At 38.8% G+C, this 144,179-nt stretch overlaps 5 protein-coding genes across 15 annotated transcripts in view; 3 read left to right on the top strand and 2 right to left on the bottom strand.

Moving 5' to 3' along the window:
- Window positions 1-13,159: 13,159 nt before the first annotated feature.
- Window positions 13,160-54,269, bottom strand: brip1 (BRCA1 interacting protein C-terminal helicase 1). The gene is made up of 20 exons (XM_017694945.2): window positions 54,154-54,269; window positions 53,542-53,643; window positions 52,981-53,092; window positions 51,317-51,508; window positions 49,398-49,546; window positions 49,112-49,267; window positions 40,889-41,185; window positions 38,267-38,488; window positions 37,540-37,739; window positions 36,995-37,127; window positions 36,715-36,869; window positions 36,282-36,450; window positions 34,800-34,940; window positions 34,272-34,433; window positions 23,968-24,127; window positions 23,724-23,845; window positions 18,833-18,945; window positions 18,557-18,639; window positions 17,957-18,211; window positions 13,160-15,421 (listed from the first exon to the last, which is right to left on the bottom strand). Exons 2-20 carry the CDS (start codon window positions 53,632-53,634, stop codon window positions 14,589-14,591), a joined length of 3,747 nt encoding a protein of 1,248 aa, XP_017550434.2. The 5' UTR covers window positions 53,635-53,643; window positions 54,154-54,269; the 3' UTR covers window positions 13,160-14,588.
- A 1,336-nt stretch (window positions 54,270-55,605) lies between these two features.
- Window positions 55,606-61,439, bottom strand: ppm1da (protein phosphatase, Mg2+/Mn2+ dependent, 1Da). Its single transcript, XM_017694943.2, has 6 exons — window positions 60,728-61,439; window positions 59,972-60,200; window positions 59,449-59,573; window positions 58,659-58,840; window positions 57,219-57,455; window positions 55,606-57,038 (listed from the first exon to the last, which is right to left on the bottom strand). The coding sequence occupies exons 1-6, from the start codon at window positions 61,206-61,208 to the stop codon at window positions 56,637-56,639; spliced, it is 1,656 nt and encodes a 551-aa protein (XP_017550432.1). The 5' UTR covers window positions 61,209-61,439; the 3' UTR covers window positions 55,606-56,636.
- A 903-nt stretch (window positions 61,440-62,342) lies between these two features.
- Window positions 62,343-80,971, top strand: ccdc9 (coiled-coil domain containing 9). 5 transcript variants are annotated; one of them, XM_037546523.1, is made up of 16 exons: window positions 62,343-62,454; window positions 63,313-63,397; window positions 63,903-64,007; window positions 64,461-64,610; window positions 66,588-66,899; window positions 67,093-67,176; window positions 67,770-67,937; window positions 68,218-68,399; window positions 68,836-68,894; window positions 71,490-71,537; window positions 72,067-72,190; window positions 72,740-72,848; window positions 73,079-73,580; window positions 74,417-74,548; window positions 75,641-75,739; window positions 79,338-80,971. In XM_037546523.1, the coding sequence occupies exons 2-16, from the start codon at window positions 63,395-63,397 to the stop codon at window positions 79,340-79,342; spliced, it is 2,082 nt and encodes a 693-aa protein (XP_037402420.1). In that variant the 5' UTR covers window positions 62,343-62,454; window positions 63,313-63,394; the 3' UTR covers window positions 79,343-80,971. The 5 variants fall into 5 exon arrangements, with proteins under 5 accessions (XP_037402420.1, XP_037402423.1, XP_037402422.1 ...); XM_037546526.1 differs by having other exon boundaries at window positions 73,082-73,580; XM_037546525.1 differs by having other exon boundaries at window positions 71,493-71,537.
- Window positions 80,972-89,691: 8,720 nt separating this feature from the next.
- On the top strand, window positions 89,692-119,719 carry kiaa0753 (KIAA0753 ortholog). 6 transcript variants are annotated; one of them, XM_017694930.2, is made up of 18 exons: window positions 89,692-90,211; window positions 90,602-90,898; window positions 90,991-91,240; window positions 91,342-91,448; window positions 92,172-92,234; window positions 92,711-92,932; window positions 93,560-93,755; window positions 93,902-94,089; window positions 94,347-94,480; window positions 94,834-94,977; window positions 97,842-97,931; window positions 98,901-98,988; window positions 99,575-99,646; window positions 99,851-100,021; window positions 100,432-100,507; window positions 102,533-102,653; window positions 114,479-114,697; window positions 118,014-119,719. In XM_017694930.2, the coding sequence occupies exons 1-18, from the start codon at window positions 90,092-90,094 to the stop codon at window positions 118,150-118,152; spliced, it is 2,697 nt and encodes an 898-aa protein (XP_017550419.1). In that variant the 5' UTR covers window positions 89,692-90,091; the 3' UTR covers window positions 118,153-119,719. The 6 variants fall into 6 exon arrangements, with proteins under 6 accessions (XP_017550419.1, XP_017550422.1, XP_017550420.1 ...); XM_017694933.2 differs by having other exon boundaries at window positions 99,578-99,646; XM_017694931.2 differs by having other exon boundaries at window positions 94,837-94,977.
- A 15,350-nt stretch (window positions 119,720-135,069) lies between these two features.
- The window catches only part of pitpnm3 (PITPNM family member 3), a 119,235-nt gene continuing 110,125 nt past the window's right edge, over window positions 135,070-144,179 (top strand). Inside the window, exon 1 of one of the 2 annotated variants that reach the window (XM_017694926.2) lies at window positions 135,070-135,533. In XM_017694926.2, the coding sequence (XP_017550415.1) occupies window positions 135,509-135,533 (25 nt within the window). In that variant the 5' untranslated portion in view covers window positions 135,070-135,508. Of the gene's footprint in view, window positions 135,534-140,419; window positions 140,440-144,179 lie in introns of those variants that run through there. The other variant, XM_037546658.1, reaches the window with a different exon arrangement.

The following is a 144,179-nucleotide window of genomic DNA, read 5'->3' on the forward strand; positions in this document are numbered from 1 at the left end:
AGCTCTCACAGAGATATGAACTGCAGGAACTCTCCATCCTCGGTTAAGAGAAATCAGAAGCACATGTGAGACAGGCAGTTTTAAGGGCACTTTTATCTCAGAGCATGGGGAATGTGAAGCATTGAATGTAGGCTATACTCTGTATAATCACCTTACAGAACAGGAGGGAGTGAGAATGAGGAGCACCTTAAAGCTTTTGTCTGTCTTTGTTTTTTTGCAGTGGCCAAACATTCAGAATCAACAATGGTTTTACCTAAATTATACACAGTGTTATAGTAAGTTCTTAATGAATTCTTAACTGTTTTATCAATGCTGGATCACAGTAGTGGACAGTAACAAAGCAAATATAATTTCATCACTTTTAATATTTTCAAGTATTTTTTCAAAGTGTCTGTGCTTAATTTCAGCATTTTTTTTCTATTTAACTCTATTACATTAAAAAGTGCAGCATATATCATTACTAGGTACCAGTAAGAAGAAAAACTTGATTATCTAAAAAGTGTAATGTAATGCACTTTCAAACTAAGGTAAAAATTGCACATTTTAGTTGATGTTTTTGAATCTGCGCCCATATAGAAGCTAGAAAGCCAGCTATAGCCATACAGCTCCATCTTATATTATAATATCATGACAAAAACACAGTACTTACAATAACACTACTTTTTCAACAAGTCTCTATATTTTAGTTCAGTATTTCCATTTTACTATATTTCAAAATAAAATTTTCATTTCATTGACAATGTAACAATAATCTAGCACTTTTACTTTTGACACTTGAATATATTTACTGAATATTCTAGAAATATTACTCAAGTGAAAATATAAATAAGGGAGTTTCTACTTTCATTGATGTACTAAGCTTCTGTTATTTGTCCACCACCGTGGGATAGCCATTTTGTTTGGGGTATCGAAGTTTTGAAATATGGTTTGACACCGAGGTCATTATTGGCAACATTATTAGAACAAAGCAGGCTACTAAGAATACACTATTGCAAAAAGGAACTGCACAAATAAAATTCAGTTAAATGTAATTAGGTACATTATTTTGTTTCACGATGCTCAAACAAATCCTAATACCATAATCCTATTGAAATAACAAAGAATATGTAAAGCAGTATTAAGACTCAGCTTACAATCAGCCATCATCGATCAGGACACTCTGCAGACAACAGTAAAAGTGTACTCATTCAGTATAAGCCAATCAGTACGTCTAGAGAAAAATCTATTTTATTGACTGACAAACGAAGTAACAGGATGGCACTGGTGAAAGAAAAGTCTCCACAGGGATTTTTATCCACCAACTTCAGGCAATACGTTTCCTCGTCAAGGGTTACTATTTAAGTGAATTTCACTGATCGGTGTGAATTTTGGTGTATTGAATGTCAAGAATGAACAAAGAAAAGACAGACGGCCTGTGGCTGATATGGCCTCTTCAGTATGTAAAGTAATAAATTCATGACCAAAAGATAAGCGAATCAGAATAACATGGGTGCAGTCTACAATTAACTGTATTATTTAATTGTTCTGTGAGCTATGATTTGACAGAGATCCGTATTAAAGTCTTTGGGTAAACAAAAGACGACAAGATAAATCAGGGCAGTTCTAAGCACAGATTAAATGACTTAAAACTCATTAAGTCAGCTTAGATGTGTTATTACCATTAAACTGAGAATCTAATCTAGGTTTATGGTTCAAGGGGTTTCAAACTATAAATCAATGCCAGATTTCACAGCTGTATGTGCAAACCTGCAACTATCAATTTAACTATTGTATTAATACTGTACTCATCACAAATTACACAAAACTGCTTAAACATCACACTCCACACAGATTCAGAGTACACATTACAATACATGACAGTCATATTTCAAACATACTGAAATTACTATCAAACCTATGGAAATATTTGAACCATCCTGGTCAAAGCAAATGCTTTCTTGAACTCCTAATGGGAAATACGTAAACATATTCTACAGTGAAAAAATTTTAATGGAATTTTCCAACAATACCTATCTTTTGGTAAATTGAACATATTGAAGAAAACATAAAATATAAAATGTGCCTTAACTTTTGCAGAGGCCACATTTTGTTTTTTTGCCCCCCCCCCCCCCCCCCCAAATAATAATCAGTTTCCAGTTTTTCAATATATATGTAATTATCTTCTGGTATTGTACAAGTAAAATAAAAAATGATAAAAATACCATTTATGCCATTTGTGTGTGATGATATGAGACATCAAAACTAATCACATGGACACGACTGATGAGACAACCAAAGTGAGACATCTGAGACCCATTCTTTACTATATCCCTAATACTCTTGTCTGGTCATGAGCCAATTAATGCCAGATTATGGGTCTAAAACGCCAACAGAGCCCCTTTATCCGATAAGCACTTTGATTCAGATTCTGGGCTGTAAAAACTGCAATTCTAGCCAAGTCAAGATGGCAACATAGCAGACAGATTAACCAAAACGAGGATTAGCTATACATTAATTTGAAGATTACTCTTCACCTGCCTATCTCAACAACTCCCCCAACACCCAGCTCCTTCTGTACAAGATTTGTTGAGACTGCTATCCACTGTCAGAACAGCACTGGGAGGGCGAGTCACTGGGTGAGAGCACCTGCTTCAGCACCAGCCTTAATGACTCCACCCCAAGCCAAAACACACCACTGTATGACAACAACAAACCCTGCCAGCTCTAACAATGTTACCTGCGGATACAAAATGCAACTTGCGGTGCTAAGCATATTTTGCTTCTATATCTATAAGCCTGTAAAACATACATAGAAACACAGATGAAGATAAGTATCAACATGTATGGGTGAGGGAAATCATCTCATTTACATACAATTCCCTCCCAATCTTATTTCTCTCACACACATACTTATGCAGCTCATATACAATCATTCTCATGTTGAGTAACAGATGATACTTATTTTAAAAATGACAAATAAATTTTTAATAAAATGATGCCATGTCAATCGGATATGAAGTGTTGGGCTGACATGAGATGAAAATGCCTATCCAAGTTAAAGATCAGAAGCAAATAATCAATAATAATAATAATAATAATGACAACAACAACAACAACTTTAAATTTTATGATAGCAATGGCATCTCAAATTGCTTAAGTTATAGGGAAGAAATACTAACAGTAATAGAAGAAAGTAAAGCTGAATTTAACTAAGGAAATAAACAAATAAATTTATTTAAGAATATTAATTTAAAATCATGTGAAGCAATTATATAATAAATTAAACCGACAGATGCAAAAGAAAGGTTGAAATTTATTTAAACTCTAAATTAGAGATACATTTTCAAATGTTTCTTGAAAGCATGTACTGAGCTTAACTGAAAGATTGATACACAGCTAATAGAAATCTGAATAAGAGAAAGAGGTCTCTCCACATTTTCTGTATTTTACAGGTGATATTTGCCATTATCTGCAGATCTAAGATCACTTGGTGGAAGCTTGGGTGTTTTAAGGCCATTCAGAGCTTTAAAAAGAAGCGAAATCTTTCATAAAAGATACAGGCTCCCAGTGCAGTTATTTCAAAGCTCACCTGATATGAGCTTTTATTTGTTCCAAATCTGATTCAATACTGTAATAGCCTCTCTCACGTTATTCACGTTTCAATAAAAACATAGCTCATTTTAAAGGTTGGCAGTTTTTAAAGAAAAAAATATTAAATTGGAATTGGATGACACTTAAGGTTTCAGTAGTGTCACATTTTTACAACACATAATATAATACACAATACATGAACAACGGGATCCAATTAAAAAAAAAAAAAAAGCAGCGGGTAAAAACCCTCCGTCTGAATGATGACATTCGATACTCAGTGGACCATGATGATCTTTGTCTCAAGAGAGGAAATGATCATGTGTAATTACTGATTTAGTGTTAACCTTTTTAATGGGCTAGCAGTCTGACAACCTTCCATGTCTGAAGTACAAAAGCACATTAAATAGGGCCAAACTCGCCTGCACAGCTTCTCATTGGCTCTGCATACTGAGCAATTATTCAACACACGGTCAACATCCTGACCAATTACAAATTAAAACAGGGGCCGTTGAGATGTAACGGCTGAGGTCTGACGAGCTCTGCTCTGTTGCGTAGACAAAAGACCAGGCAGAGGAAAACAGGCCAGCCACACTACAGAGCAGAAGGCATTACTGCATGTCACAACCTTAAACAGCAGATGAAACCTCTATTAAACACAACGGTAGATGTGACTAACATTGTTTAGCGATGGTGATGTTGCTGGGGAGATGGCACCTGTACAAAGTCTGTCAGCCCCATGCTGGGCCCAGCCCAGATGGAACTCAGAATGGTGGGGAGACCAGGAGGGTCATAGGGGATTTCAGACTTTCTGCATCACATGGTCATGTCCTATGTGTAAGAAAGAAGATTGGGAGAGTGTAGTTAGATGATGAGTGCGTGCAGACACAGACCCTGAGAATACAGAAGGTGTGATACAGATGGCACAGAAACAACTGCTACGCATGCAGCAACTGCTGTTAACACACCCCAGACACCCTCCCTAAAAACCGTAGCTGTGAATAAGCATGTAACCATCTGTTATTTAGGAAGGGCTATTGCAAAGGCTACAAAGAGGTGACTACTTGAAGTCAGTTCCATATAATCAGCTAGATTAATCAAAGCAAGGCTGGTTGAAAAATGATTTAAAAAAAAATATATATATATACATTTTGCATCATATATATATATATATATATATATATATATATATATATATATATATATATATATATATATATGTGATGCAAAATTTTTTCATACACTAATCTCCATTTTGTAAGCTCCAGTTACCATATTGGCACATTTTGCAGTTCTATAATTACAGACTGTACTCCATCTGTTGTTCAGCATACTTTGTTAGCCCCATTTTACTCTGTTCTTCACAGGACTATCAAAGACCATGTATTATTTGGGTGGTGGAACATTATTAGCACTGCACTCACACTGACGTAATGGTGGTGTGTTAAATGTGTGTTGCGCTGGTATGAGCGGATCAGATGCTGCTGGAGTTTATGAACACTCATTATCCGCTATTAGACACTCCTTGTTGGTTAACTTTGTAGACATAAAGGCGCACAGTTTGTGTTAGTCATCCTCTAGTCCTTCATCAGTGGTCACAGGATGCTGCCAATAGGATGCTGTTGGCTGGATATTTTTGGTGGGCTATCATCAGTGCAGCAGTGACACTGAGGTGTTTAAAAACTTCATGGTTAACTTCATAGACGACCTGTTTAACTTTCCAGCTGTGTCTGATCCACTTGTACCAGTGCGACATACAAACACATGCCACACACCACCAGTGTCACTGCGGTGCTGGGAATGATCGATCACTCACTCTCCTGCTGTGCTATGAAGTCTACCATGACACGCAATAGTGAAAAATTCCTGACAAGTTGAGCCGCAAACTGCAAACACCTTTCCAAAGAGTTATACTGAACTAGATATATCAGAATTATAAGTACTCTATTTATGACATGCAAAAATAAAACAAACATAAAGTGCAGTATACATGTAGTTAAATATTATAAACCAGTATAAACAAGGCTTACAGTTGTTTGCAAAGGTTTGAACACTGAAAAGCAAGGAACTAAACTAATGGAATCTTAGATTAAGCGACCTCAGTTATGAGGTCAACATTACATAAGTGATAAACATAACTGCTGAACAAAGCAAATTATGTATCAATTGGTGCTGCATTCAGTAAAAAGATTCAGAACAAAATATGCAGTGTCCTCCCTGACTATTTGAAACAATAACTAATCCCTTGTTATTAAGTAAAATCTCTGTGTTTACCATTTATTCGGAGGAGTTGACTGGCATAAATTTGACACAGGTATTTATTTTGTAACATATAGTGCCGAGATGTAGGGCTGAGATTAAATCAATAAATTAAGACAAATTATTGACAAATATTTAAAGCCACTGGTATATTTTCGTTTCCATATTATTCCATATGCGTTTCCATATTATTTTATCTAAGACAGTGTCCATTTTTTTCAGAGGGGGTGATAAAACCTTGAGGCCTTTTCAACCTGTGTCTGAGTTTTTTAGCCAAAAAATACAATAAATTTTTTTTTTAAAAGGGTCACGGTTTTAAGACTTACTCATTAACACTACTGTTTTCTTTCACACCAGAGCTCACACCAGAGCTGCTCTTATACTTTGTTCTGGAGTTTCAATTATTATAATTATTGATACAATGATGATTGTCTCCAGCTCTACTCACATGACAGAGACTTGCCAACAGCCTTTTAGATATATGTATCAAGGAAGAAGGACTCACCTGTTGAACACTATAAATGGCAATAATATGTTTAACTTCACAGATGACGTGATTAACTTCCCAGCTTTAAACTGCAGTTCAGGGGTTGACTGCTCATGCTACTTTTAATTCTGATATTGAATTAAAGTCTGCAAACTGTATTAAAGCACAATTTAAAGCTAGGATAGCTATCAATTCTTGGCTCAAGGAGTCCGTGTTTACTACTATATCTAATTATCTGTCTGGTTTTCATTAAAATAAGACACATGGGCAGCCACTAATCAATAAGGATTTTCACTGTTATAAACAGCTCCAAGGACTGACTGGCATGAAACAGATTACAGGAGATATTAAGCAATTATGTGTCTGTGCTTAGATATTGATTATTGCCCCTCCCTGCACTCCATCCACAAAAAAACAGACGCCTGTGTGCCAACTGTGGTCTACTCCAATTCACAGTATATATAAAAAGGAAAAAGCCACATGAACTAAATTCAACAAAAAAAGTATGATTAAACATAATAAACACAATGAAGAAAATCAGGTTTTGAGTCACTGTTAGTCAAAATGTGGACAAGGTTGTATGCACGTGGTATGCTCCATAATTATCAATTCACAGTCTAACAAAAGAAGAATTGAAAGAGAATTTATGTTACATTTAGTGTGTCAAGAGTGTGTGAAAGCATAAAGGTGATGAGAAAGTCAAGAAATTCTAATGGTTCATGAAAAGCATGAAAAACTAAAAAAATAACTGATATAGAAAAAGAAAGTGTTTCATTTCATGTTATGTGCTTTGATATAAACAATTTGCATGTTAGATAAGATCTACAAAAAAACAAAAGGACTTTATATTTGAATGCAGGCATTTCGTTTTTTACTATCAGAGGTAACTGTCTTTACAATTAGCCTACCTGGTCCAGGGTAGGGTCCTTTGGGTGCTGGACCTCTGCTGCTATGACAACATCATGATCAGGATGGCAGGACAGACAGGTTTGACACTGAAGCAGCTGGGTCACAGAACACTCAGCCTTGTTCCATACTGCATTGTATAAGCATGGGCCTTTTGTTTGTATGCAGGGCACACAGTGAGCAAACAGAGAGGAAAAAAAGAAGAAAAGAAAGCAATGGTGACATTTTTAGGTCTCATTTCACCTGAAAAAGCTAAACAGCAAACACCAGACGCATCAAAGGATCAGTGGCTGCTCTTGTGCAGTGGACGGTGACAGCTCAGGACGGAAAAAAAAACAAAACAAACAAGCACAATAATCCTTTAGACTTGTGTGTTAGTTCAGACCTTTTCTAGTGGCACTAATGAAGATTTCAGCACTAAGCATGCATATGAAGCATGAAAGGAGGATATAAAAGGTTTAGCACAAGCGAAAGTGTTCTCCAAGTACACACACATCTTTTGCAGCTATTAGCCCTATGATACTAAGCACAATAATCCAACTCCAAAAGCAAACACTTTCTGATTTCCTTTAGAGCTCTTTACAAAATTAATCATTAATCACTCAGATCACCTTGAAATGAGTCCAGAAATCCTTTCAGATATTGGAAACATTCCATGTACTTATGTTGTTTCTTGCTCAACACTTCAGAAGGAAAAAATTGTCCTGTGCCAAAATCTGCTGCAGCTGTCTGATCTTGTGGAGAAACAATGCAAAAGCTTTGGGTGTATGCTACAGTGCAATATGCCAGTGGGGCTCACCTGTTTGACTTCCAGATGCATAAGGCTGAAGTGAGAGGCGTAGAGACTGTAGTGCTGAACGGTTCTGAACCAGTAGCAGTGGACTGCTAATTCGCTGAGAGGCTCTTAAGGGACTGCATTGACATTGTGGTCTCTCAGCTGACTGCTCCCAGCTTTGGACTAGCTGGGACAGCTCCACATGTTCACACTGTGCACTGTGCAATACACCTAAGATAATGAGAGCAGAACAGTACAAGAGCAGAAATAACACTGAGAAACACATGACAAGAGTTAACAAAGATTTTATATCAGGGCCTGACTGATATGAATCCTTTGAGTCCAATACCAATATTGATTTTAAGAGGCTAAATATTCTGTTCAATTCAATTTTATAAGTAATATACAGATTTTCACAAAAATATGCCGACTGTTTTGCAGGCTATTTTGCATATATGGATGGTGGGGTGGCAAGTATGTTTTACAACTTTAACAATGTTATTAACCATTGTTAACAAACGTATTAACCAAATCAAGCTGTTACTTTTTTTATCCATTATATGGGTTTTTGGTTTTCTGTTAACTGCCTCTTATTATCGGTCTTTCATAATCAGTTCTCATATAAAAAGCATTTGTTCTTATAACATGTTACTCTCACGCTCTGCTAAAGGTTCCCTGCTTGCGTTATTGTTCAGATTTATCAGGTCTGGTACCTTACAGTAAGGTAGAACACAGAATATACACAAGAAACTAATAACTTCTGAAAAATTAGAGTTGGTTTCTGAACTTTTTTTTTTTCATGTCAAGGGCTTGTCACAATAAAAGATGTGCAGAGGTGTAACAAATCACACACTTCATTATTCAATTTGATACAGTGCAGTGGTGTCTCTATTTGATACACTTGAGACAAACATGAGGAGTGACTGAAAACTGCATTATATTAATAAGTCAATGCACTCAACATATATAAAAGTACAATATTTAAAACATACATGATATCCACAAGCGAATGATATAAAACAATACACTGCAATACAATGTGTCATATTTTTATATCCATAATGATGCGCCATTAGTTACTGGTGCTTCATCTGCAGGAATGTCAACTAATATACTGGTCAGACCCTGTTTCATATATGTATTTTATAAAACTGGATTTTGTGGTACAAGTTAATTAAACAGACCTTGGGCAAAGGGAAGGAGCTCTGTTTGGCACACAGCACAGTGTAGTCCTTTTATACAGGGGGAATGGCAGGAAGACTGCTGGAAGATGAAAACTGCATGTTCCCTTGGATCACAATATCAAGCATCTGACCTATCTGCTTATCCACTGGATTGAGCACTTACCTTCTGTCTTTGGGTAGACCTCATGCTACTGACCCTTTTCACCCTACTAATCTGCTTTCTCTTCCTTACACATGACCTCTGTACTCTGATGCCTGTAAATTTGACCAAAATAAAAGAGCTAACTTCAGAACATAAAGAGTTACATTATTATAGCAATGATCTTATTCTGAGCAGTACTGTAATTTCTAGGAATACTGCTAGGACTGCTCTTGGAAACACCATACGATTAAGTCCACCTATGGAATTCCATATTGCGAATGGAACGTTAGAGGTTTTTCTAGTTACTTTCAGAAGGTAAAGCTGCAAATTTTAATGTAGCAAGGGGAATAAGAAAGGGGTACAAAATGGATTTTGACATATTAGAATAAATTACATACAGTGAGCTCCACAAATGTTTGGGCATCAGCAAGCTATTATTTTAGCTGCCTACCACAGCATATTAGAGGTTGCTCAAAGTGCTGGCTTACAGCTTTATTTTGAGGGCAGTTAGATCTAAATCTGGTAAACGATTTACAAATTAAAACCAATTTTCATACAAAGTCAAACCATTTTTAGAGGCCCAAATGTAATTGGACAAATTAAGATGATCTTAAATTCTCATTTAAATACAAAAATAACAACTATAAGATGCATTTGTTTTGCCTATTTTTTAAACATAAAATACTGTTTAAAGAACTTGATAGTTTTTTTAAAAATGCATTTACCTATAGACCTATAAATGGAACATTTCCTAACCTGCTTGCTGAGAATCTGACCCATCCCGCTGTTCCTCTGTTAGTTTAGGAGAACAATTTGTCATGGCACAGACAGTAAAACCCCTCAGGTCATCTCCGCTCTGCCTTTCTGGAGTGACGATCTCAAACCTCACTGCAGATTGACCCACAACAGTCATCTCATGCTCAGTGGAGTCCTTCACCTTGGTCCTGATGGGCTTAGCTCCTGCTCTCTGTCTGACCCTCCTCACTCTTTGCATTGCACGCTTTCCTTTTGCATTGCCATACTGCTGGCAGAAGACTGAGGTCTCTGTAGCGCAGAAGCTACTTCGAGGCTCAGAGGCCTCAGTGGTCTCTGCTTTCAACACCTTTGCTGTTTGAGCCTCAGTGGATACTTCTACCTTTCCTTTTGTGCCCCTGACCTGAGCCGTAACGTCTTGGGTCAAGGTTAAACAGGGGATCGGGGTTTGTTTTGTTGAAGGTTGAGAGCTTCCTTGACCTTTGCCTTCCCTTCTCTGTCTGGACACTTTCACTCTCTTTCTCTCTTTCAAACTGTCCAGCACTGCAGCCCCCTGACCTGCAGAACCAAACACAATCACATACTGAGTTGCCCATTCATTAGGTACACCTACTTTATACCAACACTCATTGACTGTTTTATCATTTAGGTCAGAGCAGCCCAACCCTGGTCCTGATGATTAAACATTCAGTAGAATTCAGCACCAACCCCGATACACTTGATTCAGTTAATGAAGACCTTTAGGAGCATCTGAATGTCAGAACCAGATGTGATGTAACCAAATTCTCCAGGGCACCCCTGATATACAGTACTATGCCCATGTAAGACATCACCACTCATAAATTTAATTTCAGCTAAAAACATGCATTTAGTACAAGGTCTTCATTTTTCAACACACAATTCTGAGGAGATTAGATCCAAGATACTCCACTCACATAAGGAATAAGGTAAATGACAATAAGCAAAAACAAGTGTTGGCAAAGCTGCAGTTTAAAAATTAAGAAAAAGTAAAAAGGTGTATATATATATATATATATATATATATATATATATATATATATATATATATATACACACACACATACATACACACACACACACACATATATATATACATACATATATACATACACACACACACACATACATAACTGTGTCCGGGATTACTTAGATGCTGGATGCATTTTCCTCTTTTCATGATCTAAGACTGAACTTTTGAGGTGTGGAAGATTATCCCTTGAGATTTCTTTAAAAAACTGAAAGTCTCCTAAAAAGAATTAAAGCTGTGAGGTTGCACTCAGTAAATACTGAAAAAATATATTTCTGTAAGGTTTCTGTATTATTACTAGTTTATCACCCACATTTGACCCTTTCCACCGCATATCAGATGTTGCTTGGCTGATGAAGCAACCCCAGCACAGCAGTGATATTGACATATTAGTATGGATGTCAGTACAAGTTGATTCATACTGCACACACTTACGGAACACTTTGACATACCTGCCTTGTTGATAAAACTTATAGTTAAACTTATACTGCATAGTTACAAGCATTAGCCTATTTTTTAGAATACCCAATTTATATTGGTCATGCCCAAGCACTTGAGTTTCTAATCACAGAAACACAGGGACATATTTGGCTGAATGTATTTTTGGTTCTCACTCAGAAGTAACAGGTGTTTCAAACCCTGGCAAAAGCCAGCAACACTACTTGCATCAGCAAAATACCATTACCTACTGGGCTCCCTGTCCGCTGTGGACAAGGTAGAGGGTGGCTGATAAACTGTGTGGCACAAGACAGGGTACCTCACGGGGTTCAATCAATAACTGTAAACTTACAAAGGGCACCTATATAGCTGGTGTAAGGATAAAATGACTAGTAAGTGTAGGCACAACGTAGGCGTAAACTACCAACACAATGCAAAGCACAGGCACAAAGACCTAAAGAGCTACATGTCACAGGCAAGTAACTTTATCTCATTAGACATGATGATAAAGAGCTGAATTGTCTTTACTGTACAGCAAAGCCATTAACAGAAATCCCTCTTTACTCTCCTTAATTCTAGACTGACGAGGGCAAAGAGGGGGTTGAATTAGGCTAATGCAATTAGATGTATTAGAGATAAATATACGGCTGGCTGAGACAGGGTCCAGCCATTTAGTAGTCTTGCTTGGCTGTAGACAGCTTATTAGAACATCCTGAATGGCACAAATTCTCACACTCCTCCTTTTAGTGTCTTTATTTAGATTGTTACTAATGGCCCAGCCTCAACCCACAACGCAATTACAGTCACGGACGAGACACTCAGGCCGAGACAGATGAAGAGGGATGAGCTTTAATTGAAAGTCTTTTCTCCCAGTTCCTCTCTAGCCCCCTACATTAACAGTGGCACTGCTTAAACCCATCTAACGAGACAAATCTCGTCAGGCTAATGGCGCTTAATTTGCCCGAGCCCTCTCCTCTCCGCTGGATGGTCAAAACTGAAGACTTTGCTAGACAAAATTACGCTCTATAGCCAGACCACGAAGCCCCTTAAAATAATGCTAATGTGGCTCAAATGATCATCATCCCTGATAATGTAAGTCATTCTCTTTTAGTGAACAAGGGCCTGGGACAAACATATGCTCCCTAATGTGCTTGTCGGCAGAAGAAAAAAAAAAAAAAAGAGAGAAGTAGAGGAGTCATTTTCAGACGACATTGTTGGAAGTAATAAGTGCAGACCTGTGCCAATATTTTTCACACATCAGTGTATTCTATATAAATGGAGAGGAAATATTCCTAATATTTTTTCACATCAAAAACAAGGAAATAAATTGCCCTATAACCTCTCCACCCCCACACAAACCCAGTGCCAGAGAAACTACAAAGAGGAAGAAACAGCAATTCCAGCACTGAGCTGGAAGAGATTCGTCCCAAAGCAGAGAGGCGGTTACTGTACACAGATGTTCATTACAACAGAGCCAAAACCACAAACTCTTTGAGCTGCACGTGCATTCTTCTTCCCCCTAAGCAGAAAGCACACATGTATTCTCTGTTTAACAGGAAAACAATCAATTCTTTTGCACCACAACACACCCACCAGCAGAGAAGGAGAACAAAATGAATATTTTATTACGCATTGTTTAAATACATTATTTGTTTTTTGGTATTGAAACAATCTGTACAAAAAGGCAGCTTTTCTTGAGTTCTCTGTGGGATCAAGATGGATGGTGGGAGCTTCCTGTGGCTGTTTATTGCCCTACTGCCCCTTCACATCACTTGTCTTCCTGCGCAGCTACACAGCCTTCTCCTTGTTTATATTCTAAGGACATACAATTAAATTTTTACTGGGCTGTAGTATGTGTGTAAAAATGTAATAGCGCCCAGTCATGTGAAATCAACCATGTAAAAAAACCCTGTTCCACTTCACAGCCACTACAGGCCAACTCATTAAAATCAGGCCTCATATTTTTAGGAATGGGAGACGTACTCAACACTCATTTTAATGAGTTTCAACAAAAATATCAGCATTATGTTAAAAGCAGTTCTGCAGTCAAAGGCTGGTCATGTTTGTTTATTAGTAACACAGGACCTAGGGATGAGGGCTGCACAATATAGTGTTTGTTGATTGGCCTGAACTAAATGAATACTCTAACAAAGTATACAGAGAAACAAATGGAATCAAGCCTGTAATCGCAGAAATACAGGTTGAACCTACATGGTAAGTGGTATATAAATACATTTAAACATGAATTATATTAAATTACTGTAAGAAAAACTGTTCAGTGCAAAGTAAGCAATAAGAAGTTAGAATACTAGGGAGGTATGGCAATTCTGATGCTTCATCTCAAGTATGTAAGTATAGTGATCCTTATCCATAGTCCACACTGACTCAAATCTAACACATAATTGCTTCAGGCAGGCCTTACTTTTCTAATTAAACAATCATACAGTAGGTTAAAACACCATTTTTGTTCATTTTGACAAAATCAAGTTTTTATCCCTGTATAAGAGTCTCCCAAACTGTTCTGCTACTCCTACGCCAACAAGATCAACATGTTTGGTTCAAATATTACTTCAAATCTAGTGTAGAGAACTAAAGAGAGTGGGACTGTACCATTTGACTTGTGTTTACACTCATACACAAGTAGGAAAGAATTGTTTTAAGTTTTGATAGACTCACATTTAGCGCAGCCGGTGTGGACTGATACACTGATTAAAATGTAAGCATCTTTTTGCTTTTGAGAATGAGTATTCGAATGCTCATTTGGAAAGTCTTCAAAGTCTGTAAAACTCTGTTCGGTCCAGCAATTTTTTTTTCATAATTGTGGTATTGGCCTATGATATCGCAGGTGGCTGTAATGTCAAACTAAGCACTATAACCAATCTCTAAATCTTTCACTGTGTGCTGACCCCCTGTAGATGTTATCATGCGTTCTAACAAATCCTTCACATGACCCAACAACAATTTATTTTCTAAAATATATACTTTTTATTTATTTATTTATTTTTTACCATTATTCAAATTTCAGCTTTTCAGTCATCAACCATGATGACATCTGGCTGGCTATCCTTAGGGAGGCACATGAAATGTGCAGTGATTTTACCTGCTGCTGCTGGTTTGCTTGGGGCTTTCTGTCTAGACCTGGAGAGCCTATGTGACTTGCTGTTGCGTTGCTGTTGCCTTGTGGCCCTGTCCTCATTGCCTGCACTACAGCTCATCCCTGCCTCCTCTGCTACACTCTGAGATAGCATACTGTCTCTGTTAGGAACCTCAATGCCTTCTTTAAGGTCAGTAGAGCCAGTACAGGTTCTCTTTTGGCTCTTTTCATGGTCAAACAAGTCCTCAGAAAGTGTCCCATTAGAGGAAGGAATGATCTGTTCCATTTTAATTGAAATCTTTTGCTCTTCTACTGTAGTAACCTCTTCCTCCTCCTCGTCCTCCTCCTCAAACAGCTCTGGGGTGTAGAAGATACTCTGGTCCTGCTCTTCCCCGTCTTCAGGCTCTACTACAATGATATCCTTGTTGGATGTACAGTCCAGGGCTATCTTTACAGGAGACAGGTCTAGTTGCTGAGGAGGAGGATCAGATGGAATCTCATGCAGTTCACTCTTGGTAAGACGTCCTGTCTGAGCTGTCTGTTCCTCGTCAAGTGCTGGAATGGTATCCTTCTTATTGGTGTCTGGATTTCCACTCTGGGCAGTGTCCTTTTTGGAATCTTTACATTTAAAAAGAGGAGTTCTCAATCGGGAACTAACAGGAGTGGAGGTGAACAGGTTGATTGAGGATCGTGATGTGGGCAAATTTTTATAGCCATTACACAGTGGAGCTGGTTGTTCAGATGGAGGCTGAGGAAGCTTCTGCTCACCTAACCAAAAACAAAACATACATTAAATATCTCTCAAAAAAAAGTTATAAACACAGCAAAGAGAACAGCAAAACTGACTATGACTTGAAATGACCTACAAAGCTTTAGTTAACTGATTACAGCAGGTATCATCAATTGTGGTACTGGAGGGCAAGAGTCTTAAATGAGTGATTTTCTTGGTTTAGTTGGCGAGCTAAAGCAAGAAAAACGATGCTGAACAACATCTCTCCATCACTAGAAAGGATAACTCCAGCTCTAGAGCTTTTTCCTCTGCTGGGATGTTCTGGCAAAACAAAGTATCATGCAGGCTTTTGAGTTAGTATAGCACGAGCAGGCTGCGTCAGAGATACATAGCTTCTGGCTCATTTTCGTCCATGCACAAACAATCATGCTCAATCTACCACAAACAAAGGTTAACAGGATTTAATTGAAAGCAACAGCTAAACACATCTGCTTGACCCACTGCTCTTCAGTCAAGCAGAGACTGAAGCGCCCAACAGGAGTAATGAAGGAGGAGGGAATGAACACACACACACACACACACACACACACACACACACACACACACCCACACACGACAATGGACAGAAGACATACACACTCAGTATTACCATACACATAGGTGGCATCGTTTTCAACAAAGAATAGTGTCAGAAGCAAATAAATAAATGACACATATAATATAGGGTGTATCCTGCCTTCCACCCGATGACTGCTGGGAGAGGTTCCAGCAGTCATTCATATAAATATATATAAATATATAAATATAAATATATTTATAAATATATCTCAAGTTTAGGTCTTTCTTGACCCTAAAATTTTAGAATTTTAGGCGATGTTTAATTAGCATATAAATAACTGTGATTAGCATTTTTTTTACACTGTACACTGTACATTAAGGCACAAGCCTACAACAGGGAAATTGGCTGATTAGCTATCTTGCTTTGTAGCTGTTGAGACTTAGTAGCTTCCAACTGATGGCAGACACTGCTCAGGCTCAAATAAACAAACTTCACTCACTGAAAAGTTGTTACAGGATCAGTTAGAAGTCAGATACATTTTTGCTTCATTATACATCCCAATAAACACATTCTTTACTTTCTTTTCTTTACATGAATTGCCACTACCCATCAGACAAAAACACACCTAGTTCTGCTTTCTGTTTGTTATGACAAACATATGATTATGAAATCTAATAACTAAAAAAAGTCAGCTCAAATAAATGCAATAAAGCAATTATGTACTAATTGAGCGAGAGGTTTATAAAGTCTATTTGAGCTTACAAGAACATTAACTCACAAATCAAAGCCAATATGCTTATGAATTACATTCAACTCTTCTTCTAACTTTTAGAAGTATAGTGTAATTTCCTATTTGTTAAATTTATATTATTTAATTATTTAAAACTAAATACATGTTTAATAATATAATTACATACTTAAACATAATGAATTATATGTACACTTCATTTACATGTCTGCCTTAAATTTATCGTGATGTATTCAAATATAAACAAACAAACAAACAAATAAATAAAATAACAAAAAATAAAGGATGTTCAGTCATTCCACAAAAACAAGAGTATAGACACTACAAACTCACGTCTGTGTTTATAAGTACAAGAGGCGATACTGTATTACGATTTAAATTTGATCCCAAGTCATTGTAGTGCCTACGGTCTTGTTCTGTCTTTCCATGAAAACAAGACTATAGGTGCTAGAATGACTTTATCAAATTCAAAATCAGGATATCATAACTCCTACTTACAAAACCAATCGTGATATTTATTGACAGTTTAAAATCAATCATTTCTCCACTTATTTTAAAGGGCTTATATCATAAAAACACTGACAGATTGATATAATATGTAAATACTGTTGATGTTTCAAAACATATCACTCATTCTACAGTAATACAGAGCATATATATGAAAATTAAGCTGCAAAAACTGCCATGTTCAATTCATTGTTTCCATGAATGTGATTTGTTTTTGTCATGCCTATTCAGCCTACAGTAAATTAGCTGTTCTCAATTACATTAAAGTTACAAGGAATTTTTCAGTTCAGACTGTTTTTTGAGGCACAATGCAGGGCAGCTAATCACAACAAGAGTAATTTACATATATGAGTAAAAACAGCCTGTTTAATTTTAAGACACAGGATCCCAATCCTGGTCGTAGAGTACCTGCTGCTTGTGTTTTCCTGTTCTAAAACAGCCAGCTCAACTCAAAAGGGGGTTGCTAATTAACAGTTGTTGATTCAGGTATGTTGAGAGTAAAGAAAAAAAACAATGTGCAGGGGAAATTTCAGGACCAGGAGTTGAAAACCACTGTTCTAAGGCCTAAAGGAAGGTAGGAAATGGTCATGAAACTCATAACTTTTAATTGAGTTGTGAGTGACTGGTTTAAAAAGTAAGAAGGTATCACTGTGTCTACGCTATAAGGAAACTAAAAAGGCTAACATTATATCAGTCCTGATGAAGACATGATTACTTTTTAAAGAATGACTGAATACATTTTCAGCTGAGACCATGTACCTGGTTCGGCAGTACTGTTGACAGAAGGGACGACAGTCTGAACCTCAGAACTCTGGGGCAAAACTAAGGAGTCAACAGGGGACAACAGAGTTGGTGTGTCACTCCCTGAGACACTGGACGGGGCCATCTGACCAAGCTCTTCAATGTGGGTCTGCACTGCCCCCTGTTGAATCTGGGAGAAGGACACCAGGGACTGTATGGCGCTAGTAAAGTTATCATGATGCTTCACCAGTTGACGCACCCACTTTGAAAGGCCTGAGAGAACACAGTGAAAGACAGAGTGTTAGAGAAACAATATACTCTCCATTTCCATAACTATTCCACCACATTATAGTCTATCTGTATAGGTTTTCATGTGGTAGTTATTTCTGACCTTGTTCTGACCACTACATGTAAACTATCAGTTTACATTTTCATGTAATACACATTTCTGACTCTACCATTACATGTAAAAGAGCACAGGCCTTATGTACACATTTCCTGGCAACTGGCCACAGACTGACATGAAATGAACCAGTAAAAGACCACTATCCCCATCTAGTGTTCCAGATATGTAACTACATAAGGGTGAGAACACTGCTGTTCTTCTTTATAGCTTACCTGTGATGTATTTGTTGGGGTTAGCCCTAAAACGATCATCCACTAGAATAAGTGCCCCCCAGTCATTTCTATGTCGAATACACCTAAGGAAATTTATAACTGTTATTTGACATGCAAAAAAGCTCATTGTTTTCAGTGCTTTGTATCAAATAAAATTCTCCACAACAAAGTGAACAACTTTGAGATAATTGAAAGAATTTGAGTTTAATAAGATTTTATTGCAAACTATGTTACACACTAGCTATTCTGAAAAGTTCACTAATCTCTGACACATACCTTCCCAATGCCTGGTTTAGAGCCCGATAGGCCTGGATCTCATACCAGCGACCTCCAGGAAGAAGCCCTCTGGATTTGGAATGCTGATCATTGTATTTCATCTTCAGTTCAACCTGTAACTCAAACATAATGTTGCCATTTATTTGACACTCGATTGCAGATCCTGCTCTTTATCTACCATCACAGACACCGTTTTAAATGCTCATGTCATGGAAATGTAATTTTCCCTCACTTATTTGTTTAAATGAAAGCACTTGATGTTGAATGTAAATATTGTTTCAAAAACCTCTCACTCACTCTCCAGGCCATATTGCTCATGTACAGAAAGTAAACAAAAACAGCCCATTTTGAATTCACTGTTTTTTGTGATGTTACAAAATCCAATTTATTGATATGCATCAGTCCATTTAGTTTCTAGCACCACCCATTCACCTGAAGTTGTGACCCACCAATTCTTCCTAAAGTTATAAAGAGGCTGGATGTTTTTTGGACAAGATACAATATCAGACAGTCAATCAGAAGAGAGGTCATTTACACAAATCAGTCTTAAAGGTATAACAACCAAAAAACCTTGTATAATACAGAGAAGTGAAAATCAATCACGTAAAATTGAATGATAACTGTTTTTGGAACATAAAAGCACAGACGGTAAACCTCAGGGGAAAAAAATAGGATAGTAGTCTTCTTAAGTGAGGATCAATGTGTTCCTGAGTATCTTTTCTCCCTTGTACCAAGTCAATTTCTTCACCTGGGAATAAGGTCTAAGAAGCATTTTGAATCCTGATATGGAGATTCCACATACTGTCCCATTCTTTAGGATATTTCTAAAGACTACAAAGCACATCGTATTAACACTACAGTACACATGAGAAAATCAAAGAGCAACACCAAATAGAAAGATACAATATATAGCAATCACTGAAGATGGCAGTGACCTTCCAAAGTTCATCAAGTGACCTCTGTTCCAGCAGAAAAACCAAAAGAGCACCTGAGCATGGAACGGCAGAGCAGTCATCTGGTCACCCACTGAGAACTAACTGGATTAATACAGGCTGAATGGGTGAGAGGGTGAGCAGCAGAGGGCAAGATTCCCCTGAAGATGACACCCAAGGCCTCAAGAGCTTTCAGAAATGCTTGCCCACATTCACTGAAGCATTCTGTTTTGGGTGGAGGAGGGGGTGGGGGAACGAATTGGAAGGACCACTGGATGACATGAGCCTTGCCATCCAAAAAGCCAAAGGTAGTATGCATCAATTTTCACCCATCACTCTGCTTTTTAGCACTAACCTTTTTGAGCTGACAAGTGAAAAGTTCAGCTCCTGTTGGATGGGACAGGTCAGCAGGGGCTTCTAACTGTTTGTGACAGGTACCGTGTGTCCAGAAGCACCCACTCAGAGCCAGAGCTGCGCAAGGCCATGACCGGTACAGGTACGGCCTGTTCTCAGCACACGTCAGCTGCAACATGTCATTTCATTTCACTCACAACCTTATGTATCATAGTTGGTAAGACTGGCTGTTTACATACAGCATTGCTCAAACGCTGTAATAACATATTTATAGGCATATTCAGTGACAAACACACATCCACACCTAAGGTACTGTGTGCCAAGCTTGATATGACTCAGACATGATGCTAATTCTCAGTCTTATGGAGCCACCAGAAGGGTTAAACACGTCTGAATGGAGAGCCTGTCATCAGAATAAAGGCCGCTTGCCTGAGGCTGCCGATGTCATCTAAATCCAATCAGGGTCCATTTCAGCATCAGGGCCTCCACCTTCCTGCACCACATCAACACTCAATCCGACATGACAGGATGCATATGTGAAAAAGCCAATTCTCGCTGCTAGCCAAATCTTCTAAATGTGCAAGAAACCACAAGCTGGAAGGGATTAGTTAAATGTCAGGGGACAGCCCACTCCTGTGCCTACTTCAACTTCTCTACCTGTTCATCCTTAAAAACAGACATCTGACTGAAAGGCATGCTTCGCGGATGACCGGCTGTGTGTGAGCATGCACCCTTGGCAGTCTCAGCCATCTTGTTTGTGTCACTGAAATTTTGGTGCACCATGTCCGCCTGGGCAATTGTGCTGACAGCAAAGTGGCTCACGCTCACTGCTGCCTGACTCTGTCTGTGTGTGAAGATTACACTGTCCACCCAAAATACTAAAATTATTAGCTGTCCAAAATGAAGATGAAATAACATCTGTAGGGTTTTTTTTTTTAATCTGAATAAATTTTGCATAATATTCTATTGTCATGCTGTGTGATGCTAATATAGCAAGACAACACAACTTTGTCTACATACAGCATATTTCGTATAACATACTGAATACAATTCGCTGGTCAATTTGATGTTTTATTTCTAATAGACATGCAACACTTATCTGCAGAGTGTTACAAATACAGTAAAATTGATAAAATTAAGACATTTTAGTACAGTTGTCCAGTGTTGCCTGAACGGTCGGCTCTTCCAGAGCGCAATACATTGAAAAGCTGCCCAAATCTAAACATCTGTCTGTTTCAGATTTTTTTTTGTTTTTAAGGTAAATAGTTGCATCATTCATATATCAATCATCGACCATCCCTACATCTAACGCTATAAAAATTACATTAGATCTAAAATTAAAATTAGATTAGAATTAGATTAGATCTAAAAATTAGACAGAAATTAAGCTCCTACATGTTGATCTTAACAGTGATTTTAAAGGTTAAATTCAGGGTACTGCAATATCATGCGAGTTGAACTACCAAATTAAAAGCATTTTTTTAACATTTTAATATAATATGTTTCCCACTAGAACAAGTCTTTGATTACTCACACAGATAAAGTAAAAAAAATAATACCTGCATGTATTATGGGGTCTATGCAACAGAAGGGCCTGATGTTGTGCTTGACACACTCAAGAAAAAAGAAATAGTGCAAAGAGGAGTGTGTGCACATGATAGAAAGTCTGGGTGACCCCTTAAAGTGTCCTGACAGCTCTGTCACAGCTTGGCGGCATCAGCTGCACCTGTGAGAGCCCACTGAGAAGCATTAAAGTGTGTGTGGCTGTGGGCAGTGCACCCTGACAGTCATTAGTGTCAATGTCCTCTGTTCTCTCTGCACTAATGGGGTCATCTCCTAGACCCCAGAAATCCCCAAAGGGTTCCATGTCAGCTCTGTGTCACCTCCCTGTATGACTGTCACCTAACCATTCTCTATGACCAGCACAAGCTCAGCAGGCCACAGGCACAGCACAACAGCCTTCTATCATGCAAGAAAACAATGACAAAAAATCCATGTTCCAAAAATCTTTCACCCTGAGCCATGCTCTTAAAGACCTGATAGTTAAAAAAATAGTACATTTGTTAAGTGATCGCAAAAAGACTTGTTTATTTGCTTTCTGGCACTATTATCTATGAACAAAAATGAAAAGGATGAAAAGGAAATTCAGGCTTCAAGACAGCTGCTATTAGAGTTGACTTCTGAAAATTTTTTACATTTTATTATCTTAAGGGTTAAAGAATGGATATTCTGGGGCAGTGGAGAAGACATTGACTTATATGAACATTTCAAGCTTGTATTTGTTAAAGGCCAAGAGCCTCACACCAGTATTACAAAAGAAAACACACACACTTCTATAAGACTTTACAGCAGCTTAAAGTTCTTAACAACTCTAAAAACAACATAGTTCTTACGTATACTAAACAAGAGTAAAACTGGCGGAAACTTTCTAAAATTAATTAATGATTAAACAGTTCTGTATGCTTACTATGCATACTATGTATGCTTTCTATTTTAAGTGGTAGCACCCTTGTAGCGAGCAAAAAAAAAAATTACATTTGCAAACTTTCTTTTATCTACTAAAGTGGTAGATGAAGAGGAGGCTCGCACTTCAGATGAGACAATAAGCTAACAATAGAGCTAATCGGTACAACCTTAAATGGGGAGCTGTCCTGTGATGTTATATGACAAATACCTAAATAGCAATTTCACATTTTTTTAAACAAGTACTACCACCAAGAACAGTAAACAAGGTGATTCACACATCTTGTCTCACCTATACCAGCCTATGCCAACCTGAGCATCTCTGGAAGACAGATTTTAAATTATCTGGGGATAGAGTGAGAAGACACAGCGCAGCAAACAAACACTCTGGACTGCTGTTGAGCACATGTGGCATTTGAGACATCAAAAGCCTTTAAGGTTGTGCTAGCATCCCCTTTTGGTTCATCAGCTCAATGCTTGTCCAGCATACTTAGAAACAAGCTGTCTGATTAAAGCCTATCTGATGACCCCTCACAAATAAATAAATAAATAAATAAATAAATATCACATTCAAATGGAAAACCCGATCGGTTTCCAGTGAAGCAGAAGTGAAAAAAAATCAAAGGCCTTCCTCAGAGGTAAACCAGTCATCATACCAACAGCTTCTACTAAGGTGAAGGGCTAGGAAGCATCAATCATCTGCACATGTCCTCATGGTGACAGACATAGTTAGAAAAGCTTCAACATACTCTGACAGCAAGGCGCACAAAGGGGGGGCTTAAAGGTCGAGACTATCTGCTAAGGACAGAATAGGCACGACAGAAATGCTGTGAAATTTTTACAGACCACAAAAACTGAAAAGTTCCGGGTCTTTTCAGGGTCTAAAAGTTTTTTTTTTCCTTCTTTCTTTTGGGCTGTGTCACTCAAGGTTCATAAAAACACCCAACCTTCATGCTTCAAAGCGAATATGCAGCAGACTGCTTTCCCACACCACAAAACCCTGATATCACTGAAACAGCCAAAAGATTATGAAGCTTAGCAAATAAAATGTTGGAAACAAAATCACTTAAAATATACCCTGGCAACTGTGATGACTACAGTGAAAATATATATGCTGCAGCACAAGAGGAGTAAGGCACTACCTGAAGGTCTTTGATGTTGGGGAAGGGAATGCCAATGGTGACCACCGCTCTAGCATTGTCATCAGTAAAGTCCAGTCCCTCACTCACTTTCCCTCTGCATACTGCAATCAGCAGTGCTCCATCTACAGAGAGGAATATCATCAGCATCATGTCCTTCAGCAAATAAATGCCAACATAAAAGTGTTTCCAGAGAAAACTGGACAAAACGACAACTACAGCATGGGAGGAGTGTCCTGACTCTCACCTCTGGGTCCACTTTGTCCGATGGCCTCATAGTATGTTTGCAGCAGCTCATCGAAGTCGCTCTTTGCTCCTCCACGTGGTTCTGCAATCACAGTCTTCCGCTCCTCCAATTTCTCCCACAAGCCTGTGTTCATCCAACGGTCCCTCAGCTTATCCAGCATCTACTAAGACATACATTTTCATCAGCAACAGCAACACACATTCAGTGGATATGGAATACAGTCTATAGCATACATTCTTACGTTAGATGTAAAGAGTAATTTATCCCTGAAAGAAATCAGTATTTCAATTACTAACAATACAAAACACATGATGCACGGAACTCAAACAGTATGCACAGATTGTTACAGTTACAGAAGTGTGTTCTATATAGATGTGTTACCTTATTAGAGGGCTCTAAAATATAGCAAAATTTTTTTTAATCCAGAGATTTTAAAACAGTAGCCCAGCATCACCTAAAGATTCTGCTCTTCCAGAGTAAAATAACATATGCATATCAAATATTGGTCAAATCCAAACCGATTATATGACACTGATATTTTATTTTAAGCAATTATCTGTCAATACTGACATGATTCTGATATCATTGTGCATCCCTAATATTCAAGGATGGTTCATGTTGAATGTTATTCTTGAATAAAGTACAGAATTAAAAAAATAAACTGAATTGTACATGTACATGTTTTATTCTTAAGAATGATAAGCTTTTATCTTGCACTGCTATCTGCATGTATAACATTCTGCAAAGTTCACAGAATGACATTTTCCATCTCCCCCTCATACACTTCTCTTCACAGGGCATGAAGTTTATACTCTCCCCATAATAAAAATCACTGTTGTAGCGCTATTGTTAGTGCAAAAAGTCAGCGACTCTCTAGGGAGAAACATTGATCTAAAAGCCTTCTTCCACACAGAGACTGACTCGTGTCTCAGTGGTGCGCATTTTCCTCTTGAATAAGCATGCCTTCCCAATCAAAGAGAATCTCCACTGGCTTGGAAATGTGTTAGAAGGGTCAAGTAGAAGTTCTTATAGTCAGCAGAAAACTTCTCATAACACTGCAAAAGTGTTGGTTGTATGTCATGTCATTCATTCTCTCCGTCAGAGGTGGTGGAAAGCATAGTTGAAACTGTCGGCACTTCCATACAAATCCTTCGTCTTTTTGTAGCACTGCTGATTTATAGCTTGGCTTGCTAATGTACAGCCCAGTGTATAGCCCTCCCAGTGTATAGCCCTCCCAGTGTACAGCTTAGTTATGACCTTATATGTCAACTGAGAACTGCATATGTGCAGATATACAAATCTGCATATGTACAGATATTCACATGCCTACTTACCTCATTTCACATTTGCTCTTAATTATTCCTTATTCTATTTATTATGTTTTTATTTTATTTGTTGCCAAGTTAAAAATATTTGATAATATAGATCTGTCTGCTTGTCTGGTCTATTTAGAATGTTACATCATACATGTGTGCAGTCACCAAGACAAATTCTTTGGATGTGTAACATACCTGCCAAAATAAAGCGATTCTGATTCGGAATATCTGAAGATAACCTCATGTAAACCACAGTTGTTTTTTTCCCAGATCTCCTCAATGTCTTAACCCCTCAATAGGTCACCAGTGTATTGAACTGGCCTCCCTGTTGTGCTCAGTCTTGGCCTTGAAGTATTATGGAGGCTAGAAGAAACAGCTGCCAAACAGACAGTAATTTGTTTGCTCCAGGGAAATGAATAAAAGAGGCCTCTTTGTCATAACAGAATCGTTTGACAGATGTTCACATGTTCATCCTATAATAGAAATTATATGCTATAATATACAGAAACAGTGTGTAACTAGTATATAACTATTACACAGAGAAATCAACACCTGTCTTCCCACCTTACTTTTGGATATATTTACAGTTATGAGAATATGAGTTATTTCTTCAATTTCCAGCAAAAAAAGCTATTCAGTCAAAGTAATTAATTTGTCACATACTATTTGAGATTAGATACAAACTAATCCACCTGCATAAGGAAGGGAAAAATAAACAAGAGTTTCCAAGTTCAAACCAATGTTAAAAGATACAGCAAAAATGTAACTAACAAGTGCCTGACAAACCACCAAAACGGTCACCATCAGATAAACAGAATATTATGCTCTCGTCTTTGAGAGACAGAAGAAAACTAAGCTCTACTCTTAAAAAAACCCACAGGTGTTTGGGTCCAACCTTCTATAGTGAAAAAAGTTTGCAAGTCAAACAAACACTGCTTGTGTTCTCAGAATAATAGACTGGAGACCCCAGAGTTAGATCAGGCGAAGCATAAAATTAAACCTACTATTAAGACTGAAATTCAGTGGTGTGGAAATATTTTCTTGCAGATTTCTTTGAAAAAGCAAGCCACCTAATTAGAATAGAAACTGTAAAATGCAAAGGGTGGGCATGCCTTTCACTGAAAAATTTGATAGTTACTGAAGCAACAAAAAAATTAATAACATTTAATGGCCATGTTGACTGAAAAATCAATAAATAAGGGTAGCCTCTAATGTTTTTCATAGTACTGCACATGGTGGGCAGTGCACTTCACCTTCACTCCTGCACAGTCTCCTGGTCCTGCAAAGTCTGTGTGCCTTCCACTCAACACAGCATAGCTGTGATCCTATGAATATCAGATGACCGTCAGAGTTATCTGTGACTCAGAATCTGCAAGCGGATTCCAGAAGGATGTCTTACATGTGAGCAGGCTATTTGTATTACTGTCTGCATCACATGACAGATCACACAGTGAATTTGTTGATGCAAGATCTCAACCTGTGAACAGGTGCATGAGGATTATCCACTGTGCTATGCACTTCATGTGGCTGTCATTTAAAGTGTATTCAAATAGTTTCAGTCACATTTAGAATTCACAATCAATTTGGATGGGCCTTATAGACTCGTATATCACAGCAGCTTTTCCTTTATAGATACAAAGCTGTATTACAGTAATGTTAATAATAACTTGGCACACTAAATCTCACACCAATATCCCAACATAAATGCGTTCAAAAGCTTACATAATAATGGCTCTTGGTGAACATCATTTACTATTCACTGATGTGATAGATGTGTTAATACCACAAAGGCAAAAAAAGATGGCTTGTGTTCAGTTATTTCTGAACATCTGGTATTTCTTCACTAATTTCTGTGGCTGAATTGGGCATATTTTGTGTGGCTTATTCATCAGATACAACCGATGAGTCAAGTCACTGTATTAAACATCCCAAATTTACCTTGAGGGGCAAGGTTATTAATCTGTGCTTGAGTCGAAACGAAACCTGATAATAACCTCGCTGTAACCTGATAATAAAATGCCGGACCTTAAAAGACAGGGACACATGCAAGCACAAAGACTCCTTGTGTAAGCTTGTTGTTTATATTCCCAGAGCTGTAATTTGTAAGGCCTTATAAAAAAAAGGCCGAAATACAATACAGTGCCACTCCAGCAGCCCTTTGGCTCACAGGGTAATGGTCCTAATGCTTTTATCTCACAGACACTGTGAGTAAACATCGCTCTATGTCTGCCTCCATGCTGCCATTTAATTACGTGCACATTTTCCGCATCCCTCATCTTGACAGACTGGAGGCCAGTTCAAAAGCAGGAGAAGAGCCACCAGTCTCTGTGAGGCTGGAATTTGTGACTGCTGAAGAACTGAGCCTCATGCTTTTCTGCTGCGCTGTCTCACACACCACAACTGCTTCTTTAGTGAAGCCTACAACAGTGAATGCTTTCTTCTCCTAGGTTTTCTCTTGAGTAGGGCTGGACATTTCAACCTTTTATGCTCACCTACACACATTTATTAAATAAAAAGTATTCAAACATTGTGTGCAGCTAGCATAAAAGGTGACTTCTATCTGATTTATTAATTTATCTTTTAGATATTTTAGGAGCATATGAGTTATCATAATAGATTACCACTTGAACTCAGAGCAATATCTTAACTCAACCTACAGGGTACAGGTAAGATACAATATTAGCTGTTTGAGTCCTGACATACAAAGTGTTCCTAATCCAGTAAAATGAATAAAATGCAGATCTTTTACCATACCAGGAATGCATTATCACAATAAATACAATAAATAAGTCATGAATTATGCTTTGAAATACTGGTCAAATCTAAAGATCTGTCTGACTGCAACATTCTATTTTTAAGCAAATCCCTGCTATTGCCAATATATTAATCTTATGAGATCACCGATTCCTAATTTTAATAACTATACCCACTCCTACTTTTTTTTTAAAACTATAATTTGAGGTAAATGAAGCACAGAACATGCAAAAGTTTTCAAATGTACAGTTCTAAAATATGTCCCTAAGAAGAACTTGGAAAAGCCAACTTAAGAATAACAGAAAAACAAATACAGTAAAGTAAACTGGAATCAAGGTTAATGTTCTTTAACAAAGTTAGCTACTGTAGATTTGCATGGAGTGGAAGGAAGAGAATACGGGTTTTGGAGGATGGCGATGATGGTGTGGTGGGATGATCACATGGCCTTCATGACTAATTCAGAGGTATTATCTGACAAGAGCAACAGTGTTTCCACAGGGCCCAGACCACGCTACCGTGGAATGAAAATGTCAATCTACACACTTGGCTGATGCTCAGGTGCGCAAACATGACAGGAGTGACCCTGCGCCAGCCCTCGTAAAATCAGCACAAGGCCATCAAAACAGACAGCGTACCCCAACCAGACAGGAACGCACCAGCACCAGACGGGCTCTGACAGTGATTAAACTTATTTATCTTTGGACCCACTCACGTATGCGTATGTGTCTCATACACCTTAGGGGAATCAAATTTCAAAGTTTTAAGAAACCTGCATAGCAGGGTTTGAAAATATTTTCCAGTGGTCATATCAGTGATGTTCAGTTAAGTGGGACACGGACAAGGAACATGTTATGGGAATACAACACCATGAAAGAAGAAGTGTGAGAATCCTGACAGTAAAGCCCTTCTTCACTGCTTGTGCAGACCAGCAGCTCATGCCAACAGCGGCCCAATCTCATGGCTTATTCATTGTCCCAGCTGTGCTCCATTACAGCAGCCAAGACCCCCACAGCTTCAAAAACACACTAACATCAACCTCAACAGCCCTTAGCAGGACCATGGCAGAGAGAACATGAAAAGTGGCAACTTAGCAATTATATTTTGGGCCATCAGGAATAAGGGGGGATGGAATAATACTGATTAAAATTTACTTTCAATATGCAATATTTCAATAATGGCAATATGCATGTGTTTTAAATTCTCCTACTGTCTTCTCTTACAGTAAGAAACAAGTAAGAAAGCAAGCTAGAAATCTCCATATTTATGTATTTTTTGCTGCAGCTTTTTATATTTCAAATATCATATATTTCCCACAAAAAAAACCCTTAGGAAGGCTATAGATTTTCAATTAAGTTAATTTAGTTCTAATAATAATAATAATAATAATAATAATAATAATAATAACAATAATAATAACAACAACAATTACAATAACAACAATAAATAATTTTTTAATGCCAATAATGCATTTTCCTAGCTTGATCCTTCACACCTAATTGTGGCTCTTTCCTTCAAATACAGCTTTAATTTTTTTTATGTGTTTCAATACATTTGACACCATCAGCAGACATTGGACAGTACTCGCAGGAGATCCACAGATGAATCCACAAGCAGCAAACTAACAAAAGCCACAGCACTGTTAGAACACGCAGCCACTCAAACACCGCAAAGCCAGTCAACACAATGGAAGTGAGGCACAACACAGTGGAACATTTTCTGGAAGAATCCCCATGGGGATGGCATATGTGTGATGGAAAATCAAAAAAGTTGAAAAGACCACACATTCAAATGTCGCCAGGACAAATTAGATCTCTCTGGCATCTTTTCTTTGCTACAAGAGTTTTAGTGTAAAATACAGAGGCAAACTTATCCCATCTTTGGCAGCTTTGGTCATTGCCATCCAATGCATACAGAACATAATCGGGCATGATTAACAGCAACAGTGAAGCTGCTAATGCAAACAAAATGGAGTGATGACTGTTTTTTGAACTTGGAAAGGCACAACAAAAAATGAATAATTCATTGTCATTTCTGGGCAAAATGTATGCATCGCTCAGCTCATGCAGTTCCAGTAGATTAGGCAGAGCAGACCCCACTCTCTAAGGGCATGCCATAACAGAGTGGCACTTGGAGGTAGTGAACTGTGTACGCTCAACTTGCTCTCCCTCACTCTCTTGCTTTCTACTCACCCTCACACCCCCCTCCAAGCATCTTTATCTCTTTCCCTCCATCTCCAACACAGCTCTATTGTGTGGCAACACATTGCTAGATCCCTCTTTTTTTGCAAACAGCCATTAAATAATGGAAGACGCTTGGTCGACGGGCATCATTAATGAAACATGCAGGCTCTGGTGGTGGTAGAAGTAGACATGTAGCAGCTGTAAATAATTCAGTCTTCAAATATCACAGTGACGATCACGCCAAGGCTGGAGCCGAGTGGCGCCCATGCCACCTGCCGGCGAGAAGCCAGGCGCATCTACGCTGATGCAGAGCAGGCCATTAGTGTGAGGCCAACAGTCGTGGAGCTAAGAGCAGCAGATAAAGCGTGAGATTGACTTGAGGAAGGATCCGGTTTTATCTGGTCAAGAGCTGCAGCTAGAAATTGCCTGTCTCGCTAATGCAGGAGCTTTCAGTGAGGAAGTCGTACACTTCAAGTGGCACATCAGCTGTGGACAAAATATTTACCCAGAAATATATGTGAAACCGAGTGACTTATCATGGCTACTTGTAAGTGGAGCACGCCGCTCAAACCTGTTCCCTCCTGCTACAGAGGGAGCATTAATAAGTTCTGGAGGATTGAAAGGAGTAAACAGTGAAAAGTGGAGACATTCAGCACTGTTAGCTGCTAATGGTGCTCAGTGTCACTGTTTACAGTTCATTTACAGCTCAAGTGGGTAGCAGTTACAGAAGCAGAAGTCTAATTCTGGCTTATTTCATTGTGAAGTGACCAACTCGCTTGTCAGCCTTGAAGTTAAATGCACATTACACACAGACATAGAAACAACATCAGAAAGTATATATTTAAAGGAAAGGTTTTGATAATACAACCCATCGAAATAATTTGAATATATTATTGTCAGATTAATTCAATAATAATATCAAATTAGTATGCACTAGAATTTGACTGATATATAAGTTGGCCACTATTACTGAACAATGGGTCAAATAAGGTTTCCAAAACAATAATTTAAGACATTCTTATTAAAAAAACAAAAAAAAAAAGATGGCATATGCAAGAATGTATCTCTTATATTAGCATTTGTTTCATATCTTTTATAATAGTCAAAAATTCATTTTTAAATACATCATTAATCTTACCACCCAAACAGAAGGTAACTCCACAACAGCACTGTCAACTGCCACAGCCACACATTAATTAAAAATATATTTCATATTTATACAATACTAAAACAATAGTAAAAACCAACTAAACCATTAAGAACTCTGGGAAGCTGGGAATTTTCTCCAGTTTATTTGAATTGAAAAAGTTTGAAAGTTAAGAACTGACACGATAGAAAATTCACAGTTGATAACTTTATTAATTAGGGCCCCTTAAAATCAGTCACAAATTCATATTGGTCAGGCCCTCCTATGGATGAGCATGATCTAATAGCACTAGGCGACACTCCCGCTCAGCTGACAGTGCACTTATGCTTGAGTGTGCCTGGGAGACAGTGGGCAGTGTGCATTGGGGCCTGCAGGTCTCATAGGCTCTTAGCTCGTTCACCCTGCAGTGCACTTTGACTTTGATAGGACAGAAGCTTAACGGATACAGCAGCCCAACACCCACTCCCTCCCCACCAGCACCAGGCGCCAGTCCAGACGCATCTTCACACAGACAGCATGGCGACATCACCCCTAATGGCCCTTATCTTAATCTGCTTTAAAAGCATCTTGCATTTCTCCAAGATCTTTTCACCTTTGCAAACCAACATTTAATAAGTGGGCCCTCCCCAGTTGCTTCCAGTTCATTTCTGCTGGCTGCGATCGAGCCAGACAATGAGGGGGCATTGCGGTTTACTGGGGTCTAACTAAGAGGGGGGTCATTGTGTGAGAGCTGCAACAAACCACAACTCTAGGGGCACCGTGAATAATCTGTGGGGGTGTGTCTAGGGGAAGATGAACTATCAGAACCACAGTGCCCCTGGGTGTCTAGTAGTGTTCTAGAGCACACACTTACACACATGCAAACACACACAGGATGTCGTCTTTAACGAGTGTTAGAAATCATGTAGAAGAGGTGCTCGGAGACAGCAGATACTCTGTCCTATTCCTCAGATGGGACTTGGAGGCTCCAGGACCTCCACAGACTCACAGGCTCATATTAATCCCCAGTCTACTCAGCTTTCAGATTAAATATTCATTCAAACAGAGAAGCTACATATACATCTAAACAATATGAGCAAAAAACCAGAGCTGCACTAAAATGTATTAAAACTAGAGATGAATATCCATGTGAATTTAGGACTATATGATAAGCACATATTTAATGTGATGTTTGATAAAACTGTATATCCATTAGTAAAAATTTGGATAGAACATTTTTTTTAAAAGAACAATAGCTGACGTATAATGGAAAACATTTTTTATTGTCGCTAATAAAAATTATCTTAATAGTCACATATTACACATTATTTATTGTATGGTATTTGCTTTTTACAAGAGTTTAACTGAACAAAAAAGCTGCAATCCTGCACGATTCTTGTTGTTACACATTTATTCCTGTACTCCCTGTAGGACAGCGTTTATTTAGATTTGACCACTTTAAGTAAGGGTGTGAATTAAAAGCCTCAGCAGTCACTAAAAAAAACAGACTGGTATTACAGATGTTTTGTCATCCCCAGTTGAAACATAAAGCTTTACTAAAATAAATTTTTCATACAGAGCACTATCATAACCAACTAAAAAAAAAAATATGTGAACAAAGGTCCAGGGCCACACCTAAATGTGTTACCCCATACATCTTTGCTAAAGCAAAATCCTAACTTCATGCAGAAACACACTAACACAGCGCGTGCACATAGGCACAGACATTTGAGAAAGTTGCTCGTATCCTTACAGCATTCATCTTGACAGGCAGCCTGAAGCAGAATCAATTATTCATGGTAAATGCATAACAAACAAAGAGGAACAAAGTATTTATCAATGGGAGCCTAAAAGTGAGCTCGTTAACTGAAAGGTGATACAGGAAAAATGCTGGCCTGCACTCCTGAGGTTTGTCTAATATCTATTGTACAGCAGCATCACCTATTAGTGGCTAAGTGGAAAACAAAGTCACTGCTTGACAATGATCTGTTAAGGACAGGTAAGGCACCAACTATATTCCCATACAGCATGCACTGACATCACAGTGCAAGGGCATGACATGTGGTCTCTAACACCTCCCAGTGGTGAGCATGCATAGCTGCAGATGTGAAGATTTGAAACTCAGTCACTCCATATCTATCTGTAAAGGCCCCTCCACATTAAACCATCTCACTCCACCATCTCTTTCTCTCATTCTATTTTTTTGGTTGTCCATTTCAGACCTTGTTTTGACCACTTTCATCCTCCTGCATTTGATAACATTTCAGATTTTTTCACTTGCACACACGTAAATCATATAATCTATCCTGCCGCATCAGGTACTTCATTTAAAACCAAATCAACCCGAATGTTATGATCTCATTGGCCTAGGAGTCGCATGGCAGTGCAGAACATTACACTGCATAAACAGTGTCAGTTTGGTCTTTTGGTCATTAGCATAGTTTGGCTGAATGATAGTGACTTGTAAATCTTGTAAAGGAAAAAATAAATAAGAAAAACATGACAAAGTGACAAAGACAGTCACCTGAATTTACTCTGCTGTCATGGGACGGTGGCAGGTTGTGAAAATTCACATGTTCTAATACAAGAAAATTCCTTTCACTGTCATGAGGAAAAAGCAAAAACTGACCCTCAAGTACAGCTAAACAAAGTTCTGAAAGATCAATACTTTTTCAGTATTGCAATTGTGGTCTGCTTACATTTATACAGATTCAAAAATCAAAATTCAAATATCAAGTTAATTAATTTGAATTTTGTATGTTCTATCCAAAAAACATTTGGTGTTCAGACAGTAATGGGTGCTTGCAGGATTTTTTTTTGCTGTAATATTGTTTAGTATCAAGCATTTGACAGTGAAATCAGAATTCTAGTATTGTGACAACCCTTCTGTGAAGAACGTCGGTGCAGAACAGAATCTATAAACTGTACCTTGTAGGATGGCAGGAAGCACAGTACTCCTCGGCTCACTGTCTGGCACACTTTCAGCAGCAGTGCACCCACTTCATCCTGGAAGGCAAACGTCTCTGTGTGCTGAAACGTGGCACATAGCCTGCGGCCCTGGGGACCCATTCCAACTGTGCCAACCCACACCTGCAATATAACATTCAGTTCAAGAACTCCCTTATGTTTTGCATGAACATTTCTACCACTTTAGACCACACAGCTATCCTTATCCTTAAAATAGAAGGAATACTGAAAGTAATTCAATGGTTTGCTTTTACTGAAAATATTAATATCTAACCATTACTATTAAGCTATTTAATTACTTTCAATATTCCTTCTATTTTATACTCCTCCAACCACAATAATAACACACAAAATCTCCAACTAAAGCTGAAGGGACCCAGCCAACAACTGTAGCATGTTCTCATTTCCTGAGGCAGAGGCAGCTGATGGAAGGCCTAATGGTTTACAGAGAAAGCAATCCAACACATGATGCTGTTGTGGTGTACTAACCTGCGACTTGCTGATGACATGACTGGCCTCCAGCTGGATGGAGAACTTGATGCCCAGTTCTGAAGAGAAGGAGCCCATAGGGGACAGGGTGCCAGATGTAAGCACTATACTGCGTACTGAATCACTCAGGTCAGAGAATGCCTGCCAATGCGCACACACAGACTGCCATCACACACTGCATATAAACTGTCCACCAAAGGCATAAACAAACACAAAAGGGATGTGCCACTCAGGCTATTTGGTTCCTAAAACAATCAGGGATCGCATGTCATTACAATCAGACAATATTGATGCTGAATTTTCACAAGTGTCTTACATAACCAGCCATTTAGGCTATAAAATCAGGTCCAATGTCAAAGCTTAAAGCTACACTTTAAATGTTAAAAATGCACATAAATCATCTACATTCCAAGCCATTCCAAGCAAAAAAAGTAACAAGGAGTCTTGTCTTGACTATAATTCGTATTTGTCTAGTCCCAGATTGTCTTGATCATAATTCCTATCATAACAAACAGGCTTGTCTTGATCTTAACTCGTATTTCATGTCGAAAAATAGGCTGTGTTGAAAGATCGCAGCGTACTACAGTTAAAAAGAAACTGAAAGAAAATGATTAAGCAGAAAGAGTAAATCCCCCATTTTTTGAAAGCTTCTGCATAAATCAATCAATGAGATGTAAGCAAAGTCAATCAGAATGGTTTGATGAGAAACGTTGCATTGTACAGAAAAGCACTCAATGGTAGTGATTGTAAACAGGGGTCATGTTGTCTCCAAACCAAATTTTTAGTTACTATCCCAAATGTCAAGTGAACTTACACATTGATTATTTTCAGATTTTATATGTTGATAAAAGTAACTTTTTGGCATTCTTATAGCCCTTACGCATGTGCCTAAAATACTTATCACACTGAAACCTTATATCTAAACTACTGAAAAACAATGGCTCAGACATAATGCAACATTCATATCCATTTTGCTTATTGCCTGTCTGTGAGGTAGCTCTTCGAGGCAATTACTCCTTCAGATGTTTGGTCTGGTCAATCATCACTGTTGTGAATTAATCTAGCTTGACTATTAAGAAGATTGTAAAATCAGTAACAGGCTCAACTGCTAAAAGTGTTGCTGCAGTAGACGATTACCAACATAGGCGTGCTTGTAGCCACAGCCTTCGTACTTGCTAGCTTCATACTCTACATATCCTTTTCTAATGTGTGTGGTATTGAATATTTTTGCTGGTGATTCCCCATGAGCAATTTCTTGTGTTTCTTTTAGCTTACGCAGACGTGTAGAAAAAACTGACATGTGTTCTGATGATATTAATGCTTCAGTTCAAATAAGCAACAGTCAATTAACTGAAGCATCTCTATTTGAGTCTGGACCTAGAAAAATGTGCTGCATGTGTTTATTTAGAATAAAAAATAAAAAATAAAAAAAAAAGCCACACACAAAAAACGTATTAGTCAAACATGCTGCTTCTCACTCACCACAGCAGGGTTAAGGCACCAGAAGCTGAGCGTGTGCACCAGTTTTTTAGTACGGGTACTTTGGCGACGGCGACTAGGCCGAGCAAAAAAGCCATGGACGTCAAGAGCGTCCTGCTGGGTGGTCCAGATATAGCTCTGCTGCAGGGCCACACGGTAGTCATCTGCAAATCTGCAAAGACAGCAGAGTACTGAACAAACAGCGGACTCAAGCAGACACTGCTAATCAGAGTAGGCCAAACTAATTACAATATTGAAGTATACTGATGCTAAAGATTCAAGAGGGGAGGAAAAAAAGAGAGCAGAAGGAAATAGAAATATTTGAGGATCTGCCTATAAGCAAGGACTCTGCATCCAGCCGTGAAATATGCTTATGTCCTGGACAAATCTAGTCTTAACTGCTTCGTGTGGGTGTACATGAATGAGGGAGAAGGACCTGCAGTTTTGTCGGAAAAGGAATTCAAGCACCATGAAGAGGCTTGTGAGCACAGATTGAGTGCTGGAGCTGATGGTGGGAATCTGGACTGCGTCCTCTCTCCCGTTCACCAGACTAATTCGCTCCTCCTTCTCCAGGACCACCTCTAGGTGCTTCTACTCAGCAAGCACAAACAGAGTAAATATGCTTATACATTCTGGGGGAGACAATAAAACAGGACAAAAGAATAAAAAAGAAAAAACCTGAAGCATGCATGTACGTAAGACAAAGTCAGTGGTACCTGCAGTGCTGAAAACGTCCCAGCTGTGATGCCAAGACCATGGAAAATACCCAGAACTTCCTTCCCTGTCCACACCTTACATGCAGACTCATAATCCCTCTCTTGCAAGGCACTAGAGCTCTCCTCTATCCAACTAGACACACATGCAAACATTTAATCATGTAAATGTGCCATAAACTGGGTTTTCATAACTTTGCCTAATGTCTAAAACATAATGCCCAGGGGTGCCATATGTAAGTCTCAGGCAATCACAGGTTACTGTGGAATCACTATGACAAATAACCTCTTACAACATTATGCAGTCCATATGCCCCTGAGGTATTACAGTAGAATATATAGAAAGAAAGCATGCTTGTCTATGATCACTAATCAATTACTAATTCACTTTCCACTTAAACTTCTCATTTTTTCTCTTGTTAATAGATACCACTAACCCCTTCATATTAAGTTATCCTGCTGTAAAAACCACTAGCCACAAGGTGGTTACCAGATAAAGCCACCTATGATGGCAATAAAATGTGTGAGAGGAATCAAAGAGACAGTACTTGAGTAGACTGCAGCAAAAGGCCAGGAGAGGCTCATGATTGCTACGACGGATGTTGTAGGTCACTAGGCCCTCAATCTCTTCACGGGATTGCAACAGCTGGGTTTGGTTGAGGGTGAAGCTGGCACTCTCTCGGGCACAGTCCTCAATGTTATGAGCCTCATCTAGCACCACAATCTGCCCTTTCAGGTTGATTTCCATCTATGGAATTAAGAGAACATAGAAATGATCAGTCATAGCAATGGGAAATGGTGTAATGCAGTAGATGTCTGATAAGAAGTAGTAAGGGTCTGAATTAACAGCATTTTTGAATTTATAAAAAAAGGTCTATAATTGACCAGTTAAATGCTTCCTCTGCAATACTTACTGAATACTCATGCATTCAACTACAGCAAGGACTAAAAGGCATGCACTACACTGCATTGTATAAAAACTTATTCCAACGTTTTCTCAGATAACCTTTAAAAGGTAAGAGATATGAATTATTATGCATATCACAATCCAGATAATAACAATGTGATCTCAATATTTAAAAAATAACTCCTTATTTAATGTGTTACTAAGAAGAACAATGTTTATAACACTATAATGTACACCATCATCTTCAAATAATCCATGATATGTTTTTTTATATCATAAAACAATGTCAAACTGATATTAATTTTATAGTATTATATTTCCCACCCCTAATAACAATATTCCCTAGCCTTGCTGGGAGAGGTACTCACACTGTTCCGGATAAGCGGGTCGAGTAAATAGTTGTAAGGGCAGAAGACGATGCAAGCTTCCTGCATGAGCTCTCGAGCTGCATAGTAGGCACAGGACCGCAGCTTACTGCCTAGACACACCAGCTCCTCTATGTCCCAGGCCTGGTGTAGCCCATGCACCCACTGCAGGCTGCTCTGCTCCCGCATCTTATGCACATTATGGTAAAATCGACAAGATCGGCCCTGCAAAATGTGTGCAACACTCTTAATAACATAAATAGCAGGGACCCTAGTCTCTCTGCAACACTTTAGCAAGTCAGGCCTAAATTAAAAGAACCCATGGCAGAAGATCACAAATTTTTCTTGAATTTGTTTTTAAATAAAAACAGCCCATTTCAAATTTAATAGTTCTTCATCAGCATAAAAAGCAATGTAAACACATACATCTGCCTAGTCATCCTACAGCAGCAGCCTTGCCCATTCACATTGAAGTTGTAAGGACTGTTTCAGCCCAGGTTATTGAATGCTTTCTGAATGAGGCACAATACTAGGCAGCCAAACAGGACAGAGACCATTTACATATAATGTGACATTGCATTAAAAGAAAGATCGCCATTCCACAGATGACGGATATTTCAAACTGATATCTGATGGCATATTTATTGCACTCCAGAAAAGCAGAATGTTTAGGTTATGCTGGTCTACTGTGCTAAACAGTCTCCATTTCTTTGATTTAGCTGCATTTGTAACTCTACAGAAATGAATATTATCTTTATCTGTAATATTAATCTTGGTGGAATCAGTCAAAATTTCTGCATTATGTAAATATTTACGTATCAGTCTCAGCATGTATGTACACATACATACTGGCCCCAATTTCCCATATCAATGCATCCCTAAAATGGGGTTGGTTTTATATATTACATTTTTTAAAAATTCACACTAACGTCATAAGTGGACTGTGTGTTGAGGTAATACAAAAAAAAAAAAACACAGTGTGCAGACCTATTAAATGAAACATGGGTTTTAATATTTCAGTAGTGAGTCACTATTCAGGCCTCCTATCACCCAGAAGTTGCCATCATTATACCATTACCAATTAGCCACTGTTTAGGCTATTAGGCAATCCGTCATTTGTTTCCCCAGTAACAATTACAGCACTATCACTGCTCTGCAACACATATCCTTTTCATAACTGGAGCAGGTGTCTTTCTGTTGGCCACAAAAAGGGGCATCTGTTCATTGTGCTGGGGCTCATTGGAGCCTGCAGTCGGCTGATGAAAGGCTGATGGCAGTTTCCACTATACTATACTCAAAGGGGGGGGGATTAGCCACCATCTAGAGCATGGGATTAACACTGCCACGGCAGGCTCTTTCATTCCCCCTCCATCTCTTATAGAAGTGATGATGTATGTACTAGGAGACGTGTGACCTCACAGTGAACACCTCAATGGCGGGGGGAGAAAAGGAGTGAGGTTGCAAAAGTGGGCAGGAGAGAATATAAAAGATGCAGCCTTAGGGAGCAGGAGGGCGCTGGAGACTTAGTTGATGCTCCATTTGAGTAGAGTCACCATCCAGGCCACGGCTCTTTCATGCGCAGGGGTGCGCCACGGTCGAGAGGTGAACAGACACCTCTGGTGACAGTGTAATAGGCACTCATTACAGAAGCTGCCTGGCGGCTGGGGGAACAATAATGCATCTACACTTAAAACAAAGCGCTTCTGAAGCCTTTGACAGGGGCATATAACAAAAAGCTCTATGACTGATTGGGATTTCACCCATAATTGCTCCCCACAGCTCCAGTGACAAGGATTTCACTCACAGATCCTTAAAGGGTGGGTTTATGTTACAGTGGCTGTAATCTGAAGGCAACTCATCATATTCCCTTTACACAGCTGTCAAAGTGAAAGGAGTAGAGGTTACACTGAATTAGTACCACCTTTGCTATCCACCCTGAAGGCCACAGCAAGGGAGCAAGGTGTTCCTTTGCACAGCAGGCATGAGGTCAAGCTCAGTTCAAAAGATCCAATTCAGGGGTCTTTTGGCAAACTAATATATGACAAAATGACCACTGGTGGAGCAGGTTAGGCCACAACGACCTGCACCTCAGAGATTGAATAAATGAGGGGCTTTGATCTCTACTCGGGTGATAGAGAAAAGGTGGAGGAATTTCAAGTGATCTTATCAAAATTATCAAATTCAAATTGATCTGAAATTGATTTTCTGGTTAACAAACACAGGAAAACAGTAAGAAAGTTTAATTGGCTGACCAAATTGTCTACAGTCTTATTTGGTCTTGCTTGTAAAGTAACTACTAAAGTTACAAAATATGTTATATAATAAAGTTGTGAAGATCAGGCATTGACATGAGATTTATGGACTGCTGCCACAGGACAATTACACTCAGCACTTTTCACTGATAATTTTTTTTTTTCATCTAAAACTTTTAGGTTTTTGAACATTTGGTGAACATGTCAGTGTTCAAAGATCAGCATCAATAGAAGCCTGTAAACCCAATGAACCAAAAGAACTCAGTCCTGAACCCTTTCATCTCTTTGAGGGGCTTGTGTGATGACACATGAATAAAGACCCTGTGTTGAAAAGCTGTTGTGATGTCAGATGCCGTGACCCGGGGCGACTCACGTTCTTAGCCTCTAGCAGCTCCTTGCAGCGCTCGTTGCGGTTGGCATGGGGCATCACCTCAGGGTGCACACAGGTATGGTCTCGGCTAGACAGGATGGTCATGGGGACAGTGGAGTAGAGCGTCCTCTTCAGCTCTCGAGCAAGCTGGGTTATCTGTTTATGAGTGCGTGTACCAAAAAAGATCTTGGGTATAGTTTTCTTCCCATTGACCTCCTTGTCTTTGTCCTTGGCCTTTTCACCTGCCTTCTGTCCATCTCTGAGGCTGGCACAGGGACACAGAGAACAAGACACAGGAGACTGTGGAAAAAGAATGAAAAACAACTTCACCACAAATATTTCAGTAACTAACTAATGTCTAATGCCATGCAATAGGCCATGTCAGCCCATTAGATGAACAGACATATTGATAAACAACATAAGAGGGTAACGCTATAAGTCAGGATCAGATAACTCCAACAGAGACTGTAAGTTTAGACACCTCCATTGTTCATGGTGCTTCTCCCTGATTGGCTCTCTTTAATTGTAGCTTTCAAGCACAAGAGCCTACCAGCCTTAGTGAAACTGATCCTCAGCAGTGTGTATGAACTCTAAGTGTCCCACTTCTATACCCTTTCACTAGCATGACACAAGCATTTCATGCAGTCATGAGCTACAGAAGTTTACAAAGTAGAAGTCACTGCTACATTCACTACAGTTACAGTACTGTGCAGAAGTCTTAGGTCACTTGATAAAACTGTTACAAACTATATACCTGTATTTACCCATGTATTTTTTGCCTGTAAAACATTATATAATATAATAATACATGCAAATAAGCATTATTACTGTTAAAAGTAACCAGAATTACTAGCTTTAAATTAATACAAGTTGTTTCCTTCTCACTCCGATGCAGCTCATTGAACAGAACTGTTAAATTTCACCAACAGCTCACAAAGATGAACTGCTTTTCCCAACCAGGTACTAGAGAGTAACTACAAAAACTGGGCTGCCATAAGCAGAGAACTGCAATTGGTTGCTAACACATTGACGGCTTCTGTGCATTTATTTTAATGTTAGCATTAACACAGCCTTCACTGCTCACTGCTAAGGTTGCACATATTATTTAAATGTTCAATATCACAAGCTAAGAAACATAAAATTACAATAAAAACTGTGTTTCACAGAATGTGCAAAAGGTACTGTGTAAACAGAATTATTTCTTATACATCTCCTTTTGGTTATCAAGGTTTGTTGTCCCAGCTGCCATTACTACATGAGAGAAGTCACCGTTACTGAGTGAGAACAGACAGTGATGTGTCATCACATTTGAAGCATTTTTAAAAATCCAGTGATTAAGAATATAGTAGCCTTTCATCTATTAACAAGTGTTTTGTAGTTCCAATTATTAAAATGAAATTACTCACAATTACAAGCCCAGCACAGGGAAAGGCTTCTAATGCTACATTCCTGTTATCATAGCCTTTACGATGTGTTGATCATAGAAACTCCTATCCCGATAATTATAACATTATGATTAAGTGTGCAGTTGTACTTACTGCCAAGAAAATTCTTTAATAATAATTTCCTCAGGCTTTTGCACTGCAGTGCACCCTAAAGGAAATAATAAAAATATCAGGCAATGTGCATGCAAATTTAAAACATATAAATATGCAAAATATTTTGATCTTTCATTCTATACATTACAATATGCTTACGCTGAACACAGTGGTGGAAGGCTGCATTCAACATGTGCTTTAGGTATCTTTTCCAAATTTTTCCCAATTCAATTTTTTTTTTTAAAGAAACCGCAGCACAACACTTATCTGAGGCTATACGTCAAGATGCAAGCCACTCATCAGCAGTAAGAACTGGAAGGCCAGAATGGAATTTACAAAAGAAATACAGACGAGCCACAATAGTTCTGGAGATATAAGGACTGATGAGATGGAAAGGCAAAAGTGCGGGGAAAAAATGGATCTGCTCATGATACAAAACATAGAAGCTCATCAGTCAAGCCTAGTGGAGGTAGTGCCACAGACAAGGCTTGCATGGCTGCTTCTGGAATGGGCTCACTAATCTTTATTGATGATGTAACTCATGATGGTAGCAGCAGAATGTTTCTGTACATTTTTTAATTCAGTTCTAATCAGGAGGGACTTCATCATGTAGCAAGTCAATGACCCAAAACACACTTGCAACAAAACGAAGGAAAAAGGGCAAATTTTTAGACTGGCCAAGCCAATTAACAGAACTTAACCCACAATAACTACTAAAAGAAGCAGCAGTAAAAGCATGGAAAAGCATCACAAAAGAGGAATGTAACAGTTTGGTGATGTCAGTGGGTTATGAGCCTGATGCAGTTATTACCAGCAAGCAATATGCAACCAAATATGTTATGTACTTTATTTACTTTGAGAATATCAATTCTGAATAATAGTACTTTTCCTCACCTAAACACCGAGTGGTCTGCCACCATCAGTGCAATGTTCTAATTTATTGAATTGTAAATATCAAGAAGTAAAAAGTGCAATTTTGATCCATCATCTCATTTATCTTTTTAGCTTAAACATGTTTTTTATTGCATATCAAAAACTTACATTATATAATTCAACATTCACTAGCAGAAAGGCTGTTGATTCAAACTTTCTTTCTAACAGTAAAGGACGTCAAGGCACCAGTGTAAACATAAAATGTGCATGTTTAATCTGAACTTGTATAGCAGAGGTACTTAGGAACAAAAGAGTGGTTTATTCTCTCTGCAGATTTAAGTGTAATTCCATCCTTGTACACTTGTTAACATTCTAACCATTTCAGAAAAGTGAGAGTAATATTGATCCAATGCACTTAGTGAGGTCAGGTTGGGGTGGCTATTAAGTGCCTACAATACGAGCCTTCACACTTTTCATTTGTATCTTTTAAGAGCATCAGTAAGCTTATCCTTTACAAACATTAAATCATGACGTCTGTTGCACCTCAGTACCAGGGATGAAGCTCGCTCTTAGCCTCCGCTCCAATGGAGGGGTCAATCTTTGGTTACCTATGCTGCTTCTCAAAACTTGTTTGCCATTAAATATTACAATACATGATAGGATGGAGGCGAAAGTGAGCCATCCCACAGTGGGATGAAGCCTGGGCCTGATGTGGCAAGTAAACAAAGGCCTGGACACAGCTAAGGTTACGGCAGCACTGGAAGAGTTTCACGCCAGGGCTCCAGTTGTCGCAATCCAAAGGGATCACCTTACCTGCTGCTGCCACATTCAATATCCCGGTCCAAGTATCCTGCCTTCTATGCCAAATAATTACTTATTCATCGGATGGAGGAGAGTAAGGGCCTGCTTGTGAATGGGAGGCCTTGTCAGTAGCAATGCAGGAAACAGCTGACACAAGGGTATCCGTTACGCGCAGACTGCCACAGTTTCGGCCCCTCTCGACACTGCGCAGCAAAGAGACACCCCTGGTATGCAGATAACAGCCTCCACTGGCTGGACCTACTGCCACAGACACATTCAGCTTGTGGACTGCATTCTTCCACCACAGGGCCCTGATATCATCTGGGAGTGATTCCTCAGTTCAATCCAGCCTGCACAGCCCAACACTGCCCAACCCCATGCAGGAGTGTCAGCCTTAGCATGCCATCTTAACTGAGGACACTCAGAAGCAGATGCACCAAACAGTTCACTGCTCTAAAGTAAAAGCCTAGGATATCATTGAAAATGTGGCATTTTTTGAGTATCGATAGGTACTGCTATTAGGCAGATATTAGCAGAAAATATGGGATTGGATATCAGAGTGAAAATTAATGAATGAATCTGATCCAATCCTACAGTAATTTAGCTTGAAATAGCACTTACACTGTGATGTGATGCTTTTCTTCCTGGAAGCTTGAGTAGTTTGATCATGATTGCCCACTTTTAGACGTTCATCTAAGGCCTGAGCTGAAAAAATTCCCCATGTTGAAATGAATTTAATAAGATCTCAATATTGTTTGGAAGAGGAAAATGGAAAAGAAAAAGTGGTAATGCTCTCTCTAATGGAAAAAAAGCTTCACACAGCTTAGTACTGCAAATACCAACAGACAGGTCAGACTCAAATTAGGGATGCACAGTTCTCAATAAGTTTGCCACTCTAATACCCAAGACAACTGGTTAATGTACATACTGTTAACTGTAGAGAACAAAAGGTATAAAGAAAATTAAATAAACTTTCCTTTACGTGATGTATATACACTGTAGGAATAAAACCTTGTTTCTCTATTTTCTTTGTATATTTTTATTAACATAATTTTAAAAGCAATGGTCCAAATTTACCCAAAGCCCAAAACCTGGTTACGCTGGTTTACATTAAAAGTAAAGTGTGTATTTGCCTTAATCTCTAAAGTTACCATTTTGGAAATGTATTGATGATATATTAGTGACTAAGAAAATAACATCCAGAAAACAAGTGAATTACTGAAATACTAAACATGTACAATTTATCTTCTTGAAATCTTTGTTTGAAAAACAAAAATGACTGCAGGTCTGATCAGCAAAACAGAGGCATTTCTGTTTCACTGGTGGGCAGTTAAGAGCCCAGTGTTTGAGATGCTGGGCTAGATTGTCCTTGCTCCACAAAGGCTCTGTGATGGAATATGTAGGCCTGAGTGTGAGCATGAACAAAGGGACTGCATTTCAACAGGTGAGCTCTGAGAGCCTGACACTCGAGAGACTGAAATCTCACACTATCCGCCTCGCACTTCCCCAACCACCCCCCCGTGCCTTCCACTCATCTCATTCAGTGAAGGAGAGAGCTCCAGAAAGAGCTCAACAGAGAGATCAAGAGTGAGAGAAACAGTCTTCTCTGAGTCTTCATAAGAAGGCTTCACGGGTCTTCGCTCCCCCATGATGGCTGCCCCCAGAGCCCTTGGCACTCCCCCACCCAGCCAATCTCCAGCACCACAAAGCAACTGTTTATCCCTGGAGCGCAGTAACCAGCGGGTGAACCCCATTCAATATTTATCCCAGGCTTTCACAGATCACTGCCAAGCAAGGCAAACCTCTTAATTAAACTGGAGCTCGCTTCAAAGGGCCCATTGAAGATGTCAGTCAGCGCTGGCAGGGGCTGCACACGGTGTCCGGTGAGAAACTGAAACCCAAAGCATAGCCCACCTCCCACACAACCCCCAAAACACGCATCTTTAACCCGCCCACCAGGCCTGGGCCTCCCCTTTCTGTAACAGCCCACCAATCTCCAGGAACGTGCAACACAAAGTCACTCCCAATCCAATTGTGTACTATTGTATGCAATATGTTTTCCTGTGTGATGGGTGAGCAAACCAACACAGATTCTTTTACCTGGGGTCTTACTACACTGTTGAAGATTTACTGAAGAATGAAGATACGGAACTGTGTGAATCATACAAAGCTGCCCATAACTGAATTTAACTGCTGGTTTTTAAAACGCTCAATAACTCCTTATCTGCAATATAAAAACTATTTCTGAGAGACAAGCAAGGTGATTGCTCCATCATTCTAGCAGATCCTACTCATCCTACCACTATTATGCCTCATTTACTATACCAGTCCAATGGCTGAGCATGTCAACTGGTGAAAATTCTAAGTCTTGTGAGCTGTATTGAAATCAGTTACTGAAGTGAGCAAAGCCTAGCTGAAATATAATGGCTTGCAAAAGCACTGGATTCGTCATGTCAACAAAATATAGTAACAATGTGTACACTAGCTAAGGAACCAAGGGCTAAATTACTAATCAAAATATTATTAAACCCACAACATTTCACGATTGATTCTGCTTGCCAGTACTACACATTTGCAAAAAGATAGTTCTTCAAAGATCTTTAGAAAAGGGAATGGTTCTATTCAGTATCACGAGTAGTATATAGAACCATTCTATGCTTAAATGGTTCTTTGCATTGTGAAAAGATTATTCAGATTGATAAAGTATGTACTGTATACAGTTCTACATAGAACCTTTTTGAAATGATGTCAAAAACAAAAGAAAAAGATGTCAAGCTTGTCAGTACTTATGTATTGAGTGTGTCTAGAATTTCGATTTCAGTATTGGTCACAAATTTTCAGAGCATCAAATCTCTGCATTGAGATTTAATCATCTTTTAAAACATGATGAATTCTGGTTATTCATTTTATTATAATGTGACTTTCTCTATTACTTTAGAATTTGCCTGGACACGTAAAATTTCTTCATTTTTGTTTACTGTGTCAGTTTACAGTGTTGAACTAAACCCAGTTTCCATGAAATCACTAAGAATTTGTTCATTACATTCATTTTATATATCGCTGTTGTCGGATGAACACCCTATATCTCCAAAATAGTAACCTTACAGGAGAAGGAAAAAAAATACTTTTTTTTACTTCTAATGTAAGTCAATGGAACGAGACTTTTTTCCAAGTCATTTTGGGCTGTTTCTCTTGGTCTATTCATAATTACATTTACAGACAATGTAATGGGGCAACAGACATTTGCATTATGTCAAAATCTGAAAAATGACAAATATCGAGATGCAAGGTTTTCTTCTCACAGCAGCGATACAACCAAATCAGTTTGGTCTACAACTAAAATGCTTTATATTATTGAAAACACTGATTTCAAACTTTTGAATGGCAGTGTATGTCCAAAAAGATGAAGACAACAACTCGTGCAAACAAACTCTCAATCTTTCCTGAAAGTCCTAAAAGACCTGTAAAATAAAAGAGCTAATAGCCTGCTTTTGTGCTATGAGCAGTTCAGCAACATTCTAACATCAGCTGTGACATAAATTCTCAACCTGTTCCTAAAATACCTCCTTTCCTGCACATTTTAGCATTTTCCTGCTCTGACACACTTACTTAAATGCAGGAAGGCCTTTTTGATTAGCTGATTCGTTGGATCAGGTGTGACAAACTTTAAGCATCAAATGTTTGCCAATAGACCTTCAAATTGGCCAACATCCTAAAATGCTTTGAAACATCTACATTTTTCTGGGCTGAGTGAGAGACATTTTAACAGCGTTCAAAGACCTTCAATTGTAATGCTACCATCACAAGAACCTCTGCTGCCACCAAGTGGTCAAATTAAACCCAACAAAACACAAATCTAGAGACTATATGAGGAGTCAACCTTTAAAAATATGTAATGATCCAAAGCCACATTTGTGCAAGAAATTTAGAGATTTACAGGAGAATTCAAGATTTTTTAAAAAATGTCTGCAAATTTAAGATGCAAAGTTCCTCAGAGTAGTTTAATGAAAAAAAGCCACTCCAAAAAAAAAAAAAAACACAAACTTAGTCAGAATTCACAACTTCGATAACAGAAACCAGAAATCTGAAGAACGTCTCTAAAAGCTACCTCACATAAAGTCAGTTCATAAAATGGTTATGAATATGCTGCCAGTGACAATGTTTTGGCCAAAAATGTTTTTTTAATCAATTTATGGTGGAGATGTATATTCAGAATGATGAAAAGCAAATAGAGCCCAAAGAAAACTTTTTTCTTTTTTTCCAGATTTACCACCATTTTACCATTATCAACATTATGTATGAAATAGAAGCACATGTAGTTTAACTGGTCGTTTTAATAGCAAACAAAATCACTATATTTTTGCTGCAGACATCATGACCCCTGGTTCCAATCAACACTACTGTAATCAAATCTGGTTTAGTAAGTTTCTCTACAATGAACCACATATGAATTATTTTGTTTACTCTGAATGACTTGTTTACACCTCAACCTGTATTTGTTCTTTTTCACAACCTAATGTTTTAAAACAGAGCAATAAAATAAAAAGCCTAGAGATGACATGGTGTGGGGAGTTAATACAACTTAATTAACTAAACTAAAGAAAATCTCATTTTATTGGATTATGGTACAGTTATGTTCAAGGACTAAAAGTACTGAAAGGTACCTTTGAGAGTACCACCCCAGTGACAAGAGGGGTACTGCCCCAGCGAAAGACTCACATTTTTATGAAACTGTGCAAATGTTCAGAAGCTCAGGAATTAGAAGGTTATAAGAAATATCAGGTTATTGGCATCGGGCTTACGAATACTATAAGCAGGAAGGATCATGTGAAACGCTATGGCATGACATGATAGACAACAAATAGTTCAATCTTGATGCAAAACAAATAAAGCTACATTCAGATTTATTTATTCACCAAATTTGTCAGGATATAGACATTAAGACATGCAGTCAAGTTAATTTATGCAGCAGGAATGAAAGACTGAAAAAGGTTGTGCATCTCCATGTACTCACATAGCACTCTGTAGGTGGCAGGCTACCCTCAGCCCTGGCTTGAGTGCCTAGCTCCACAGTCCAGCTCTGAGCTCCAGCCACAGGCCTCTCCAGCTCTGCATCACCATCATCATCAATGTAAACCACACCTTTCTCCAGACACCTTCGCTTCCTGCTCTGTTGAGCATCAAAGGATCGACAAAGGAAAAGAGTCACCTGCTGCGAGTATGAGTCAGCTTACGTAAACAAGTTAAGAACAGACAAGCTCACAAACGCCTGCTTAAGAGCTAACAAATTACAGACGAACCTTCTGGTCAACAGCAGGTGCCCGCATGCGCTTCCCATCAGTCTTGAAATCATCGTCATCACCTTGTTCTCTCTCTGTAGTGAGAGAAGCCTGAAGCTTCTCAGAGAGCCTGGAAGACAGAGTGGATCTCTTGCATGCACTGTTCTCTTCTGTTAGAGAGAGAGGGAAACATCTTTTAGTCCCTGCAGGAATTTTTGATCACAAATTCATGCAAAATCAAACAACCCTTGCAATATTTATTTACACAATAAGTAATGTAAGTTTTCTCTAAGTGTGCATCTTTCATTCTACACTCCAGCAAGCCATGGATAATGCAGACATCATGGCATTTGCCAGTGAATCTTTCAGCTAAAGAGAAAGCAAAACCAAGTCCCTGATCGTTTTACATGAAAGCAGAGTGGAAACTGTTATGTATGTCATGCAACACTGTCGTGAAGCACAAACAAGTTTAATACTGTCACATCACTATGATGAAACATGCTTTTAATCTGATATTCGGGGCACTTTTATAGATGGTTCTGCACTGTGTTTACTGTTACAAAGAACAATAGATAATGGATTTCAGAAGTAGGCCTGTGCAACAGGGTGATGTAATAGATACCGGCAACAAGTAACCTAATGATGGTTCTTCAAAAGTGAGAAATGCCTTATTGCAAAAGAAAACTGATATAGATTTATAGAGGAAATATGTATATAATCAAAACCCCTGATTTTTTTTTTAAAAGAAAATATTTTAATATTTGATCATTTTTAAACATTGCTCGGGCCTAGATCAGCACTGCATGGTGCTACTGGATGTTCTACCAAAGTATAAGGGCATGTCATTTTACTCCTTTTCTTCATCTTTGATAAATTTGAAATATGGTTCTTATTTTGTATTATTGCATCATTTCAAAAGAAAATATTATCCTTTGAGAATTTCAAACAATGTTAAAATATTTTTTATTTTGAATCTGTATGTCTATGTCCTTATTTCTCAGATGTCGCTTAATTTTTAAATGGTTCCTTCCTTGTTCTCATTAGGAACTAAGTAGTCTGCATTCAAAACGAGGTGAAGATATACATCAAGCTTAAATTCATCACAAATTTCTACAGTCTACCTGCAAACCACACCCCCCACACTTCCCTGAAACAAACAGTGCAAATATTGACATAAATATTATGAAAATTTTAGCTCACGACAATTACAAAAATAGGACTCAAGATTCAGGTGGACTGATCTTTGAAACCTCATGTCTCCTCTGCTAATCTGTATGTAACAGGTATCATGCTAGACACGACAGACAGGTCCTACCAGAAAAGCACACAACACTGATTTGGTGTCAATCCTCAAGAGCATAATGGGAATCAGGCTTTACTGGCTAAGCAATTGCACACACATCAGACTTCAGTCCCTGCAGGTTCACTCAGTGGTTATGGTTGCACGCCTCCCTGTTGTTAGGCAACAAACAGTGTCTTAACTGTCAATCCGATGTTCTAAGTAGCTATGATTAGTATGCACAGTCAGCAAGCTCTAATAATTGCCCTTTTACAAAGTTATCTTCTATGAACTAGCAAGTGTGCTGCTGTTAGTAAAAACCAAGTTAAACTTAAATAAACTGCTTTTTGAACATCATGCTAATTTTCATCCTTCAGTTCATACAGCTGGGGGTACTCCAAAGACCCACACAGAAAAAAGGTCACGACATAGGTTACATAACTGCTTCTAGTTAAACTTTTTTCAATTAGTGCTACCTTTATTGGAAACATAAAATGTGTTTTTCATTAGACACCAGCTGTTATTCTTCTCAAAAATTGTTACATCCAAAATTGTCACAAATGGATATACAGCATTTTGGAATTAAATGAACAGTGGTGCATTGTGATAATACAGAAGCCTTTATACTTACAAACTGACTACTGGTGATGATTACACTCACCTTTTGGAGAAGTGATGGCTTGAGCAGCATCACCTTCACCAGTAAGATCAACCACAGGTTGTTTGGATGCTGTGCTGCTTGAGGAAGTACATGGGTCAGAATCTCGACTGTGACATGCACACTGACATGGAGTGGTGACATCTGGCTTTTTGACATCACATGAGGGGATTCCATCGTTCTGGTCAGATTTATCTTGGAGAAAGAGAGAATGCACACAAAACAAATCATCTATATCGCAAGTGCATCAACATCACTATAGATACTTAAAAGATAAGAGGCACAATTGATCAATGCACTTTCCGAGTTCTAGAAAGACAAACTTTACAAAAGGCTAACAAAAATCTCATTAAACCTGATGACTGCAGCTTACAAACATAACAAAATATCTTAACTGAGAGTGTGATCTTAACTATAAATTCATTTTTATTTGCATACATGTGAAGTATAATGCTGCTAGGACAGACGGGGTGTAGTTTTTCTATCATATAATTGAGGCTTGTAGGTAATATTTCAGGTTTGTTGTACACCACTAGCTACTACAGCTTGACTGAAGTCATAGTCATTTTCTCTTATACTTGACATGTACAGATGGGTGACAAACCTGAATAAATAAGCGGAGAAATAACAAGTGCAAATGTGTTTAACCGTATGCCTTTTGATAAAATCACGCAATTAAATCATTAGGGTCAAGCTGGCAAGTGTAAAAGATCTAAGTGACTTTGAAAGTGGTGATTCAATAGCAACAGTAACTAAAATGACAGCTGCATGTAGATAGGAAAGACATCAGTAAATAAGGTCAGAAATTGTGATCAAATGTGTACATTCAGTGACCGGGATGTTCGTACATTAGTACAATATGCAAGGAAAAAAACTGCTGTTTCGTCAGTGCCCGAGGATGTCAATGCAGGATGTGATCAGACTGTATTAGCAAGAACAGTTCACCCACAACTATATAGATAAGGATATTACAGTAGAGCTGTAGTGCATAAACTCCTCATTACAAGGAATGACAGAGTTTATTCGTATAAAAAACAAAAAAAATAAAAAATACAAGGTCAGATGAGTTATCCTTCATCACAAGCCTGCATGTGTGACATACAACAAGCGGTACATTGTAGGGGTCCAGTGACTCTCAATGCAAAGTTATTCTGTCTGATTACATATATCCTATGATAAAACAACTCCATTCTAATGGGAGTGGTCTCTTCCAGGATGGCAAAGCCCCCTGGAAGGATAGTTTGAAAAGTATGCAAAATCATATGCTATGGCCTTTGCAGTCACCAAACCCAAAAAAGCCCATTTTTGGACTGATGTGTTAGATAGCGCTAACCACCACCACCATCATGAAAACACCACGTGAGGAAGTATGTTTTGGAAGAACAGTGTTTCATCTATCCTGTACTGTTACTGAGAACTGTACAATCTGTGCAAAGGAGCATTGAAGCTGTTCTGGTACACATCACCCTGAAAGTTCTGTAAAGCTTGTCCAAACGCTAATAGACACTAATCTAACAGGTTAAATCATCTTATTCAACATTACCTCCTCTATTAATGGTGACAGTACAATTCCCTTTCTAACCCCATTTCACTAAAGGGCCAAGTTCTTAAAAAACAATGTAGTAAAACAGACATCAATTACACTCATGCATTCCAGTCAGACATACTATACTGTGCCTGCTGCCACGCCAAGGCTGAGCACAGCAGCGCTAGGCTCTTCCCACTCCCAGTAGGGCTCTCCAACAAGCAGTGCTGCCCATGGTTTAGGCCACGAACAATCTAAAAGAGAATCAAACAAATCTAAGTCGAGTGTTTCTAAGGACAAGTCCAACAGCATGTGATAGGCCACGTCTTAAAGAAATGGCTCTCCAGAAAATCAAATTTATGGAATTTTCCCCTCACCTCAAACACGGTCAATGGGCCAAGACATTGGCTGCTTGAGTTTGCTTCTTTATTTTTGCACTGGATCTATGAGGCTACTGTAATTAATAAATAAAAGAACTTTCTCACTTAAAAATAATGTGGAGTCCTCACACTTCCACTATATTAGCCTCATAACTCCAAGAGACAAACTTAAAAAAACAAACATTTCCTGGATGACTGACTGTGTTTGAGGAAGGGGTCTACAACCTGGATTTGTCAGTGAACCATGTTTTTTTTTCTTTCCAAAAACAAGAAAGATATTCAGATGTTGGATGGCAACAAGCACCATTTGTCTCAGAACTTACCGAGTTCATCATAGCAAGTTGAGAGGGATAGGCTTTACAGGGGAAGTGAATTTTCACTCCTCCTATAGTGTATTCCACTGTATTCCCAGCCATGCTGTGAGTCTACAGCAGGACAAAGAATATACATTAATTGTTTAGGGTTTGTGAAAAATACAAGCTTGACACTAGAATAGTAGCCAAATAAATCTTATTACTATTTTTGTTAATAGCCGTGTCAAATATTTCAAGTAACTTTAGCAATGCAATACTATAACGTGAAACAATGCACGAGTAAACATTAGCAGCACACTTAAGTTCAAAACGAATTTAAAACAAGCCAACTAGTTAGCTTTCTAACATCTTCCGCCCGTATCAAGATAGCAATCCAAAATGTATAAACCTGTGCTTCGACAGCTACATAAAGTCCTATCTGCTGCTGGTTTCTAATGTGATAAGTCGTAACAACTGAGAGAAAAAGGTAGCCTAGCTAACTATGTATGTTCCTTTTAGTGAGTCTGCTAATGCTAGCTAGTTAGGCTAACTAAAGCCACACAGAGACAGCACAACATCATTTGAACATTCAGTGACTCGGAAACATATTCATACATATTAATATTTATAGTTTTCGATTACCTTGCTGGCTACTTTAGAAAAACGATACACAAAGCCAATTTATGAGACAGTAAGTTCACAACCATTTCCAAAGAAGGAAAACCGAACGTCCCGCCAGGAAAAACACACTTCCGTGTTTTGGCGACAGCGCGAGATCTACAAATCATACCCAACAGGATCTCGGGGGCACGATGATTTAACAATCATCGAATCTGCGGAAACCGGCAAAAAAATGTTTTCGTCAGAAACCGACCAACACTTTCAAAAGGCTTTAAGGTTCTTTCTTGTCCATGAATGTAATTAACAGAATAAGCATAAACATTTAAATAATACTTCTTTTATTTTGGCTAAATTACAGTTCTGTTTAAAATGTTTAATCTGCATAGTAAGTTTTATAGTTTGCGCTACAATTTCAGTGCAAATAAATAAAGCTCGGCTCACTGACGGGAACTGTGCTAAAGCAAAATGAAGATATGGTTAATAATAATTTACTATCTAGATTAAACTGCATCTTCAAGACATTGTAACTGTATGACTTGCATCATAATATTAAACTCCTTAACACCTATAGAGCTTCCTTTTCTCTCCAGAGAAATTTGTAAGAGAAAAAATTAGCTACCCATTGAGACCGTCAGAGGAATATTAAGCTAGCCAATATCAAAAGCAGAGGTGGACCGAGTACACAAATCATATTCTTGAGTTAAAGTCGAGATACCCAAGGTAAAATATTACTCCAGTAAAAGTAGAAGTTTTAGACCTTTAGACCTCCACTTGAGTAGAAGTACAAAAGTACTTTCCTTAAAATGTACGTAAGTATCAAGTAAAAGTACTAAAAGATAAATAAAGTTAGGTTAGTTCCATCATTTATGTTGAATAGACACTCCCAATTTTTTTGCTGCTGCACTGGGTTGGTATGACCAACAGGTCAAAACAAGCTCAGAACAAAGTGACCGCTGCGCCCTGATTGGTGTTCTTGCTTTGCACTTCTTTCATTTTGACATGTTACGTTTTTATACACACAAAAGACAAAAGGAACCACAGATTTCTCAAAATGTATCGGAGTAGAAAGTAAGATATTGGACTTTGAAATGTAGCTGAGTGAAAGTGAAAAAAAGTCACTCAAAATGGAAAAACTTCAGTAAAGTACAGATACATGAAAAAACTACTTAAGTACAGTAGCGTGTTACATTTACTTAGTTACTGTCCACCACTGATCAAAAGTAAATTTGTCTAGCTTTGCCTATTCACAAGAAGAATAGGGACTAATACTCTTTATAAATATGTAAACCATATTAGTGATTTGGACAGAATTTTAACATTTACTTAATTTTAACAGTGTATTTAATTGGATATAAAATCACATAATTGTGTGTTGCGAAAGGCTGCGAAATAGTAATAATAGGCCACATAATAATTTAATAATTTCCAACTTTTGAAAGTTCAATAAAGCACTTAAAAATAGCAGAAAGTATATCATTTTACAGCATTTATTTTAGTTGATTGACAATACATAAATTATACCATTATTTTAGCTGTGCATCAGATAAAAGGGTGCTTATCTAGACAAGAGCGATCATGTCTAACCCTTCAATGACCAGTTTAGCCAAGCAAGTTAAAATGCAGTTAAACCCCTGCTAAGCTAATGACAGAGTAATAGTCCCATTAAAGTTTATCAAGTTTGTTTTTATTTACCTGGTTAAGCATAGCAGCACCTTAAGTTTCACATGAGTCTCACAGTTAGAAAAAAAAAACTTTAAAAAAACAATATAAACAAATAATAACATGTAAATGAGCATAATACCAATACATATTTTAAAAACCAAGACCAACAGGCGTGTACATTTCTTATTTATATGTTGAGTTAAGGGTAAAATCATACATAGTGACAGGAGGTTAAGATGCTTGTAGAAATGGTAGAAACTGTGTGCATTCCTCTTTGTTCTGTAAAACAAAGTGTATAAAAATACATACACCATCGAATTGAAGTAAATTAATTCTTTAAAAATGTTCTTTGGAATATGTACATGTCAGTTGCAAGGAGCAATATCTTCTCAGAAGATATGCATTCTTCTGTTGAATTGTTCTTACAATCCTTCCACCACAATGAATGGAAGACAGCAGGAATTCAACTTAAAGTATATGAACCCCAAGTACAAGGCCCATAGCGTGTACTTGATTGGACTACGTCGTTACAAGATTTTAAAAATACAAAAAAAACATTGTAGATAAGGTGACAAGTGACAAATAGAATGTTGGAGCATGTAACAAACTCCCCGTTACTTCACATAACAGAAGAACACAATAGGTGTGTCACAATATGCTAGACGGAAAAAAAGTATACTATATTGCATCATAACCTTTAATTGTTAAATCAAACCACTTTTATATCTTGACCTGGTAGCTTTAAAGCCTGGTTTTTCAGTAGCTTATCTGAAGTGTATAAAATTGAGCGTGACGGTGACCATCCAACACGAGCGTGAGAGTGTGTGAGAGCACTTGAGACGTTAGCAAACACACACAGTGGCATTTCCATGCTCCTGAAGTAGACCTTGCACGTTGTCGGGCTGCTTCTGACTTTTGCCACTGCGCCTCAGTGCAGGACGCTCGCTGTACCTCCGTCGAGATGTGCATGAGGACGCAGAGCTGTGAGAGGACTGGGGAAGACTACGACGAGGCCTCTTCCCTGCAGGGTTGGAGAGATCCTCAAGCATTCGCTTGCCTGTTGTCACTGTGTTATTACGGATGCCATCGTTCGAGCTCTTACTACTGAGATCTTTATGAGGAAAGTCAGAGTTTGTAACAGGAGATTCCGATGATTCACAACTGCTTGTCCCACTATTAGCAATGCGCTGTCCAATGGCTGATTCCTCTTCACAGGCAGAAGAGGAAACATCAGCCTCTGAGACCTACAAGAAAAACAACAAAGAATGAATGCAGAGCACGGGGTGATTGTCATTTAAGCTGACTTAACATGCATTATTTAATACCCTTTAATTAAATATAAGCCAGAAAAACCACCACTGCCTTGGTGCTTTGCAGCTAAGTGAAAACAGTGTGTGCTCCCACATAATGCTAATGATGCTAACCTGGTTGGGTGGAGTGTCAGAGGAGGATCCAGCAGCAGAGATACACTTTGCTCCCTCTAGGTTATACACAACCTCATATGGGGACAAAGGCTCAGAAAATGTCCCTACTGGCTCCAAGCAAATTACGATAGCGCTAGTGTTGTCAGCACGAAGCATGCGTTGACTCCATCGTTGAAGGGCATGGTTCACCAGCTCGTGAGCACTACAAACATTTTCCTTTGTCTTCTGGCTCTTAGCCTGCAGGCACAAGTTGAATATACAATCTTAATCTTTACAACTGGAGCTATAAGGCTAACGTTGCTAACAAACACTAGAACTCAAGAGTTACCCAAATATAGTCTGAATAGTTACTGGAAAAATACATAAGGTCTTCATTAAAGCAACACTATGTAGCATTTGGTCATTTGGAGACTTCTCTGGTGGAAATATGCAATTGTACACAACATGCAAAATAACGTTTTGTACCAGTGGTTGTGCTTCTGACCCACACAAATGGATAAGACTTTTGCCAGTGTGTTGAAATAGCTTTCAAAGAGAATTCAGTCAAAACTTGGTGGAAGACGTGTCTTCCAAGGATGTGAGTCAATTATCTACTACTATCACCAGATCTTCATCAGTCTAACATTGATTTTACATTTATGACCCAAACATTGACTCAGGCCTTTTTTTTTTAACCTGTGTTTGTGGTGTTAATATGTAAAGACATATGGCATGGTCAGACTCGCAGATCACACCAAATTTTAGCATGTTCTTTTTACATCATTACTTAGAAATGCTACTTCTATCAGTTTTAACAACAAAAAATATTACATAATGCTGCTTTAAAGTTGTGCAGACTTGCTGATGTGGTTTAGAGCACAATATGACATTGTGAACTATAAAAATGAACATCACCACTACAGGCAGCTGACTGATTTTGTGTTAGATTTCTCTATTGGTCACGGTCACAACTACAGATTCTAGATTCTAAACGTCCCACTTCTGAGGTGGTTTATGAACTGCGTAAGTGCCTGCCTACAATTTTGTTCATGTTTATAGCTCACAGTAAACCATACCACTTCCCAAACCACATCAACAAGTCTTTAATGTGGATCAAACCTTAATGAAGATGTGAATGAAATCTGAGTAGGCTGAAAGAAGTTTAATTAATTATGTACTGTCACAGAAACAATTTTGGTTTATTTTTTGTGACTATTTAGTACTAGTCGTTCTCAGCAACGTTAGCCTCACTGCTCCTAAACTAAAGAAAAAAAATAGACTTCAAACATGTCTCTGCCAATCAACTACATCTGCGGTAAATGCAACATTGTGTGAATTAGATTTTTTGTTGAATCATCGCTTTAACATTTGCAGTCCCGTTTCTATGACCAATAAGACAGCAAAGCAGACCAATTACATGCTAGGTGCACAAACAAAGGATCTGCTAATAACCATTCTTACCTTGGCTCTATCAGTTTCCTGACACATGGATACTGCCTCTTGGGGCGAAACCATGTTCCATAGGCCATCACTGCCCAAAATGACATAACGGTGCCTATTTAGATCCAACTTGATGACCGCAGTATCAGGCTCTGGCGAAACTACAAACTCCCCACTGTAGAAGTCATAGCTCCATAAATCACCTGGAGCAAAACAATTAAAAATAAATAAATAAAATAAAAAATACAATAAATCGAATGAAGAATAAGAAAGAACAATAAAGAGCTAAAGCGAAACAATCTAAAAAGATGTGTAATGGAACACCACCCTCTCTGGAACCAATCTACATTCTAAACACCACCCTCTCTGGAACCAATCTCTGTTCTAAACACCACCCTCTCTGGAACTAATCTCTGTTCTAAACACCACCCTCTCTGGAACTAATCTCTGTTCTAAACACCACCCTCTCTGGAACTAATCTCTGTTCTAAACACCACCCTCTCTGGAACTAATCTCTGTTCTAAACACCACCCTCTCTGGAACTAATCTCTGTTCTAAACACCACCCTCTCTGGAACTAATCTCTGTTCTAAACACCACCCTCTCTGGAACTAATCTCTGTTCTAAACACCACCCTCTCTGGAACTAATCTCCGTTCTAAACACCACCCTCTCTGGAACTAATCTCTGTTCTAAACACCACCCTCTCTGGAACTAATCTCCGTTCTAAACACCACCCTCTCTAGAACTAATCTCCGTTCTAAACACCAACGCTAGGCCAGAAATTAGTATTGCCCTCCCATTGTGTCTCACCTAAAGCTCGAGCAACAGCAAGGAAGGGGATTTGGTCGATAACTGTGCTCCTTCTGACTGGTCCATTGTGAGTGAGCCTGGGTCTCTTCCACACAACTCTATTTACCCCAGACTTTTTAATTACACTGGAAAAGATAAAAAATGGCAAATATTTTAATATCATAAAAATGAAATCTGTAAATATGTATGTTTATAGTAAACAGAGCTTTCCGGATAGAAATCAACTTAAACAAATTTCCTACATCTGATTCTTAAAGTGTTATTTATATGTATTTGTTTATATTTTCTCTCTCTCTCTATCTGTCTATCTATCTGTCTATCTCGATAGATAGATAGATAGATAGATAGATAGATATGTGTGTGTGTGAAATGTTTGAAATCTATAGAATAATTTTATAATACACACACACTGTATGTATATAGGCATATATGAATGCACATATATACAACAAACTGGTTTTAATTGATTGAAAACTTATTCTTAACTTGCGAACAATAGTATACATGAGTGTTTGGTACTCACCTGCCTCCTAGTCCCTCAATTCTCTTTCTCTCTTTGGGGAGTTCGGGCTTGTGATCTTGTGTGATTTCCTCTGCTCTTATAATCTCTTCATCAGGATCGTCTTGCACACCTAAAACCACAGCTGAGTCCCCAACGTGAGCCACGTACATGCGATCACGACGAATTACAACAACACTCGCAGTGGTTCCTGACGTGCTGGGAAGGCCAGTAGCTGTCCTCGGCCATTCCGCTGGAGGAAAAAGGGAAAGTAACACTGTTAGTGACAGTTCCATTGTTACTGACACATTTTAAAAGCCACCAAAATGTCTTAAAGTCCAGTAAACTTATAGAATGGTTATATAACGATATGTAAAGATAGGTCCTACAGAAATGACTAAAACAACACTGTGATGATGAGCAGTGTATCATCTATCACGGAAAACAAAATAGAACAGGGATATAAACCGGGCGTTTGTGTGTAGAGTAGGAGGGGAGTGGGGAGGGCTCATTTTATGTACACACCCACACGAGTGTAAACTAAATGTTTCTTTTGTTAAAGTAGGCTCTCTAGAATCCAGGCCCGTTTACACATACAACATTAAATATCCAATCTTAGCCTTCGAATCGAAAATCGTGTCGGATCTGAATACGTACATGTCGTTACACTCTACGATCTTATCTAAGAAGCAGCTCGGTTAGCCGCCTACTAGCGCCAAAAGTCCTGGATGGCTGAGCTTAGCATAGAGATTCGCTCTCGCTATCATTGCGGTAACTCACGTAGTTTCTTCCACATGGCATGGTGGCAGGCAATGAATCCTTTCCGTATAGCTGCGCACACCTCTTCGTCATCTTTAGACCAAAAGCCTCTTTGTTTTTTGATAAGATCCCACAGATGTTCCTGAGCGTAGCTCGCCGCATCCGGGCCGCCATGGCCGTCGAAAACCGCGTAGAAAGCCACGGCCCGCGAGCGAGCAGTCGAGGAAGAACCGTCCTGGTGAGGGGAGCAGCTTTCAGCTCCGCATCTCGGCGTAGCTAATCGGCTTCCCTCACCCGCGCTGCTGGCTGGAGTTCGTTCTCCGGGTTCACTTTCAAGTTTGTAATTCCCGTTTCCGACGGCTTCCGTCTCGCCATGTTCAGCAGCGTTCAGCTCGTCCTCGCTCGGCTCGTCGTCCTGTTTTATCTGAACGAAATCCTCCATGTACTTCCTGCCTCCCTGGTCCAAATAAACACTTGCTCGACATGAAAATACGTTCTCCATAGTCGATATGATGCAGTTGGCCGGGACAGCTGTCGTTTAGAGTTAAAAGTGAAATTCTTCACAGGTCTGCCTTCGGTCTTTGTTTATTTTCGACCTTTGTAGGCATGCTCCGAAAACGGTGACGTCAGTAGGCGGAGGATTGTTCATAAAAATGGAAGTGGTCGTACATTAAAAGCTCTACTGGAGGGGTTTCAATACAGCAATGCGTCAGGCTTTCTTCACAGAAGCAGGCTGTTTGTGGCCTGAAGGATACGTCTGTATTGCGTTTGCCCTCGCATATTGCAAGATCTGAACACTTTCAAAAGAGTGGTTCACTAAAAATTAAAATTCACAAAAAATTCCCTCCAAAATATTGTTGACTGCCCAAGACATGTCCAGTGTCCACAGCTCGCTCCTTTAGTTTCGCACTGGTGCTGCACAGATAATGCAGCTTAAAAGCATTGGAAGTGTACTGTATTGACCTTCTAGGTCATAGCGCATAGCTAAAAAAGCTAATATTAAACACCTAACTTCTGTCCCATGTTTGCGATAAGGGATAGATTTATTTACATAGTGTCATAAAGATGATACACTGTTCATTTAACAGTGTATCATCTTTCATGGAAATCAAAATAGAACAACAGCGATGAGAATTGGGCATCTGAGTTGTGAGTAGTGAAGTTACACTGAAATATATATAATATATATATATGTGTGTGTATATGTATACTTTATGTTTATATGTGTATATGTATACTTTATGTTTTTTTTAAAACACATACATCATATATGTGTTTTAAATATATATATATATATATATATATATATATATATATATATATATATATATATATATATATATATATGTGTGTGTTTTTAAAAAAAACATTCTATTAAAATTTAAAAGCCATGAATTCTTTGAATTCTTACTTATGATAACTAAAATATAACAAGCCAGAATATAATTCGTCTAGTAAAAGTTGAATTTGTTTATGTTGAAATTATTTAAAATGTTTACATGTAAAAATGTATTCTTTCACTGGAATTAATGTAATTTTTTACTTGATTTTGATCTAGTGGGGTGGTCGGTGCTATTGACAGCCACACAAATCCGCTTTTATTTTGAAATTTGTTAGTGTGGCGATCCGGTTGGTTTGGAAGTGAATAGTTAAAGGAAGCAGATGAGGGGACGGTTTTGTCAGCCTCTGTGGACGGTGAAGCATAACCCAACACCAGACTCCTTTTTGAGCCACTTTGGTTTCCGCAGGTGAAACATTGCAACATAAAGCGCTTACATGCTGTGGTGCATGCATCGCTTCAATCTGAAACCGCTCTCTCGCTGTTTTGTTTCAACTTTGCTAGCTTAGCCTCTCTGCTAGCTCGCCTGCTGTCTGGTTTGGTTCAGCCCTCTAGTCGGTGTCCAGCGCTTGTCACTTGTAGTTAAGCATACGTGGGTGGCTTTGCACGGCTTCAAAACTGTGTTAAAAGGCTCTGTTACTTCAGTGAATATGGGAATGTATATCACTCTAGGCGACCTCTTGGAACGAGATCATATCTGGGTGAAGTAGCTAACCCAGCTAAGTTAGCTAATTAATAATACGCTTAGGAGGTGTTTAAATAGGCAGGGGATGACGCTCATGTGCCAGGGACACTGTTGTGTGGCACGATCATCCCTCGTTATTACACGATTAGCTGAGGTTATCTCTGTAACCTCCTATTGTCTGTTGAATTTGGGGTCACAGACATTGAGGCATTTCCTCTTATAGGCCTGTAGCAGCTATCGCAAAAATCATGTACTATTTTGAGCAAGTTTCATTTTGGTAACTACTTTTTCTTATCACGAAATTTCTTGACCATCCTGTGTGTAATGCTGTAAGCCAGTCCTTTTCTACCTTGCTGAAGTCAACTTTTTATTCGCCAGCTTGTTGTTCGAATTTTTCCGTTCCACCTTAAATGTTGCATCAATTACATTGTGGCCTGAGGCGCCAGAATACAACTGCGGCATCATTTAAGGTGGGACGGGAAAATTGGAGCAAGACGCTAATTTGAGCTTTGTTGATTCTCGAAAGACAAATGAGTTCTTTTTGCTGTGTCCTTTACATTAACGTGCTTATATTTCACTTAGTTTTGTTGACTATTTATTCACCTCGGCCTGAGAGGTTGACAGACAGAAACCTCCTCTGGTGTTTGAAGACAGGCTTCCAGCCATGGTGAGTCGCCAGTATTTTAAATTCAGTGTAGCACAGTGCTACATGTACTGTTGATGATGGTAGCTAGTGGTACATCTGGTTAAAAGAAATATTTGCATTATGTATCTTATATACATATCTTTCAGTGATGTAGCTTTTAGAGGCTTTCAGAGCTTTGGACGGCTAATTTAATGTCTATTATGATATAAATCTTATCTTGTAGTAATCTGAAAAACATGTATTGTATCCTGTAGTGAATTCTAGTATTGTCTGAATTTAAGGTAAGGTTATTATAGCAGCCCTGTATAAATTTCTATTGTATTGGTATAGATATTTTCATAAGTGAGTCTGCATAGACTAATTCTGTGCTATTGCTTTACAGACTAAACAGACTATGTGGCAATAAGCCTATTTAGACCAATCTAAAGGAATTCTTTATAAAACACAAATTTTTTCATAAAAATATATGAAGCGGTTTAGTTCTTATTTCTGAACATTGTAAGCTTTGCCTTTTGCCCTCTGTCAGTCTGCTGTGGTGGATCTGAAGACGAAGGAGGAGAAGGATGCAGAGTTGGACAGACGGATTGAGGCTCTGCGGAAAAAAAATGAGGCTTTAGTGAGGAGATACCAGGTAAGTGTCTTTTATGTAGTTGTAAATAGTGATTGCTTGAATAAAAAGTCTTCATTTTGTTATTGATTTAATACTGCATTACTTGTCTTTATCACCACAATTACCTCAGTCACAATGCTTTAAGGAAGGTATTTTCCTTTGATATTCGCCTAATGCCTGACTCTGTAGTAAGAGACAGGGTGTGGCTTTGAAATGGAGTAAATACATTTTGCAGCAGCAGTAGTCTAGACATGTTCTCTCATTAGTATGATATTTTTCTGCTATAAAAATAATGGGCAAACATGCATGATGTTCTCACATCTGGCGATGCCTTTATTTATAGAGCTGTCATGACTAATGAATTCCAAAGTTGTGGCACAATTTGGGTCTTTATCAATGCTACTAGACTTTTTTTCCCCCATCATTAGTTTTTTGTATCTTGTGATCTGTACACTTCATCTGCTCCATCATCAGGAAATAGAAGAGGACAAAAAGAAGGCTGAACAGGAGGGCATCGCTGTGACAACAACCCGCAAACCCCGCTCTCATGAGTCTGATTCAGAACGACGGAAGATTGAGAAAGAAAATTTCACTGTGACAGTTGACCTGTCCAAACCTAGTGGGGTAAGTCCTGTCATGCCTATAGATTAGGAATGCTAAGCAAAATGTGACTTGTAGGAGTCGACCAGTATTTATTTATTTACACCCCCCCCTCCCATTTTTTTCAGGGCTGATGCCGATTGTTAGCTAAGAATGCAGTAACTGATGCTTGATATTCATTTAACATATATTTGATGTTTGTAGTGTGAAAATTTTATAATACTCTCTAACTTACATCTTCCATTAAATGAATATTGGAACCTTATAAAAATAAAATACTTTGAGCTTCAGACATTAAAAGTTACAGTAGTACTTAAAACATTTTAAAAGCAATCTTTAAACAGAAAAAATAACAGTCATGATGTTTAATAATCAGTGACGTTTCTAAGAAAAATGGAGTTTTTATTTATGTAAAAAATTTATGTAAATGTATTTGCGCAATTTTCGATATACTAAAACAAATACATAGCACTGTCACTGACATATATATGGGTGCAAACAAGCCTAAATACTGGCTAAAAAGGCCTACACTAACCAAATGCATAGAACTGTAAATGTAGCCCCAGTAAAAATATTACAGTAAGCCTCTGAGCTATCATGTTATAAAACTGGCTGTAACTTTGTAAAAAGCAACAATGAGGATATTTTTGTTTTATTTTGGTGTTTAATCAAAAATATATTCATGTGATACATTGAATGTATCAGACATATTCTGATTGACTCCTGAGAATGTGCTGCATGATCCAATGGAAACGGCTCATTTACCCCTAGCAAAGTGGTGGAATAAGCTATATTGTGCATTGTTTTTGCCAGCTGTGTTGTTCAACCTTGATATCTTTCCTCTCACTGTGGGAGTAAAGATGTTTCCTTGTTGTGCCTCTTGTAGAACTGAAAAGCAGGTTTGCATTTCTGAAAATCAGTACAAAACAAAACAGTGGCACTGTGAGCAGGACAGAGTAGTGCTGGTTGGTTATACTTGATGCATCATCCACACTTTAAGCAGTCCAGTAACACTGTGGGTCAGAAGTGTGTTTGGTTGATTGGCTGTCAGACATGGGCATAAATAACAAAAAATGCTTTTATCGGCAAAGTAAGTTCATTTGCTGATTCCAATAATCAGAAAAATGCTGAATATCAGCTCTGATTATCAGGCTGATAATTGGTCAACTAATAATTTGTACATGTCTCTAGTAATTCAATTGAGATTTGTGGACAGTTTTTATTTATTATTAATAAATAAAGCTGATGCTGCTTCAACAGCACAAGATTGTTTTTAATGAGGCAGTTCTAGCCCCTTTCAGAAAGCTTCTAGAACTCTAATCATACTCACCACACCTTTTCCTCACAACTCTCAAGTTTTTAATTTCCCACCTAGGGTTTGCTGAGACAGGCTGTAGTGCATTTTAATCAATACCTGTTGAGTTACTCTGGGACACAGATGGCCTGTACAGTGGTGATTAGACCACCTCTTGTGGCCTATGAAGGTCAAGCATCTCGCTGAATGGACTATGACATATGATAGCGCTTTCAGGATAATAGCTGTGGTAGTGGATCTACAGGCATGTGGCATTTGTTGGGTGTATCTGCGTTTAATTTACTTGTTTCAAACGTGAACAGTATTTTCAATACTTAATTACTGCCAGAAGTAAATAAACAAAGACAAAACCATTTTGATGTATTTATACATGTGGAAATTATCATTTGGTACAGGAGTACAAGTAAGTCTTTTCCCTACTGGTATCAAACAGAAGCAAGTCAGCTGTCAGCTGTAAAATTTAGTGTTCTAAGTCTTTATCATGAAATATTTCAGTTTTTCAGGACTACCAGCAATGATTTCCAGGAAGGACATTATAGAGCTGTATAGTAGTTCAGTTGATGGCAGATTTTTATAGTACACTGAGCAAAGTTAATTTGCTTATTAGAGTTGGTGAGGTTGTGCAGGGTATGTGGTCCTTTAATGAACTGAGAGCTTTAGGTCCTGATCTCACCTTGTATTCGCAGGAAAAGCGTGTTGTGAATGACAGGAAATCAGGGTCTCACCATGGTGATCATGGCCCAGAAGAGGGAGACGGAGGGCAGCCACATGGTGAGAGTCCCCCTCGCAAGACTGGGTCAGGCCGGCTTAACAGAGGTGGGCAGCGTGGGGGAAGTCAGCGCTCTGAAAGGAGAGAACCACGGTCAGATAAAGGAGATCTGCGAACTGACAGAACACCACGGGAGGGGGAAGGGGGAGAAGGCCGCCCACGAGGAGGACGAAGAGGAGGAAGAGGAGGGTCTCAGCAAGTCGGCTCTGGCTCTGACAGAAAGTCCAAGGTGGATGCTGTTGGACCCCTCTCGCTGACATAAAATACAAATTGTGATACTGAAAGTACTGAATGTGTTATTACTGTAAAGTGACTTTATATTTGTGATATGGGCACTATTTAGGCATTTCTTTTATTATTATTATTATTATTATTGTTATTACACTGTCCATTCCCTGACAAGGTAAATTTGCTTTGCTCAGGAGTGGGAAGAGAAAAGGAGGCAGAACATCGAAAAGATGAATGAGGAGATGGAGAAGATTGCTGAGTATGAGAGAGGTCAAAGGGTATGTAGAGCAAAAGTTTTTAGTTAAATGCTCTGTATTTATGTAAAGTGCTGGCATACACATTGCCCTGAGCCTAGTAAAGATTAATCCGTTTATGTCAGCAGTTCCCATTGACTTACTGCAAGTTTGTTATTCATTTTTGTATATACATTTCATGCAAATTATAGCAAAACACTTCGCATGCGTGAACATAACTCAACTTGTTTAAAAGCTGAGTTGTGATATTTTACAATAATACCACATATTTTTTGGACATAACATAGATGTTGTAGAAATATAGATGTCAAGTCTGTATGAAAAAGCTGCCCATGTTGTGGCATATGTTTTAAGACATCCTCAGACTACAGCCTTAGGTTTCACACATAAGAAATGTTTAAATGAATTTCAATTTTGTGGCCATATTAAAGATGACCATATACTACAGCCACATCATTTACTGCTATATGCTATTATGCTCTTTTGTTTGACAGATTATTTTTATTGTTTATTATTTACTTTTCAAAATTACTTGACAAAAGGTAAACCAATGGAGGGAAAATGTGTTATTCAAACAGGCTTACACTGTTCTTAAATGTTTGGTTTTGCTCATTCAGACTGATGGAGAGAAAAACCCCACTCGGAACTTCCTGGATGATCCGCGACGCAGCGGGCCAATCCCTGAGACTGATCGCAAGGAGGGAAGCCGCAGACACGTGCGCAACTGGGGCGGACTGGACTTCGATAATGTGAAGACTGGGGCAGAGGTGGAGAAAGAATGGACGGTTAGAGACAACCTGCAGCACAAACTGATTGATCTTACTCACTGTAATCCTCCAGTCAAATTATCACAGCAGGCTAAGTGTTCACTTAGTGATCAGTAACTGCTATGGAGCTAATATGCAAATTGTGTAGTAGTAGTATGAGTATAGAACTGTAGTGTGGACCCACATATGGGTTCTTTGAAAATAAAGTAATGTGAAGAAAACTTAGTCTGTCTACAGCTCACGCTTTGTCTGTCACTGTCTCTCTGACATTTTCTCTTTCTCTCTACCCCAACCATAGAATCGGAGGCCTGGAGGAAAAGGTTCAATGGATATGACTCTGTCAATGACAGGCCGAGAGCGGGCGGAGTACCTGCGCTGGAAAAAGGAGCGTGAGCAGATAGATGAGGAGAGACTGGCCCGCCATCGCAATGCTACTGGCCAGTGGAGACGAGAGTGGGATGCCCAGAAAACAGACACCATGTGAGTCTGAACAGTTATATGGAGTCCAAAGGTCTGAGACTGTGCTGAAAATCTGCCGTTTTTTCATTCAAACCTGGAAATGAGCAACAGAAGTTTTAGTTTTAAAACAAATCTGGTCTACAGTACTCATCAGAGGCTTTTGTTGAGACCATTAAAAAATGGGCATGCCAGTAATTTAGAAATTCTGAATATTTTAAACATTACTTTTCACTCAAACTGGGATGCCGGTAACAATTTGTATTTGATTGGAAAGGATTGCAAAAAGAAGTATTCACTAGTGTCCTTGCTGTATATTATGTGCGTATGAGTGAGAAACATGAATTTCTCTCTAAGAGAGTGAGTGTGGCTGAGAGGGTGGATGTCCAAGTGAAGGAGTAATGTGTGTTGACAGCGAGAGAATAAGAAGATAAGTGACCCTGTGGTGTGGTGTTCACAGGTTCACCGAGGACCCAGCTGTGGTTGGAGAGGGCATGCCAGAACCAAGCAGCAGGAGAGGCAAGTCTCTCTCTCTCGCGCGCTCTCTCTCTCATGCTCTCTCTCTCATGCTCTCTCTCTCTCGCGCTCTGTGTCTCTCTAATACACACTTCATGAGAGTGAGAAGTATGCATATACGTGGAGTGTCACTGCACCTTTTTATATAAGGTTAAATATGCTTTAGTCTGTGATTCTATCTGCAGTAAGACATCAGTAGAACTAAGGATTTGAAAACTACTTTTCTTTTTATGCTGTGAATAACTAAAGCAGTGGTTCAGCTCAAAATCAAAATGTTTTCCCCTGTACCCCAAGTGTAGCCAATCAGCCAAGACATGTTCTCTGTTTAAAGTATGTTTCTTGAGGTTTGCACTGAGGCTGCGAGGCAAATGTACAATGTATTTGGACATTTGACCATACTTAAAAATGTATTAAGTTAATTGTCTTAGAAAAAAAAAAATCTAATCATATAAAGTGTATACCTGTATTTGAAACGGACTATTCAAAGACTGCGATTTTTGGCAAACTATTCTTTCAAAACGCAGCTGATGTGTTTCAGATTAACATTTGAGCAGTTTCTTTGCAGACTTCTGCAGGTTTGCACTCTTCTGTGGTCATGGTCAGATCAGTGAACTAGGAATTAATCAGAATGTTTGAATGTTCAAATAGTCACAAGCTAAAAAGCAATAAGGTAGGTTGGTGGTGGTGTTTCTATCTATCTATGTATTTAAAGTTTCAAGTGAGCTTGTCTCTTACAATAAATGTTCTCATAAGAACCAGGAGAACCTGAAGTATACTTCATAAGAGGGCAGAGTGAAGTTAGCATCTTACATTTTGATCTGGGTTTCTTATCTCATCTACTTCAAAGGAAACCTAGCATGACTACTAATGCTGGCTTAGGGCTACCTCACAGCAGATGAAAAACTTCACACGCCGGTAGTGAAGTAGTTACTACAGCTGTGATTTGTACTATAATGGCTAGTAAGCATTCTAGAAAAACACAAACTTCAAGCTCATTTTACACTCTGCACATGCAGCTGTAGTAGAATAAAACATTTAACATTGTTTAATGAACATGTTTGGTATCAGCTAACTATACACAAACTCGCTGATTTTGATCTAAAGGTAGGAGGTGAAGTACTATGCAGATAATTCCTATAGATTCTAGATTAAAGCCTGATTCTTGTCTGCACGTTCTTCCCTTTTTAACATTAACGGTAGATGGGAGGTTTGCACAACACGAACTAATGGATATTAGAGCCCAACCAATAAATGGACATGCCAATATTATCTGACAGAATGAGCTAATTGCACATAAACTGCATGCGTTTATCAGCGTTTATATCTGTCTAAGTGACAATTAAAAAAGAAACAGTTAATAGTGTTCTCACTGTATCAGAAGGCACTGTGCAACCTCCCTATTGTCAACACACGTTTGGAATGCCATAAATCACAAGTCAGTTGAACTGAGCAGAGTACTCCATGACAGAGATTATCTGCATACATGTAAAGTTGATTATTGTCACCTGAAATACATTACTAAAATAATAATAATAATAAATCTCCCAATCACTTCTCTTGATTTAAATAAGCTTGGCAACATTTCATGTTAGCTATGCATGCTTTTGCTGCAGTTACATGATGAATTGTGCTTCCTTGTAGAAATGCACATATACAGTAGCACATATAAGCAGCTTTGTGTACAAAACCTCTGGTTAGGATAGTTTGATGGCTTAAATCATACGCTGTACTAATGATGTGCGCGTGCTCGGTAGGACAAATTGTTGAACACCACCACTGTCAGTTAGCCTTCGTTTTACATTAATGTCATTGAGTGACGTAGGCTAAGCTATTGACAAAATCGATTGTAGATTTATGAAACAGTGCGTCAGTTCTAGTGAGTAAACAAACAGTCCTGTCTTTTCTTAGCTTGTCTTGGCTTTAAAAAAAAAATCTCTGGCACATCACTTACAGCAGCTTATGATTCTGTTCGTTGCTAATTTAGGTTACCAAAACAGCTAGCTAATGTTATGTCTATCAATGGGAAAAACAACTAAACTTTAAGTAGGTGAACAGTTAAACTATAGCCTTATTCTGCCTAAATGAAGGAAATAAGAACATATTTACATTTATGGCATTTGGCTGACACTCTTATCCAGAGCGACTTAGTTTGATCAATTTACACAGGTAGGTGAAGGTAGTGTTAGGAGTCTTGCCCAAGGACTTATACCCTTATTTAAGTCCTTATTATACCCTTATTGGTATAGTGTAGGGTGCTTGTCCAAGCAGAGGATTGAACCCCAGTCTACAGAGGTGTTGCCCACTACACAATATGAACCACTATGTGATATATTGACTAATATTGGATTTTTAAAGCCTGAAATATTGAAATTGAAATTCCTATATATCAGTTGGGCTCTGGTGGCTAAAAGCTTCTATTATGCTTTACCTGCCTCACAGCTCCAGGACAAAACATACTTTTACTAATCGACTCTATTTGGGGTAAGGGGGCTAGAGGGGTGTGTAAGTTTGATTTTTGGCTAAACCATTGCTTTAACACTATCCTTGGCCCCTCATTGTTGTCGCTCTATGGTGATGATGTTTGATGTGTTCTTTCAGCAGCTAGGGGGCGTAATGCCTGTACACAGCAGCGCAGTGGGGCTTCAGGTCAGCCTGTGGCATGGGACTGTCTATGTATGGCGTGTCTTTCTTTTATCCCACTCCACATTGACCCTGCCAATGGACAGCCTTCACACTAACAATGTTCTCACCAAACGTGTACTTTATGGTCACACTGTCTGTCTGTGTTCATGTTAAACTGTATATAGAAATTCTCTGATAAAGTAATAAATTGGAAGGGTTTGGGAACATTTCTTTTGCAAGTGACTAAGAGTTGGAAGGTTTGCATCTTTTGCCATATGCACTTGTTTGCTAATTGCTCAGCTTTGCCATGTGCCACATCACCTTTAAGTCGAGACCTTTTAGTCACATGTCACATTTGCATGTTTGTCTCATCTTTTACCCTGCCCCCTCACTGAAGACTGATTTCATGTGAATATCAATACATCATGATAAGTGGAGGGCCATCTGTTACTCTCCACTGCTAGTCTGTTATATGTAATTACTTTCGAGGATCTTGTAGCACTCCATGGCTTCCTTTTTAAGATGTTCATTATTCAACTCTCCTTTCTTCCAGAGGACAGCAAGAAGCCCCCAAAGGCCCCCACGTTTGGAGACTTTTTGGGACAGGATAAACCCCGAGAGAGAAACCGTGGAGGCCATGGAAGAGGGAAAGGTCGAGGTCAGGGCAAGAGCTACAGGTAGTCCATTCCGCTGAACATAATCACTCCCTCTTAAATGAATGCTCTGGCAAAAAATCACTATTACACAATTTTATGCTTACCCCATATGTAGTCACAGTTGGTGTCCAAGTTGTACTTCTTTAGTTTAGCACGGGCACTATGAGACTAATGTTTCTAAAAAAACATTTTCACTGTTTCACTGAAAATCTTTTTTTCAGTTTCTAATTAAAAGGTTAAGATGTAGACAGTGATTTAGAGTGGATTGAAGTGAAATACTCAAGTGCTGCAGTTTTGAGAGAAAAAAAAAATTGTAATTCCCCATTACTCTTAAATGTAAATCACTTACCTTCATAAGATTAAAGATTTTATATATCTCTTTCTCTCTCTCTGTATGTATATAGACAGATAGATAGATATGAAATATATGAATGAATGAATATGCACACTATAAGGGTTCAGTGTATTTTTTGTTGTTTTTTGGGCTTGCTCAACCAATGCATCTTTCTTGCAGTTTTTTCACAGTAAATAGTTTTGGACTGAATATTTATGAATCAATCTCTCTTCAAGCATGCATGATAACCGATGGGAAGCAGAGAAAGAGGAGGAAAAGGGAAAAAAGGAGGAGCTGGAAAAAGAGAAGAAGGAAGAGGACAAGCCAAAAACACCATCAGAAAAAGTGAGTTTTTTTTCCGTCTCCAAGACATTTGGTGTTGCCATAATTCTTATTGTAAGACTATATAAGAGCTTGTTTTAAGGTTAAGCAGTTGGTAATTGCAAACAATAAACTATTTAAATTCTTTTTTACTATTTATCATTTTGATGTGTCAATGTAATGATGGTTTTGTCATGTTGAAAATAAAACTGCTTTGTGTGCATGTGCTATCATTGTCTATCATTGCACTGAAGCAGCCTGCAGATGCTGTGGGCAAACCAGTCAGTGGAGGTGCAGCTGAGGATGACGATGATCAGTGGGTGGATGCGAGTGATGGAGAGGAAGATGATGAAGAGAAGGAGGAAGAAAAGCATCAGAATGAAGAGAGAGGTGCTCAGAAAGACTCTAAACCCACAGAAAAGGCAGCTGGCTCTTCTGGTCCCTCCACTCCCAGTCCTAAAGAACAACGGACTTTCAAGCCGAAAGTGCGCATCCCTTCTCCCCAAGAGACCCTCAGCACCCCTGAGGCCACAAAGCCCCTCAGCCCCTTCTCTCCACTGGAGAGCCACCAGCCTGTATCAGACTGGGGGGAAGAAATGGAGATGCTGTCTCCTAAAAGCAGCTTGGGTGAGAGTCCCCTGACGCCTAGCAGTAATGACAGCAGTCCAGCCCAGAACAAGAGCCAAGAGAAGGAGCACATCAGTGATGCCACAAGCCAGCATGAAGAGTCAAACAAACAGGATGATGCACAGCCTGGTAGGGACACATCAATGTTGCTTACTAATTTAGCAGTGTGTCACTGACAGTAGAAAACTCGTATCTCTGAAATAGAATTGCATAATATTTGTCAATATAAAGTCAAAATTACTATTTATCTATTTGTGATTAAAATGTTTACACAATGTAAAGATAAACTGGCATTTTAAATGGTTTAACCAAAACAATGGTGTTAACCAGACAACCCTAAGCACTGCAGCACCGAAACAAAGCACTGCAGTTTATATGAACAAGGCTTTAGGCTTTATTGAATGAAAAAACAGAGCCTAAAATAACATATGACCATAACAAAATGTTTTTCTTACATTTAACACACATTAGCCCTACTTAATGACATGTACCTGTACATAGTTTAAACACCAGTCAACAAAGTTGGTAGCTCACAGTTCCATTGCATAAGGTAACTTTTGACTAATAAATGCATTTGTAGGTTATAGGTTAAGGCTACAATGAACAGAAGCCATAGGTGTAGCCTACCTTAGCGCTGTGTCATGGTTTAATCTCTGCTTTTATCCCTTCTTCAACGTCTCAACTTCATAAAACCCAGAATTGTGTATCACCAATGACTGTTTAAAGGGCTTATTGAATAAGTTGTGTTCATATGCACTCATGTATAATTCAGAAATTGTCTTCAGGTTGAATGAAAATCAGCATTTATGGTATTTTCTGTTATGGGTTTATCGGTTAATCATCAACATCCCTAGCGTAAAGCATTCGATCCAAAAGGAATTGACTTGGCAAAACAGGACTGAATGCTCCCAGTGTGTCAAGCCTCCAACTTACAGCATGAAGTACTACATTTGCTTTGCTTTTAGTGGTAGAGTCAGCTGCTCCTATGGTCGAGGAGGAATCGGCATCATCTGAGCCTGCTGCACAAGCTGCCGACTCCACCATCAGCAGCAAGGAGCCCAGTGTGCTACCTGCCCAGGACTCAGCCACAGAGAAGGGTAAATGCAAAAAGATGTTATGCCATGCTCTGGACTTTATACAAGCCAGCACTAACTGTGTATATCATCCACACCAGTATACTGGTATTGGGGCCACACATTTTAGTGGTAGGCCTGTGTCCGTTAGTATCAGAAGCCAGACTAGTGGCTATCAGGGAAGAGTCTAGTACTTTATCACCTAACATGACCAAGAACTGCCTACCTGGTCAGAAAGGGGCCATTTGACTGACGTGCCAGACCACCAACCACAGCCTGCTGTTTTGGCACAGCGTGTAGGGTGAGACGATTGTAAAAAAAATAAATAAATAAATAAAAATTCCACTGCTATAGCTGGCTCTCATATCATTTATTGTCACAGTGTCCAAGCAGCTGTTTGTTCCTGCTGAGTAGAATGCAGCTGAAAAAGCAAAACTTTGTTTCCCATCCGAAGGGTAAATGGAGGTGCATATACAGATGTGTGGATAGCCAGTCAGAATGCAACTGAAAAAATATTAACAGTTGTAAACTTTTGTGTGCAAAAGATACCCGAAAGATACAGATACTTCACCCACATGGCTGAGACTGAGACTAGACTGTAACTGCGGTAACACATTTATTGTACCTAGCATACATGAGCTTGTTGTAGAAATTTGGCAATGTGTCTCAGCTCTTACAGTTGGACATCAGACAGAACAGCCACAGGTGGTAATGTGTATGACATTTACAATTCAGTTCTTTCCTTCTTGACTTACTATGTTCTTTTATTTTACCAAAGTTAAACTTAAGCTCACACACTGTGTTTGCTTCCTTGTCTGCTTCAATTTTAGGAAGTTACAAAACTATCGAAAGCATGCTTATAAACACATGTTGAATTAAAGTAAAATGAATTTTTAAAATGTAGCGCACGTTTATTTTCTGCAGTTTTCTGAGTAAAAGAATTGTCTTACCAGAAGAGGCCTACGTCAAATAACATAATACAGTGATTATTCAGAAAATATTGTCATTTATTTTTTTCACTTACCGCTACATGGAGTACTTTTTCTGCTTAATATATAAATAACTTATGTTTATATACATCAGTGATTTTAATATATTCCTTTTCTCCCAAATCAGAGGAGAGTGCAGCCCCTACTATAGAGCCTGAACAGAAGCAGTCTGGGAGTGAGGCTGCAGTAGATGCTGTTGTGGAGTCCTTGGATCAGACATGCTCAGGTGCTGTTCTTATTACCGACTTTGAAACTGTGGCTTTCCGCAAGAACTCCCTTACTGCACCTGACATCTGAGCACTAACCAGCGCCCTGCCCAATCTCTCTCTCTCTCTGTCTCTCTCTCTCTCTCTCTCTCTCTCTCTCCCTCCCTCTTTCCCTCTCTTCCTTTTCCTCTCTTTTACTCTTCGTGTCGCTGCCCACACCTCAACCTGTCCCCTTCACTCACCTCACACTCTGTCTGCTCCTGTGTCTGTGTGTCTCAACGTGAGATGGCGTCCAGTGCTAGGCTTGTCTCTGTCATGACAAATGGAAGTGTCGTCCTTCTGCAGCTGCAGCTGTGGCTGTGACAGTTCTTCCCTGCTCTGGGCCTATGTCTCCACTGTGAACCCTTCTTGACTCCTCAAGGACACAACTATTATCTTCCCATTCATTATGTCAAGGAACCCTTTCTGTTCTTTGCACCTCTTTTGTTTTCCCTCTGGTTGACATGTTTGGATGTTAGGGGTGTTATGATACACAGATTAAGGAGGAATTCCAAAGATTTTCCAGATTGCTGCATAATTTCATCATTGGGATGCAGTCATTCAGATTGGTTTGATCTGAAATAGCATATTGTAGAGAAACTTGGCAGCTCACATTTCTTTACAGTGGTGGTGATCAGGGGACCAGGGGTTACAATATCCACACTGCAAATACAGCCATTTTATTTCAGATCCAAAATGATCAGTGAACCTAAACGTCTTCTGAGCCAATCTTGTATGTCAAAACTGTCACCAGGAAGTGCTTTTCTTACCATGTCATGGCTATCTGGGAGGCTATTTTAGAGATGTTAAATGCTTCAGTTCCACCTAACCGCCACTGTGAACGATTCTGACAGTTTTTTTTCTAGAATGGTGCTTTTCACAACAAACCATTCTGATTTACTTTTCTCACATCCTTACGGTTTAATTATACAGAGATCTTCCTGTAATATCCCCTTTTTATATGAGATGTATAAAAGACAGTTCCTACTGTGTGAATATAGTGAGATTTTTGTACTGTAGTGAACAAAGGAATAGAAAGTTTATACTGATAAAACACATTTACTTGAAACCATTTACACTGTGTTACTTAATTTATATGGCTTCTAAGATTTTAATTGTTAATTAGGCTTTTGCCAGGCACTGGTCATAGTTTGCCAATTGGCCATTGTCTTTAAAAATGTATCATGTGGTGCCCAATCCGCAGTAGATACTGTATCATCAATTTGTGTATCATTACACCCCTATTGGATATGGACACTGTCTCTTCATGCATGTTTCTAACTGCTTTAGCAAATTATTATTCTTTTATTATTATTATTATTATTATTACATTTATTCATGTGTACTTAAGCATGAGTGATGTCGTGTTGAGTGGGTTAGGTAATGAGAATGAGAAGTCCCATCCTGCTGCATCATATTCGATTGCTGCATGGCTTCATTAACATGGGAGGGGATAAATGATGCCTAAATTGGCCATCACGCCAGAGCTGCTTGTACCTTAGGCAGAATGTATGATAGACAATGGAATTTTACTGAAAGCATCCATCAGATATTCTTTCTTCAAACAATAGCATCAAATGTTTTCATTTGTGGATTACAGTCCTGATGTTCCCACATTGCATAAGTATAATAACAAAAACACATTTTCACCAGGTGAATGCATAACCAGGGCTTAATGGAATTCCAGCCCAACAAATATAGTATTTGATCTACGCATCAATCAATACTTTTTTTTTTTTTTTTGGCCAGCTTAAGCTGGAATTTTATGAAATATTAAAACTGTCTCCATTGACCCAGAACCTGTATCAGGTGAGGTTTAATATCTAGGGTTATTTATAAATGGTTTTAATGTAATAGACATTTTGAAATTGAACTTTGAACTAGTTGTGTGTAGAAAATAATGCATTTTGCAAAATGCTGGAATGCATAATAAATGTTGTGCTGCTTGTCATTGTGCTTGTATCAGTTTTCCTCTCCCTATTAACATATTTTACACAGTAGAAAAGCCCCAAGATTTTTCCACATACAGATCAAGATTGTTAGTCTTTTCAATGAAGAATCATCAGTACGTATATGTTTAATCTGTATCTGGAAACAACCTCAGTCTATAAAATGAGTTCCTTAAGTGCCCTAAATCTGATCTTGTGTCATTTTCTGTGCCTAATATGCTGTTACTATTATGAACATACTACCAACACGCTTCCATCTCATCAACTTCATATGAACGAGACATCATGTAAATGATGATGATAGAAATAACATTTGAATTATTTTCTCATTTACATCTGAAAATGACAAAGAAATTAATGAATATAGATGATTCCTATTTTTTTTTTTCATATTTGGCTGGGTAGGTAACTACATTCCTTTATGGTACTAACCAAATTACTTCAGTACTACTAGGTAGAGATGCACCAACCTTCCACTACCAATACCTGGTCTCTGCTGAAGTAGTAAAATGTACCAAGTTTGAATTAATAACATTTACCTGTTGTATGACTTAGTTTGACATGTTGCAGCATCTATTACTGTGCATGCAAGCATCACTTACTTCCACATGTGCAAGTCAGAAATTGCTGCATAGGACCAGTATTCTCGATATCTGCTCCTGTCCTGTATTTTCCTGTATTTAACTGCCATTATTGAGGTTGATGCAGTATTTGTCCAACACTACTATGAAATATTGAAACGTTTCATGTCATTCAAAACCAAATACCAGTATCTAAATTTGTCTAGTTTAGTTTAATCCAGATTGGAGATTAGTTGTCTAAATTACATTCTATATGCATGCTATTAAACTGAATGCTTTTTGATTATTCTGCAGTCCTTTGCAGTCATCAACACTTCCAGCCCCCAACTTTCATTTCTGCTTTATGCATATTTTGTTTGTAAAAAGGTACCAAAAACGGTATTGTTCTAGAATTAATAAAGTCAAGATGTGCGAATTGGTATTGAACAAAACCCAGCCCTAGTTATAAATTTGAATCAAGGCATTAATTGAAACCCATCTCCTCCTCCTAAGTCAGCAAAAAAAAAACTAATGGCTTTGTGTCATTGCACTGTCTGAAGTAATACATTCTTAGATTTCTCCAAATCTGATTACTGACCCACATTAAGACTGTTTAACAGGGGAGGAAATTGCAGAAGACCTCTTTATTGCCAGAAAGCTTTTATGTGGAAATTGTGTTGTGGTCTATCAGGCCAATGGGTGGTAATGGAAACCTTGAGAAAAGTGAATAATTTGTTCATTGTCATTGATGGGTTTTACATGATGGACCCCTTTAATGGCCACTTAATGGAGTCATTTAGTTGCAGCTCTTCTCGCCGTACTCAAAATTGTACTTTTTATTCTACATTTATTTAATGAGAAGATGCAGAAGACATCGAGGGCTTCAAAAATGTTATTGTAAAATGTAATCCAAAACCAGCCTAAACTACTTGAGCTACCTGTTTCAGGACAATTTCATAAGATTTAGTAACCACGTTTTTCTCTAGGGTACTAAACCACAGAGGAATTGCTGAGCCATTTAAAGCACCACTATGACACCCTTCCCTTGCTGTTATGTTTTCTTTCTCCAGGCTAAGGTGTAATTGCAGTAGCTGAAATGTTCAGTGCTAGGGATCGTCAGAGATTGAAAATGGGTAAGCAGTGGTGAGAAGATACTTCAGGCCTAATGGATAAAACGAGGAGGATGGAGGGAGCTTGGCTGACGTCTAATCTCCATTTCCTGACAACCCACTGTATGGTTTTGTGTTCCCTCAGTCAGCTCTCAAGAAGCGATGCAACATCTCTATAATGTTTTAAAGTCTAAGACTGGATTTTATATTGGACTTGGTATTTAAACTATGGTTGAATTTACACTGATGTTAAGATAAATAAATTGCATTATTAATAATTATAAATAAATATTGACCCCTCTACCTTTAAATGCTACTATAAACACTGGCCTCTGTGCACGACATTTGTACAGATGCTGTCCTAATCACAAAGTAACAACTTCTGTATAATGGCTTGAGCTGCTTTGACTTTATGCTGCTTTGGTCCTCAAGGGAGTCTAAATAAAGCTAGCATGATTCAGTTTATGTATGATTCCTATGCAATCAATGGGGACAAGGGCATTAGGATTGTCAAAGCTGCTTGTAAAAATATGGAATTAAATAGATGGCTTGTTTCAGATTTGATTTGCATGAAAAACCAGGTGCTAGATATACACTCATTTACCATGCATTTATAAATGATGGCCCAGACTGTATATGTATGTAATCCGACCAAAGAACATGTTTTTTTTTGTTTTGCCCCCCACAAATGGCTTGGTAGATCAAAGCACGCAACATTGAACATTTGGGGCAGCAAAGGTGTACCTCAAGTGACTGGTTTGATTTTAAGCTTTTTATTTTTTTATTTTATTTATTTTTTAATCTCCCATTCTCCATTTTCGCCTGGGAATTTTTCATGAAGTGAAAGCAGGGTTTGGCTTATTGAAGCTCGTTTAGTAGTGGAGTTTTCCACCTTACAGCAAATAAGGATTGCAATATGTTTAGGTTTTAAGAGTGACTTAACATTCCAGTGCTTAGTGTGATTGCCTACCTTTATCTTCACCGTTTGCTTTGGGAACCTTCATCTTTTTCCACAAAAAAAAAGTTAATTGAGCGGCAAAAATCTTGACATTTGTGATTGTATTGTGTCCATAGCATCTACCTACAGATGGACTGTCTTCCTATTTGAGGTAGAGTTGTACTTTATAATTAGACCTAGCTTTGCCTCTCATGAAAGGTGCACTTAGAATTTTAGCATTGCCCATGCAGTACAATGATAATGAAGTGTTTGTAAAGTTTATCCATCAGTGCTCTTGTGAAACACTTTTACATCTAGAACTGTCATTTTAGCAAGTTTATTGAGAACTTTTTGGTTGTTTTTGCTCCTCACTTTTTAATGTAAATAATGTAGTGCATCATGTTCTTTATTTACTTTAAAATGTCATATCAAATAAATGTACATTTTTGCCTTAAATATATATTTTTTGTGAATGTTTGGTTGGTGTGTCATACCCTTGTTTGATTGCTGAAGGACTGTAGTGTCATTTCCTTTCACTCTAGTTCACCAAGATTTTTAGGTCTAAGGACAACTGCATACAGACTTCTTGTGTTTGTTCTGTCTGTACTCTGGCCTTGTTTATGTCGATTATTATTAATAATTGCTTTTGACTGGAAAATTGTGTAACGTTATTTCATCACATTTTATGTTGTCCGCCATTTTATAAAAGCCACCAGCCACCAAATTAAAAAGCTTATTAATTATTATAATGAATCTGCATTTGAAATGAAACGGTTCACGTCTACACAGTTAGCTAGCTAGCTGTTAGCTACCTCGCTAACAAACGTGTCCTGCTAAACTGGACGTATCCAACCATAGTCCACAGCCACATGACCAGCTAGCTCGCCTGCGTGACGGTCGTTAGCTAACTATCAAAATGTTTCACTACCCTAAGTTTATCCAGCCATTGTGGGTATCTATCGTATCTATACGTCTAGTTAATTCGTTAGCTTTTAGCTAGTTAGAGAAAAGCCAAACCAAGGCAAGCTTTCTCCAGCTACAGTTTACGTTTAAACAGCTAGCTAGCTTGGAAGTAGGACTTATTAAATAGGGGTATTCAGCGCAAATCGTTTAGCCAGCCAGGGATTTCACAACAAAGCATTTCGGCAGTTTTACTTCTACAAAATTATTTTAAATGTATAAACTACGTTTCGAGATACTATTATTTGAAACATCAAGCATTTACTTGCCTTATCTAACCTACAGGATTAACGCTATAATGATTGTGCCTGAGCCTCAGTGCCCATTTGAACTGAATGAAAAGTTGTGCCAACTCAGCTCATTGATGTTGCTCTAACTTGGCAAAACTAAGTAGATTAAGTAAACGCTGTAAATTCATTATCTGTAGATTTTTACGCATTTGTTTGAGTCAGAATGTTTGTACAGTGAATTTCGTCTGCAAGATTATATTCAGAGGTTAAAATGGGACCTGATCCATTTGACTATTAGCTGTGACAAACAACGCTGACAGACAACCTTTAAACAGTTGTCTAACGCTACATAGCCTAGATTACCATGTTTATATCTAAAGCATTCCACCTAATATGCATCTAGGCAAATTTGTATAGCCGGATAGTTACAGTTTTCACTGCTGAAGCTAAATCAAACATTTGCATAGCAGGGGTGTTCCATGTAAACGACTTTTTACTAAAATTGACCGCCTTTTTAATGTTGCTAATCGGCTCCATTAATTCATCATGCCTCCATATATAACCGGATGGCACCGAACACTCAATAAAGCCGTGGAGACCGAGGCGGATATACTATTAGTTTTACTCACATTTCCTGATGCTGAGCGCTGCATACAGTACCACATATTTAATTATTGTTTCCACATCGAGGCCCTCTGAAAATATGGCTCCTCCACCTCTAAAATCCCAGTTTGACCTCCGACTGTGTCGTGCGTTTTAAGAGGGAATTAATTCCTCAGGACGTTTGGTCACTTTTTTTCAGATAACCTATACTGCTAATTCTGACCAATGGCAGAGCGGCGTTAAGCCCCGCCCACCGCTCCGCTGTAAATACACGGCACTAAGCGCGTTGTTCTGCCTCGGGTGTTTGAAAGCTGCAGATCGTGAAGTGTCCCAGGCTGAGTGAAGCGATATCAACGAGCCGTACCATCACCAAGACCCCCCTCTGATCTCGCATTAACTTACTGCACGCAGCCGTCCCGTGGAAGAGGGAGCTTCATCTGTCCTCCCACAATGAAAGGAGCCAAAGCAGGCGCGACTGGAAGGATAAACGGGGGTCCGGACCGAAGACCGAGTTATCCGGGGGACCAGTGGGTAAAGCAGGCCAACTCGGCCACCAAAATCTGGGTGAAAGTGGCCATGGGCATCGCTTACTTCCTCTGCGTTTCCATTGCTGCCTTCGTCTTGGCTATCTACTATGTTCTCTTCTGGACACCAGGAGACTCACCTTCTTCTAACAGCACCAGCTCGGCACCCAATTGCTCCAGGGGCTAGAGGACATCCCAGCCGCTGGACGCTCAACCACTTTACCGTGCAGGGACTCTTCTTTGGTCGTTCAGGGGCTTGTGGAGATTTCTTTGCTTATGTTTTCTCCTGGGATGTGAAACTGGCATGCATTTCCAATGAATATTTCTTTCCACTTCACCTCCTTTGACCTACAGTGTCTGTGGGACCCTGAAGGTAACTATATTAGCAAAAAGAAATAACAATGTGGTTTTTTAGTGTTTAGGCGAGCACCTTACTATTCACTTAGCAATAACAATAGTGTGGCTATGAGTTACAGCCTATGCATTTGGTTTTAGAGCTTTTAGATGTAATGGTTACTGGAAACCTGAAGTATATTTGAGTTACTAACTTATACATATTTAAGACTTAACCTCTATGCACAATTTATTGCTCATTTTTTGCACAATTGTTTGCTGTGCGCACATTTAGTGCATTGTCTCCCAACATTATATATTATATATGTAATAGAGGTGGAAATGTCTAAGTATTGTGTGGTTTTCACATAGCACTTCTTCGATGACCATCTATGTAAGCTATGTATTGTTTTCACCATTATGACCAGTGAATGAAATGCCCATTCCATGACACTCGATTTTCCCTTCTTGTGTGAGTGACAAAACAAGAACCGTCCATCTAGTTATTTCTGTTTTCAATGTGTAAAGTGTCACATTGTTTAATATTTCTAAGAATACACTGTTACTGTAATGTGTGTATTTATTTATGTATTATGTTGTTTACTAGCTTTTTTTCTTTGTTTCTCCATATATTGGTCATTTATTGTTTTAAAACATCACAATGCTTAGTGTATATGTATTCCTGTTGGCTAGAGTGATATAGTTTTTGCAAGCTGTATTATTCTGAAGTAAACATATAGTCACTGTCAGGCCAAAACCTTGTATCTTCTAAATAGTAAATTTACAGTAAAAAAAAAACACCCTTAACTTACATGGGAAGTTAATGTAATAAAATGTATTTCCAAATAATGAAACCATTCATTTGAATCTATTATTTTTTTTATTGGACCATTTATGTTGAATGAATCATGAAGCCCTGGTCACACAATGTAAAGGGTAGCTGGTGTGTTGAAAAATAATAATAAAAAAAAAAAAAACTACAAAAACGCAGACGCAAGGTTTTGTCCCAACAGTGATGATATACATGGTGAAAAAATGACCGCTGCTATGGCTTAATGAGAGAACCACATCTGCTCAAGCTGGGTTTGTGTTAAACTTAATTACAGACCACTGTTTTTTTCCATGGACACTGCCCATAGGTCATATCTGCCTTTCACAGACAAGTGCTGACAGCATACCCCGCTTTTGTCACACAACCTCTTATTTTCAGTGCGTCTGTCACTCCTCATTTTAAGGTCTGTGTGTTGCTGCTTGGCCCAAAGGAAGAGGGCTGAATCTGGGGAGGCACTACGCCTCTTCACTCACTTAATAATTAAATTGTGCTGAAAGTTGTCAAGACACATTTGTTCTCCCTCACTGTTCATGTTTCCAGCTGCTGTGTTGTGATGCCATAAGACTATAAGACTATTCTCTGTAGATGTAATACTGAGTTGTAAGCCATAAACATAAACGTAGCTTTTTAATTGCTTATAATGTTAAAACAATGAAGTCTGCACTGGAATCATGGCCAAAAGAAAGATGTTTTAAATGCTGGCTTAATGTCATTTAATACTAAGTATAGGCCTAGCTGTAGGCCTACATATTGCATGTTGGCAGGCTGAACCACACAGACAAGAGTTCAATATTATAAATTAAAAAGTAATGTTTTGCCTTTAGAGAAAGCCATTGGAACAGATTGTTAAACTCAAACATTAAAAATCATTTTTGAATCAAGTTTGCTTAAGAATCTTTTATTATTATTATTAGTCTTTGGTTGGTAAAAATTTGTTACTTTATGCAACCACAACCTTAAACACTTAAGAAAAAAAGACACCAATAGAGTGCCGTGTTGTAAAGGTTTCTCAAGCCTGATTTTCAAAAGCACAGTTCTTCATGTCCAGTTCTAGAGGATCTCAGACTAGTACAGTTTATGTTCCTACTCAAGCAAACGTGATTCAAATCATCTGTTAATTAGACATATTTATTAAGTGTGTTTGAGCATGGAAACCAACTGCTGGACACCCACCTTCCAGGACTGGAATGAAAGAACCCTGTTTTTATTAAAGCTTTTTTGCCTTTTTTAATTCTTTAACAGAGAGCCAGTGAATGATCTACAAATCTGCATGTTAGATTGAGCTTTAGCTACAATTTCACATGTAGTCATTTCAGCATGTCACTGTTTGGACAACAGACAGCAAAACAGATACTATTACACGTGCTAATAAACATTCATATATATTTTGATTTTTTCAGACAATATTAGTTTACTTTAATTAGTTGGTTGGATACAGGATTCTCAGGAGTTCATCTTTCCAGCCAGGTGACCTTCACCCTAACCTCAGCAATTAGGTGATGTGTCTCCAACAGTACTGAAAGTGAGGCCCACAGGCCAATCTCAGCCTGAGAAGATCTTTGGGCCCACTAGATAGTTACCATACTAATGTACTAATGTAAGTTGAATTCTTATAATCATGTTATAAATTTGTATTATAATTGTATTTTTAAGTAATTTATTAATATGATATGGTGTATATATATATATATATATATATATATATATATATATACATAAGAAAAAATGTCATTTAAAGAAATAAAATTGTTCATTGTCACTTGATTGTCAGTGCAAGCATTCATACATGCACATGCTGTGTATTTCCTATTTTGTATTTTGAAAATATAATTAATTAAAAGCCCCCAAACACCAAAAATGCACAGAAATATAAATGTGCAGGAGAATAGCAGGCAACTGTGCATCAAGTATTACTAATTAGATTTGTTTATATTTTTCCAGTGCTGTTCAAAGTGCACAAAAGCAAATACACAATGTTTATTAAAGTTATTTTTCACGTCATTTTTTCTATTATTTTTTGGATGGACATTGTGCCCATGCAGATGTCTCATGAGATCAGGACCCTGACGTCCAAGACAAAAGATTTTGGCAAAAGTGTGGACTGAACTTAGCTTTGCAGTTCTAAAACTGGCCTACAGCATCTTCACTAATCGGTCTGTGTGCTGTTGATTTTGCTTCTTTATATATATTATTACAAGGTGGTCTGGTCTTCCAGTGAAAAGAAACTTGGTAATGTGGACATTGCAATTATGGCCAAAGGTGGAATACTGCATGCTCACAACCGCACAGTACAGTAGTGTTGCAGAGGCCAATATTCTAATATTATAATAATATAATAATATTGTTTGCAGAGGTAGTCATTCCTACTGCCTGTCCTCTCTAGTCTTTATAACACTGTCTAGTTAAGCATTCATTCCAAAAACACACTGGAGTAAATATGCTCCTCATTCATTAGTGCCTCCTGCTCTGGATCCATTTGGTCCCAGCTCTTGATTCGTATGTCTTCAGAGTGCCCTAAACACATTACAGCCTGATCGGGTGTGAGCATTGTGCTTGGACTGAAACAGGAGCTGAACAGTATTGTGCATTCTGCAAAGATACTTATCTTCAGGCAGTCTGTTCCTTGTAATGTGGTCAGGATAGAGCTTTTCTCTAACCCACTTCCGATAACAGTTCTGGAGAAATCCCTCTGTGGGCTCCACCCAGTGGGAGCTCTTCTCCAGGAAACAGCGGTTTTGCAGCACTGTATCTGTGAGAGTGTTTTGTAATTTCTTTTCTGATAAATGGTAGGAGGTCTTGTTTATGCTAGAGTCCATGACCTCACCTTCTAGGATTAGAAGATTGGTCCGTGACTCTCTCAGGGAGCTTGTGGTTATGCTTTGAGTCTTCTTGTAGGCCATCCATTTTGAGAAGCTGCCAGAAGGTTTGTTGATGACTCGTTCAGTGGACAGGCTGTTTGAAGGGACATTTTGAGCCTCTCTTCATCCATGCTGAAATATATCCACTTTTGGAGTTTACCATGGTTAGAAATTGTCCTGTTTGGCAAGGTGTTGGTTTCTCTGCAGGGCTGAGGAAATCTGGGTTTTCGATGATCTCACAAAAAGAAGGAACATTGTTTCCGGAGCTGCTGTGCTTTCTGTAATCATATTGACTAAGGTTTTCCACCTATTCAAGTGATTGGGGTTGCAAATGACATGGTCAATTAGAAGCTGCTCATTTACTATTTTTCTACATAGTGATTGACTTGGGCCTTGGGAAACCTTGCCAGAAACTGATCTATCAGAGAAGCTTATATTCTTCTGACCAATTCCTGTTTGCATGTCCAATTTCCCATTACCATCTTGTCTTTTAACTCATTTAACAGAAATGTTGCCACATCATCATGGTGACCTGCAGCAGCGTAGTCCAATGGTGATTTTCCTTTGTTGTCTGGAGTGCCTGGGTGAGCGTCATGGAATACTAATAGGATGACAGAATCCAGGTAGCCAAGTTCACTGGCCAGGCTTAAGGCAGTCCGGCCTGCAGCATCTTGCCTCTGCACATCCACCCCACGAGCCAGCAGCAGCTGCATGAAGCAAACTCACTCACTGGCATGTGGTAACATGGAAGCACACATCAAAAGAGTTCGGCCGGCTGCTCCTTTGCCGTCCAACGATACGTTCGCTGCTGGATCCCACAGGATGACATGCGCCAGCTGGACTTCTCCCTCTCTCATAACCTGCAGAAAGATCCCTACACCAAAGCGCTGAGCAAGGTGGCATTCCTGTACATTCATGTGTCATTATCCAAAATAACCAAGAGCAAGCAAGAAAACAGAGATCCTACGTGTGTACTCATGCAAGGCAGGTTGAGTCTGTCTAGGCTGAACTACTGTCCCCGTGCCTAATAACGGTTTGATTGATGGCAGAGGCCCTAAGGCATATTGCTTTCTATCTCTCTATCCAACTTCCTCACTCCATCAACGGCTCAATTTTGTCCATTGTACTTTCGTCTGCTCTCATTGTATGTCTTTTTCACTTGTCCCACATTCCATGTGCTCTACATTCCCCCCTTTTCTCCATTAAGAGCATGCCCCTCTTTCTAGCACTGCTTTATTGAAGTTATCCGTTTCGCTACAGTGACGTATTACCTGACAGGCCCTAATGTGGTCTCTGTCTTAATCATCTCATGTGAAGGAGAGTGAGGAGTAGCTCGATGCACTGGAGGGTGAAATGCCTAATCTCCCTGGCCACAGACTCATCACTCATCCACAGAGCAAGGCAATTCACTTTGAGCTCTTATCACATTAGAGGATAGAGTTAACCTCTTTGTTTCCTGGACACACAGAATATAAATTACACTGTCAAAGACTGAATATCTTTAATAGACTTAGTTTATTTCAGGACAACTGGATCTACATCTTATATTAGAATTGCTACTATCTAATCAGTTCAGTGATGCATGTACTACCAAAGTCAATCGAAATAACACACTGCTCTCACTTAATTATGGAATAAGCCAGTCCAATTTTATCTTTATATTAAAAGTAATTATAGATAGTGCAGTACTACAGAAGTATCATAAGACTTGATCCCCAAGAGAGCTATATTTTGGGAAATTGAACTGCTGACTGGTAATAACACCAAAAACAAAAATGCATTCATGTACAGAAAGTGATACATTTAAATTTAAATATGTTTAATACCATTAAAATATTACATCTAAAACATTTTGATTTTGAACTAGTTCGATTCCCAAAAGAGCCCTTTTTCAGAAATACAAATGAGTGACAAATTAAAGGAAGATCCAACACAAAGTCAGCTTTGTACTGGCCTGTACCGTTCCCATGCTCAATGCCACATATGCACTCTCCCACTTGTGGAGAACAGGGTGAAGCACGACTCATCTGACTACATCACTTTTTGTAGTTTCTGTACACCAGGACTTATGGTTTTTGCCCCTCTCAAATGTGTGTATATTTGTCTTTGCACTGAGGAGTTTATGCACCACAGCCCTTGCATAATATCCTGTGTAACTGTGGACGGACAGTTCTTGGATGGACAGTCTGACGGTCAGCCATGTAAGTCATCTGGGGAATATACAAATGCATGAGCATCGCAATAATTGAATGTGCACTTGCTACCAAAATGTCCAACCTTATTTACTGATTTTTGACCTATTAATCTAAATGCAGGTGCCACTTTAGCTACAGCCCCTGATGAAACACTAGTTTAGCATTCTTTGTGACTGAAATTCCTGCTCAGCATTTCTATATATATCCCACACACAGGGCATCGTAATACGTTAATTGCTTAATTATATCCGTCGGAAAGCAGCGTTTCTCCACTCATTTTCATTTAGTTTTTTAACAGTCTTTATATACTGTGGTGGCTCCCATGCTTTGTTCAGAGAGGGACTCCAGGGATGCGGTATGCAAAGTCTGTGCCGTAACCCCGCCCCCCTGCAAAATGGACTGTTTGTGTTGTGGTTGTTGTTGATTGTTTGTTGGATTAGTGGTGTGTGCTTGTATTCTGTGTGTTATGGGGAGTCCATTAAGACAGATGACTTTTGGTGACCTCCCCCATTAGGAGGGCACATCATTTTCTACCGCATGCTAAATAAAGCAGCACTTTTGGAGCCGGACGCTATGTTTGCCACTGCTTATTCTTATATACGATGCAGTAGTATTTTTTAAATAAATACGTACAATAAAAAGTATATCCTACCCCAGCAGGAATGAACACATCAAAAACGTCCAAAAATCTTGATTGTACATGATTGCACATTACATTATAGCTCACCTCACTTGCTCCACGCTGTGCCTCGTAAACATCACCGAGAATTCCGTGACCACACGCAGGGAACGATAGGTGGCGGTATCATAATTACCAGCTGACTGAAGCAGCCAAGAGGAAGAAGGACTCTTGTTGTCATGGCGCTGTTTTAAACTGTTAGAAACTTTCTTCGTAAATGAATCTGCTTTTTAGCTTCACATCTACCGGCCAGTAGGAACTATCTGACTGGTAGGGCAGGGACACATAAAACCTCTTGTTTTTATTAAGCTAAATGCGCGCTTGGCATAGATTTTCACGCTTGCAATCGGTTTGTTTACCTAATTATCGTTAGCATAGCAGAATGTGTGTGGCTTATTATATGGAGAAAACTAGATAGCGTAGATAACGTAACTTTATTTTTGACAAATGGAGACTGTAGGATAGGTAGGCAACTAGCCCTCGTCAGCTGCGCTTGATGCTTCGCAGGCTGATTTGAAAGTGCATATGAAAAGCTAACGTTAGTAGAGAAGAATGTAGTTATCGATGATGAGAGACAGTCAGAAAGGATCTCCTATGCCGGCTGCTGAACTGAGTAAGTACGTGAACAGCGGTGACTGGGTTACCAAACACAGGGTGAGCCGGAGCTCTGGACCTCAAACACAGGTGAGGTTGATCGCTGATCGCTGATAGCTCACTAAAAATAATATAAATATTACAATATAAATAAATAAATATTTATAATCTAAACAAAGAACATTTTTGAAACAAAATGGTTTGTTATTAAGTAGTAGGCCCTAGTAGTGAAAAGGTTTAGGTTTGTATGTGACTAAATCTATTTTTTTTGTTCAGTGTCTAACTCAGGAATAGTGATTGTCCTGCTCAGACAATTCTGATTCAACTCCATTGGATGGCTTATTGCCATATAAGCTGCTATGTTAAAGGATGGAAAACATCAAACTGTGCTGCACTCCACCTGTCAGTTCTTCAGCCCTTTAAAATTTGGCAACTCTCTCCCCTTCGTTTCCCTTCCCTTTCTTTGTCTTCTGTCCACAGCTTTTGTTTAATCTAGCCATGCCAAGCAGTGTACTCAACCGGGCCACCCGAGTGGGACCTCCGGCTCCTATTGTGATCGAGAAGCTTGTACCTCAAAGAGAGAGGCAGGATGATGGAGAGAGCTGTAGCAGCTCCTTACGCCTTTCAGTACTCTCACAGGACAGACTGCAGGCTGCTGTGAGACTAGCTAAGAGAGACTTGCACAGAAAGCGGCAAGAGGCCATAAATAGTCATTTATCTGTGGAGAGGTCTCCAAGTCCAGAAATCCAGAATAACACAGCCAACTGGCTTGTGCTAGTGAGTCAAAACATGTAAATCAGTATTTCATCATCAAATAGCAATATTGGCAAAGAAATGTTAATACTTTCTTATTTTTGATCCAAATTTAGAATGACTCTTCTCCTAAAGGAAAGCAGAGGACAAGCAGTCCAAAGAGGCAGACAAAGTCCTGCTCACAGGTGCTTGTGTACACTCCTCAGAAGCTTTCTTTGACCACTGTGCCTGAAGGTCAGTCTCCTCCTACCAGGGATCCTGGCTTAAAAGACAGCAGAGGTGTTCCACAGCTCAGCAGGGAGATCCACAAGCTGCAGAAGGAGCTGGCCATGTACATCCAAAGGATAGAGCAGTTGGCAAATAAAGGTACAGCCAGATATCAGCTCTCTTTATTCTCATTCTAAAGAATCAGACTGGTTACAAAATAAGATGCTCTATGACTGCATGAGCGTGCTGTTGTTCTGTAGGGCAAATGGAAGAAACTGTGGAGCCAGATGAGAAACGGAGGATGGAAATCCGTCGGCAGGAGCAGGCTGCCCGTTCTGCACGGATCATCTATGTGTTACAGCAGCAGGTCTTTACATGGAGTCTTACCTTCTTATCAGTTCAGGTCAAATTGCATTGAGGTTTTTTCAGTGAAGCATCCAGCTTAGGGGTGGGCACACTGTTCTGAGTAGAGCATGATGTTATGGGTTCTTCTAGAACACTGAACTGTGTGTATCCTAAAAAGACAGATTTGGACCAATTATGGAAACCTTAACAAGAACTTGTATAAAAAATATTTCATTGTCACTGTATTTCATGTTGTAGCAAGTAGCTGATTGGCGGTGAGCGAATTATCCTGTTCCACCTTAAAAGGCACATTGAGTGCATTTCATCCCTTTCATCCAGTTCACAAACCTGAGAAAAAATATCCTTCTCTATTGTGGTAGTATGTATTGTATTGTGATGGATTGTTTTAGTGCTTTAAAGTAATGTTTTCAATAACAGATTGATGAGAAGCACAATATGGTTTTATAAGCTTTGCAAGTAAATAATTGAAGTTACACACTTCTTCACATTTTAATACACAGTTACTGTTAATCAGCTGAATGTAGCACATTGGGAAAAAAAACATAAAATATGGTCTGTGCAAAAGTTATGGCATTTTTTATATTTAGTTTTTTCCATTATGTCAGTGCCATATTCTTTCTCTAGATGGTGCCTTAACTTATTTACACTTTAAAAAGGCATACTTTGGTACTAAGGTGTTCAGACTTTCGCTTACAGCTGTATATTTATTTTAATTCACATACAGGTGAAAGAAATTCAGGAGGATATAGACAAGCTGCGTTCTCAGAGTACAAGGCACACCAAAAAGGTAAGTGCTATATGGTAGTAGTTGCACAGACGAGAATACTATTGTACCTCTGATGATGCATTTTTTTGAATAACAGATCTAAAATCACCTCAAAGCTTGCTGAAAATACAATGTTTGATATATTACACATCTAGTCTGGTGTGGTGTGTTATTATTTTTTTCTTTCAATAAAAATGTCATAAATATGGGTAACATGATACACTGACCCCACCACAATTCTGTTCAATTCAATTGAATTTATGAAACTCACAATTTTTAAAACAAAATTTGTTTGAATTGTATGCTTTATGGGGAAACCAATTATCTCAGTTCAGATCTGTTTGTGCACAGTTGTGTGACACTGTGAGCCACTTGCCACATCTGTAATATTCAGCATTAAGAAGAGTAAGTTCTGTCTTTAACCTTTGATGTGCAACAGAAGTGATGTAAACGTCACATGCCGTGTGGATTGGCTTGTTTTATTGGTGTCCTCTCAGTCGATGGCAGTGGATCGGCTGGCAGCAGCTCATCGAGGTGCTGTCCGAGCCATGCAGGTGTTCATCAACCAGCTGTCAGACCCTACAGAGAGCAGATTGCCTGCCCAGTGCAAAGAGCTGGGTCAGCTCATCCGGCAGCTCTCTCTCTGCTCTGCCAAGATGGAGGTGGGCCAGGGCTCAGCTGTACCTGAGACCACTTTGGACATCCTGCAGAAGTTAGAGGTAATGGCAGATGTTAATGCGCATTGCTGTTTTTTGAAAATCAAACCCTGTAAGATTAAGATGTTTGTCCCTTTAGCTGGTTTGATGGTGATTGGTTAACTGTTATGTAGGGCTGCAACATTTCATTGACAAAGTCGTGAAAAAAATAACAATTCATGTTGACATCGTTGACTCCCTGCTAAATTAAAAACATATGCACTTCATAATGCTCCATAAAGTTTATATGGTGCTTGCTGTCATTCTAACAGATAACACTACAGGAGGTTTTGATGTGATGTGGCTTCTGTTGATTCTTTGCACCATAAAAGAAAAACTTGCATGTCAGGTGGAACTTGAATAATAGTGGCAGCAAAGGGGAGTCATAACATTTAAATTAGTTGATTAATTGAGCAACACTCAATAGGTTAATTGATTATTGAACAATGATTATTTTTAGTTATATAGACCTGTGGGCATCGTTTGTTCCTTGTTTTGCCCCCAGAGGACACAACAGACCACCAGATGAGATCAGGGTGAAGACGAAGGTTTTTTATTTTGTTTTGTTTATAGAGAGAGTTAAAAAAAAAAAAAAACAACAAGAAAAAGAAGGCTGCTATTTTCTTGCCTTTTCTTACTTTTAACACTTAGATCCTGGACACAGCTCTGAGTAAGCAAAAAGGTCCTGAGGAGAGGGGGCCACGAATGCGGAGTACATCCCCTGCCAGGCAGAGGTCGCTCAAAACCAGAGCTCATAGCATGTCCCCTCCTCGTGTTCCTCGGGCTCTGGCTGCAAAAGCTCATCAAGGGTCAAGGAAGTCTGTACCTCCAAAGAAGACCTTAAACGGTGAGCTGTGATCTCTTTAAGAACCTCTAATTAGTTAAAGAGCTTGTTCCTGTTTGATCTGGCAACCTGTTAGTCTTCATATGGGGAAGCCAGTTTTAGTAAAGTGAAAAGGACTGATCTTAGGTTGTTTTGGCTTGTATGGTTAGCCAAAAGAGTGGCAGGGCGGCCCCAGAGAGCAGCCCAGTTCTTGGACCAGGAACGCAGTGAAGTTTTGAAGACTGGTATCCAGAGCCTGATGCAGCAAAGGGAACAAAGAGAACAGGAGAGTAAGAGCAAGCCTGAGCTACACATCCCCAACGCAGCCACTGGTGTATCCTATCAAGACAAGAGCAAGGTAAGACTGCTACTCAACTTCACTAAAGCTCTTTTACTCTAGTCCTTTAATCGTTTAGAAGAGAAATGCTGGTTATCAGCTTAAGTAAGACAATATTAGTAACAGAGATCATCATCAAAATGTATTAGATAATGAGAAATCAGCCCTTATTAATTGAAATACTATTAAGTAAATTTCAGGAGAGAGATAAAAGGACTGGAGCATCATGCACTGTCTAGACGTGCTTAAAGCAGAGACTGATCTTTTTATCCCAAAAGCAGGGCACTCATGTTCGAGATGCTGGCTTCCAGCAGCCCACTGTTTCGTCCAGGCTTAGAGAAAGTCAATTACCACAGAAAGAGGCTTCTGTTCCCTGGATTCCCAGTTCTCCTCATTCCCCTACTAAACAACGGTCAGTGCAAGACCACACATCACCATCTTTCTCCTTTTTAGGGATGTGTCTTATCACTTTTGAAATGTGGGTACCTATAAGAGTTAATGAGCAGATATTTGTTTAACTGATGGTAGTAATAATGGCTGATATCACCATATAATAATGTATCATTTTCCCTCTGCAGTTTAACTTTAAGCACTTGGCAATACACGTGTTTGTGTAGACAAGTTTAGTGTTGCATAACTTGCACACCATGACAGTGCTGAGCTGAGGGACATTCCTATTGAATAATCCTTAACTTTAGGCTGAAGTTATATGGCAAGCTGAGAAATCCTGCTTTTGTGGACTGCTGTGTGTGTGTGTGTGTTTAGCAGAACTGTATCCAGCAGGCCAGAGCCAAGGTGTCTCTTCTCTCCAGCAAAGAGCTCTTTAGAGCCCACAGCTGTGCAGCCCCAAAGCCAGGCGCAGGGTGTAGCTGCGAAATCCATGCGACAAGCCCACAATGAGGCCCTCAGGTCAGACTAAGTTTGCGTAGATACTCTGATGGCATGGCTAGTGTTTAGAACAGTGGTCTTCAGACAGTTGCTGTGCACGGCAAGCATTGTCAGACACACACAATCTTAAGTTGCCGAGTGTCATGTGAATAACAACACAAGGGAATCACAGTCTCTGGGCTCAAAGCCTGTTTTTGCTGCTTATCACAAGCTACATGCCACTAGAAACTAGGGATGCACAATGATATTGGAATCATATTAAACAGAAAGCTGTGCAGAGTTGACCAATATTTCAATCCAGTATTTGGTGAGGTATTCATTGTACTCTGGAAGAGAAAAGTGCTTTTGTGATGTTGGGCTACTGTGCTAAAGTGTCTGCATTTTACTGCATTCGTTACCGTCTACAAATAAGTGCTACATATATCTGTTAGTGGTAATCCAGGTGGAACTAGTTTTAATTTGTCCATCTTGTAAAGGTTAATATATCAGCATCAGCAGATATATGCATGAGAAGTATTATATATCAGTCCAGAATTCCTATATCGATGGGTCTATACTAGATACATGAGCAAATACTCCCATTTGTCCCTTGTGACTGATTATTTCCTGGTCAAGCTCCAGTGATTTTTATGCTGACAGCATCAGTGATCAGCACACAGTGCTGTTGTGGTAATCTCACACATAGATCAGAATAGATTTAAATAAGACATATAATGTCTAACTAGATGAAGATAAGAGCTGAATGGATTAATGCTAAAAGATGAATGAAGAACTTGGAAACCTTTTGACAAGTTTGTCTTATTTCACTTTATATATTTGGTGGGTCTTGGGGCAAATACCATCTCTACACATGCATCCTGACATGTTTTAGACATGATGATCATGTTGCATTTGTATGCAAAACTGGAACGTGTAACATAGTAATTAAGAAGAATATATATATATATATATATATATATATATATATATATATATATATATATATATATATATATATATATATATATATATATTAATTAAAGCCCTCATGTTTGTGCTTTCATCAACACTAATGATCATAAGTAATTTTTGTTAATCACTACTGCAATATTGACCATGGCAATACGGTATCAGAGAAGGCTGCCATATGCAAAGGAGTCCTTTGACTAACATCAGGCATGTCGCAGGATTTTTCTTGTGGGTGTTAGGATTACTTAGGGCATTTGTGTGATCAAACTTTTTGGTCATTTTGGTCAATACAATACCAGCCAATCTTTCATGATGTTACACTCGCTGAAATGTTCTTAATATTATAAGGCATATAAGAATTGCAGTGTGTAGCAATGTAATAGTAGCTATAAGTTGTGCTACTATTCTGATTTCATTATCCTGCTGTCAGTTGAGCACCGATTGATTGGTAATGTATTTGTACCTTTGCAGAGGGCAAGTAAAAAAAAAAAAAAAACTAATTAGACTGATTGTTCCTGTGGGAAATATGCATTGAATTACTTTGTCATTTATTCATTTAAATCTGTGGTTGATGTGGTTGATCTGGCTACACTCTTGATTCCAATTAGAAATTAGTTCTTGCGATAAATTACTTGTAGATGCCTGCTAAAATGTGCCCATTCATTTATTTCAGTCTGAGTCAATTTATGGCTGTTCCAGCTCTAAATCTATATAATTATAAAGTATTTCAGGGCCTCATTCAGCTGCAATAATTATGCTGCAGTTATACGAGTGATTTGCATTTTGTTGCAGGCTGAGGTTGTGCTTTTAATGGTAGTCTGACACATTTATGCCTAAATCCTATATCAGTGGCCACAAACCTCTGGGATGTTTTATGGAATGCTGTACTGCAGGGTTAAACTCTAACCAAAAGAATACACCATCTAGCTGGTAAAAAGTTGGAGCAGGTATGGCTAATTAGTTGGGATGTGACAGTACCATGCATTGTACTGTATCAAATTGCATTGCATCATTGTATCATGACTAGCTATTAGCTTAGGGCTAACATAGCTTGTGGCTCAAGTGTTAGATTGGGATACTATAAAGTGCAATTTTTGAATGTTGAATGCTAGTATACTGAAAATGTACCTAATGTTAATATGTTAGTCACTCCTTATTTATGCTGCAAATGTATAAAAATGTATCAAATCAAGACACCACTGTATTATATTGAATTAAATACAAAAAATTTGAATCAAATTTTGTGAAGCATAACACACTTTCATATGGTAGAAGAAGTGGGTTGATAATCACTGCACTGTTAATTTGGTCAACAGTTTTTCTACATGATTCTTGAATCTTTCACTGCAAACCACCAGGTTGTTTGTTTTTTGTTAAACTCCCAACAGCACTCTTGCTGTTTAATAATGTATCAAACATTTGGTTTGACAGACTTAAATTTTAATTTTGTGTATCTGATTGAATTATTGACACCACTTTGGTCCTAATGTGAAGGAACAGGAGCAGCAGACACCAGATGTAGGTGTCATATCTGGAACAAACTCTGGACCTTTTGTTAGCTCTCTTGTGCATAAACTAATGATGCAGCCACACACAGCTGGCCGTGACACAACTGAGCATCAAAAGTGCCCAATTACACATGCATGAGCACACTGTGTACAAAAGGCTATGATTCCAGATGTATCACAGATGTAAATGCCTTCATTATAAACAAGCCGTTCTGCATTGTATTTTTATAGTCCTTTCATTTTAAATCTTGTGCTTGAGTACAGGATTTTATTTAATTAGACCATCAGTTATTAGATATTACATAGCAGACCGTTAATGACACTGGCAATGTTATGATACAGAGTAAATGTGAAGTACATATGTATACATGTTGGCCTCAGGCCTAGCTGTAAAGAGTGTGTGTTTCTGTGTATGCGTGTGCAATGCAGGCAAGCCTGGCTGGATAGGATAACAGAAGACAGACTGAGAGAGCTGAATCAGCTCAGCAAACAGGAAACAGAGCGTATTAACAGACTCAGGTACAATGGCACCACTCACTTTGTGTGAGAGCTGTAAATGGCAAGAATTAGAAGTACTATTTGGATGGGATTAGTTTTACGTTAAGAGGTGGGATAATGTCATTTATTACTGATGTTTCTCAGTTATTGAAGTACTGCCCAAATCTGACATGTCAGTACTTCTGAGCCAGAAAAGATTGCAATGGCTTTTACCTTTTATAAAATGTGCCAAAGAAATAAATCCATTCTACCGTAAGTGTATGACTCAGAACAGTAAAATAATTAAAGATACAGAAAAGAGGTTTATGCTGCAGTGTTGATTGTTGGCTGCCAGTTCCCCAGCAAATGACAATGCTGCTCACACACTGCATTCACTTAAGACATCTTTGTAGAATCCGATGATTGCCAGTGTTGAAAGAGTATTTAAAGAGAAGTCAAAACATGGTGAAGGATGAGAATGTAAGTGAGTAATCTTCTTCAGTCATCATATCTTCATCAGTGTAATGTTGATTTGCATTTGAGACCTAAACACTGTTTAGTTTTTGGATGTTCTTTCTAAGCCTGTGCATGTGACTATGAATAAACTGGTCCAAAATACTCTGACCTGATACCTCTAAATTTTAGGTGATTATTTCAGTCTTTACAGGTTGACTTGCAGCAACACATGGACACTATAATTTGTTGGTCTTTTATCCTGATTCAGTAAAACTACTTCTTTCACTGTTATCAAATAAGTATTACACAGCCCAGCTTTAAATTAAATGTTTGGATATGTTTTCCACCTGTGAGCATTAATTGTCCTATACTGTCTGTGTAATGTATAACAAGATTTCTTATCATGTGTGCATCAGTCATAAACATTACACATGTGGTAATAATTACTTTACTCTCCTCCCCATGTAAATCTAATCCTGTCTGAATAGAACTGAAGTGTATTGTTGTAGTTGCTGGTTCTTGGTTTAAATGCATATATTTGTGTTTGTGAAACAGGACAGAGGTGGATTCTCCAACTGAGTGGGCTGAGAGAGCAGAGCAGGCAGCTAGAGAAAGACTTCAGCCTCTACTAGATTCAGTGCAGGTAACTGGCAGTATCTGTAGAAATTCCAGCATGCTGTAATTTTATCTCTAGCAAAGTCATTTAATATCAGGCTTTTAGTTTTTATTTCAGTGTAGGCCATATGACATTTTCATGATGTAGGACTGCATCAAAATATTTAGTTTTTTCAGTTGGTTTTGGTTTGATGAGTTGGAACAGAAAAAAAGCCATAGTACTGCTGCATTTAAAAATACTATCAAAAACAATGTGTATATTCAACATTTCACACACTGCACTGTACTAAATCCAGTTAAACAGAACTAATTATGCTCGTTTATAATCAGACATACAGTGACATACAGTGTCCTTTAAGTGCTGATGCTATCCACAGTATGCTTAGAAAAACATACTTCGATGTTTATCTTTGCTCAAAATCCATATTTGGATGAATGATCATTTTGCAATCATGTCAAAAATAACAAACTCAACTTGCCTGTACTATAACTCCACTGTGAGGACCATGTAAATCCATATGATTTTTATTTGTGACTTAGTAGAATTTCTTGGGCATGTTTTAAATTCTGGTGTTTTGTAGTGTGGAGTATTAGTGGGTTCTTTCTCTCTCTAGCAGGTGGGTGAGGTACAGAACAAAAAGAGTTCATCTTTTAAACAACAACTGTTGGAACAGGCTGCTGATAAGGTATGGGCCAACCCTTCTACAGTCTCTATCTTTTCTACACTGCCCTTTAAAATAGTTTTTAAGGACTTCAAGAAGACATTTTAAGAAAATGACCACACTTAAAGAAGACTCACTGGACCTTAATCCCATCATTTTGTTTGCCTTGAGTGAAAACCTGTGCACTGCTGTCTTACTGTACTTGTTTGTGGGTTTATGTGTGCTCAGAGTTCAGTGAATGCGGATCTCTTAAGTGAGGCCATTCTGGAGGATGTACTGGAGGGCACAGCTGCAGCAGTGTGGGCATTGGAAAGGGAGCGGGGTGCTGAAGCCCAGGCAAACAGACTGTTGCAGGAGCCCACACTGGAGAGTATGCTGCTACGCATGGAGGAGATGGAGGTCAGCTCACTGATCTGCCTCCCTTCTTACAATAGTCATTTGTTCCTTCATTCATTCCTGCTTTCATATATTAATTTTACTGCTTAAATGCAGCAGACAGTTTCTCACATAGTAGATCAGTGTAGGTACTGGCCAAGCATGCCTCGGCAGAGTTACACTACTGCTCTTGTAACCTTTTGCTTGCTGTCGGTAGTCGTAGATGAAGTTGCTACTGTTGCTCTTACGTTGCTTGAATCTGTTCAATTACCATATAGTAGCGATTCGTTTGAGGAATTATATAGCCATTTATCACCCCCACACAGTGCTGAGAGTATGTACTATTTTCATTTACTGTTAATTAAGGTGAACTGCTGAAACAGCTCAGTTCTAGATGTGTATTTTTATCATGTAATGCCTTTTTCCTTGTTTAGAAAGACCAAGAGGAAGTGAGGCGACGTTTTGCCATGATCTCTTACTCTGACCCGCTGCTGTGGGAAAGGGACACTAGTAAGTACAAAACATGAACATGAAAAGTGCAAACCTATAAGTACATGAAGGAGTGCTGGCCTAATTAGTAATCTTGGTTGAGATTGTTTAGAAAGTTACCTTCTTTTTGTTTTCTTCTTCCAGCACTGTATCTCTTTGTAAAGATTTGGCAGTCTATGCAGGATGTAATCATAGACAACATATTAGGACTGCGTTACAGTTCCTTCCTACAAAATCTCGCTCCTGCCTAACATGAGCAAAACAGGTTATAAAAACCATTCTTTATTGCTTATCCTTTTCGTCTTTCAAAATATCAACAAAAATACAGGTACAATAATTGAAAAAAAAATGATTGAAAGGAAAAAAAACTAAATGTTGTCTTGAAGTACTTTATTTTTTAAATCTATGTGTAATCTTTGTGTGTAATTATTGAACCCCCTACTCACCTGAGGTCCTCAATACCGAATCTCTCCAGATCCTTCAGATTCTGAAGTCCATGCTTATGAAGTCTTTCTTCAGGTCATCCCTCAGAGTTTCTATGGTTTAGGTCAGGGTACTGGGGTGAGCATGGCAAAACCTCTGTGATCAGTGATCAGTAATCAGTTTTTGTGTTGATTTTCAGACATGCTTTGGATCATTGTCCTGCTGGAAGATCCAACCAAAGCTAGTTTTAGGCTTCCTGTCTAAGGCAGACAGGTTTAAATTTAGTATCTGCTGGTACTTGACAGACTCCATGATACCATGTGTCCAATCAAGTTGTCCAAGAGAAAACAGATCTACCACCGTACTTCACAGTGGGGATTTTTTGTGTCTACTCCAAAGTTGTACAAGTTCTATTTTGGTCACATCTGCTCATAAAACATGGTCCCACTGAAAGTACCAGCAACAACTGGCAAATAGTAAGCAACTGAGTTTGTTGGTTCTTAATTGCAGAAGCTTTCTTCTAGTAACCCTCCCCAACAACGTGGGGGTATGTAGCTGGTGTCAGATTGTAGTTCAGATTGTAATTCCCCAGCTGTGGAGATCCTTGGAGATTCTTGGAGATTCTTAAACCGTCCTACTCACAATGTGTGGGGGCAGTGTAGACATATATCCACATCCTGGCAGATTCTTAACACCTGCATTTCCTTTAACTTCTTAATCATTGTCCTTATAATGAAATTGATCGCTTTTAAGCTGTTTTCCTTTAACTACTTCCTGATTTGTGCAGCTCAACAACCTTTTGTCTGACATTGAGGCTGTATTCTGTGGTCTGTCTCATAGTGATGGATGACTAAGGGAATATTTTATACTTTAATGAAACAGGAAGCCTTGGCTGACATTTAAGTGTTTCTGATTGCTCAGGTCCATTTTAAAACCTAAAATAAAAAGGGAATATATATTTTAGATAGATTTCACTCATAAGAATTTCTAGCAGGTCCAACAATTGTGGCACACATGGATTTTAGGAAAAGATTTATTTCATGATGAGAGTTTTTTTTTTTTTTTCATTGCCATTGTACTTTAAATAAAAGTTAGTTTTTTTTGTTAATATTGTTTTTATGTAAGTTTTATAGACCATTTTGCTCAGGTTTACTGCATGCAGACAATATGTAGGTCTGCATTATCTTCAGATTACATTATTTAATATAATTAATTTTAGTGCCTCTGGGACATTTAAATTGTCCAGCTTGTTGGCCATCACAATAGGTGCTATCGGCAATTCACAACGCTATTGTCAATCAGCTCAAGCCCAATTTACAAGCCAGGTCCATGAGGTACTTTTTATCTAAAAATATGAGACATGAACAAGCCTGAGAAGGAGAAGTTTTGAAAAAAGAGGAAGGATTTAAATCTCTGCTTTTTCTACTTTTAAAGAAGAGAGTCTTACATATATAGTGTGTGTGTGTGTGTGTGTGTGTGTGTGTGTGTGTGTGTAAATATATATTTTTTCTTGCTTTTTTTTGTATAGTTTAATATAATTTCTCTTTGTGGTTGATTTGCTCATGTTGTCCAGAAGGTGGCAGCATTGTTGAAACAAGCAGTCCTCTCCTGTTGCTATCTCAGGAACCCAAAGGAAGAGCAGTAGCTCTAGGCCAGCATCCCCACAACCCATCAGACTGACCAAACCAGCTCCGAGACCCTCAACTACAGGGGACATCGTTCTGCAGACTCCAGTGGAGACTGGGTGAGTGAATGTGAGCTAATGTGCAGACTCTTACAATCTTACACTTTTTCTTCCTCTCTGTCAGATTAGAGGCAGCTGATGCTGAGGTTTAATATTTGGATTTTGTTAGCTCACTTTCTGTGTAAATAAATATGAGTGAGAGGTAATTTGCTTAAAAGTGACTGACCAGCAAAATGATCAAGGCTTTCCCACAAATCGAGTTTATGACTCGAGGAAACGGCATGATGCATCATTAAACCTGTGCAAACAAGATAACTCCATAAAACGGAATTTAACAAACACCCAATTTAATGTATCATAAAGCAATTAAAAAAGAAACAAGGAAAACTGTTTACAGTAATTGGTCTCCAGCTGACTTGCAGCAAGGAAACGGTGTGCATGTAGAGATAGATTGTTCCATTTTTTTTTTGCCTTGTAATGTTTGTTGGTGGAATAAACAACAGCAGCAAGAAAATCAAACAAGTCCCAAAATATCTACTGCTCTTTGCCCAGGCTGCTTTCTGTAGCTCTGCCAAGAGAGAGAGAGGGAGTGAGTCTGAGACTGGCTTGTGTCTTTGCCCAGAGCCCTGGCAGCAGCTGCTGCTGCTTCAGTTAATGAGGATGCTAAAAGAATGCAGAGAGAGCAAGAGACGAGAGTTGAAGTGAGCAGGCATGTCAGCAAGATTTAGTGGACCAGATTCAACAGTTACATTAGGAGATTAAAGCGCCCCTGCCTGCCGTACAGCCTCAGTCAAGAGCTCCCAGGCTGCTGAAAAGTTCAGTGTAAACAGTGAGCTTCTTTTATGTCTGAACTCCAGAGCTACTCATTGGCACAGTTTAAACTAGTCTGCTCAGAGTTGTGGAGGGATCATGTGCGTCAGCAGGCTTCTCAAGCGTGCATTCTAAAAAGCAAAGATGTGCAGAGAGCGCTTTAGGTTTTCAAATCCACTGATGCTCAAAGTGCATGAAAGCATTTACATACCCCAGATAACAACAAAGCGTCTGCTATAGAAATCCTTGTGCAGGCAAACACAACTGCGAGTTCTATATAAAAATTGTTTATACAACACAAAAGAACATCTGTCTTTTTATATTTTTCAATGACCCCCCCCCCCCCCCATTTTGGTAAAACACTCACTGGAGCCTAGACTGAAATTTCCAAGCAGGTGTTCCATTTTTCTCTGTTAAATACAGTGCATACTGACTTTGTTGTAGAAAAGGAGGTTTTCTCATGAGAAACAAAAGTTTTACAAAGTTTTACAAAAGCTTTTAAATCAGCTTGTAGTGTGCAATTTTTGCAGCACCCATGTAGGACAGATTTAACATGAAAATTCTGTCATGGATTCTAAGGAGCTAACAATTTCAACAACTGATAATATTGGTTGATGTAATTTATGATTAAAGCATGAAGCAGACTTCAGCAGTTTAGTTAAATAGTGCTTTACTGAAATATCACTCAGTTGTCAAATTTCTCGCAAAGTTAAATGAGCCTAATAAATGATAATAAATGGTGAAGTGTCAGGGATGGAGCCTTTCAGCATTCTTAGTGGTTTTGTTGTGTTCTGTTTTCTTATCCTTTTTTCCCCCAATCAGTTCTCTTTATTTTTGTGACATAACATGTTCATAACGTATGTCTAAAGAGAGAGGTTAATTTCAAATGCAGTTTTAAATGTTTTTATTTTTAACATGATGGAGCTTTGCGTTCAGAGTTATCAGTTCAGCCTGTGGTGCTGTAGAGTTGTAGGAGAGAATAGGGTAAGGGAATAGGAGAGTTTAGCAGCCTCTTTAAATGGTGATATAAGATCATGGGACCATTAAAGTCTTCAAATGTTAGGATTTCTTTCTCAAATTTCCGTTAATCAGAAAGTTCTGAAACAGCTGTGTTAAAGCAGTATACAGAATTTGTTTTTTTTTCCCAATAAATAAATAAAGTTTTTATATCAGCACTTTTTTGGCCAACTGATATCAGTCAGGCCCTACTCTAGGGCTGGAAAACATGACAGTATTTATCACTACTGTGAGCAGTTTCCTTAGTATGCTTTTCAGAGCATATTGTGGATATCAGCTATGCATGGATTCGATACCAATACTGGTGTCAGGTATCGGACCTATACCTGCTGTGAGGTAATCCTAGTGTAGCTGCCACACTAATAAAACAAACTCAGTAAAGGAGACTCTGCTCTCACAGAGAAGAGTTACTGCGTCCGTGTCAGTTGGACACACAATTGATTTTTAGACCGTTTTAAACACACAGTCACAGCTGCTTCCCCAATACGACAGTAGACACGAAGGCTAGCAAATGGAGAAGTTAAAAAGTCAGTATATGCTATCAGAGTCCGCCTATGCTGACTTTACTTGAAAAAATTAGTGAATTGTGAATGTTAATACTGTGATTTTTTGGTAAAATAGGCTGTACAGAGACCATACTATCCTACCATGTGCATCGCTGCCTGGTCTAGCTTCAGCGCTTAGCTTTAGCAGCGCTACTCAGTTTCTTGCTGCTCAGGCAGGACTCAGCGTGCAGCGAGCTGTTTTGAATGAAACAGCCTTATTTGAAGTTTCTAAAGTTTCTTATTTCAAGATTTCTAAAATCACACAGTGGCTGTCTGGATTTAGAGGACATTCAGCTACAGCCCAACCAGCGAAGACTCCGAGAAGACATAAAACTCGAGACGTTAGCCCCCGGATTTGAGTCCTGCTGACATTGAGCGACAGAGAGTTTAGTTAAACGATAAAGACGAGGAGCAAAACTACAGCTATGCAGAAGCGCTTCTCACCCGTGGAACTAAACTCGGTGCAGAGTAGCGTAAATAATATAGCATAGCAAGCTAATGCACTTTAGCTAGCTAGCTATAAGGGATCCCAAAGGGATCACTTAAAATCAGCTAGATTTAACGGTTAAGGTTTTATTTCTTTTTATACTTATTCCAAGTATATTTAAATGGACTATATTTAATATTTTCAATTATATTTAGTTGGACTTGGTGCAGCACAGAATCTGAATCATTGCATTCATAGGTTTTGATTTTTTTTTTTTTTAAATGTGGCACCACACTTTCTTTCTTTCTTTCTTTCTTTCTTTCTTTCTTTCTTTCTTTCTTTCTTTCTTTCTTTCTTTCTTTAGGCCATTCTAATTAATCAGATATCACAAACTCATATGGCGACGCATGATTTGTCATGAATTCACTTCATATATACTGCATTAGATACTGATTTTTTTTTTTTTAATGAATTTTTTATTACTGAGGTTAGGTGCTTTGCTGTGAGTATGCAGTAGATGTTGGCCCTATCTCCGTTCACTGATCAGTAATCTGCTCTTTCCAGTCACTGCTGGTGTGCTTCTGAAGAGCGGCAGGCTTTTTGATTGGCTCTGTCATAAAGGGAAAATTGTCTGAGCCAACTGCATCGACTTCATTCCCTGACACTCTGCTGATAAAAGGACAAGGAGAGTGCATCCTAATCCTCTTATGGCTATGTTTGATTCACCACGTCAGTCGTTCTGTCAGCAAACATCTGCAGTCTGCAGAACCAGTGTGACAGGCAGCCAACTGAGAAATAAACCACATTCCTAACATGGAACCAATTTTAAGTGGCTTCTTCGCCCTGTATTTAAAGGAGAAATGAGCCAGATAATATAGCAGAAGTAATTTTGTGTATTTAGTGTAGAAAAATGTTTAACTTATTGAAAAGAGGAAATATCCAGACTGTCAATTTTTTGTGAGCCAGAGCTATCATTAGAATTGTTTTTGTTCAGTTAGGCTTACAGCTGCTGCACAAACATTGATTGTCCAGAATTACCCCATTCTGTGAGGATTCTTCATTCCTTTAGACTTTAGTGTGGTGGGAAGACAAGCATTCACAACAGTGGCGTGAATGATTAGGATGCCTGCAGAGCAAGTGACCAGGGAGACTGACTGCAGTTCTGCACTAAAGGCAAAGCTGCACTCCTGGCAGTAATCCACCCAGTACAAACATAGAACACAAGGGAGGCTTCTGCTAGTTTGAGCTGATGCGGAGGCTGGCAAAGAAAATTGCCGTATTAGGTTAACACTTACAGCAACATTTGAAGGCTGGTGTAAATATAGACTATACACTGGAGACTATACATGTATATAGTATACACTGTAGGCCTTGTGATTTTGTTGTGTGCAACATATTTTGTGGAATAAGGAATAAAAACTTAACTAAAGTTATTAAAATATGTTTTTAATATCTGAGGGGTTATAAATAAAAATTTCATCTGTCTTTACTGTCTCTAATCTAGGTCTTAGATTTTGACACTTGTAGACCCACAAAAAGTTTTTTGGTTGTCTTTTTTTTTTTTCCTCTAATTTTGAAGAATTTCCGTCTTTTTTCTTTCTTTCCATTCCCAATTTTTACTGAAGATTCTCTGTAGTTGAGTTGTTGGTGCATCCCCAGTATTTTCTTCTGCTGTCCCAACAGCAGGGTCACTCACTGTCTTCAAATGCCAACTGATGGTCCATCTCTTTGAAAAACACTTAAATAAGCATTAATTTTGTGTTTATTAAAATGTCTTTTATTTGCACTTATACTTATTTATGCGCTGTGTATCTTTCTATCTTGGTATCAGAACGGATTCTTGCTTCTGGCTGTATCTTAGCTCAAGGCTGTTTTGGACTGTAACCTAATTGAACTAGTTAGAAAACATTCTGTGCGTGGATAACAAAGTATTTTTGTGAGTTGCTCTGGATAAGAGTGTCTATAAAATGTTGTAAATGCAGGCGTCGGTCAAATTAGGGTTATAAAATATGTTCCATGTTAATGTTATTGTGGTTTTGGCAGGTACCAAAGAAGCATTTTATTGTACAAATGAATCTCTAACAATGTTCAAAAGTTTGGCTGCTGTAAACATTCTAACCAATGTCAGAAGCACTTTGAGTTTCTGTGGGCGTGTAAATGAATGATTTGATTAATTTTATAAATTCAAATAAATTATGATTAAATGTTACATAAATATGCTTTAATACATTGTAAGGTGTATTGCAGTATCTAACAACATAATATGGAATTATTGTAGTCCACATTGTGCAGGCATAGCGGAAATTACCAAAAACAGATGTTAGAACATAGTGCTGTCATTTAGGTGCTTTCTGTTGGTTTCCTAGATATTCTTTTCTTCTCTATTACAAAGGGAATTTCCATTTCTGAGCCACACGTCACTGTAGTTTTATGCTGGCTGGAGTAAAGACGATCTGCTGCTAAACGTAAGCTGATAAGGAGGAGAGTAATTGCTTTTGAAGCTAATGAAAGAGATGCCCTCAAGGTCCTTAGCTCAGCTTTTACTACTTGGGAAGAAACGCTAACTGTCAACTTGCTTCACGATGTCACTTTGACTTTGAATATCACTGCCAGTAAAAGCCTTTTTGGTTATTTATGTATATCTTGTCTAAAGGAGACATTTAGTGTTAATCAGTATTTATTTGTTCTGCAGTAGCCTCTGCACTTACCGCATCCTGAATGGATCCTGAATGGATATTACACATTTAACTCAATAATCTACATCCTCTTTGGGCATTTACCGGCTAGTCATTAGATAGATATTTTTGCATTGCCATTCATTTTTCTCATCCAGTTGGTGTTTCTCACAGGCAAGTGAGAATCTGTGAAGCCCTTAATGGCTTTGTTAAATCTGTTCTATGTAAGCTGCATCTTAATTCAGTGACGAATTTACATTAAAACAGATGGTTATTGGGGATATATGGTATAGAGTTGAAACTCATGGAAAATGAATTATTCTGAGGCTTATGGTAATGAAATCCGCTTTTAGCACATTCAGCAAAGGCCATGGCCTGCCAGGGAATTTATAGTGTGAAATCCTGTAAAAACTAATTAGAATGTTAGAGTAATAGAGGTGCCACTAGAGGGGGCAGTGGCTGGTGATTGTGTTTGTGTATGTGTCTGTGGGAGAGAGAGGAGGTGTTGATCATGCTGTAGGGATGTGCAGGAAGCAGAGAGGGAGGTGATTACTGGAGTAAATACAGAGGAGCGGATACTGGGCCCAGCTGCTGATTAGTGCTCCCAGCTCATTACATGTTGTCTAATCTCTGATTCTCTGTGTTTACAACACACACTGTTCAGCCCGGGAACACCCGCAGCTTTTGAAAAACCCACACATACACAGTCGTTGTCTAGTCAAACTAGAATGCAGGCTTTCACACCACCTGTCAATCCGTGACTCCTGCACGCTCACAGTTCACCAGCTTTTGCAGTGTCACTGCCATTATGATTTGTTTGCTTTTTTTTTATCATCAGTGCCATTCCATTGCTGTACTACTGAGCCTGAAATAACAACAACCAAGTTTTTTCCACTTCATCGTTTCAGTCTACATGCACTTTCATGCAATTTTTTTATCCATCTTCCATGTTCTCCCAGTTCAGCCTTAGCACAAAAGACCTACACTGCATTGCCAAAAGTATTCAGTTACCCACCCAAATCATTGAATTCAGATGCTCCAATCACTTCCATGGCGACAGGTGTATAAAACCATGCACCTAGGCATGCCAACTGCTTCTACAAATATTTGTGAAAGAGTGGTCGCTCTCAGGAGATCAGTGAATTCCAGCGTGGTAGCATGATGGGATGCCACCTGTGCCACAAGTCCTGTCATGAAATTTCCTCGCTGCTAAATATACCACAGTCAACTGTGAATGGTATTATAACAAAGTGGAAGAGATTGGGAACGACAGCAACTCAGCCATGAATTGGTAGGCCACATAAAATGACAGAGCGGGATCAGCGGATGCTGAGACACACAGTGTGCAGAGGTCGCTGACTTTCTGCAGAGTCAATCGCTACAGACCTCCAGACTTCATGTGGCCTTCAGATTAGCTCAAGAACAGCGTAGAGAGCTTCATGGAATGGGTTTCCATGGCTGAGCTGCTGCATCCAAGCCTTACATCAACGAGTGCATTGCAAAGCCTCGAATGCAGTGGTGTAAAGCGCCAACACTGGACTCTAGAGCAGTGGAGACGTGTTCTCTGGAGTGATCAAGACGTCTTTTAATGTATCGGTATTAACTATATTATGCCCATCCCCTTTCTCATCCTTTCTAAGGCTTTTTATCCCATTGTGCTCTATTTACACCACTGTCATAAGTGATCTAAATGGACATGATCTAACATTTTTCAGGAGTTAAGGAGCAATCTAATTGTGTGTGTTTTAAATCAAAATTAACCTTTTTTTTACCTTATTAGTTCATGTCTCTGATCCTATTAAGCACAATCCAGTATATTGTAACATAATTCTTGTTTTACAGTAATCTTCCACCAAAATGTAGTGACTTTTCACCTCCTCTAAAATGTGTTCTGATTTTTGAATACTCATTGTGCACCAGCAGGTAGAGAAAAAAAGACACATTTCACCTTCTGCTCATGTGTCCCCCAACCATCATCAAGTGAAATGCTTACCCAAGTTTCACCCAGATAAACGATATGAAAGAAAAAAATATGAAAGCATCCCAATAGAAATTTGTGTACATGTAGAATATTTGGCAAAAAATTAGAGCAACTTGAAAGGCATAAGGAGTATGTTCAAACAACCACAAAGTTGTAATTAATAATTAAAAGATTTATATTTTTTTATTGTAGGGTTAGGGGTAGCATATGTTACCTAAATTAGATTGGAAAAAGCTCCAAAGCTGTGGAGGTAGGAAGAAGTAATAGTAAGCAGTCTGCCTGTAGAAGTAATAAATGAATTGTAATCAGTGTTAAATGACATGGAGTGGGTTTGGTCGCCCAAAAAAAAATTGACCTGGGGGAAAAAAGACTAGATCCAGGCACATGAGCTTAAGGGCACCATGCCCAATGCCAAGCATTGGCTGTAAAGCCCTCCTTCATTGGAATGTGTACCAGTGAAACTGTGTCCGGTGTGGTGGAGCACAATTGAATACCTTTGTATTTGAATACCTTTGCCTTTGTGGTTCAGATTTTAGCATCCAACATTAGTACCTGACCTCACTAATGTTCTTGTGACTGAATGCAATTAAATCAGCACAGCATTATTCTATCATCTAGTGTAAAGTCTTCCCAGAAAAATAGAGCTGTTACTGCAGCAAAGCAGGGACACACCCTATTTATACCCTTGATTTCAGAAAAAAACATTGGTCAGGTGTCTAGGAAGTGGGTACAACAGTCAGGAAAGGGGTTAGATTGTCTCGAGAGAGGCAGAGAGTGGTCAGTGCATGTGAGAAAATTACTGATCTTGACTGACCTTGGCTCATACAAAATGCCAGAGGCTCACAAGGCAGATCAGTGCAGAGCTCATATTTCTGCTCTGTCTTTGTGCTGGATTTCCAGACTATGTTCTTTTACCCATTTTTTTTTTCTTCTGAGCATGCAACTCTCTGGATTTCTTTCACTCTCCCTGCTCTAAGGCCAATCTCCAACACACCCTGTGTCTCTAAAGTAGGTTGTAATCTCATGGCCATGGCCTTTCAGCAACGGTAGAAGTTTCACTACCTTTCCACTATGTTTTCCCACACTCCACCAATCTAGTAGTCGGCAAAAGAAAAAAAGGTTGCCTGGTGTGTCATATATCTTGTGTCTTGAGGTTCAGTAAGTAGGCTGCTTTGTTGTCCACATCCATCTTTGTGCCATGGCATGAATCTGTCCTCATATCTTTTCATCCATGTGGCTCTGCACTGCCTGATTAAGTGGCTCAACCCATGCTCCTGCCTAGGCCCAAAACCCACTGTAGTGTGCAGAAGTCAGCATGAGCGCTACGCTGCATCTGCTCAGATAAATCACATGTGGAGCACTGCCTGGTTCCCAGTAGTGACTGTTGGAGTTGCTTTGAAAGAAAATAAGGAAAAACAAAGTTATTTTCAGTTGTTGCCAATGGATTTAAAGTCACGTGTTAGACTTTGCCAGGGTTTTGCTCTGAGTGATATGTGGATTGTCTTGGCAGATGTTAAAGCAATGGTTCAGTGAAAAAAATGACTACGCAATATTCCCTTTAGTCTAAATATAGTTCATTAGCCAAGATGTGTTTTCTTCTCTAAGTTTACACGGGAACTTATGTAGTTAGCACATAATGGAAGCATATGCCAATTAGCATCATGCAAATCCTTCAGCAAATAAACAAATTCTGGAAATTATAGTAGTTTTGGTTTTATGAAGAAAGCTATCGAAGGAACTTTTTGCTATTTTACAAATCCAATTCTAAAAAAGTTAGAACAGTACATGAAATGTCAATAAAAACAGAAAGGGCTAATTATTAATTGAAATTAAATTGCTTGACCTGTATTAAATTGAAAATTTTACAAAAACATTTTATGTTTTACCATATAAAATTTGTCATTCCAAATTTAATTTTAATACAACATGTTCCAAAAAAACTGGGACAGGAGGTTGTGTACCACCGTGATACATCATCTTCATTCCTTTTAAGAACGCACTGCAGTTAAATAACTCTTCAGCTGCACAACCATGTGAAGCCTTCGGTGTCATATTTTGAGTTTAATAAGAGTCAGGCAGGCCAGGTTACCTTCCACACTGTCTGACTACACAGCTATGCTGTCATAACATGTGCAGAAAGTGGCTTGATGTTATATTGAAATAATCATGGGTGTCCCAGAAAAAGATGTTTTTTATGAGAGAAGTACCTTACTCCAAAATTTGTTTAGCGTTAATGATTTCTTTACAGAAGTGCAAGTTAACCACTTATGACAGGCGCTTGCTTTTGAACTATATGCTGGTAACAATCTGGATGGTCCTTTGCTTCTTTGGCCTGGATAACAAAATGTACATTATTATCAAACAGTCTGAAAAGTTGACTGAACAGACCACAATACATGTTTTCGAGTGTGTTCAGTCCATTTCAGAAGATCTCTAGCCTGGAGAAGTCACCAGGGTTTCTGGATTTTGTTGACATATGGCTTACATTGTGCTTAGTATACAGTTTTAACTGCATTTGTGGATGCAGTGATAAACAGACAACAGGTTGTAAAAGTATTCCTGAGTCTCTATGGTAAAATCCATTACAGAAGCTTGCCCGTTTATAGATAATAGTGTGTCATACCGTATCAGACACCATATAAGCAAGAGTGATTGAAATTGGGTAACAGCTCCATGTGGTTTGAGGTAAGTGTATGATTACTTCAGCTTTCTTTTTTCTCACAATGCTAAATTGGTCCCTGTAAGCTTTCATTAACTGTTAGCCTCCTAGCTCAAGTGCAAAACTAAAGATGCGACCTTCTAACTAAATGTCTCTTGGCCGGTTGACCACACTTGAGGTAAGAGGAAAACTGTGCATCTGATTTTTGTCTGACTTGTCACTTTAAGTGCTGTTCATGTGAGTTTAGCAAGACCATGGTGTTCAGTTCACTGTACTTAATAGACATCTGCTGGCCAGCTCAACCGTAGGTCACCCAAACACATCTGAATGTCTTACAAAACATCACCCTCTTTTCTCTCTTTAAAGCAGACAAAAGAAAACAGCCTGCTTAAGAGTCCAGAGTGACTGTGGCTGCATTACTATTCAAAGCACTTTTCTTCTACTCCTTATAAAATGCCTGTTAAGAGCCGAATTAATCTTCTCATTGTGTGAAATTTGCAGCTACTTGAATATTTGATTTCTTTTTGGCTGCAGTCAGTGCCACTTTCCTAAAGTGCCACACCATGCTCGAATGGCTTCCGGGGGCTGTTAGTGAGAGTGTTAGTTTGTTGACAAAAGAGGACACCTTACTGTGGCGGCTGAGGGGAAATGATTGCACAATGGCAGGAATGGTGCCTATAACCTTCCATTTAAGAGGAAATTGTCCCCCCGTGCAGAATGCAGGCATGAAGGCCTAGTTTGGTCAGGGCCAGGGCTCTAGGGGGCAGCCTGCTCTGGGTAGAGTGATGAGCCCCTGACCGCTGGAACTGCCCTTGCTGCTCTAGCTCAGGTTCTAAATCTGTCTGTGGAGAGTGCTTGTGCTTTTATATGACTGATTTAGGCGCAGAGGGAGCTGTAACCCAGCATGGCCCAGCTGAGCCCCAGCACTTCATCTCCAGTTTGCCTGGCAGGGCATGAGTTTTCCCACAGTGTTCCCTGCTACTCTTGAAATGAGTGAAATGATGATAACCAGTTGGCATTATTTTTTTTTATTTGTTTTGGATATATTTGTGTCAGCATGTTGATGAGCTCATTAACAGCACTTAGTGGTTGTGCCACCACAGCAATGATGCTTCAATTATGAATGAATAGAGTGATTCTCCTGGGACTAATCAATTTTACTCTTAACAAACTAGGTTGATACTAGGGCTGCACAATACCCATGATGTGATCATAGTACTACATGATGTGCTTGCAATATGCCTTGTTATATATTGTCACTGTTGGACCAATGTCTTGTGTCTCCACGCTAATAACTTTACATGAGAAGGAAAAAAAATTCTTAATTTTTAGGGTAAGCCAAAGAGATTTTATTTCAAGTAATTTGTGAACCATTTCTATCGGTCCGTTCATCACAAAGTTTTTACACAATATAAAGAGCATCTCATAATTTCAAATTATATCCAAACATGAAAATAGTACACAGCTTTGTTCTGACAGAAGCTATAATAAAAAAAACACATTGGTTTTAATCATTGTGATATTGTTAGTCTGGTCTGCATTATTTTGAAAAATGTAATTATTTTGGTGGATTACATGAAAACATTAATTCATGAAATGCCCATGGAAAGACTCCACTTATGCTGTAATAGGTTAATATGTTCATAGTAAAAAATATTGTTGCATGTCTTGCAAAGGTCAATATCATGATATGATATTGCAATATATTGTGCCACCCTAGAGGACATACAATGACCGCTAACTGGTAGCATGTGTGTGTATATCTCTTAAGCATAGTGTCAGAAAGCTCTTTGCTGGATGAGGAATCATCTGCACCCCTACCCAGCCAACCGTTCCCAAGCCATGTGGAAAATAAAGGAGGGGTTCAGCTGACTTTGCCCTCAAGCATGCTGAAGAACATTCAGAAGTACCGAGAGGCCCATGATTCCTATCTGCGCTTAGTGTCCCATGAGGCAGTGGGCAGCTTCAACCCGTGGGCCGTTGCCGAAAGGTGAGATCCTACCATCTATAACCACATGTGACGAATGAAGAAGTGAAAATGATGTTGTATTAAAGCTGGAATGACAAACTCAGTTCCTGAGAAAAACATCTTAGGAGGTAGAACACTAAACAAAAGTATATTATATAGCTAAAAACAATGGAAGCAGCCAACTTGGAAGTCTTTATTTTGTCTGTACTTTTTTCCATTTTTGTAGAAAACAGTGTCATACAGTGACATTAACTACATGTCATACAGGGACTACAAACTACACAAGTCTATTTGTGATTAAGTACCTCTAAAGTTGTAATATAAAGCATTAAAAAAATCTGTTGAAAAATGAATAGTAAGATATTTGAAGTGTGTTACTGTTGTTGACAATACTATTTATGAGCATCCCTGAATAATTAAGAATGCAAATATTTTTTAATATGAACAATTGTGTAAAAGACTCCCTTGCCCTCCTCACTATGCTTTTACCTTCAAACTAGAGGCAGCAGATGAAATGGATGAGATGGAGCAGAGTAAAAACGAAAAAATAAACTCTCTCTGTAACAACAATTTTAATAATTATCATTATTAAAAATTACTCAGCAATATTATTAATTCATCCAGCCGTACATTTTAAACCACAAATTGAGCAATGATTTGTTAAATGTTATAATGGATTACATAGATTTTTTTTTCCCCCAACAATCTCTTACCAAACTCTTCTGCAGTCTTTTTCCTGAGGGCATTTGATTTCTGTTATTTGACTGTATAATCATTTAAATGGGTTGGAACTCAAATTATGTCTTTGGAAGAAAAACTCCAAGGCTTCAGTGCTGATGTGTGGATTACTCGTAGCTTCCAGTATTATTACCACAGCGACACAACCAGTAGGAGTTGACATTGTTTACAGCTTAAAGGCTGTAATGCATCTCAAACATTGTGCCATCTTACATGTAAATATTAGCTCCAGTTTATTCAGCAGGGTCAGTGTGGAGTGTGTTCAGTGTGCATGGATGTCTCTGTTGTTCTGTGCTCACTCAAGCACACCCACCACATTATTAGCATAGTTAACAGAATTTTTAAGTTGGTGCAGTGCGCAAGATCTTTGTTGTAGGAGTTCACCAAGAGCCCTTGAGCTTGATTAAGTTTAAACACACTTTTCCAAACTCTGTAAGCATGAAAAATTGAAGCAAATCTGCTTAGAGCATTCTCAGAGGACAGTGGAGGACTTTATCGTATCTCCCTGTAGACTGTGCATGTGGGAGCATGACTTGCAGTAGAAATCATTTACAAATCAATACAAAAGGAAAAGAAATTAGTTATAATGGCTCTTAGTTTTGCCAAAGAGAAATGTATTCCTTTCAGACACATTGTTTAATAGGAACTAACTCAATTGAAAGTCATTATACTGTGCACATTTTAAGCCATTTCACAGATATGAAATCATTTTTTCCAGTTAAATGACTATTATTTTTGAGTAAAGGAAAAAAAAGATGTGAAATGTGTATGTTCTGGTGCAGAGTCAGAGTACAGGCTTAAATCAGTAAGTTTGGGTAATGGAACTCAAGTGGTGGTCCTCTCTTGGCCCTCCTGGTCTTCCTATGTGCTGCACACACACTTTAAGGGGAGTAATGCGCAGTGGCCTGATAGGTAGCTTTAGGTTTTTGAACTAAAATAATACTTTAGTATTTTCCACCTAATCTCTGTCTACCACATCTGTATTTTACTGTCGGTTACCATGCACAGTAATTTTGATGCATTTCCCTGTACGATATATCTGAAAATGCATTGCCTCGAAAGTTATATATAATAGAAGCCACTGGGCAGATGCTGAATTATGTAAGTAACTGTTTAAAATATGTGACTATGTAATTTGAAACTACAACCACCTTGTCTTAACAGCAAGTAAGTGTTAAAATGTAGTGTCACATTGTGTTACAGAGCCTATGCTGTGTCTATGCTAAAAACATCAGATCCATGTGTTGAGTCAGAATGTAAACAAACTACACCTATCAGCTAATAGCTTAAGACGTCAGCTACAAATTAGGGGTGTCTCTCAGATAAATATCTTTTATATTATATATCTCAGTATATGTAAGCTACATATTTTATATTTGTTTAACACATTTAAATATCAGTAGTTTAGAGCCTTTTAGCACTCTAGCAATTCACCCATAAACTAATTTCTGTTAATAAACTTTTAAAAAAATAGGGTCATGTGGGTCTCTGCACTCAGTCTATCCTCATCCATTTTTAGCTAGTATACCACAGTATTTGTTGAGGTGGAACATCAGTGGAATATCAAAAAAAAAAACCTGACAGGCTAAGTGTTGGCCCTATCACTGGGAGATTGTGAGTTTGATCCCCGGCTCTGCCGCAGCTGTCCATTGCCGGGAGACCATAAGAGCAAAACTGGCGTCATTCTCTCTTTCCCCCATCAATCAACACAGGAGTCTGTTAGTTAATGTAACAATTTTGGTCTCCGAGTGCGTTGAGCTGTGACGCTGTGTTAGCGGCAGCTGGAAAAGACGTGGTGGTGCTTCATGTGTCTCAGGAGGAAACACGTGCTAGTCTTTACCCTCCCAGCATGACTGCACTGTGTGATGGGGAGACCTAACCAGTGGGTGGAATTGCCAACGACTAAATCTGCTGTTTTATATCATACCGCATTCTGCATTCTAATGCTCATGGCTGGTGTGCTTTGCTGATTATAATCTGAGCATTTTGGTTTTGTCATTGACGAAGTGTAATAATGAGACAGACATGATAGAATATCTGACCGAAACTGTTCTTATAACATTTTATCCAACTTTAGCAACCTATTAAAATAGCAACTGGTTACGTTTGCTTTCTGTAAGGTTTTCTTGTTTCCATGCATGAACAGGAGCCTGTGAAAAGTCCACCCACACCACTACATTTCTAAAATGTTACCACAAATACTGTTCCCTCTGGAAAAATAATCCCAGCTCTGAAAGAACAAAGTATGCATATTTAAAGCTTAATTTACAAATACCATGACTGTTCTGCAGTTACTTGTTGCTCATAATCATTTGCTGACTGGATTCAGCAACTGCCCAATGATTGCTGTTTTAAGGGTATTTTGTGTCAAATGGTCTTTTGTAAGTACAGGAAACAAGGAATTGTCTGTGATAATCGACTACATGCTACAAGTTGAAAACACTGTAGTAGTCTTTTAACTGATAATTGTTGACTTGTGAGCAAGAGTACATCACGCTCAAATGGGGTCCAGTGTGGGATAAAGCGCCTCAAGACATTGCGGCCTAATATAAACAGAAAAAAAAGTTTTGTTGTTATTTTTATTTCTGTTCTCTTTCAGTCTGGCTGAGGAGCTGATGGAAGAGGCCTTGACAGATGTGGCAGCAGAGTTCCAGCACGTTTGTGAGGAGTACGCAGAGGCTATCTTCACCTCAGAGTTTCTCCAGCCAGTGCAGTCCCCTTTTCTGTCAGTGTCATAGCAGTGGGACCAATAAGAACTCTCCATCATGGGTGCTATTTCTGTTGAATCTAAATATCATGTCTGTATTTCTTAGGCTTTTTAAGGGAAGAGGGCTGGATGATGTTTAAAAATGCAGCAGTTTTAAAGTGAAAAATGTTTTTTGCCTGGATGTTTTTAGACTTGTGTGAAGGTTCTCACTGTTGTAGCTATGGCCCCTGTGAGCTTTCTAGCAAAAAAGTGACATTAAATAGGATTATATGATTATGTTCCCTTTCCCTTTCCATATATAACTCAGCACAGACCATTAAATTTTTAGTCACGTGAACCAGTGACTACACTCAAGAACTGCGTTTTTATTACTGTTGTTGGAAACCAATTTACATACAAAGGGGAAAGAAAAAAAAAAGATGTTTCTCGTTATCATTAGATGTGTGCGGTGGGCACTAGTGTGGTGTGACTGAGGTGCAGTAATTAAGTGGCAAGTGATAAGTGATAGTGCATAGAGGCCTAAGTGCTAAATGAATTCATGTGTTATGTCCTGAAGGGAAAGGACAGACAAAGAAGTGCATGAGTCCAGATGTTGAACTGGCCTACAGGGAATATGCTTGTGACAGAGGACACACAGTGACTGAGTAAATTAGCCATTGCTTACATGGGCTTTGTGTGTATGCGCATGCATGCATTTCTTCACCACCAAATATAGAAAAAGGTTATGCAAATGTTGCTGTACTGGTGCCATATGGACAGCACTGTTATTCTAAAGAAGTGCTTTAATATGCCCCTGACCATCTGCATCCTAACAGCCATACATTCGCAGCATCAACTCGGGGAGAACCGTGCATTCTTGGAATTGCATTATGTGTGCTTGTGTTTGTGTTTTACTACTTGATTAAATATTTTATTGCAGCAATAATGTTTGATGATCAACTTATTTATGAAGGTTTCAGGTTATTTAAAAGCTGGAATAATAGATATACAGGGTGTTTTCATAAAAGATTCATCCAATTTCAAAATGATTTATTTCACTTCTAAATCATTGTAGAACAATGCAGTAAATTGTAAGTGGTTTAAGTGAGCATAACGTTTATTATGTAATTTTACAAGTGCTCAATATGACCTACTCCGGCTGTACGGACAACATCAACGCCATAGTCAAATTCATCCCATACTCGATTGAGCACGTCTGGTGTTGCTGCACTCAGGACTCAGAGATGATACAGTGGCAACGTTAACGTACTTCCATAAAAAAAAGTTACATGCTGTGAGATGTGGTGATGCTAGTGACCTTTTTCTTGGAACTGAATTCTCTGAGCTCTTGGAGGTTCACTGCCATACTGACAGTCAGAAACTTTGACCCCCTCTTTTAATTGGTATGTGTTTGGTTCCATAGGCACCTCACAGTTGGAAAAATATGGCGCTTTGAAATCGGATGAATCTTTTTGAATCACCCTGTTCATATATACTAGACAAACACCCTTTGTATTTCATTTCCGGTCAAAACAACTATTGAGTGGAAGCTGTTTGTTTTTCAGGAGATATTTTAAATGATGTGTTTTAATTACATAAAAGGAGATTAATCAACTAAATGTTTTGTTTACGTTTTGTTGAGTGTAAATTTGTATAGTATTTAAATTATATTATCTTCTTTTTTTTTCTTTCTGCTTTTTCTTTGCACCGAGAGCAGGGGTTTGTACTTCAGTTTCGTTGTGCAAGTGTATGAGTACAATGACGAAGCTCATTCATTCATAATGCACTTTACATTAGGAAGGGAAAGTCAAAGAAAAATAAATGGAAAAAACAGAAGTTTCCAAAACTGGTCTTCAAAAAAATTATTAAAAGCTTTGGAGACGGTGGGACCCCTAATAACCACTTTAAACAGTAGAACACGAGAGGGAGTGTGTTATCGTGAAATAACATCACGGCTCTGATTTGGTTGCAGTAGATCATCACAGCCATGATTTGCGAGAACACACAACCTCACGTGTTCTATTGCTTTTATACAACAGTTAAATTAAAAAAGTAAGAAATTAATAAACCGGGCTGTGAACGTGGCGTTTAATAAAAGTTTGCAGTTCCTTCTGCCAAATTATAGTTCCTTAACAAGCAGCTTGTTGCTACAACAAAGTAACGAGCTCCGCTCATATTTGCTGCATAGCCAGTGGTTTGATCGCCAGCTCCATACACTAAATTCTGAAACTGTCATTACCACTGAGCAAGCTTTTCATTCTGCAGCTGTTACAAAAGAACACCTAAACAACCTGGAATTTACCAGAAATGAACCACCAAACGTGTAGTCTCATCTTCAGAGCCTAACCAAATCGGACTGAGCTATAAAACTGCTGCAATATCAAGTTTAGCTCAGTTTTATCATTTTTTTGCTAGATCAATATTAATTTAGTTTTGTTCCAGCTGGTCTGTAAAGTATCTCACAGCCCATTTTGTTTGGCGAATGGAATTCAGTTAATTTCTGGCTAATTCCAGATTGTTTAGGCGTTCTTCTGTCACAGCTGCCAACTGAAAAGATGCTCAGTGGTAATGACAGTTTTGAAATTTAGTGTAGTCTCATCTTCAGAGTCTGACCAAATCGGCTGTCAGTGAAATGTGATTTTAAAAGTATCCGTTTTCTGTTTGTTCACAAACACTCATTCTCCATTTCATGGCATCAGCTCCACTTACCACTTACAATTACAAACTGTAGGCCTTCTGTTTCTCTGTGGACCCCCACAGGACCACCATAGAGCGGGTATTATTTGGGTGGGTGGGGGTTCCATTCTCAGCACTGCAGTGACACTGGTGGCATGTTAGTGTGTGTTGCCCTCTTATGAGTGGATTGCATGTGATTTTCACACCTCAGTGTCACTGCAGAACTGAGAAAAGTCCACCAACCAAAAATATCTAGAGTATAGACTGCTGTGTCTGATCCACTTGTCCAACACAACATACACTAACACACCACCACCATGTGTCACTGCAGTGCTGAGAATGATCAACCACCCAAAAAATACCTGCTCTGTGGTGGACCTGTGCAAGCAGTGGTGGACGAAGAACACAAATCATGTACTTGAGTTAAAGTAGAGATACCCAAGGTAAAATATTACTCCAGTAAAAGTAGAAGTCCTTACTCTAGACCTCAACTTGAGTAAAAGTACAAAAGTATTTGCCTTCAAATGTACTTAAGTATCGCAAGTAAAAGTACTAAAAGATTAATTATGACTCTAATGTCCTGTTATCATTTTTGTAACAAGACTCGCTTCATGAACTCATTTTAGGTGAAAATACTCCAGTGTCTCTCTTGGTAAACCAGTCTTTTAATATAATGTCACTAATTAGTGACACTGATGTCTATTAAAATGATCATAAGCACAAAACACTGAAGGCAAACAGTTTCCATCAGGCAGAACCGAGTGGCTCTGAAATTACTTAAGATTACTTTGTAAATTAGTTACAAGTTGAATAAAAACTTGCTTTAAACTCAGGTTCACAAATAAGTTTTCCTTTACTATATTGATCTGTAGGTCTCTGTTCATAAACATAAACTAACCGAAACTAATTTACTATAAAATGAAAGTGTTTGTATGAATTCAGAAAAAAAGAAACATGCCAGTCACGGCTGCATATGTGGACATATTTCTATATTGTGGTCTATTTACACAAAGTTAGGTTAGTTCATCATTTAGGTGACGTATGTGCTCCCAAATTTTTTGCTGCTGCACTGACGTTGAACCGTGTGCTGCACTGGGTTGGTATGACCAACAGGTCAAAACAAGCTCAGAACAAAGTGACCACTGTGCCCTGATTGGTGTTCTTGCTTTGCACTTCTTTTGTTTTGACGTTACGTTTTCATACACACAAAAACCAAAAGGAACCACAGATTTCTCAAAATGTAGCGGAGTAAAAAGTAAGATATTTGACTTTGAAATGTAGTTGAGTGAAAGTAAAAAGTTGCCCAAAATTGAAATACTTAAGTAAAGTACAGATACAAGAAAAAACTACTTAAGTACAGTAACGAATTACACTTACTTAGTTACTGTCCACCACTGTGTGCGGGTCATGACCACTGAAGAACAAGGTGAAAGGGGGCTACCAAAGTATGCAGAGAAACAGATGGACTACAGTCTGTAATTGCAGAACTACAGAATGTACCTATATGGTAAGTGGAGCTGATAAAATGGAGAATGTGTGGGAAACAGGAGGTGGTTTTAATGTTATGGCTGATCAGTGTATATAAACATAAAAAAAGCTGTTATTTCTGATTGTAGCAATATTTTACAGTGATTTTCTTGCAGCTAAATGTTAATATAGATGTTAGTGCTACTTGTGTACATTACTTATTACTTTCTGGAAAACAAAATAAATTCTATAAATATTCATTACTTCTGTGTATTACTATGTGACAGTATTGAATATATTTAGAATTACTTGGACTGTGAGAAGCAGGAAATACAACAAACCAAGGCTGAATGTTAGAGGTGTGGAAAAATATCCCTGCAGATTTCTGTAGCATCTTAAGCTCCCTTGAACCACTGGTGGTTCCAAAACACACTTCGTCATATTCTTCATAACTTCCATATTTCATAAGCTACATTCAAACAGTGGATATCATATGAGAGCTGTCCAGTCCAATAAATGGGTAATGTAATTTTAAACCCTTATAATAGAAGAAGCTGAACTTTTTTTGTCTACTGAAAGTCAACCCATTTTTACACAAATCTGGGCTATAAACTATAAACAGATGGTGTCTCTTCAGTGATATACTCTATAAAAATTATTTTTATAAAATATACAAAGAGTGTCAAAGATTTTTGGCTTTTAATGTGATGCTGGAAAAACATTTTGAAAAAGTTGAATCAGGGGCAACATAAGACTGATAAATGTAAAGTAAAAAACACAACTAATTTGCTTAATTGGCAATGAGTTAGTACCATGATTGTGTATAAAAAGTATCCCAGAGAGGCAGAGTCTTGACTCTATTGAGTAAAGATGGGGAGGGGTTCACCACTCTGTGAAAGACTGTGTGGACGAATAGTGCTACTATCAAGAATAATGTTTCTCAATGTAAAAATAGCACTTGGGGATTTCATCATCTGCAGTACATAACATCATTAAAAGATTTAGAGAATCTAGAGAAATCTCTGGGTGCAAGAGACCAGGCGGAAAACGATTTGTAAACATGATCGAGAAATGCCGCCATCTTCTCTGGACCTGAACTCATTTAAGATGGACTGAGGCAGTGGAAATGGAAAAGTGTCTTGTGGTCCAGCGAATCAAAGTTTGAAATTCTTTCTGGAAATCATGGATGACGCATCCTTCAGGACAGGGATCTTCCAGCTTGTTATGAGTGCACAGTTCAAAAGCCAGCATCCATGAATATATAGGGGTGCATTAGTGCATATGGCATGAGTAACTTGCACATCTGGCACCATTAATGCTGAGTGAAATATACAACTATTGGAACAACACATGCTGCCATCCAGACAACGTCTTTTTCAGAAAAAGCCTTGCTTATTTTAGCAAGGCAATGCCAAACTACATTCTGCATGTATTAAAACAGCATGAGTCTGTTGTAAAAGAGTCTGGGTGCTAAACTGACCTGGCTGTAATCCAGACCTTTCACCCACTGAAAACATTAGGCACATTATTACATGAAAAATATGATGAAGGAGACCCTGAACTGTGGAACAGCTGAAATCCTATTTCAAGCAAGAATGAGAAAACACTTGACTTTCAAAACTACAGCAGTCAGTCTCCTGAGTGCCAAACATTTACAGAGTGTTGTTAAAAGAAGAGGTGATGCAATACACTGGTAAACATGTCCCTGTCCCAATGTTTTTGGAAAGGGCATTGTTTTATTATTTTGAATAAATGTAAATAGAAATGACTATTAAAAACAAAATACTACTATTAATAATAATAGTTTTAACCTTTTTTCCTGTTTTCTTTTTAAGCCTGCTGGGTGTAGTCTCATGATGCTTGATATTAGTATTTTGAATTTGCAAGGCAGGAGATTAACTTCCTTCCCCAGTCATGGCACACAGCCCTCAATGCCAAGGATGAGATAGTTTCTAAAGAAGAAAAAATAAGTTCAAATTAATTGAATTAGCTTTTCCCCCCTTGCAACAAGCCAGTGTAATCAATGTTATCTGTCTTGCTGTCTTGCCTGGCCTTGGGGGGTGTTTCTCTATAGCTGCTCTTGCAAGAATCTCAGCACAGTGACTGTGACAAGTGTTTTGTCATTGGACTTCCTGACTGCTACAAATAGGCCCGATCCCTCAAGGAGTGTGGTAATGTAGCGTGGCCAGTTCACTGAGATTGCAGGAGGAGAGCTGGCCCCCAGGTCTTTGCTCCCATCAGTATTCATTTAGTCACATACTTGTGTACAGAATGAATTTGGATTGCTGATGGGTCTCATGCAGTCTCGTGTTTGGTGTATTCGAACAAAGGTGTGTGGACGCCTAATCATCACATCTATATAAGCTTGTTGCACATCCCATTCCAAAACCATGGGCATTAATGTGGAGTTTCCCCCCTCTTTGCATCTATAACAGCCTCCACTCCTCTGGGAAGACTTTACACTAGAATTTGGAGTGTGTCTCACACTCCAAATGAATCTTTGCCCATTCAGTCAAAACAGCGTTTGTAAGCTCAGGCACTGATATTGGGCAAGAAGGTCTGGCTCACAACTGATGTTCCAGTTCATCTCAAAGGTGTTCAGTGGGGCTAAGGTCATGGCTGTGTGCAGGCCACTGTTGTTCATACTAAACTCATGAAACCATTTCTTTACAGTTCTTGTAATGTATACAGGGGCGCAGTCATGCTGAAACAGAAAAGGTTCTTCCACCAAACTATTGCCACAAAGTTCAAATTATATAATTGGCTAAAATGTCTTTGTATACTGTAGCAATAAAATTATGCTTCATTTTAATTAAGGAAACCCAAACCCTGAAAAACTGCACTGGACCATTATCCCTCCTCCACCAAACTTTACTGTTGGAGCTATGGCTTCAAGTAGGCAGAATTTTCCTGGCATTTGCCAGAAAATGAAGCGTAATTCACCACTCAAGATAACACAGTTCCACTGCTCCAAAGTCCAGTGCTACTGTGCTTTAGTCCACTCTAACTGATACTTGGCATTGTGCATAGTAATCTTAGTCTTGTGCACAGCTGCTTGGCCATGGAAACCTGTTCCATGAAGCCCCCAAAACAGAGGCAGTTTGGAATCTGCCTCTGGAATCTGTGGTCTGTAGTGAGCGATGCAACAGAGGATGGGTGATTTTTATACACTGTGTGCTTCAGCACTCGGCAGCCTCACTCTGTGAATTTGCATGGTCTACTGCTTTGTAGCTGAGCTATTGTTGCTCCCAGGTGCTTCCATTTCACAATAATAGCATTTACTGTTGGGCAGGAATTAGAAATTTCATAAACTGACTGGTTCCAAATTTGGCATGCTATGACAGTGCTACATTTGTAGTGCTTGATTTTATACACCTATACAGCTGTGAGTGTGGCAGAAACACCTGAACTCAATAATTGGGAGGGGTGTCCACATATCTTATATATAGTACACATAAAAGTCTTTTTAATTACATAGAATGAAATGGTTCAGATTATAAAACATATTTTGGGGTTGAGTGTTTTCATTTTTGTCATAATGGTAGAGGTATATTGATTTTACTTTGTAGACCAATCATGCATTTTTATGGATCATTCTTCTTTCTTTAAAGAGAAGGAGCTGATGGCTGATGTCTTTTTTTCCCAAACCTGATACTCACAGTGTATGGACTAAATGAATAAATGACTATCAAAGTTCCAGCCCAGTCTGTTAGCCAGAGTTGCAAAATGAATAACATCCTCTACAGGGAACAAATTTAAAACAATTTATGAGAACAATTTAGTGCACAGTTTCTGTTCATTCGCAGAAATTAACATATTGAAAAAAACTATACAACCTCCTTTTAAAAATGGTGGGACGCTGTACAAAATATAAATAAAACAAAATTCAATGATGTGTGAATCATGTAAACCCTATATTTGTTTTGCTTAACATCGGATTTCAGCTGCTCAACAGTTCAGGGTCTCCTTTGTTGTATTCTTTCATTTTATAATGTGCCAGATGTTTTCAGTGGTGACAGGTCTGGACTGCAGGCAGGCCAGTTTAGCACCCAGACTCTTTTAATATGGAGCCATGCTGTTGTAATATATACAGAATGTGGTTTAACATTGTCTTGCTGAAATAATCAAGTTCTTTCCTGAAAAAGACGTCATCTGGATGGCAGCATATGTTGCCAAAACATGTTTGTCAATAAGCAATAATGGTGCCTTCAAATCACCCAAGTGATGTGCACTAATGCACCCCTATATCATCATAAATACTGGCATTTGAACTGTGCATTGATGCATTGAGTGGTTTTTAGCCCGGAGGACACAGCATCCATGATTTCTAAAAAGAAATTCAAATGTAGATATGTTGGACCACAGGACCCTTTTTCACTCTCTCTCAGTTCATTTTGGGAATTCTCTGGGCCCAGAGAAGGTGGCAGCATTCCTGGATCTTGTTTATATTAGTTTTTTTCTTTGCGTTTAAGAGTTTCATTAACATTTGTGAATGCAGCGCCGAACCCGTTTTCATAGACAGTGTTTTTCAGAAGTGTTTCTGGGTCCATGCAGTGATTTCCACTTCAGAATCATGTCTGGTTTTAATGCAGTGCCGTCTAAGGGCCCAGAGATCATTGCCAGCAAATACCTTTACTTTTGCAATAACTTTTGCAAAGGCCACATTACGTGTTTTAATTCTTCCAGTATTGAAAGGGTTAACTCTGCTCCAACTCTGCTCTAAGCAGACTTTGCAGCAAGCATAGCTACTGTCCTTGGCAGTTTTGCACAAACAACTTGCTCCTCTTATCGGGACAACATTCTGTCCAGAACCATTTGTTCTCTTTCGTAGGTAAGATTATCGTACACAGAGCAGAAGCCCCCCTCCTTTGGGCAGTTCCGGTGGTCCGTGAGTGTCAGCTTAGCATTTCATGACTGTTAGACAACTTATTTGGGTCCACCCTGTTTGCTTGTACGCAACAGGGCAGGACGTGTTTGTATAAAAGAAGGAGTGCCCTTCTTTCTTTGTGCAGAAGACTTAATAAACTCTTTGATTGATTAAGAGAGTCGTTCTGTCTTCCTGCACCGAGCGCGCTCGCTGCGACTGAGGCTTTCCACAGGACAGGTGATCCACTCTCTGGTTCCTCTTCATGAATGGACCAAAAACGGCCGGTCCTTTCAAGTATGTAGAAAATCAATAAAACATAACTTTTGCATGTGACTGTATGTTGTGGTTTTTGCACCACGACACAGTACATTTTTAATACAGTTAAAAAAAAGACAATTTTCATTTTGCATTTTATACTTTTGGTCAAAGTCCAATTGCCAAAAGAAGACGTCATCACCTGGTGAAAGCACAACTGGCACACAAGTATAAATGCTTTCAGTTTCAAAACAAAAGATTTTTTCTTAGTTTTGTAGGCTTCAGCACCCCCCCGCAACCCAGAAGAATAAGTGGCTTAGATAATGTGTGGTTGTGTGTTTGAATGGAAACCATTCTGATTCATGTTAGTGAGCATGTGATATCACCAATAAATAATTTTATAGGAAAAAAATCAAACGGTTTGATCCGTAGCATGTATTGTCTTGCAACTTCTTTATTCATTCATTCACAGCATTTAGCTGACGCTCTTATCCAGAGCGACTTACAATTTGATCATTTTACACAATTGGCTTTGTCTTACACAATTGCATGTCTTTGGACTGCGGGAGGAAACCGGAGGAAACCCACGCAGACACGGGGAGAACATGCAAACTCCACACAGAGAGGACCCCGGTCGGGGAATCGAACCCAGGCCCTCCTTGCTGTGAGGCGACAGCGCTAACCACCACGCCACCGTGCCGTCTTTCTTTATCCAAAAGAAAAATATTAATGTTATTAATATGCGTACCATGACACTTCTTATGGATGGACTCCCGCCAGTTCTTAACTCATCTTTGTGGATGGACTCTGGCCAGTGTGTCAGTGACTTGAATTTTGCATTATGCCAACATCTTAGAGTAGAATGAAATATTGGTTGTGAAATCTTTGTTTCAAGCACTAAGCCTTACTCACAGTCACAGAAATCAACATCAACCACATGATTTATGGAGATTTAAACTTCCATTGTCAGTGAAAGCTACTTTAAGCTACTACTGCTCAACAGCACTTATCATTTCTTATTCAGCCTGATGAATACAATGCACAACACACGCTTAATTTCTTGTTGAAATTAATTAAAGGCATTGCTATTTTGACATGCAGAATGCTCAAGGGATATTGTGTTGTACTTGCAGCATGATTTATGACAGGGTCAGTGAATGCTGATTACAGGGGAGCCATAGTTGCCACCATTTAGATGCAAGTGATTACATCAAGATGATTCAGCTCAGCCCATTCCCTCAGGCACTATTAACGGAAGAAAGCAATTAGCAGTTGCCGTTGATTTGAAATGTTCTTTCATAAATGCTACATTTACTGTACAGACATTCAGATTTGCCCATAATTAGATAGTCTTATCAAATAAAAGCAATTTGATTTTTATAAGAAGCAAATTCAAAATGTGTGTAGCACACACAGAAAATTCACCTGAGGTTTTGAATGTGTAGATAATCAGATTGAATGGGCTGATAACCAGAAACAACCCAGTTGACCTGCTAGAGCTAATCTAGATGGACTAAAGTTTGCAGATTTCTTATAGACAAATAATACCAGCATGATGAAGTGTGAAGAAGGAAGAAACATCACACAGTTCAAAAATACTACCTTAGTGGTGTAGCGTGATGGGTTAGGCATGTCTGGCTGACTGGAACTGACTACTTCATGATTTATGTTGATGTAAGTAAAGATGTCCATGGTACAGTCATATTACATGTGTGCAGAAACATATTTCCTACCTTTTAGATATTTCCAAAAGCACAAAATACATTGCTGTGGCCTCCAAAGAGTTTATCTAAGGAAAATGTGTAAACAATTTTCTTCAATCTCTTAACTTATTACCAATAACTCATACACTGAAAATGAGACTCACATCCAAATTTCTCAAACATTAGTGAAAAATTAACTGGAAAAAAATATATATAATTAAAAAAAAGCTTTGGAAATGCAGCTCCACAGACAACTAACAGTAATGTAAGACAGTAATGTCAGTTGAAAAATGTTCTGCTTATTCAATGTAAGAAGTATAATAATAATAATAATAATAATGTTCATTTCTATAGCACCTATCGTGCCTTCCACCTGATAATAGTTGGAATAAGCTCTCCCACGACCCAGAAGGAAAAGCGGCTTAGAAGATGTGTGTGTATATAGCACCTTTCATACATTAAAAATTCAGCTCAAAGTGCTTCACAGTACAAAGTAAAAACAACAGAGGAAAAAAGATAACTAAGAATTAAAACAAAATATAGTAAACAAGCAAATAGCAGAAAATGGATATATTAATAAGTGCAATTAAAAAGCACAGGATACATGTAAATACAAAGAGACGGGAATACGTTTTTAACCGGTTGTTAAAAACATCGACAGAAGGAGCCTGACGGATGTTTATTGGTTATAGATCTTTATTGCATAAAAATAAAACGCTGTCTCTCCACTCTTTTTAAGATTCATATGTGGAATATGGAGCAGGCAGCTGAATTATCTTAAAGCTCGATTAGGACCACAATCTATCAGGCATTCAGAAAATTATGATGATGCTAAACCATTAAGAGATTAAAAACTAGTAGTAAAATTTTATAGTCAATTCTAAAAGAGACAGGCTGTCAGCCAGTGAGTGGTGCTAAAACTGGTGTAATATGATCCTGTTTTCTAGCCTGTGTTAATATTCTTGCTGCTGCATTTGCATAAGTTGGAATTTGTTGGTCATACTTGCAGTAAGTCCTATGAACAAAGCATTACAGTAGTCAAAAACACAAGTTGAGAAGTTGAGAAGTTGAGAAAATACAAAAGCATGGAACAATTTCTTAGCATCTTACAGACAGAGATAAGGTCAAACTCGCGATATATTCCTTAGACGATAAAAAGTAGTTTTGGGTATGTTATTAATATGTGTTTTAAAAATTAAATCAGAGTACAGAGTTACACCAAGATTCCTAACTTCGGTTTTAATTTGCAGAGCCAGATTTCCAAGTCTTTCATACAACTTTTTGCCTCACTACCTAAATTTGCTAAAGCAATGCACAACTATATTGTTATCCGATTTATATTAATGTGCAACTATATTGTTATATTATACTTCTCTTTATTATTCTCATTTTTCTGCCATTTCTTAGCTGTATAACTAGTCCCGCAGTTTTCGAGATATCGACACCGTTCTAACTCCAGATTGTCCGGCCCAATTGTGTGATGCGTGCTTGTATACAGCTTTTTGATCGGATGCACAGATTCCGAACAGCAGCCGAAAATCTGGGAATTTTTGTCCCATTGAAAATGAATGGGGAGACTGTTGGCAGCTTGCCAGACATGATGTCACAATGGCCCCCTCATTCACACAACACATACAAACTCATGCACGGAGCTCAATGTCTCTCCTGCTCCCAGCCTATCTCTCTGCAGTACCGCCACACATAATGATTTTTTTAAGGTGGAACTGCTTTTAAAGTGGAACTGCACTTAGGTAGCATTGCATTTTAAGGTGGAATTTATTTTAAGGTAGCACTGAGTTTACATTGACAAGGAATGGAGTGAAAAGTTGTATGATAATCTACTGTATTTCTGCTTGCCCAAACGACACCGTTTCACATACATTACCTCAGGGCAGCTCGCAAGCACGAATTCAGTCTTTTATTCCATCCCTCGTTTCTCGCATAGACTTCCATAGTATCCGCTGCGCAACTATCCTGCGTTTCCTTCAGGAAAGGCACATTTCTAGTTATTTCTGTCTTTTCTTCATTAAGCTTTAGAAAATTGCTTTTCATCCAGCTAACTATGCTGGACAGACATAGAGCAAGCTTATCCATTGAACTAGCATTGTCTGGAGCCACAGATATATATCTCTGTGTATCATAATCATAACTATAAAAATTGATGCCATGCTTCCTAATAATCTAACCCAGTGGCAGCATATACAAAGAAAACAGAAGTGGACCTAGTACAGAGCTTTGCGGTATGTCACAGCAAATATCATGATTATCTGACATTTGTTCGTCTATGTTTACAAACTACATATTTAGACCAACCAAGTTCTCAAGCCTCAAATTTTTTCCATTTATTTTACTTAAAAATGGAAGGTTAGAGATTGGTCTATAATTGCTAAAAACTAAGGGATCATGGTTATGTTTCTTCAATAGTAGTCATACAACTGCAGTTTTGAGTGTATCTGGAAAAGTACTGGTTTCCAAAGAACGATTTACAAAGTTCAACACACTTGGGCAAAGAGTGTCAAATATTTCTTTAAAAAATGGTGTTGGAATAGGATCTAAGACACAGATGGAGGAATTTGAAGTTCTCTCTCAGTAATTTTAAAACTATTCATAGTGTTTGGCTGTTGAATAAATAACTATTGGCTGTTTTGTAGTTATAAAATGTGACCAAATGTTAAAGATTTTTGTATTAAAAAATAATACAAAAGCATTACATTTTGATGTTGACATAATCATTAGTTAAATTAGTCATTAATAGGTTTTGAGCAGTATTTTTGTCTCTCTGTTCATACTGCATTGTTATAAACATTAATACAATTTTGAAGAATTTCATAATAAATAGTTAGCTTAGTTTTCCTCTATTTTTGCTCTGCTTTGCTGCAGTCCCTTTTCAATTGGTTTATCTGTTCATTTTTCCATTGCATTTCTGTGGTCAAGGACTTCTTTTTGTTTTTTTCTGGTGCAACACTATCTAGAACAGATCTTAGTGCACAGTTAAAAACACTGAACATGTCATGCACTTTTGAGTTAATAGGAAGAGAAGGTTCACAATGGAGAGCATTACTACAAGCAGCTACTGTTGATGTGTTAAAATACCACTTTTTCTTCATTTTTATTACTCTACCACAAAACACAATAAAAAACACATAGAGATCAGAGGTCAGAGATAGCGATATCAAGGATTTCATTTATGTTAATAAAAAACAAAACTTGTGACATAACTAAATCTAATGTGTGACCATGAGTGTGTGTTGGACTAGTTATGTGCTGAGTAAAATCAAATGTGTTTAAAAGTTGCAGGGTTTCAGTCTTTTTTTTTTGGTCTGATGCTTCATCAACATGAAAATGAAAATCATCCACCAGAAGAATCCTATCATGATTAGTTACACAGTTCAGACAGTTCTGGTAGGAGGGAGGGTGCGTATTTGGGTGGACAGTATCAACCACCAGTAAGACTGGTTCCTGACCTTTAAGTAGAACAGCAAGATATTCAAAAGAAGAAACTGTTCCAAATGAAATGTTTATGCAATTAAAAATACTGTAAAAAACAACAACTAGACCAACCTTCTTCTTACCTTCCCATGCAGTATGGACAAAATCCTAATTCTGTGGAGCAGTTTCATTCAAGGAAACTACCCCATGTGAACTAAGCCAGGTTTCAGTATCATAAAATCCAGTTTCATTAGTTGGTGCTCTTACATTTCTATCCAACTTTGTTACAGTGCAATTCATAGACTTACAAACTTCCAACTAACTACACGTATTTCTTCCTTTTAGTTACTGTAGTATGTACTGCATTGTGATTGAATAGTTTGAATAGAGAAGTAACCCTTAGCACCAGACGAGTTGCTGTTTGTTGTATTTATTTCTCTATTTCCACGTCACATTTTATTGATTGCTTAATCGTAGTTTGAAGATAAAAACGTAGACACCTAGGTGAAGTTATTGTCCTCGGTCCAGCCTCTCAACCACTTGTTTAGCACGTAGAGTCTGCTAAAAATCTCTTTTCCTCTTCTAAAGGTTGGCAGAGGGCCAGAAACTACAACTCTGGCTGTTGTTTGTTCCTGTATGCTACACAATAGCTTTATAAAATTGTCTTTTAAAACTTCACTCTTTCAGTCTCATGCGTCGTGTACTCCTGCATACACAGTAACAGTACCAATATCCTTATGCTTATTAAAAACAAAGTTCAGTACTTATGAGATCAAAAACTATACTGCAGACTAATTATTGAGTTTGCAGCATTACTTAGTAAGTTGGATGAGGGCATCAAAAACATTTGACCTGACCTGCCTAGTGCTTCTGGGAAGGACAGTATATGTTCATTCATAGCCTACTACACCTCCTACACTCAACAATAAAGGGGACCAAAGGGGTTCTTTGGAGCAATCTCATATAAAAGCTACCTCTAGAATCTTTTGAACGGATGGCTCTTCAAGAAAACCTTTTGAAACTATTCAATTTACAGGTTCATCAGGGAACCAAAAGTGGTTCTTCTATACTCCAGAGAACCCATTTAGGTATATAGATAATAATTATAGTCATTAGGAACAAATCGGTTAGAATTATTCCACCTGGACTGCTTTTTGAACAAGGCACAATTCAGGGCAGCCAATTAGAATTGAGCTCATTTATATTCATACATCTTAAAGGCACTGTAACCAAAAAATCTTTTTGGTTTTAAGGCATAAAGAGAAGTTAGACAATGATCAAGTAAAAAATAAATGACTGTTTTTGTTACAACAAAACACGCACACACACACACACATTTACAAATACACTATATTGCCAAAATTATTCACTCGTCTGCCTTCACACGGATATGAACTTGAGTGACATCCCATTCTTAATCCATAGTGTTTAATAGCTCTTCTGGGAAGGTGTTCCCCAAGGTTTAGAAGTGTGTTTATGGGGAATTTTTGACCTTCCAGAAGTGCATTTGTGAGGTCAGACATTGATGTTGGACGAGAAGGCCTGGCTCGCAGTCTCAGCTCTAATTCATCTCAAAGGTGTTCTATCGGGTGGAGGCCAGTCAAGTTCTTCCACACCAAACTCACTTCCACACCAACTCCTGAAAAACAACCCCACACCATAATCCCCCCTCCACCAAACTTTACACTTGGCTCAGTGCAGTCAGATAACTACTGTTCAGATTGCCAGACAGAGAACCGTGATTTGTCACTCCAGACAACACGTCTCCACTGCTCTAGAGTCCAGTGGCGGCGCTTTACACCACTGCATTTGACGCTTTGCATTGCGCTTGGTAATGTAAGGCTTGGATGCAGCTGCTCGGCCATGGAAACCCATTCCATGAAGCACTCTACGCTGTTCTTGAGCTAATCTGAAGGCCACATGAAGTTTGGAGGTCTGACTCTGCAGAAAGTTCACTGAGCTCCTGAGAGCGACCCATTCCTTCACAAATGTTTGTAGTGCATGCCTAGGTGCTTGGTTTTATACACCTGTGGCCACAGAAGTGAATGGAACACCTGAATTAAATGATTTGGATGGGTGAGTGAATACGTTTGGCAATATAGTATAACATCAGTGGACATTAGTAAAAAAGAAATAAAAAGCATGAAAAAATGAGGTAATGGGGTCTTAACAGTGCATTTAGAAAAATAAGTCAAATACCCAACATACTTGCGAGGTCCTGTTGGCTCGGGAGCACAAAGCAGCTGCTTAAACTGCTTCTAGCAAGGAACAGCGCTGTAAACACTTGATATCAGAATGAATTTAACAAATGTGGTATTTCCTGTGGGACACTACCTCATATAAACTTACCTGTTGCTCAATAACTTTATTCAGCCATGTGTTATCAGGGGTGATGGGCATGAACTTCAGCTACGATCTCCACAGAGTGATGTCATGTGGGTTAACCCTCATGTGTTGTCCACAGTGCTGGTCATTTGGTAGGGCAGGGTCTTTCAAGCCTGTCTGCAGTCTTGCACAGTCCCTGCACAGTCGATGTGGGATGAAGTCTTTGACAGCAGTCCTTTCTTTCGCTGTAAACCGCAGCAGGCAGCGCGTGGAGGGGGTGGGATTACGACGGGGCGCAGTTTGCATTTTCTGCGCGTCACAATGTCAAAAGCAGCGGAGCTCGCGCCAGTCAGTCAGTTGCACGGAAGCCGCTGGAGGCAGTCGAGCATCGGCGCTAGACATGCCGCTCTGCCTTTCCACAGAAGTCTGCACACACAACCACACACACCAAAGCTCAGAGAGAGCGCTGCGAGCCTGCGAGAAGGATCTACACCACCCAACGGACCGCCGCCTGTAGAGCATGACACACAGAGCGCGGGGTTAAGGTCGTCCGCCTCTCCGCCACTGCACTGAGACGGACGTTCAGGAGGGAGGGGAGGGAGAGAGCTCGTGCGTGCTGCCCAAACTAAACTGCCCAAACGCGCTCCTGGCGCTTCGCTGGACTGCGTGCAAACGCGATCAACGGAATGGCTAAAGAGGCGCGAGGTACAGGTAAGTGGACAATAGAGCAGCGTCTGTTGAAGCTCTCTGGTGTAAACAGCTCGCGCGAGAGAAGAGTGGCTCTGCCCTCTTCCCAGCCAGGCGCACGCTACTTTCCTCGCCAATCTGTTGGAATGCGTGCCTTTCGGGAAGTGCGTGTGTGGAATAGCGCGCCCACCCTCAGCGCTGGTGAGCTTATTGCGCCGAGGAGCATGTCATGTGAACGTGTCCTGTTTGCAAAGTGATGTTCGTTATTGTGAGTGCTTTAAACGTCCAGACTGGACCGCGTGAATGTGTGCACTACTTTCGGTCATGGAAAGTGTCCCGTTAGGCCCAGCATTGGTGTGAATACGTGTAATTAAAATAATCATGGTCGTTTATATCCATGCTTGCATTCAAACGTTTCCTCTATGTTTAGTCTTTAGTGTGGTTCACTATTAGTGGTCAGCAGGCTGACAGGTCTGCCTGTAGTGGAACGCATCTTAAAGGGCTCATATCATGTAAAAACCTATTTTTTTCTTGCATTTTAAAAAGTGCAATTTTTTTTATGTAGGTTAGGAACACTATTAAAGTTTAAAAATATGCTATACCCTCATCTCTCATTATAGTCCATGAATGGAACATGAACAGAATTCATTGTTTTTGTGATGTCACAAAACAATCCAGTCTACAGCAATTTAGCCCCGCCTACTCACGTTATAAGGAGTGTTTCAGCCCCAGCTGTTTTTTGAATGGCACAGTACGGGACAGAGATCATTTACATCTATACATTTTGTGGGTTCAGACTGTGCCTAGTATGAGGGAAGACTGATTTTGGGAGGGGGAAGAACTCTGAGAACTTAGGCTGAAGTTCTGAGTGGCCTCTGCCTGTGCCTAGAAGGCCAGATCCCCCCTTATAGTTGTAGTAGGAGTGATGGAGGACTGAGGAACAAGGAGGAAATGAGGGGGCTATGGGGATTGCAAATATTTCATCACAGGAATGGAAGGTAAGGATGTGAATTAATAGATAGATTGGAAGAAGGAGAGGCATGTTCATTCCCCCAAACTCCAGTTATAACATAACTATATGTACTTTTTTAAAGGCACAGTAAATAAAACAGCCGGTTTAACTTAAAGGGGTAAAGCGAGGCTGGAAACTGGTCATGGAAAGATTAATCATGACTGTTTGTGGCACATAAACCCAAACAAATAGCTGTGGCTTACAATGCAAATTTTATTCCAGAACCAAACATTGCATGTCCTTGTGCAAAATATTGATCTCATAAAACAGTATAATTGATCTCGAATCAGTACCAAAAAAACTACAGGATGTCACCAGGTGCCTAAATCATCAACAGTGGTTTCCACAAATAATGGCAAATGAGAGACTCTCAGAAGAGACTGACTTTTTAAAATTGGTATAGAACGTTCACATTACATTGAGGTTTAAACTTTAAAAATGTTCTTCATACTCACACATTTTCATTAAAATTTCAAGTGATGACACCAAAAGTGATGTTGCTCCAGAGAACCCTTTCTTGCACCTTGATGTTTTTTATTGTGTCATGTTGTGTAGTGTTCACATTGACTGGACAAGACTACAAGAAGTTTTGTTTCGCAGTGATTTTACTCGCCTCTGTGTCCAATCAGTACTGAATGACAACAGTCTATGGACACGTGACAGACAAAACAATAGTAGTCCATCTGTCATGTAGCGAGCAAGTGCTACAGTGCAGCTGAATTGCTCTTGAGTATATCATGCGTACTAATAAATATAGTTGCTGTTAACTCATACAGTGATGTGCAGTGGTTTATTTGTAGACATAAAGACAGGAAAATGTAAATAACATGATCTGTGCATCTTGAAAAGGAGTTTAAGTGGTCCAAGGTCCCCTTATAATGTTTAAATAAATTTCATACTTCATTCATACATGTCCATTTGAAAAAAACTCTTTTTACCTTATAGAATTAAACAGGCTGTTTTTGTTTCTGTGCCTTAAAAGCTGATATGAAAATGAACACTGTATTTGACTGGTTGCCTGGTATCGTATCTCACTCAAAAAGCAGTCGGGCTGAAACATCCTTTATAACTTCAATGTGAACGAGTGGGGCTCAGCTGAATATGTTGATATATGTAAGTGTTATGTTTTTCGTGACATCACAAAAACACATATAAGGGCTGTGTGGGCTGGGAAGTTATTGGTATGTTTTGAAATTTTGCTTACATACTACATCCAGGTATTTTATTTAAAACAAAAAAAGTGAGGGAAAAATCCATTTTCAATTGTATGGCCACTTTAATACATTCTCACATCTCTGTGCTGTTTCATTATCAGAGCTCTCCTCATTTCTCTCTCATATGGACAGCATGGCAATATTGGTGCTTTTAACAGGGAGATGTGGTGTCTTCTAAATTACAGTAGACATGGAGAGAGAATGGAAAGGGGGGGGGCTTTGTTTTTCATTTACCCTGGGTAGTAATGAGATTCTCGATCACTGATTCGGAGCCCTTGTTTCTGTGCCAATTATCCTTTATTGTTGCTGTCATAATATGGTCAAGTACGTCATGTCACCCACACATCAGAGAACACATTGGATTGGAAACATGGATTAGTGGGCATAGTTAAGGCTTAGAAATTCTGTTTCCTTAACCAAAACTGTCACAGTTGAAGTCAAAGCTGTGCTCATAATGGATTGAGCTCATTTCATATTTGCTTATGCAGACAATTCAGTGTGGCTTACACGGGGGTAAAATTGATACTATTTCTGTGCCACCTGTTGGAGATACATCATGTTCATACAGATAGAAGGCTTTCTGTGTAAAATGCCTTTACATTGAAGGGCTTGGTAATCTATTCAGGCTCATGAAAACATCTGTTGCTGCAAGCATGGTCAAGTGTCAGGCTTGGTGCCTTTGGAGATGGTATGTCACTTAGCACTAGATGGTTCCATTGAGTCTTTATCTACTGTGAAATTCATGTCTGACTGTAAAGTGATTATAAAGTCATTCAGCTGTTTAATTTGAGTTTAAATTGGTTAACGAGGATGGAACGATTGCTGCAGTTGACGTACGCACACATGGTCCACATCCAGAATATGGATTACAAATGAAACGGCTTCAGTCATCGCTGATAGGCAACGTTTCTGACTAACAGTAGCACAGCATGCCAAGTATGTTCTTTTTTTATAAATGAATTAAAGGTTCTTCAGGTGGCTTGGTTGAAGGTTAAACATAAATAAGTTAAAAAGCATATTTCTGTATATGCGTTGATTAAATTAATTATTATTTAGCAGTGGCAATTCATCTCCTATCTGCCTGGTCTTAGATTCAAAAGGAGAAATTATTCATATCTTATCCAACATCCTAAATGGCCCAGAATGGAACAACGCAGTGCGGATTTTCAGTCCTCTTCGAAATGTTTGTGCTCTGCCTAATTTGCACAACGATTTGGATAGAGCACCGAGCTAAAAATAGACTAGTATGAGAGGCAATGACAGACAGCAGGTCCGCGCTCGCTGCTACTCTGCAGTCCTCCGAGAGCGCGAGAGATGGAGGGAGAGCAAGAAAGAGAGCGAGCGAGTAATCGCACAGCCTTTCATGACTGCTTGGAGCACTGCACCTTGGACTGTATCAGTGAGAATAGAAAAATCAGTTTGTATGTCCTCAAACAGCAGTGGAGGTTGAAATGTGCAAGAACAGGATTTATTTATCCTACTTGGTACAGCAGTCCAAAACTCAGACCTTCTGGAGAACTGCGGGCGAGACGCCTTGTTGGAACTGTAAATCCTTCATGTACATCCCTGCCCAGAGCCAGTTATGGAAATCAGCATAAGCAGGACCACGCATACCTGTAACTGTGTCCAGCAGCTGTCTGTTAACTCTCAGGGCGGAACAACTGTTTTTGGGAATCTTCATTATTGTTGCAGTCAGGTAAACAAAACCTGGACTGCTTTCAAAGGCTTGTCTTTACATGCTGCCGGTAGCTGAGATCCTTGCAGACAGAGAAAAGAGAGTTTAAGAAGAATTCAACCTTTTTAGGAACCTGGTGGTGCAGTGAGATAGAAGATTTTAGATTTTAAGTTAGTTTTAAAGATTATATAAACGATTGTTGGTGCTGTGTCCCAACTGACTTGTTGTTGTTAAAAAAGGGGTATGCTAGAATAAATACTGTTAGCCTACAAAAATGGGTCTGTTAAAAAAAAGGCACCACAAATGTTAAATATATCTATATTTTGTGTGATATAACAAAATTTTACTTATACTTGTGATATCAGATTTTGGCCATACCACCCACTACTACACTACTAGAATAATACCCCATAGTTAACCTACAAAAATAGGTTTATTTAAGCATCTAAAATGTCTTATTTAATATTTATATTTTGTGATATATATATAACAAAACAGTGAGAACTTGTCATTATGTAAGTAACGTAATATTTTGGACATACCATGCACTACAACACTTGTGGTCTACATTTTCTTGAGCTAGAGTGATCTATGAAAATACCACAAAGCAGTGTTATTTTCATTCCATGTTCAGGTGATGCAAGAAAACATAAATGTTCAGTTTGGTGATGCATTTGTATGAATAGTTAATTAGTGATATGAGATGTTTTGCAAGTTACAAGCAGTGTGAGTTATGTAAGCATCATGGAGCATTGAATGATGGTCTTTACAAGGCTAAGTTACATCATGACTGATCATCTTCACAAATGGACCTTGATGGTAAAAGAAAGCAGACTAAAGCCTGTGGCAACTGCCGCAGCAGGGCTGTCACTGTGGAGGGCTGTATGTGAGCCAAGCTTGAGTGAACCGTTCCACTTCGCTGCAAAAAACTGACCTCAGTGCCTTCATTCGAGCTGTCCACTCTTGTTGTAATAGGACAGTTCATATGTATGAGGCAAAAAGTGGACTGACAAGGATTTCTCCTTTTATGTAAGTGTACGTTTCATGGCTGTCTGTGTTTTGCTATTTTATGTCCATACGTTTTGAGCATTTGGTCCATTTGGTCCAGAGTCAACCTCAGACAAAAGTGGTGTGACAGCTCCTGAGGTTTTATGTCAAGTGCCTATGCCCCCGCGGAGCAGCAACATTTGAATTCCTTCAGTGCTTTGACCTTTTTCTTGGCTTGGCCATGCCAGTGGTTGTGTTTAATTGTATTTTTCCTTGTGAGCTTTATCTCTAGCACATTGTGTTTTGGTCTGTATAGATTGGCCTAGTTCCCAGGTCTGCCTTCACAGAAATAGGCTTGGTTCACAACTGTGGAGTGCAGAACAGCAGTGTTTTAGTGTTTTTTAATACAAGCACGCTTTAACTCTGTGTATTAATGCAAAGTCGTTTATCACATCAGTGTTTTCAGTGTAACAGGGGCATATGTGCTTTTTCACAGTGGAGAGTACCGCTGCAAGCAGAGAGCTGCCAAACGGAGGTGTTTACTAGCCGCACTGCACATATGCTGTGGGAACACACACTCACCATGGTGACACATTCTGAGGGGTGTGCAAGTATTCCGTGGAGAGCCTGGCAGTTTAGCGGAATAGCTGATTGTGTGATGGATCTCTTTTTTTGGAAGCTTGGGATTCTGGATGGTTCATTGTTGTTGTATTGGATTAGGATGTAGCTGAATCAGTGAATTCCAGTATGAGCACATCCAAATTCTGTTAAGACCAATCCTAAATTACCTTGTAGTGGAACAGTACAGCTACAGGATGCCTTCAGACAACCCGTTACATTTATCAGTACTGGAAATGAAAAGACTAGGCCAAGGGTAAAAACTGAAAGTCTAAAAACACTGTGCCCAAAACCAAAAAAAAGGCTAACAGAAAGTGAAAACCCATCCATCCATCCATTATCTTCCGCTTGTCCGAGGTTCGGGTCGCGGGGGCAGCATCCTAAGCAATGAAGCCCAGACCTCCCTTTCCCCAGCCACTTCCACCAGCTCTCCAAGGGGGATTCCGAGGCGCTCCCAGGCCAGCTGGGCGATATAAATGTGCTAATTATTGTGCTATTATTATAAATGTGCTATTATAACAGTATGTAAGCTTCAGTATGTGCCTCTGAAATCCAATGTCTTTTGTGAATTCTTTCATTAAAAAAGGGAGGCTACAGATAGGATCAGCATGGGCAGAGATACTTTGTGATTCTGTTGTTTTGCTGTATTCTGCAAATCGAGCAGTATGTTGTGTTTTTAAGTCGCATCAAACCTTTGATGGAGAGGTTCCTGGCCATTGTGCCTCCTCTTGATATTTGACATGAACAGTGATTACAAATTGCTAGTCAGACAGAAACCATGAAAAGTTCCACATGGGCAAAATTTTTTTGCTGCACTGCTTGAAAGCACCCTGCGATGGACTGGCGACCTGTCCAGGGTGTATCCTGCCTTCTGCCCGATGACCGCTGGGATAGGCTCAAGCACCCCCTGCGAGCCTGAGGGAGAAGCGGCTTAGAAAATGTGTGTGTGTGTGTGTGTGTGTGTGTGTGTGTGTGTGTGTGTGTGTGTATGTGTGTGTGTGTGTGTGTGTTTGAAAGCATCTATACTGCCTTGCGAAGGAGAGCAAAGGAAACGTTTTTTAATCAGTCTATCTTATTTTCATCACATTTAAATTATTTATAAAGTTAACATTTAGACAATTCATTGTAGGCCTATGTAAACTTTTAATTGATTCGTTTTTTGGTCAAATCAAAATTGTTGACTATTTTTGGCCAAACACTTCCAATGGCAGAAATTTCAGTGCTTCCCCAGTGTTTACATGTGTAAAGTTAGCCTCTGTGTATGACATCTAACGTGTACTGTCTTTAATTTGTGACTTGTATGCTAAAGGAATACTCCAGCTCTTCTATGCTAATCTCTAGCTGCTGCACCTGTAGCATGCAGCCACTGAAGATGCTCCTTATCATCTTTCAATTCACATTTTTAAGTCAGGTGTTATTTTTTTTTAAAGAAAAGAGGAATGAATCAAAATCATTGTCTTCATGAAAGCGACCATGTTATACAGATGACACATAGAGCTTATGTTGAAAAATGCTGGAGTATTAATTTAAGGTACAACAAGCACCAATGGTGCTTGGTAATATCAGTGTGTTAACAGATTGAGAAAGTGAGTTGTCAGTTTTACAGGACAGCTCAGTGTCCTTGGAGGAGAGTGCTAACTTTTCAGTTCGGTCCATATCAATTACCAGGTGTCCTCAATTTGCAAGTGTTGTCCTGTGTTGACACTGAAAGAGACTATTGCATTCTTCCCACCCAAATAAGACCAAAACGACTTCTGTAGTCCTGGCTTCTGGAGTAAAATAGCAGTAGAAACTGCTTTAGATGGTGCATGTACGGTATGGAGCTCATAATAAAGATTTATTCTGAGAGGAAGTGAGGTTTTTGTCATTAGTCAAATGTATCTATGCAAGTTGGTAGGATAAAGGCTGCACATGTTTCCTCTGAAGTGTGTGTGGTCTGCCATTGATTTAGACAGCATTGCTGAGTGTTTGAACTTCTTGACTGAAAGCACTGTGCAAAAGTCATAGACATTCTTCATTTAATTTAAAGTCAAAATGGAAATCATATATTTAACAAAAAAAAATCATAAACACAGAATCATAAACAACTAACTATAATATCCAATGATTCAGTATTTAGCCCCAACCCTTTGCCTTTATTACAGCTTCTTTTTTTTCAGGATGCTTGCCTTTGGTTTTTCAGAAGAAATCTGCAGGGATATTTTTCCATACCTCCAAAGTTTCGTCACAAAGCATAGAACCCAAGTAAACTCAAACACATTCAATAATGTTGAGGTCTGGACTCTGGGGTGGTCATTCTATTGCTCTGAGAATACCAACAGCTTCTTTATTAGATTTGTGAATTTTCTTTTTTTTTCCTTTATCTTCTTTTCTATTTCCTTCTCTCTTCTTTACAGCTGCACTTTCTTTCAGACCCATAGTGTTGAGTTGTCTTTTCACAGTGGAACGATGGACAGATACATATGTAAAGTAACCCTAAAAACCCTTTAAAACACATTCATGAGACCCTGATGTGACGTGGTTAAACACAATTCATCAAACCCCCCACAGAAACTCATATGAAATGTCTGAGGTTGGTCAACATGTTCACAGCACAAAAGTAAGACATTTAGTGAATAGTCAGAGGACTCATTTGCATATTGCAGCCTTAAGCCATATCAGTATTGTACTATGTAACCTTAGTGGACACCTGATCAGTACATCATACAGAGAAGGAGTGAGCATAACCTTAACCCCCTCCTGGGTTACTTCCCATGACATCTCCCCAAATCGTTATCCAACATGAATCCACATGGTTTCTGTTCACATTTCCTGCTCAGGTGTCTAAGCTATTAGCAGGCAAGAGGTGGTCCTTATAAGCTGCTGCCCCTCGGGGTACTGTAATGCTCTTTAACTCAGCCCAGCTCTCCACATGGGATTTAATATATGGCTGATGTGCAGATGAGGGATGTGGTGCTGGGGCCACCTTCCCTGCTTGGATAACTGTCAGCTTGAAACTGAAGGAGAGAGAGTGAGTGGGCACAAGGAAGAATGAAAGATGATAGATAAAATATAGGAAGATGGAAGGGGGGCAAAGAAGCGAGTGTCTGATAGCGAGATTGCTGAAGGAAAGCGGCTTCTATCTAGAGGAGATTATGTTTTTGATTAAGCGACAACCTGTCACA

Source organism: Pygocentrus nattereri, chromosome 17, assembly GCF_015220715.1.
Source record: "Pygocentrus nattereri isolate fPygNat1 chromosome 17, fPygNat1.pri, whole genome shotgun sequence".
Lineage (NCBI taxonomy): Eukaryota > Metazoa > Chordata > Actinopteri > Characiformes > Serrasalmidae > Pygocentrus > Pygocentrus nattereri.

Excerpts from the sequence above, each read along its gene's own strand:
- ppm1da (XM_017694943.2), bottom strand. The coding sequence starts at position 61,208 with ATGGAGAACGTATTTTCATGTCGAGCAAGTGTTTATTTGGACCAGGGA. Across the intron at positions 59,574-59,971 it reads ATTGAGGGACTAGGAGGCAG|TGTAATTAAAAAGTCTGGGG; the intron begins GTGAGTACCAAA and ends TATCTTTTCCAG. Across the intron at positions 57,456-58,658 it reads AGGAAACTGATAGAGCCAAG|GCTAAGAGCCAGAAGACAAA; the intron begins GTAAGAATGGTT and ends TTGTGCCTGCAG.
- kiaa0753 (XM_017694930.2), top strand. The coding sequence starts at position 90,092 with ATGATGAGAGACAGTCAGAAAGGATCTCCTATGCCGGCTGCTGAACTG. Across the intron at positions 90,212-90,601 it reads GCTCTGGACCTCAAACACAG|CTTTTGTTTAATCTAGCCAT; the intron begins GTGAGGTTGATC and ends TTCTGTCCACAG. Across the intron at positions 92,235-92,710 it reads GTACAAGGCACACCAAAAAG|TCGATGGCAGTGGATCGGCT; the intron begins GTAAGTGCTATA and ends GTGTCCTCTCAG.
- brip1 (XM_017694945.2), bottom strand. The coding sequence starts at position 53,634 with ATGGCTGGGAATACAGTGGAATACACTATAGGAGGAGTGAAAATTCAC. Across the intron at positions 18,640-18,832 it reads CTAAACCAGGCATTGGGAAG|GTGTATTCGACATAGAAATG; the intron begins GTATGTGTCAGA and ends AAATTTCCTTAG. Across the intron at positions 18,212-18,556 it reads CCCCAACAAATACATCACAG|GCCTTTCAAAGTGGGTGCGT; the intron begins GTAAGCTATAAA and ends GTGTTCTCTCAG.
- ccdc9 (XM_037546523.1), top strand. Across the intron at positions 68,400-68,835 it reads GCCCAGAAAACAGACACCAT|GTTCACCGAGGACCCAGCTG; the intron begins GTGAGTCTGAAC and ends TGGTGTTCACAG. Across the intron at positions 74,549-75,640 it reads GGACTCAGCCACAGAGAAGG|AGGAGAGTGCAGCCCCTACT; the intron begins GTAAATGCAAAA and ends CTCCCAAATCAG.